The sequence below is a fragment of the Populus nigra genome, chromosome 14 (genome assembly GCF_951802175.1).
Source record: "Populus nigra chromosome 14, ddPopNigr1.1, whole genome shotgun sequence".
Lineage (NCBI taxonomy): Eukaryota > Viridiplantae > Streptophyta > Magnoliopsida > Malpighiales > Salicaceae > Populus > Populus nigra.
The window spans coordinates 3,350,675-3,493,958 of NC_084865.1; the positions used below are offsets into that span (position 1 = coordinate 3,350,675).

At 31.9% G+C, this 143,284-nt stretch overlaps 12 protein-coding genes and 4 long non-coding RNA genes across 22 annotated transcripts; 8 read left to right on the plus strand and 8 right to left on the minus strand.

Moving 5' to 3' along the window:
* Positions 1–487: 487 nt before the first annotated feature.
* Positions 488–4,693, plus strand: LOC133672396 (alternative NAD(P)H-ubiquinone oxidoreductase C1, chloroplastic/mitochondrial). Its single transcript, XM_062092800.1, has 11 exons — positions 488–645; positions 760–962; positions 1,667–1,762; positions 1,966–2,032; positions 2,116–2,299; positions 2,646–2,739; positions 2,826–3,038; positions 3,459–3,863; positions 3,981–4,057; positions 4,144–4,247; positions 4,335–4,693. Exons 1-11 carry the CDS (start codon positions 609–611, stop codon positions 4,472–4,474), a joined length of 1,620 nt encoding a protein of 539 aa, XP_061948784.1. The 5' UTR covers positions 488–608; the 3' UTR covers positions 4,475–4,693.
* A 3,318-nt stretch (positions 4,694–8,011) lies between these two features.
* Positions 8,012–18,380, plus strand: LOC133673010 (fatty acid amide hydrolase-like). Its single transcript, XM_062093602.1, has 20 exons — positions 8,012–8,558; positions 9,188–9,297; positions 11,120–11,180; positions 11,426–11,613; positions 11,823–11,952; positions 12,193–12,270; positions 12,445–12,592; positions 12,783–12,895; positions 14,976–15,051; positions 15,153–15,224; positions 15,330–15,384; positions 15,524–15,595; positions 15,737–15,817; positions 15,979–16,082; positions 16,174–16,266; positions 17,039–17,107; positions 17,309–17,373; positions 17,519–17,580; positions 17,661–17,756; positions 18,102–18,380. Exons 1-20 carry the CDS (start codon positions 8,459–8,461, stop codon positions 18,162–18,164), a joined length of 1,836 nt encoding a protein of 611 aa, XP_061949586.1. The 5' UTR covers positions 8,012–8,458; the 3' UTR covers positions 18,165–18,380.
* Positions 18,381–19,448: 1,068 nt separating this feature from the next.
* Positions 19,449–25,722, minus strand: LOC133673096 (filament-like plant protein). Of its 2 annotated transcripts, XM_062093737.1 has the most exons (5): positions 25,590–25,722; positions 24,722–24,894; positions 23,014–23,194; positions 21,227–22,584; positions 19,449–19,920 (listed from the first exon to the last, which is right to left on the minus strand). In XM_062093737.1, exons 2-5 carry the CDS (start codon positions 24,830–24,832, stop codon positions 19,549–19,551), a joined length of 2,022 nt encoding a protein of 673 aa, XP_061949721.1. In that variant the 5' UTR covers positions 24,833–24,894; positions 25,590–25,722; the 3' UTR covers positions 19,449–19,548. The 2 variants fall into 2 exon arrangements, with proteins under 2 accessions (XP_061949721.1, XP_061949722.1); XM_062093738.1 differs by lacking the exons at positions 24,722–24,894; positions 25,590–25,722 and adding an exon at positions 22,706–22,821 and having other exon boundaries at positions 23,014–23,150.
* An 11,418-nt stretch (positions 25,723–37,140) lies between these two features.
* On the plus strand, positions 37,141–44,568 carry LOC133673404 (CBS domain-containing protein CBSCBSPB3-like). The gene is made up of 14 exons (XM_062094184.1): positions 37,141–37,497; positions 37,623–37,791; positions 37,896–38,028; positions 38,771–38,941; positions 39,393–39,471; positions 39,580–39,693; positions 39,906–39,972; positions 40,938–41,043; positions 41,139–41,197; positions 42,021–42,127; positions 42,210–42,334; positions 42,640–42,722; positions 42,815–42,904; positions 43,988–44,568. Exons 1-14 carry the CDS (start codon positions 37,325–37,327, stop codon positions 44,165–44,167), a joined length of 1,656 nt encoding a protein of 551 aa, XP_061950168.1. The 5' UTR covers positions 37,141–37,324; the 3' UTR covers positions 44,168–44,568.
* A 1,495-nt stretch (positions 44,569–46,063) lies between these two features.
* Positions 46,064–51,386, plus strand: LOC133673051 (uncharacterized). Its single transcript, XM_062093667.1, has 3 exons — positions 46,064–47,968; positions 48,889–48,966; positions 49,298–51,386. Exons 1-3 carry the CDS (start codon positions 47,822–47,824, stop codon positions 51,362–51,364), a joined length of 2,292 nt encoding a protein of 763 aa, XP_061949651.1. The 5' UTR covers positions 46,064–47,821; the 3' UTR covers positions 51,365–51,386.
* A 1,512-nt stretch (positions 51,387–52,898) lies between these two features.
* LOC133673350 (uncharacterized) lies at positions 52,899–54,658 on the plus strand. Of its 2 annotated transcripts, none has more exons than XR_009834968.1 (2): positions 52,899–53,036; positions 53,724–54,658. It is a non-coding gene; the product is annotated as an uncharacterized LOC133673350 (long non-coding RNA). The 2 variants fall into 2 exon arrangements; XR_009834967.1 differs by having other exon boundaries at positions 53,816–54,658.
* A 195-nt stretch (positions 54,659–54,853) lies between these two features.
* On the minus strand, positions 54,854–63,139 carry LOC133673348 (uncharacterized). The gene is made up of 9 exons (XM_062094084.1): positions 62,670–63,139; positions 61,971–62,097; positions 60,871–60,956; positions 59,582–59,990; positions 59,383–59,483; positions 58,476–58,542; positions 57,435–57,662; positions 56,304–56,762; positions 54,854–55,127 (listed from the first exon to the last, which is right to left on the minus strand). The coding sequence occupies exons 1-8, from the start codon at positions 63,056–63,058 to the stop codon at positions 56,337–56,339; spliced, it is 1,833 nt and encodes a 610-aa protein (XP_061950068.1). The 5' UTR covers positions 63,059–63,139; the 3' UTR covers positions 54,854–55,127; positions 56,304–56,336.
* Positions 63,140–66,232: 3,093 nt separating this feature from the next.
* LOC133672323 (magnesium transporter MRS2-F-like) lies at positions 66,233–71,312 on the minus strand. Of its 2 annotated transcripts, XM_062092708.1 has the most exons (7): positions 70,813–71,312; positions 69,936–70,313; positions 69,207–69,419; positions 68,920–69,048; positions 67,341–67,486; positions 66,747–66,876; positions 66,233–66,655 (listed from the first exon to the last, which is right to left on the minus strand). In XM_062092708.1, exons 2-7 carry the CDS (start codon positions 70,275–70,277, stop codon positions 66,374–66,376), a joined length of 1,242 nt encoding a protein of 413 aa, XP_061948692.1. In that variant the 5' UTR covers positions 70,278–70,313; positions 70,813–71,312; the 3' UTR covers positions 66,233–66,373. The 2 variants fall into 2 exon arrangements, with proteins under 2 accessions (XP_061948692.1, XP_061948693.1); XM_062092709.1 differs by lacking the exon at positions 70,813–71,312 and having other exon boundaries at positions 69,936–70,441.
* Positions 71,313–73,888: 2,576 nt separating this feature from the next.
* Positions 73,889–77,638, minus strand: LOC133673306 (magnesium transporter MRS2-F-like). Its single transcript, XM_062094045.1, has 7 exons — positions 77,297–77,638; positions 77,199–77,200; positions 76,586–76,859; positions 75,812–75,940; positions 75,190–75,335; positions 74,506–74,620; positions 73,889–74,351 (listed from the first exon to the last, which is right to left on the minus strand). Exons 1-7 carry the CDS (start codon positions 77,636–77,638, stop codon positions 74,070–74,072), a joined length of 1,290 nt encoding a protein of 429 aa, XP_061950029.1. The 3' UTR covers positions 73,889–74,069.
* A 3,069-nt stretch (positions 77,639–80,707) lies between these two features.
* On the plus strand, positions 80,708–87,052 carry LOC133673512 (diacylglycerol kinase 2). Of its 2 annotated transcripts, XM_062094368.1 has the most exons (8): positions 80,711–80,884; positions 81,047–82,249; positions 82,591–82,966; positions 83,065–83,141; positions 83,856–83,975; positions 84,580–84,744; positions 86,151–86,288; positions 86,445–87,052. In XM_062094368.1, exons 2-8 carry the CDS (start codon positions 81,137–81,139, stop codon positions 86,595–86,597), a joined length of 2,142 nt encoding a protein of 713 aa, XP_061950352.1. In that variant the 5' UTR covers positions 80,711–80,884; positions 81,047–81,136; the 3' UTR covers positions 86,598–87,052. The 2 variants fall into 2 exon arrangements, 1 of the variants encoding a protein (XP_061950352.1); XR_009835000.1 differs by lacking the exon at positions 86,445–87,052 and having other exon boundaries at positions 80,708–80,884; positions 84,615–84,744.
* Positions 87,053–96,513: 9,461 nt separating this feature from the next.
* LOC133672293 (uncharacterized) lies at positions 96,514–98,755 on the minus strand. Of its 2 annotated transcripts, XR_009834827.1 has the most exons (3): positions 98,181–98,755; positions 97,961–98,028; positions 96,514–97,774 (listed from the first exon to the last, which is right to left on the minus strand). It is a non-coding gene; the product is annotated as an uncharacterized LOC133672293 (long non-coding RNA). The 2 variants fall into 2 exon arrangements; XR_009834826.1 differs by having other exon boundaries at positions 96,514–98,028.
* Positions 98,756–105,173: 6,418 nt separating this feature from the next.
* LOC133673529 (uncharacterized) lies at positions 105,174–106,682 on the minus strand. The gene is made up of 3 exons (XR_009835003.1): positions 106,258–106,682; positions 105,721–105,787; positions 105,174–105,523 (listed from the first exon to the last, which is right to left on the minus strand). It is a non-coding gene; the product is annotated as an uncharacterized LOC133673529 (long non-coding RNA).
* Positions 106,683–120,938: 14,256 nt separating this feature from the next.
* On the minus strand, positions 120,939–122,129 carry LOC133673586 (uncharacterized). Its single transcript, XR_009835006.1, has 2 exons — positions 121,809–122,129; positions 120,939–121,724 (listed from the first exon to the last, which is right to left on the minus strand). It is a non-coding gene; the product is annotated as an uncharacterized LOC133673586 (long non-coding RNA).
* Positions 122,130–130,935: 8,806 nt separating this feature from the next.
* On the plus strand, positions 130,936–133,233 carry LOC133672653 (transcription factor bHLH96-like). Its single transcript, XM_062093128.1, has 3 exons — positions 130,936–131,733; positions 132,218–132,646; positions 132,911–133,233. Exons 1-3 carry the CDS (start codon positions 131,332–131,334, stop codon positions 133,022–133,024), a joined length of 945 nt encoding a protein of 314 aa, XP_061949112.1. The 5' UTR covers positions 130,936–131,331; the 3' UTR covers positions 133,025–133,233.
* A 4,538-nt stretch (positions 133,234–137,771) lies between these two features.
* On the minus strand, positions 137,772–139,812 carry LOC133672353 (E3 ubiquitin-protein ligase RING1-like). Of its 2 annotated transcripts, none has more exons than XM_062092739.1 (2): positions 138,452–139,812; positions 137,772–138,030 (listed from the first exon to the last, which is right to left on the minus strand). In XM_062092739.1, exon 1 carries the CDS (start codon positions 139,677–139,679, stop codon positions 138,492–138,494), a length of 1,188 nt encoding a protein of 395 aa, XP_061948723.1. In that variant the 5' UTR covers positions 139,680–139,812; the 3' UTR covers positions 137,772–138,030; positions 138,452–138,491. The 2 variants fall into 2 exon arrangements, with proteins under 2 accessions (XP_061948723.1, XP_061948722.1); XM_062092738.1 differs by lacking the exon at positions 137,772–138,030 and adding an exon at positions 138,052–138,262.
* A 2,245-nt stretch (positions 139,813–142,057) lies between these two features.
* On the plus strand, positions 142,058–142,690 carry LOC133673307 (uncharacterized). The gene has a single exon (XM_062094046.1). It carries the CDS (start codon positions 142,058–142,060, stop codon positions 142,688–142,690), a length of 633 nt encoding a protein of 210 aa, XP_061950030.1.
* The last annotated feature ends 594 nt before the right edge of the window (positions 142,691–143,284 follow it).

The following is a 143,284-nucleotide window of genomic DNA, read 5'->3' on the forward strand; positions in this document are numbered from 1 at the left end:
ACAATGGGACAATATTAACCTCCCGACAGAGTGAGAAGGTTAACAAAATCATTTTAGGTTTTAGCAATCTCGACCATCTTTATAATAAATTGGTTTAAAAAATATGTATATAATTGCTTAATTTTTCTTTTATAGTTTTGGGAATTATACAATATAATTGGAATAATAATAGTAAAATTATTTTTTTAAAGAAAAACACTTTGTTGATAGTAATCACACAAATAAAACTCCAAAAAAATAATATTAGTTTATCAAGAAAATCTCATAATTTTCCTATTTACTCTTTGATGCTCATATAAGTTGTGAAATTGCCCAAAAAAAAAGAAAAGAAAAAGGAAAACAATGTCTAGGAATATCTTGTCCACCAACCGTTCAAGGAAAAACAATTGATGTATCTGAAAAAAAATTATTGTTTCTATAAATTTTTTTTATTTGTACAGCATTACTGGTGAAAAAAAAGAAGAAAAAATCAGTTGATAAAAAAATTAAAAAGATTCGAAATATGGATTTGCTTGTTCCACGCTACAAAGCCGTTTCCACAAAAAGATAAATCCTGTTTTGTTACTCCCATCTCTCTCTTCCGCAGTTCCTCACCCCTTCTCTCTGTGATGGCATTAGCTGCTTCAGCTCTTATGCCTCTCAATCGTAAGTTTTCTTTCTCTCATACTCAACCATTTCTTTTTTCCTCATTTCCCAGTTCAGTGCTTTCTCTGCAAATCCTTACACTCACTAAAGTTGTTAAATTTTATGCCTGCAAAGGGATTCCAAATGCAAATAGATGGAACAAGGTATCATTTCGAACTTCACATAGCATCAATTTCTCTTTATTATTTGAAAAGGGAGGAATTGGATTTCGAAATGGAATTGTTGCTGCCGCTGCCGCTGCTTCTCCTAGTCCAGTCAATGAAGATGTATCTCAAAAAGAAACTCCCCAGAGAATTTATACATGGCCTGATAATAAGGTCAAAGTCTCAATCCTTTTATCATTTTTTTTTCGATTTGCAAATTTAATTAGTATTTTTTCCCTATTTCTTAATGTTTGGTCATTGGGTATGCGAATCTGTGAAGTTTAAATCTCTTGACTTTTCCTTAGTGGTGAAAAGATCTTCTCCATTTTGTAAAGTTTGTTGCTTTTTTAACATACTGGCCGTGCCAATGGTGTTGTTTCTCATGGGTTTATTTGCATTTGATTGTTTGTGCAGTAGAATTGTGTAATCTTGTTGATTTGATTTTTGTTAAATTTAAGCGAGAGGGTCTTCAAAGTTTTTTATATTAGTTCTTTAGTTCTACTTGCGCTAAAGTGGAGTTCGTCTAAAGTCAAGGCTTGAATTCTGTTATCCTTACTGTAATTTCAGCATATTTTTCTTTTTGTGAACAAAAAATGCATTTTTCTCTCTTATATATGTTTTTTTGTTTCTCAATCGTAAAATCAATTCAATGTCTTAATATAAAGTCACGAGCTTTGATGGAATGGAACTCGCAAATTTAGTAGGTATGATAATATCTTTTTTATTCGAGTATGACAATGCTTCCACACGCACATATGCTTGGATGATGTGTAAACAGTATGTGGCCTATTGTCTTTTTGCAAATTGGAAACTATCTTACAAGTTTTAGTTTTGAGAGATGATACGTTTTAAATAACAGATTGTGGTTTTGGTTACAGAAGCCAAAGGTGTGTATACTAGGTGGTGGATTTGGAGGCTTATATACTGCTTTAAGACTAGAGTCACTTATTTGGGCTGACGACAAGAAGCCTCAGGTAAGATTTTATTAATATAGCTTTAATGTGCACACACAAGCATGCTTTTTTTTTTTATCATTTAAATAATTCTGATTTTTTCATTGCTGCAATGATATCTGACTATAATTTACAGTAGAGAAGGGAGAAGTTAAGAACATAAAGTATATTCATAACTCGGTGCTATTATTAACAGCTTTGATGTTTGTAAATTCTGGGCCTAGGTTCTTCTTGTCGACCAGTCTGAACGTTTTGTTTTCAAACCAATGTTGTATGAGCTTCTATCTGGAGGTATGTTGTTCATTGTGTATTGCTAGTGACAATTCCTTATAAATGTCATTATCAAAGTGAATGGGTGATTACATCTAATGCAGAGGTGGATGCATGGGAAATTGCTCCCCGATTCTCAGAATTGCTTGCAAACACTGGCATACAGTTTTTCCAAGATAGAGTAAAGATGTTACATCCTGCTGATCACTTGGGCATGAATGGGTCAACAGGATCTTGTTCTGGAGGAACCGTGGTGCTTGAAAGCGGCCTTCTTATTGAATATGACTGGTACTGCTTCATTCATCCTCTCTGCCATATTTTTGTGTATATTCAAGCTTCCTTTTTATTATTAAAAAAAAAACTCAAGAAAATGGGCTCTTTCTCTGCTCTGATATTGTGGAGAAACTTATTTGATCTAGAAATAATTGTAGAAGAAAAAAGGATCAGCAATAATGTGCTAATGTTCTTATACACACTAACAAATATGAAATGTAATGTCCATTGGCACCTTGGGAGCTTTGTTGACATTATATGGTGCTGTTGATCAGTTTCGAAGTAAATTGACTCTTGCTTACGTTTTAAGCAAATCTCAAATTCCTTGCTGATTTTACTTTCTTTTGTCCTGGGCAGCCAGGTTGGTTCTTTCTTTGGGGGCTGGAGCTAAACTTGATACTGTACCAGGTGCTGCAGAATTTGCATTTCCATTCTCCACTCTTGAGGATGCCTGTGTAAGAGTTTGGCTGTTTGACTTCATGCATTGGACAATAGGGAGGACATTTGTATTCACTGCCTTTACTTGTTGGTATCTTTGCAGAAGGTTGACAATAAGTTGAAAGAATTAGAGAGAAGGAAGTTTGGCAAGGACTCTCTGATTCGTGTGGCTGTTGTCGGCTGTGGTTACTCTGGAGTTGAGTTGGCTGCTACAGTATCAGAGAGACTACAAGATAGAGGTTTAGTACAAGCCATTAATGTGAACACTACTATCTTGCCAACTGCCCCTCCTGGCAATAGGGAAGCTGCACTTAAAGTAAGATATCTAGATTTTGGATCAGGAAAACATGTTTTTTTTTTAAAAAAAAAATCTTACTGGTGCAGTATTTAGTTACACTTTTACATGCTCAAAGGGACATGAATTAGTGATACCTCCTTGACTACTCTCTCTTAATTTCAGATATATTTATTTTGTTTTTAATTGATAGGTAGAGATCAATAACTTTAATTCCAAATAAAAAAAAGTGCTGAGAAAATTTTCATTTTCTTGAAATGCTGTTAAAGGCAGCTGAGTTCATTTTCATTATTCATGTCCTTGATTGTTCCAATCTATTTGCTTTAGGAATCTGGAGTTTTTATCATTCTCACTGGTGCTCTCATTTTTTCCTTGATTAAATTATAAGTTTACCTGCAATCAGCACTCTGAAATTTACGTAGCTTTTGCTATTGGAACTAGGTTCTTTCATCCAGGAAAGTCCAGCTTCTATTGGGTTATTTTGTACGCTGTATCAGGAAAGAGAGTGACTTGGAAGGTTCTGCAATGCCAACAGATGCTGGGGCATTTCCGAAATCACTAGCAGAACATGGTTCTGAGAAATATATTTTGGAACTTCAACCTGCTGAAAGGGGATTACAGAGTCAGATTCTCGAAGCAGATCTAGTGTTATGGACTGTTGGGTCTAAACCCCCACTTCCTCAATTGGAACCCTATGATAAGACCCACGAGCTTCCTCTAAATGGCCGGGGACAAGCAGAGACAGATGAAACACTCCGTGTCAAGGGCCATCCACGTATATTTGCACTTGGTGACTCTTCTGCTCTTAGGGACATGAATGGAAGGATTCTTCCAGCAACTGCTCAGGTATTGTATTATTTCAATTTCTTTGATGTGGGAAGAAAATGCTCTCTTTTCCATTTTTCAATATGAACATTTCCACACCACCGACCCCCATTCACTGACTCCTGCTGCACCTCTCAGGTTGCTTTCCAGCAGGCAGATTTTACTGGTTGGAATTTGTGGGCAGCGATTAATGACCGGCCTTTGTTGCCATTTAGGTTCTGTGATCATAGTCTGTCTTCAACTAGCTTGCTTACAGAAATATTATTTACATGAAGTTGCATCATTTGTATTTGATTGCCAGGTTTCAGAATCTAGGTGAAATGATGACTCTGGGAAGAAATGATGCTGCTCTTTCACCGAGTTTCATTGAAGGACTAACCTTAGAGGGTCCTGTTGGCCACGCTGGTAATAATCTATTTCAATGCTGTGGAACATCTCTGGTCTCCTTTGTTTCTATCCTAATTTATAGCCACAAATTTCCCATTGTTGCAGCGAGGAAAATAGCCTATTTGATTAGATTACCAACAGATGAGCACCGGCTTAAAGTGGGAATTAGCTGGCTTACAAAGTCAGCTGTAGATTCAGTTGCATCAATACAAAGCACCCTTAGTAAGGTTCTCTCAGGCTCGTAGACTCTTTCACATCATTTACGAAAGCAAGCTTGAAAAGCCTCATGGTTTTTTACTTATCCCATACATTACTCAATGCGAGGATATCCTTGCAACAATGAGCTTAATTTGCATCCTTGTTTTTTGTTTCAAATTATGAGGAGAATGAAGTGTTGACGATGATCAAATTAGACTTGAAAAGCGAAGGAAGCCATTAAAATGCCAGCACACTATTCCCTTTCAGTCCTTGGTATTGTTGTTATTGCATGATTTTGGTATATATTCACCCAGCCAAATGGAGTTCATACCTCATTCTTCTCTTCCCCTCCATTTTTGTTCATCCATCCTTTTCCCTTTTCATCCAAACATATCGTGTTGTTTGCATACCCTCTTCTTTCTCACCATCCCCTGTCCTTCCTAGTTCCTATATCTAGATTTGTTTTAATACATGAAAATCTGAATGGTGGGTTTCATTAACAAGATCTTTACTTCCATTTAATGATCCAAAACAAGTGGAAGTAAGGAATCATTGTTAAACTGATGCAATTTTAAGACTCTTCTTAATGGAGCAAATTACAAGTCACTCAATGCCAAAAATATCAGTCGAAAACGCATAAAGGTAACCACATGGAATCGTTCTTGTGCTTTAGACTTCCATTTTGTTGTGGCTTCTGCCGATGCTTGTTTGGGAACAATCGGATATTACAGATGTCTAGTTAAGTTGTGAGCGGCAATCATGGCCCGAACCTCATTTTGATTTCCAAAATGTTGCAAAAAGGCTTTGTATCAAAGGCCTGGCCTCCTAGGCTTAAAATCAAGCTCAAATTATATTGATGCTGTCACATAAATCAAGCAATAGTAGCAGTGGAATAATGAACATTTATGGAAATAAATTAAGCAATAAATTGTCATAAACATTTGCACGTAATGAGCTGTTTACACTCGAAATATTTTATTTCCTTATGTCATACTTTCATATAGTTATGGAATAATGAACATTTGTGGAAATAAAAACGACATAGAACACAGTGGGTCTGACGATTGAGACTGAAAGCTATATTTTGCCACCGTGCATTCATGCGATTGAAATAAAAAGTAGGTCCTACTCTTCAAAGGGACAAAAAGCCTCCTGATTGTTACATTGTTGCTTGTCTTCAGAATGGTTCTCTTCTTCACTTCAAAGGGACATGAGACTTCTTAAGCAGGGAGCATGTTAGTGCCCTTGAAGCCACAAATTCATTTACTAATCTATAGTCATGCTCCTTTCAACATTACCAGAAGAGCAAGTTGATGATGTCTCAAAATCTAAAATATATAAATAATAGGTTGTGTAGTGTTTCAAAATAGATATATATATCTTTTACGTATTATTAATTAATAAGATAGTAAATATGATAATTCTCCTAAGAGATCTCGTGTACATCTATAAATATAGAAAAATCATTACATCGGATATGAATAACTCACATAATTGTTCTAAATAGAGAGGTGTTATACTTACATTACTTTTAATTTAGGGGATCATCTAAGATCAGATATATAGTCTTAAAACCTGATAATAATTGAATTTAAATCCTCTGGGTTTAACATGATTATTAAATACATGTTATATTTAGTTTAGCTGACTGCCGAACCCAAGTTCTTGGAGTTGACATGTTTGTCAAACTCACACTACCTTAAACTTGATCAATTACCAAACCTAAGTCCTTCAGGTTTAACATGTTTATTTGATACATTTTATTTTTAAGAGTTTTTATTTATAAAAATCTATAACAAAAATGGTTGACTCATCAATACAAGAGTAAGATCACAGCCTATTCATTCGTCACTCATCAACATGATGGTTCTTTTCTCCTTCTTGAAAAGAAATCTTGTCATTTGTTGAACGTCTTTTAAATGCTGAATAGATAACCAACGCCATAAACGTGAAAGGTTTGGAAAAGCGGTTGTATCTAAGACAACTCTGTAGTGATGAGATCTGCTTTAATGGAGACTGCTCACCAACTGAAAGTAAAAGAGATGGTCTGAGAATACCACTTTCCCTCCAAACTAGTGATTTATAACTTCATGCAACTGACTACAGACAAGGAGTGTTGAGTGCAAAGATCAATTTCTTGCAGTCCATGGAACAAGAAAACTTTTTATCAGTGGCCATAATTGAAGCCCTAAACACCAAGTCAGGAAGATTTGCACTCGAAACTAACAAATTGAAGCCCTAAACACCAAGTCAGAAGCAGCTTCTTAATCACGGTTCTTGGTGTAGGTTGTAACCACCATGGAAACACGTCGAATCTTGAACTATTTCTATTTCCCTGGACTGAAGAATTTCTCTTCTGCATCGGAAACTTGTGACTGGGATTTTACCACATTTCTCATTTCTTATTGTATTAATTAACAATCTAATGCTGTCCCATTAAACAATATCATCTTCTTGAGTTAACAAGACTATTGACAGGGGTGAGCAAAAAAATCGAAAAACCGATTAAATCTTGAAAACTAGAAAAAAAAACTGAAAAACCGAACTGAAAAAACCCGATTAAACTGATTAAAATTTTGAAAAAACCGGTCGGTTCGGTTCAGTTTCGGTTTTATAAGCAAAAACCGAAAAAACCGAACCGAACCGAAACCGGAAAAAAACCGAGCCAAACCTGAAAAACCGAGCCAAACTTAAAAAACCGAGTCAAACCTAAAAAACCGAGCCAAAACTGGAAAAACCAAGCCAAACCAGTTTTGCCTTAAAAAACCGAATCGAAACCAATCGGTTTGAACTGCTTTTATTTGTTTTAAAAAAATTTTAATTTAATTATATTTTTAATAAAAACTAAACCAAATTAAAAATAATCACCCGTCGAGTGTTGACTTTATTTCTCTTAATTCATGGTTCAAGAAGAGAGTGTTCCAAAGAAACTTTCCGTGATGCAGAAGTTAAGTTAGGCATAAATAACCTATACGGATATAGGAGTGAAGGCCGGTGGCTCGAACTTTTATCGTAATTAAATAGATTGGGACCATAATGCACCCAAGTCCTGTTGACTGAATGGGGAAATTTTATATAATTTTCACCATTAATTGAAAAGCTCGTCCGCATGCCTCTCCTTCAGAACACTCCGTAGCAATTATATAATTTTCCGTAACAATAATAAATTTTAAGAATATCAGTCGAGCTATCTAAGAAGACAAATTTTGAATTCTGATACCTGAAATTAATAAATAGTTGGTTAAACTATAACTGAACTTGGTTGTAATTAGTGTGTGATGCAAAAGCATTTAATAGTTGAAAACCATAGATTTAGTTAATGAATTGTAGCTCAATAATTATCATTAATGAAGCTCAATTACAATTAATGTCTTTTTTTTAAATTAAATAACTCAAATCTAAATCTTTTACTTAAAAAATCAAGATTCAATTTAGAATGAACACTATTAAAAACTTGATCTATGTTTTATTATATCTTTTACTTAAAAAATTAAGTTTATTTGGTAGAGTACGAAGTTGAGAGTGAGATAACTATGTATGTTTTATTATGTTAAGAGTGAAGGGGCATATCAAGATTAGAATATTAGACAAGAAACACAGAAGAGCTTGAGATAGTCATATGATGGAGGAACAGAACACGACAGATGCAGTAAGCAAGAATAAAAAGGAAAGAAACCAAACGAGCCATCATCTGGCAGTTACAACCCGCCAAGAAAACAAAAGTTGCTAACGTCCATCAACTTCTTTGATTTTCTCAGCCCAATATTAATATCCTACCTTACCTGAAAACGACTCTCTCTCTCTCTCTCTTCTTTGTCTACAGCTTTCCTTCCATACCTATCTATGAAGGGAGCAGCTCAATATTAGCTTTCAATCAAGTTACAATTACAACATTTTCCTTGTCATCTCCGCCCTCTTGGTCTCAGCTCTTGTCTATATGTACCCTTTTGAGCTGGTGGTTTCTTTTCTTTCATGCTAACCTCTGCCGGTATTCAGTACTGCTTCATTCCCTAAAACCTACCAGCTTTCTCATGGGGTTGTTCAGAGCTAAGGGTGTGGTTTACAAGCCTGTTGAGAATGTTAATCTTGGCCCTGATAGTGATGAATCCTATATAAAAGCCAATGTTAAAGGTTTTCTTTTCCATCTCCAATCCTGTTCTTGCTTTTGATTGCTATGATTGATCTTTCTGTTTTCTGCTAACACGGGAATTTGTAGACGAGTTTTAATGTTTTATTGTCTCGGTATTGAGATTCGTATACTGTTATATCATTTTGTAGGCGGAGACTTTTGAGTCAACGGAACATAACAATCAAGTGAATCATGTTTGTATGTCATTTGCTGTTAAGATTCTGACTGTTAATTTGTTGTTCTGGTCTGGTACAGAAATTAATCGCTCTGTTTAGACAGAAATTCTGGCAAGACAGGTTGCTTGAATACAAGTTTCTGAAGTACTTTTGTTTGTTTGATTATACAATGTTCGCAATTTAAGTCTGGAATCAGTGATGGTGAAATCACATTCTCTTAATTAGAGTCTGGACTAGTTTCACTACGCTTCCTGTCCTTTCTTCATCATTTAATTAAAATCAGAATTACCAAAAGCAGAAACATGCTATTTTGAAGTCTTGATTAACACACGTATGTCCTTGTGCATATGCCTATGCTTGCTATATCAACGCATATACTTGTGTTTGAGTTTATTTTCATGTTGTTGATAAATGGTATGTGCACTACATGCTAAAGTTTGCGTTTGTTTCTTAAGCTCCTCGCATGGCTGGATTTCTTGCCAAGATTTTCGCCTGGTTTCTCGAGTCGCGAATTTTCGGAGCATTCCTTCTGCACATCTTGAAGAGAAACAATCTAATTCACAAGGTATGTCTTTTCGTTTCTTCGTAATCTTACATTGTAACTCTGTTCCTAGTATCTTTTTCATCATCCTATGAATGATCAAATATGCAACTATTGATATGTTACATTTCCCTTCTAGTTAATTGTCAACATCTCCTTTCCCTTTTGCGTCGAGCTTTTTTACTAATCAGTGATTATAATCAAAACCATTTCAAGAAACATCATTAGCATCTCTGCTTTGGTTCCTTCCAAGTATTAAGATGGTAATGCAGCTTTCTCAACTTTCTTCTTTCTGAATTGTCATCTTTAAGACTAAAACTATACAAGGGCCCATATTTTTGTAATTGTCCAAGGAAGTTGTTATTGGTAGGTTATGAGTATGCAGAATGCACGCATAGTTCATCGAAATTTATATGACACCATTTTTTGTTCTTTCTTCTTATATATATTTTTTAAAAATTGTTGTTTGACAAACTAACCAAGATTTAAACTAAATTCAGAATAACCAAAATTTGTGTACATTGCTACAATGCTGAATTAGATTTTCTTTTGGTAGTGAGATTAGACAGCGACACAGTATAAACTAGGTGTTCTCCCTTGATACATCACCTAAGCTGATTTTAGCCATTAATTTTGGTATGAAAGTAAGCTCCTTCAATGGCTATAGTCCCCATATGGCTGTACTGGTGTGGACAGGACCACTCTACAATCTTGCCAGAGGGTTTTTAATGGTGCTATTTATTGTTAAAGGCACCGTTGGAGCTTGGTAGCTGCAAGCCCACCTGGCCAAAGGATAAAGTGCATATTGTCATCTTCACTTCATTGTTTCACAAACCATGCTGACTCTTCCACAGCCAAATTCTTAAATACCTAGTCTTGCCTACTTGCAGAGCTGCAAGCCCTCGTTTTCTTCGCAAGAAACTGTTCAAGTGACAGCCATTAAAGATTGTTTTATTGTGATCCTTCGAAATATCCCAGCAGAATTCCTCATAAACACATAGTGGCATTATCAACTGAACGAAGTTGACTAAACTTACACTTCAAGAATATGTCTTAATTAACATTAGCAAATACAATTTCTTATCTCAAAGCCTCCATCAAATATTGATTCATCTAAAATCCCACCACTGATACTAAAATAACAATAGTAATAATCATCGTGGGGGCAGCTGCGGCATTGCTGGTGATAGTGATGATGATGAGAGCTCAGAAAAGATAAAAAGATTATAAAGTTGCGATCCATTTGCTCTGCATTGCATCCAGTTTCCGATGAAAAATCACGGAACATTGTTGAATATCCTGATTCACTGGACTACCAAAAGTTGTGGATTACTAGAGAATAACAAATGAAGCATAGGATGATTCAGCCATGAGCAGTTTTTATGTGCACAAATGCAAGCTTCCTAGTAGCTGAAACACAAATATATGAAATGGTACGAACTCATAAACCATAATTCGAAATCCATGCCACCTGAGGTTTCAAAAATAAAGTCAAAACCAAACTCCCAGTACCAGAAAGAAGCCTCAGCCATTCAATTTTTCATCAGTTGATGTTCATAAAATTCCAGGAAAGAATACTTGATTTTCTAATTTTTATGTGTTTCAAATATGCTTGAGCTAGAAAATAGCCAAACAAAGATAAGTTGTGGAACATTTAAAATTTCAGATTTTTCATCATGTCATTGGAGGGCTTGTTACTCGTTCACAAATCTTGCAAGCTGGTCATATGTATATGAGGTCACACTTTAAGGCCTCATCTTGACATCACAAAAAAAACAACCTTTATTACACCATTTCTTTCTGATATTCTATGTCAAAGACTCACGAATGCCTGCAACTCTTTCAGCTTGTTACAAATGCAGAGCTGGAGGAATCACCTGTCTATGTCCCTTTGCATCCATTTGAAGGTAGGTTCACTACTCATATTGGCCAAAGTAGAAGAGAAGCTTTAAGTTTCCACCTCTTCTACTATCTCTGGTACTATTCACAGTCTGTAAATTGGTTATAGTTACAAAAAAGTTAGCATCAAGCATGTCTAGAAGAGAAAACCCTGATCTTTCAGGATTTCAAACAATTATAACATGATCAGCCATTTATATTGCTTTCATTGGAGTTCCATGAGAAAGATTTTTATTTCAGTTCATCACTGCAGAGCTCAATGAAAAAGAAGTCAAACACGTAAATTCTGATCTATCACCATCTGAACAAGTTCAGCAGGCAGTTGGTTGTCTGCCTCTACCTTCAGAGAAGATTGTTAATGGATTGAAGCCATCTTCCCGTCGCTGGACAATAATGGATTATTCTAAAGCATATAGCTCTGGAGAAATAACTCCATACAAGGTACATAATTTCTTTCATGAGATGTTCTTTTCCGTTGTTGTTTGAAGTTAATGAAGCTGTAACTTGCACAAACACTTGAAACCTTAAAGTCTAATTACGTCATTCAAAGGCTTTCTTTCAGTCTCTTTTCTTGTTGCCGTCAAGCTTCTAGTGTAAAAAAATTCAAAGCAGTTTCCCATAAGTGCTTGACGTTATTCAACTTAGCACAGGTTGCAGAACGACTAGTAGCTGCAATCCATGAATCTTCCAGTCCTCCATTGGACATGGCATTCTTTATTAATTATGATGCTGAAGATATTTTAAGGCAGGCTAAAGAATCAACTCTTCGGTATCAAAGAGGTAGGCTTCATCGAAACTCATGAGTAAATCTTTGCGCATGAAAAAAATATATTGCAAGTTTGATAATCATCCTTCCAGAAAGAGTGCGCACTATATGTTTCATGAAAGATATTGGGTCTGAATTTATTGATGGTCTCATTCTTCTAGTCTCCTGAACCTTGTTATTTTCTTCTAGCCCACCATATTAAAGTAGTTGCTTTGAACATGCTACAAAACTCATACTTGTTCTGTTACACCCAGGGGAGCCAAGATCAGTTCTAGATGGAGTTCCAGTTGCAATCAAGGATGAAATAGACTGTAGCCCTTATCCAACAACAGGTAACTCATCGCTGACCATGTTGGTTTAACAAATTTCTCTGCTTAATTCTTCTATTAGTATACACTTCCCTTTTGTTGGTGTGTCTACAGATGCTGCCAACCGCAATTAGTTTGGGATTGAGGCCTGGTTGTTGTTGTTTTCACTGATGCTATATATCACATTGATTTTTCTAGGAGGCACTAAGTGGTTGCACAAATTTAGACCTTGCAAAGGTGATGCCTTCTGCATTTTGCGCCTCAGATCATGTGGTGTGGTAATTATTGGAAAAACCAATATGCACGAGCTTGGCGCTGGAACAAGTGGAATAAATCCTCACTATGGGTACAAACACTCAGCTTTTCTCCTCTTACAAATCTGATAATATCCTGCTAGAAATCTTGGAAGTCACAACAAAAATACAGTACAATCTCTTCTTTTTTTCTTGTAAATTCAAATATAGTTTATTCTTCTCTGTTTAACTTCAGAAAGGTCTAAGAAAATGATGGTATCTCCACAATTATGAATGTTGTAGGGCTACTAGAAATCCATACGATCCTAGCAGGATATCTGGAGGTTCTTCTAGTGGATCAGCTGCAGTGGTTGCTGCAGGACTTTGCCCTGTTGCCCTTGGTGTTGATGGGGGAGGTACTTAAAATTCATCCTTCACTAAACAGTAATCGTTTTGTGATTTTATATGTAGATTAACGGAATACAGAAGCTAAGCTGAGAAACACAAAAATAACATCTGCTATTGTTATTTCCCAGTTTATGAATTTCACTGACACGCCAAGAGGAAGTTATTAACTGTTGAATTTAAAGCAAAATAGACAAGTATTTCATTTATACAAAGACACTTGCACCCACAGCTAGCTTAGGCACTCACTAGCTATACTTGTTTTATCACTCACCACTGTTTTTCTCACAGTCGCGGCACAACACACCACTTAAATCTCACTCTCTTGCACTCACAAGTTCTTATTTTACAGCACGCACACCACTTTTTTCTACACCTATTCTTCTCACTTGCTGCACACCCTAACACAAATACTTCATATACATACTAAGTCGGTTGAAAGAATTGTATAGAGATCTTTTTCTTTTTTCTTTATTTTCTACATTAATGAAAAGTTGGAACTAGAATTCTCTAGAGATGTTATTCTTGCATTAGTGGAAACTAAGTCCTAGAAATTATCTTGCATGAGAATAACCGGGTTTTTATAGAATGAGAAAGGTAGGGGAGAAATATGGAATGATCTTCAACACCCCCCGCCATTCCAGATTTCCTCATTATCATTATTTATGTTGAAAACATCACCTATTTAATCTTTCATGCCAGCCTCTCATATAGAAGGGTGGTAAGGTAATTATTTTTATTATATATATTTTTAAGATATGAGAAAGTTCATAACAAAATAGGTTTGTCTTGGTGACCTGTTAGATATAAAATATATAGGGCTGATAAGATATCAAATCTAATATGTTTAGGATCAGTTACCGGCTAAGTCTAAAGTATTATAAATTTGGTGATATGTTAAACCCATCATACTTGGATTCAATCATCAGTTGAATTCAAGATAATATAAACCTAATAAGATACTAGATTTAATATATTTAGATTTAATAATAAGTTGAATTTAAAATAATATAATACTGACGAGATGTTAAACTTAGATAATAAAAAATAGGTTGATAATCTTTGTCATCGAACCAAATGTTTTATTAAAATTTATCTTTTTTGTGGTGTGAACTCTTCATTCAATAAAAAAACCTTGTATTTTTCTATCAACCTGTTTGGTGGTTTCTTAGGCATCGTTTGGGAACGCGGCTGCGGCTGCGTTCCCAAAAAATTTGAAAATTGTTTTTTTGCTAAAATTTAATATGGTTTGTACGTTTTGGATCGTTTTGATGTGCTGATGTCAAAAATGATTTTTAAAAAATAAAAAAACATCATTGGCATGTATTTTAACACGAAAAATTATTTAAAAACCACCCACAACCACACTGTCAAACACGCTCATAACCTTATATGCCCTTTTACAGATATTCTAAGATTTCCTCTGACTTCCTTGTCTCGCTTGACTTCAATGTGAGAATCTCTTTCTTCGTTACTTCTTCCCACTCGACATTTCTCGACACCTCTTCAGATATCATCGGCTCCATCGCTTACTTTTCTTCAACCAAGCCCTGTGAATACAATGAATCTTCTACAATGGGCAATATTTATTCCCCAGTTTTATATTTCTCACCAGTTTGCAACTGACTCTCTTCGTCCAACTCCTCACTAGATGGGCATGCACACTCCTCCATTATCTTTGAAATGAATGGATTAGTTTCCACCAAATTGTTGACTTCTAATGTAGATAATGAAGGAACTTACAAATAAACTTTAACCCTAAAATATGATAATTTTAGCCTTTTGTATATAGACTAAGTACATAAATATTTTTTTTTCTCACTTGAACCAATAATTTAAGAAAAACCCAATATTCTTGTTTTACTTTCCCTAGAAATCTTATCTTTAATGCTTGGAGTAGAACAAATAAATATTTGTTTTCTGTAGCTTGCCAAGATCATATAGACAGACTTTTTTAACAAATTAATAAATTTATTTGTGAAGGAAGGTTCTGCCATTTATCCAGAAAATTCTGCAAAATTGTGAAACATATCGCCATGTATCATGTCAATAATATCTAAGTATATACACCTTTCATCATAATGTAATTAGGATCCGTGAGAATGCCTGCAGCTCTTTGTGGTGTTGTTGGTTTCAAACCAACTTTCGGGCGTGTGCCTCACTCTGGGTGAGAGCTCATTTCTATCTTGATTTTATTTCAGAAATATTTGGTTTTCTCAACGCGGATGAAATTTCAATATTGTGAAGATAAATTTTCCATTTTTTCAGTGTTCTTCCTCTGAACTGGACAGTGGGGATGGTAGGAGTGTTAGCAGGCACAATAGAGGACGCATTTATCGTGTTAGTGTCATCTCTTTATTTGAACTTTTTTTCTGAGTTACAATTTTATGTTTCGATGCCTTTTTCATGAATTTGAATAGAGTTCAAAGTACATTATTTCTCCAGTTATGCAGCTATAAATGGCCCAGTTCCATCCCATGAAACCTCTGTTATACCACCGGTAAGAACCTGCTCCGCAACTTTCTTTTGAGTTTAAACTCCTACCCTCTGAGCACTCTTTGGAAGTGGCCTTGTTAACTATTTCAGAGTGACATCTGATAAAACACAAATCTTTACTTCTCTGTTTCTGAAACTATTAGCCAAAGATGTATTTCCCAATGCTACAATCAACAAATTCAGTGTCAGACATCACATTGGCAAGATACGGGGAGGTTAGTAAATTATCAACCTTAGATTCACATATATTCTTGTTTCAAGTGAATTATAATCATGCAGAAAAATCCATTTATCTGTAGCAGATCATTCTTCTGATTCTTTCCTTTGATTATTGAACCACGAAATGGATCCATTAGTGGTTTAATGATTGCAGTGATGATATTAGAACATGCTGTTCCCTAGCATTGCACAAGCTTTCTGAGAAGCATGGTTGGAAGGTATAGATAATATATCATCCTGTACAAAATTCGATGCAATGATGAAGTTTTCTGCATGTTTCTTTGAAGAAATTTAGGCCTTCTATTTTCAAGGAAGCTCTTGACCAGCTTGGCCATTGTACATTGTCTGCTAATGCTTTATATGGTCTTTTGCATGCAAGACTGTAGATGTTACCATACCAGACATAGAGGCGATGCGCCTCGCACATTATTTAACAATTGGATCTGAGTGCACCGCTGCACTTAGTTCTTATCTAGAAAAGTTGTGAGTTGTCTCTGGCTACCACATTTTCATCTTTCTTTCCAATAAAATATTGTTAAACATGGATGGTGATATAATGTGCTCTTGAAAAAAGGGATATTGCAGAGTCAGGATGGGATGTCAGGGTAGCACTTAGTGTTTATGGTGCTTTCAGTGGTGAAGATTATATAAAGGCTCAGAAACTTAGGTACATTGCTGGCTACATTTCATTGTTTTTTTATATATAATTACAAGGCATGGTGACAGTTGAAATTAAATTGGATCATAAATGGAATACCAGCTTCCAGCATCAGTAAATTCCGAAAATCTGACTTGAAGATACATAACAACATGATGAACCTTCATATGCTGCATTTCATTTGAGTTTTTCTGGTTTTCATCTTGTGATGACTTCTAGTTTCAAATATTTCATTGGTGAAGCTGTGTTAAGTACATCAGTGGCAAAATTTTTGTTTCACCCCAAATCTGCACAGTACTAACTAGCAACATTTAGTTATCTATGACAAAGTAACGCTACTATTTAGCTTGCCATTGTTTCATGTAATGGTAAAAGTCTCAAGCTCGTAAACACAAGTAGCGGATTCAGCTCTAACAGAAGCGCATTCACGCAAAAGTTCTTGAAGCTTAAGACCATTTCCCTTCAATCCCCTGCTAGTGTTCTGGATTGATTTCTAGCAGTATATCTGGTTCTCAAGATATTATACTTTCATATAAATTCTATCAATGAGTTCACAAGTCACTTTCATTGATTTTTCATTCCAGCTCATATTTAAACTTCAATTAGACATTCACTTATCATCAGCATTTCGAATCCCCTTGGGAAATAGATAGCCTGTAGGTGAAGTTTACTTGTTAGTTAACAGCAAATCACTTATCATTTTGACTCCTACATAATTCTTCATCTAGTTGTTTGCATTTCATGACTACATTTAATGATTCAAGATCCTATGCATTTGCAGGAACCGCCAGATACAATTTCACAGGAATATATTTACAAAAGCAGATGTCATTGTTACACCAACAGTAGGGTATTGATTTCTCCTTTTATTGGTCCTGTCCAAATGTTACTGATGCATGCTCTCCCGTATTTGTTTCAAAGGGCTCAAATTTCACTCTATAGTTGCTATCCTATACTGTAGACAGTATTGCATGTATGAAGCTACTATCTTTGACATCAAAATGCGCTTTCATCCCGCTTATGCCTGATATTCATCTATTTTATACGACAGCGTAACAGCATACCCTATTTTGAATGATGCTCTCCAGACTGGTGAGCTGGACTACATAAATGGAGGTAAGAAGTTCATGGCATGGCAAGATTTTAACAAAAAATGTACAACGAAAATGTTTGAACCCTCAAATGGCTTCACTATAAACTTTCAACTAGTCAAATAAAAATACAATTTCGTAATCATGGTGACCCACTTTTACTTTTGCAGCTGCGCTAGTTCGGTATCAGATAGCAGGAAATTTTCTGGGATTACCTGCAGTTACTGTTCCGGTAATGATCTTCAATGCTAGCTCCTGCTCATTATTTTATTTGGCTAGTTTTCTTCTATTAACCTGAAATATGTAACACAGGTTGGATATGACAAAAAAGGGTTGCCTATAGGCCTTCAATTTATTGGAAGGCCGTGGTCTGAACCAACATTAATCCACATAGCACATGCTATGCAGGTATATTATCAATTTATCATGTTTTGAGATTTAGATTTGTATAATGTTCCTCTCCTTTTCTTTCAATTTGACTCTTAAGATACATATTAAAAATGCTTGCAAACTTGATATTCCAAGTATTCATGTCTAGCCATATGCATGATGTGCTATTATTATCTTTTCCACCTCCAGTGATGTGTTTTCCATGTAGCATTTAAGATAACTATTTGACTAATTGTTTCAAGGAAGAATCGTCTTTGCAAAGCTCCCAGGCAATCGGATTGTCTTAAAATTTGAAAATCTTTTTACACGATTTTCATGTTATTTATGCATAGGGACTGATCCGTGAAGTATTTTTGGTTTCAGACTCTGTGTATCTCAGAGTACAGAAAACCACAGGCTTTCTATGATTTGCTCAAGAAGGATTAACTGAAACAGGAAGCTTCAAAAGATCGAAGACGGTCTTTCAATTGTCAAAGTATTTCTACTCCCAGTTGTTTACTCTTGCTCTTTATGAAAATGTGGAAACGTTTTGCATGGAGTGCCTGGTTATCCTTAGCTTTTAGCACTACTATGTAACAGAATTTCCACAATCAACGTGTATTTTATATTTGATAATAATAATAAAAAAAAAGGTTACTTACAGATTGGTTATATTTGTATGCACATCAAAGCAATCATCATACCCAGCATTTCCACTTGCACACCCGCAGGCCTTATTGTCCAATTTTAATACTTTGAACCCATCCCTCAACAGGATCTTTGTCAAACTTTATCAGCCATATATAAGGTTTCCGTTCTTGTCGGCTCAGACTCTAGCCCTTCTTGTTCAGGACCCCAACCTACTGCCACAGATTCATTCTCACGCATCTTGGCTTGTTCTTCTTCCCTCTGTTATTTATCAACTCGTGGTTTAAAGGCATATTTCGTCCCCGGATAATAAATAGCCTATCTGTCAATTTCAACCCAGTTGTTCCAAAATATTCTGACACGTGAGATCCAACTGTATTTTTTGGTGGAGTGATTATGGTGCTGCGGAGTAGTGATGGTGGGGGCAGAGGAGGAGAGGTGGTGGTGGTGATAGTGGTGATAGTGGGGTGGTGGCAGCAGTGGCAAAAGCGAAGGCAATGGTGTGGTGGGTTTCTTAAGACAGGACAACAAGGACCAAAAGGTGATGATAGTAATCGAATAGTTGCAATATAGTGCAGGTGAAATTTCACAGGAGTGCCATGAATTGGATAGGGTGAGAGAAAAAAAATATTAAGCAAAATTATATCCATTTAATTATTTTTGCCACTTTTGACAAATACCAAAATCATATCCTGTCATTTTGAAATTGAAAATTTCAATTCGATAAGCATCAGAGAATCTCATTTCTTTTTGTAAAATGTTTTATGAGCCAAAAAGATTTTTCAAAAGGCGAAGTTAGTAGTTTATTTAGGTAATATCAAAGAATTTTATTAGACAGTTTGATAGTCAATCAAAAGTTTTTAAATGTCCATTCTTATTTAAGCATGCTTCCTAGAACTCTAATTTATTTATGAAAGACTATTTCCGCCACTTCCCCACCGCAGAAAGCTGAAAGCTGTCAAAAAAGCAAATTGAAATTCTGAAAAACGCAGAGGAAAATATTGATTGTTATGTATTTTTTTTATGGATAATTTGTTTGTGAAGGAGGTGATATTTATAATTTTATATAAATACAACTGCAAATTCAAATGAAGGAATCTACATTCTTTACGACAAGAATGAATTCTTTACAATGGAAAAAATTTAATACCTAGTTGTTTCCTTAAATTTCACTCGTCATATACTAATTTTCATTGCGAACCCTACTAAGACCTCTGGGGGGAAACTTTCCAAATCCATTTCTGTTCTTTTCAGAAACAAAGCTCGAGTTTAATGATAATGATGACTCCCTATTACTTCCTTTCTTTGATCTTAAAGCACCTCTACTGACTTGGAAGGCTTCAGAATCTCTACCTGAAGATAGATTTCTAGGATCAGGTCTCTGTTGTTCATCATCAGCATGAGCCTTTAATCCTTCACTACTGGCATCTGAGGATTTCTCAGAATCAAACAAGAGGTCTTCGAATGTTGCAAGAGATTTCAACTGAAGACCAAGAGATGAGATCGTTTTCTGGCAATCAGCAAGTTTGCTTGCAGCAACAGCTAGCTCTTTCCCCTGTGATAAAAAAACAAGATGTGAATACCATTTACCAAAGCAATTGTGTTTAGCAAATTACTATTGTTCTTAAAACCCATCTGTTTTTTTAACAGATCATGTCATGATTAGCATGCATCCAGAAATACAAGAATTTTAGGTATCTCATATCATTCATAACTGTTATGCCAATTGGTTTTATGAGGTCAAAAATGATTCTGACAAAGGATATCATTGAAAGAATGATGCAAGAAATTTCGAAGGTAGCTTTGAAACCTTTATTTATTTATTTTTCTTGTAAAGATAAAACTGCTCTTTTTAATGGAAGTTAACCCAAGAAAATATTTTATTCCCTTTGAGATAAAGTTTCATATTTAATCGAGTAGCTAACTACAAAGAAAATCATTGAAAAGAACAATAACGCAACAAGGACCATTTGCTTTTGTAGAAGTTTCGCAATATGAAAGTTAATCAGAAATGGACAACAAGGATTACAAGATATTAGATATAAAGACTTGAATTTGTCAAAATTCAAGTTTAAATGGTTAGTACAGCGAACAGTGGTATAACTAGTCTATAAAACAGTCCCTCTCCTGAGACTTCGAAATTTGAAAGAAGTTACAGACTACCAGTTGAAAATCATCCCAGAATGCAAATCACTATGTTGCACAGAATAGAAAAGGGAATTCAGGACATTTTGATCCCAGAACAGTATAATGGCGGTAGATTTATTTATCAACTAAGGTGGTTTTTGATATTACGATAACGGTTACTTTTCAAAATATTTTTTTGCTTAAAAATACATCAAAATAATATTTTTTTTTATTTTTAAATTTATTTTCGATATCAGTACATCAAAACAATAAAAAAAAACTAATTTAAAGCAAAAAATAAAAAAATTCAAAAGCATGATTTGACCGCAAAAACAAACACTACCTAAATTGCATAATTAGGGTTTTGCATAAAACAATGCTGGCCGAAGGTGAATTTGAACCTTCATTATTATTGCCTTGTCATAAATTTGACATTCTATGAAGGCATTTTCTTTAAAAGGTCAAATAACAAACACACAAAAGAAATTTGTGAATCAGCAAGATCAATGTTCCAAAGAGATCTGTTACGTGTCTGCAATGTGGTTGGCTTGGCTTGTTATAAGTTGGGGTAACAGAGTATAGCAGCCAAGATGGAAAATGCAACTGGATCAATATGTATGGCAGATTTAAGGCACGAGAGACCATGTAAGTTGACTCAATTACAGTAAATGCAGCATTTATGAACTTGGAGTGGGAATAGTTATTGAGCTTCTAGTAAGTCTCAAGATACTGACCTGTGTAATCTTCAACTCTTCATTAAAGCTGGCAACACGCCTGCGCTCATTCTCGTGCTGGAGCTCAGTTTCACATTTCATTTTTGAGAGCTCAGCCTCCAACTGCTGGCTCTTTACAGCATTTTCAGTTGACAAGGCACGCTCTTTCTCAACCTCCGAATCTAACGAAACAACTTTAGAAAGCAAGGTTTTGATCTCAGCTTCAGCAATTCTGAGTTGTGATTTTGTCTCTTCACTCCTTGCTTCAATGTCCTTCATCTCTTCCTCTCTAGCTTGTCTTGATTCATTTGCAAGAGCTAACTTAGCTTGCAGCTCCCCTATCTTTGTATCTGCTTCATGCAGGTGACTCCTTAATGTCTCGAGCTGCCTCTGGCATTTAGTCAAAGCCATTTCTGACTTATTTTTTTCTTCTTCCATCTTATCCAACTTCTCCTCCAGTTCAGCAGTCCTGTTAATCATGGATTCGAGTTCTTCTTTCCATGGGTTTCCACTACCATTGCCTTTATCTGATACAGATTCTGCCTCAAGGTAAGAACTTCCACTTAATGTATATGGAAAAGCTGCGAGTCTTTCCATTTCCAAAAAATCATCCATGAGATTGATTTCAACAGAATGAACCGTGCGGTTTCTTCCAATAGGCTTCCAATTCTTATATTGATCAAATTCTGTAGCATGAGCACAGGCCCGTGAGTCAGAGCAGCTTGGGTCGCATTCATTCATTTCCAAGCCACTCATCTTCCATGAATGACTTTCAACTGCCAGTAGCCTCTCCCCAATATCAGATTGCCTGTCAGTGATAGACTCGTCACCAATTGATGAGGCAGTTAAAGATTTATAATCATTAGCAGCTGATGCTTTATGAGCCATGGCTTTCAACTTCCGACACTCGGCTTCAAGCTTAGCAAGCTTCTTTATGCTTTCCAGGTGTAGTTTGCTTGCTGTTTCAGCAGCTTGGGTGCTCAAGTCCCTCTCCAAAATCCTAATCTCTATCTCCTCAGCTCGAGAAAGGAGCTCGCGCTTAAGGGACATGTTCTCTTTCTCTACAGCATCAAACCTTTTCCATAAATCCGAATCAGCTGAAGTAGTAGCTTCATCTTTAGCAGTTTGAAGCTGAGCCTGGAGTTCCACAAGCTGGGCCTCGAGCTCAGACTTCGTTGATTCCCATTCACTAATTTTCTTGGTGACAGCTTCATTGATCCTTTCATCTTGCTCTTCTCTTGATTGTCTTAGCTGCCTCACACATTCCTTCAGTGCTGCATCCAGATGACCAACTCTGTCTTCAAGTGCATAGTTCTTCTTAGTGGCATCCTCAAGTTGTTGCTTTAAAGCTGACAGATCATTTTCAGCTTTCTCCCAACCTAGAGTTTGAGGCAGAAAAAACAAATAATAGTGATGAACCAGATATGGGAGGCAGGTTATAGATCACATCCCTAATTAGAATAAGAAATGGAATAATGTTAGAAAAAGACGTTTACGGACAATCTTTAAAAAATGCCATCAGATCCCTTTTTGTTCTTTTTTTTTTCCTTTTTTTATGGTTGGGTTGCACAACGGAGAAGCCCTCCTTCAGCCTTAATCCCTTTCTGCTCTCGTACCTATATCATGGGAAGGATTCAACAGGTATCTTAGAAAAAACTAAGTAACCTGACAAACTGGGCTAGCCCTGGTGTGTGTGGTTTTTTTTTTAATTTATTATTCAAGAAGTTTGTACTGTTTAATTTAGAAGAGACCAAACACTAGCTCAACTTTCAACAGAATTTGAGAGTAGAAAACAATGAGACAAATACCTGAGACTGCTTCTTCTGCAACTTTGGCATGCTGCTTTACCAACTCTTCTTTGGCACTAATGTTCAGGAGAGCAGCAGATAGTTTCTCTGTCAAAGTCCTCACATTGTCACTATGGTCTTCATCGGTGAGTACAGACTTAGATGTAACTTCTGGTGATTGAGGATTATGAATGGGATATACCTTTGCCAAGAAGAAGGGGAAAAAATCAGAATTTCCCCCACATCACTTAAAAGCACAAAGCCATCATTTGCATGTTGAAAGCAAAAACCAGGACACAATGACCCAATGGCAAATCATTAAGACAAACAGATTCTCAATTTTCAACCATTGACAGAAATCTGAGTTTCAAAAGCATACCAGAGCTTTTATGTAGACACAAATTGATTGTGGGAGTAGAAATCCTCTCAATAGGAATAGGAATTCCATCCTGCTAAACAGAACCTAAAATAAACTAAATTGATTGTGGGAGTTAAACTGCTGGTGCTAGCATAATAGCTTCGGATTCACGGAACACAAATCATCCTTCCCGATCCATGTGGAATCAGGATGGTGAAGAGACTAAGAGAGGTGATCCGATATGAAGATTCAGGCCAAGTTTTATTCTGTTGGTTATGATTCATCAAGTACGAATATCCTACAAAGACTGCTCAAGGGATCTTATACAATCTCCACCTTCAGAATGGAAAGGCCGAAAGGCACACTGTTAAAATATGGACATGTTAAAGTAAAGTTCCACTGTAAGGGTGACTCTTACTGTTCATTCTGACTGTGCATCTTCTTCTTCCACTGAAACTGATTGGATGATGCATGCCTTGCAGAGCAGGTACTATCCATGCTACAAACTACAAATCAGGTACAGGCATATTTCTGATGGTTGAAGCAGATATTTTAGGTAAGGTTGAAATTATTTTTAGCCATGTCCAAGAAGTTTCAAGTCAAGTAGAAGCTAGCCCCAGAAACATCCGAGGATCTTTAGAGCAAGTGGTAACTTTTGTTCAATCTGGGCTTCAGAATGATGAGGAAGAGAAACAGACTGCGATACTACTACAAGTAATGAGCCATAACTGGCGGAAATTGAAGAAGATGCTGATGAAGCCTCATGAAAGAGATGGAATTTGTTGGAACAGCAAAGAGTTTGAGGAATTGGCTTCATTATTCAATCCCTATCTAATGGTGCTATTGAGGAGAAAATGATCTCAAGCCTAGGCCATAGATTCATTTGAGTCGATTAAGAAAAGCTCATTTATATCTAAATCGCTCCAGCCAGCCTCAAAAATCAATGCCGTAGATAAAAATGCTCATAATTTTTGCAGTAATTTTCTGTCACAAGGAAAATTCAAACAAGCACTGCAAGCAAGCAACACCTTAAGTGCCTAATAAGACAATACAAAATAAGAAAGGATTATACTTGAATGTATGGGAAAAAACTTATCCTAAGATAAGACCAGCAGGATTCATTTGAGAAATTTCTTTGAGTGCGTTTCTGCAAACTCCAAAAGATGAGCAAAAGAATATAAATTGAGACCTCATCTGAAGAGTGGCAGGCCATGACAAATATCGCATAAACAGAGATTCCAAGTTTGACAAAATACATTCCAATATCCAAAGTTCATTCCACTTAATGTTTTTTAAAATCTTTTTTTGAAAAAAATAAGGTATAGAAGTATAGCAATATGCAAAAAACTCAAAACCCAAAATTGAACCAACCTGATCATCAGAGAATCTTTCAGAACGAGAAGATATGGACCCTGAACTGTCTGTTTCCCCGGGACTCTTCTCTGACGACTTCCTTCTCCATAACCAGCTCCTCCTGTCCATCTCCAGTCCCACCAAAGTATCACTATCCCCTCACACAAAATTCCATTCTTTTCATTGTAAAGCTACAAACACAACCACCCAACATCATTAAACAAAAACCCAACAACCTTAATCCTACAATGTGACCACCAAACCAAGTGTTTGCTTTGAAATCTCAGAAGTTCAAGGATACCAAACAATGTAAGCAAGCAAGCTAGCAAGCAAACAAAAAGGGTCAAATCCAACTGTTACAAACAAATAAAAATGAGTAGTCTTTTTGGTAAAGATATTAACATTGCTTAGAATTCACTCTCCATAACCAATCTAGAAACAATGTCCTAACTTTTTGAAGAAGAATCATGCTCATCAAAAGGATGGATATATTTGATAACCCTTTTAAAGTTTGGCTCTTTTATCTATCAACAATTACTTGAGACATAAGATTTTGAACAACTCATCAACTGGCACCTACCAAATCCCCCAAATTTCACGCCATGAAATGAGTGTCATAGAAATAAAGAAGAAAATCATAGATGGATAGAAAGAGACAGAGAGGACCACATGAGAAAAGGCCAATACTGCCTAATAGCCAATAATAACCCCATTTCTCTTCAACAAAATTATCTATCTATCTAACAAAAAGAAAAGGCAAAGACCCGCCTTCAAACATCACATGAAGAAGCAAGAAATAATTGCTAAGGCAATAATACTCATCCCAAATTATCTCAAGCTAAAATCTTTAAATTAAGTTTTTGTAAAAAAAAAAAAAAAGAGGTACCTTTAGCTTTGAGACAATGAAAAAAGAAAAATCAATCAAATATTGATTGACGAAAAAGAGTTACAGAAGCAAGCACAAACAAACTGTGCAGAGAAATCTGAGGAATGTCAGTACAAAATGCAGGTGTTTAAATAGGGATATTTTTTCTCTTTTTTTTATTTTTTGAGAATCTTTTCTTGGTATTTTTTATTTTATTTGTTCAATTAATGAGTTGTAAATCAAGATAGTGTACGGCGAATTGGACGTGAAGAGGACGAGACATTGGCATATATTAACTTTTTATAGTAAGAAGTAGGCGAATGGGCGAAAAAGGGTGATATTATTCTGTGTTTTGTTTTTTTATTGACTTTCTGGCTTGATTATTCAAATAAAAATGGCGTCATTCCCGCCCATTGATGATGGGATTTGAGCACCCACCATTTTTTTCAAATATTCTATGCCATTTGTCAACATTGATCGACTGTGTGCTGCTTCCATGTCTGTCTCTTGTTTTCTTCTTTCCAATTGGACGTGAAGAGTGCTGGATGATTTTTCTATGTCTAATGTAAAAAATAATTTTTAATAAATAAAATAATAATATTTTTATATATTAAAACAAACATTTTAAATCACAATTATTATTATACTCATAAACACTACTCTAGTATATGATTGCGTTTTGCATGTATATGATTGCGTTTTGCATGCATGGGAGCATACTAATGTGCATTGTCTCTAGCATTTATTATTATGGTTTTAAAAATACAAACACATTACTAAGCTAATAGTTTTCTTTAGGTTATTTGAAGGTTTATGATTTGGTTGGTAAACAAGTATTTTTATCATTATTATTATTTACAAGTAAAATTTATATCAAAAAATTGCAGACACACAAATAATTTCATATAAATATAATTCTTTTGATAAAAATGGTCTAATTAAATATCTGATCAGCAAATGATTTGTGTTATGGAGTGTTTAAAAATGTAGTACCAATTGTTTTTCAAAATATTTTTCATTTTAAAATACATCAAAATAATATTTTAAAAAAATATATATTTTTAACATCAACATATCAAAACGATCCGAAAACATAAAAACTATATCATTAGATTTTATATATATATATATATATATATATATATATATATATATATATATATAAAACCGATGGATTACTTGTGTGTATGGTTTTTAGTCTTGTGTGTCTGTCAATGTTTCCATTTTAAAACTGCATGGATGTCTGTTGTTCTATGTAATCTTGTAATAAAATAATTGCATACATTAATATTAAACATTTAAGGGTAAGTAGACCTAAATTGTCTAAGAGAAATAAAAAATTCTCAAGGATAGATTAATTAATTATATTCAAGAACAAAAGAAGTTAGGCATTCGAAGATTTTTAAATTTTTGAGAAGAATTCCATCTTGTTTTTGTTATCCTTTTGGAAACATTTGCACATTTTGTTTTGAAGTTTTATTTATTTATTTATGTTAGCAAAGACAACATTTGTAATGATTGCGCAGTCCTTTTGAATGAGTAAACCTTTTCTCCTTTTTTTTCTTTTTTTTTTTTTTGTCCATTAATTTTCCTTTGTGAGAGTATAATTATAATTATATTTTTAAAGTGTTTTTTACTTAAAAATATATTAAAATAATATTTTTTATTTTTTAAAAATTATTTTTAATATCAGCGCATTAAAATATCTAAAAACACCAAAAAAATATTAATTTAAAACAAAAAAATATATAAAAAATTTAAATTTTTTTAAAAACACTTTTAAAACGCAAAAATAAATAGAATGAATATAATAGTATTAAAAATAAAAAAAATATTAATCTTTCCTTATATGCTACAAAAGCATGATAACTTATTTGATTTATCTTTTGTTTTTGTATTTAACATTATATTTGAGTGGGTTTTAAAAATATATTTGACTTGAAATAATATTAAATTAATATTTTTTAAGTACTTTTTAATGATTTTGATTTCTAATATCTTAAAAAACAATTTTAATACATTTTTAAACAAAAATATATTTTAAAAAGTACTCTGCTTTTAACATAAATATGAAATTCTCATTTCTTTTTGTTCTTCTAATCCTGTGTGTGTGTAATGTTCATGGGATATTTAAAATAAATAAATAGTGGTTCTATGCACCCTTGTATAGCTGTAGCATTCCCCATTAAAAAAAGAAGAAGAAGGTTCACTTCCATGGAAAGCTTTATTGTAATAAAAATATTTACTACATTGATATTGCACAAGATTTTTTAAAAAAATATGTAACCTTCGTTTACTTTTTTCCATCATGACATCTAATAAAATATTTTGTGGAAACACAATAATCTTTATTACCTTTTCTATAATTAAAATGGATATAAAAATAGGTTAAACAAACACTCAAAAATTTTAGTCATAAAATAGGTTAAGCAAACACATTTAGAAAGAAAAAAATACCAAATCTATGTTGAAAAATAAGATAGTGTTTAATTACTGTTTTGAAACCAAAAAAAATAAAAATAAAGAAGATAAGACAGAAAAAAAGATGGAAATATAATTGTATATGATAATAATGTATAAAATAAAATGATTGTTTATATATTCTATTTGATTATGGTGGAAAAAATAGAACAAAATATTAAAAAAAATTATTTTACTTTTAATATATATTGTTGTCAAACTTATATTCTTTTCAAAAAAAAACTATATATATATATATATATATATATATATATATATATATATATATATATATATTACTTTAGTTTATATTAAGTGTTGAGATTAATAATATTATAATAACATTAGTTATAAAACCATGACCGACTTAACAGGTTGACCCGAGACCTGAACTGGTCTGAGTTTAAAAAAAAATAGAGAAAGAATTGACTCGATTTGACCCAATTAAAAACCAAGTTCAACCCGAGATAAAATATCAGTAAAAAAACCAATGAATTTTTTGAAAACTAAAATTAATCAAAACATAGTTGCTTTGATTATTATTTTTGAAAAAAAAATTGGGTTAGTCAGGTTGACCATCCCGATCCATAACCTGAACCTTGTCCCGGGTCAACTCTTAAGTCAGGTTTTAAAACTATGATAATAACCATTTTTATCCATATGTTGACTTAAGTCAACCCGTGGTAACCATCTCGGCCCATGACATAGACCTTACCCTAGTCGACCTTCAAATCAAGTTTTAGAATTATGATAATAATAATTTTTATCTTTACATTGACCCAACTCAACCTAGGTTGACCTTTTTGATACGTGACTAGAGTCTTAGTTAGACAATTTTGAAATTATAAGTTTTTTACAATGATATTCTAAAAATAATAAATAATAAATATTGTCTCTTAAGATATGTTCTTTCTATACCTTACATTTTGAAAGTACATAAATCCACTTTAAAATTATTTTAGATATAGATTTATTTTTATATTTTTACCTTTATCTTTTTAATCAAACACAATTCTATTTTTTTTTGTTTTTGTTCTTTCTGTTCTATGATATTAATCAAACGCTATCTAAGAGTATGCTTAATTATACAAAATTATTTTTTTTTATATTTTTAATATTTTTCAATAAAAAATATATATTTATTTTTTGAGAATGAAAAAGATTTTTTCACTAAAAAATAAAAAATATTATAACTATTTCTTTTCATAAAAAAACATAATCATAATTTATAACACTCTATTAATATTTTATATTTGTGATAATTTAATTATAAAATATTAATTTTATTTCACTCAAATTAAAAATCATCATGAGCAAGTTATATTTGTTAACACAAATAAAGGAAATTGTTGATATTAGATTTATAATACAAAAATATTAAGACACTAATTAAATACAAAAATGTAAAAAAAATAATGTTTTACATTCTTAAAAAGTATTTATATATAAAAAATATCTTATCATTCATCATTTTAGATTTTTTTTCATTAAAAAAATCGAGAATTTTATAAAATAAAACTTTGAAAAAACTTCAAAAATATGATTTTAAACTCAATATAAATTTATAAAATAAAAGAATATATTTTTTTAGTTTTTCGGACGGAAAAATTTTATATTTAAGTAGAAAGTTCCGGCTGTCTTGTCTTTTAACTCTATATTTTTTTTAAAAAAAAGTTAGAGTATTATTCTATTATTAAACAAAATCTAGGATATAAGGTTCATAATATATATACATATACACTGTCTCTTTAAAAATCTGTGACGAAATTCAAGCCTAAAATCTCATTTTGGATGAGTTTTTTACTTATCACTTTAATCAACTCTTCAGCAACAAAAATCTTGATTCACTGGTTTGGGATTGAGTTTTAAAAGCCATGCCCTTGAGAAGTAAGCAGCATATAATTGCTTTTGCTATTTGTTTTTTCGTTTTAAAAATGTTTTTGATTTGAATTAATATTTTTTTAATATTTTCAAATTATTTTGATGTTTTAATGTAAAAAATTATTTTTGAAAAATAAAATAAATATTATTTTAATATTTTTTCAATAAAAAATACTTTAAAAAACAACTACAACTACATTCCCATACATCTCCTTGAATACTTCTCAAAATCATGGTATAAAAGGGTTACCATGCACATGTGTAAACAATTTTTTTGAAGTCAATTTACATGTATTGATATCAAAAATAAATTTACATATATATATAATATTATTTTTATATATTTTCAAATAAAAAATAATTTTAAAATAACTACCACTGCACTGCAGTTTCAAATAACACGGAGAGGTGTGTCCTTGCCAATGCATTGTGAATCTGCATTGGCAACGTATGGTGCAAACTGTAATGTTTAAAAGAAATTTCAATGGGTAAATGAAGACCGAATCGAGGACTCTCTCTCTCTCTCTCTCTCTCTCTCTCACACACACACACACACCCACAACACGCGCGCGCGCGTATAAACGTAGATGCAATCAATCATAGATTGAAAGGCATTTCTGATTTATTCAACTTGAAAATCCTACGAAATCTGACGTGGACAAAGGTGAGTTTGAAGCATCAATGATATCAGATGAGAGGGTAGCTTGACACAAACCTTCCTCCTAATTAGGTGAGATACCTAAGGCCTATGAGTTCGGTGACAAGACACTCTTCGATTTTTATTTTATTTTATTTTATTTTGGTCTTGTCCATGAAACATTGCCCCTACCTAGTACCGCAGTGCATATTATTTTTTAATTAAAAATATTTTATTTTATTTTTAATATATCCATTTTAAAAGAAAGTTCAACTACAAAAACATCACTCTATTTTAATTTTATTAATTCAACACGTTATCAATTTCATTTGTCAAACTAACCCTCATGCTTTGTGATTCTCCATGGTGTTGTTAACCTTTAATCCATTTTTATCCTATTTGAATGTTAAGTTTAAGCAAATCTGTCCATCTAGCATTTAAGTTGGGTCATCTAACCACAGATCAAACTTTATATAAATTTAAAAGAAGAGAAATCAAATCAAAATTATATATATATATATATATATAATTTATGCATGCACAAACAGTTTCCTTTTCTGATTTGAATTCCTTCCTACCCAAACATTGCAGGCCAGATTTGAAGCAGGAAACGTGCGAATTCAAAGATCTCTATTTCTGGAGAAATTTTAGAAAATCGAATTTTCTTTCCAACGACACTGATCTTGTAATTTTTAGACCTCTGAGACTTGAGATAAGGGCCATAAACCGAGACAGTATTTGGAGTGCAGGAAGTTCTGGTCTGATTCAATCCTTATTTTTCGACTCGCTTTTTAGGCTTCGAAACAGCGAAACTGAGTTATATGCCCTTCATATGTTTTGTAGACCTTCATCTTAGATATTTGAAAATGGCGACGAACATCTAGAACTGAGTTGTATATCTTCTTTTGCAGCACACAATAAATCAATGTTTGGTTTTATTGCCGGATTTTGCTTACCCAATAATTTAGTATCTGAAAACACATTAATTTCCCATAAGGTCAATAGTTCAAAATGGGATCCAAAATTCTAATTATCTTGTGCAACACATCCAAAATATTTCAAAATCAAGCATGAATAGTGGAAAATTTACATGCTAAAAATTCAAAGATCTCTATTTCTGGAGAAATTTTAGAAAATCGAATTTTCTTTCCAACGACACTGATCTTGTAATTTTTAGACCTCTGAGACTTGAGATAAGGGCCATAAACCGAGACAGTATTTGGAGTGCAGGAAGTTCTGGTCTGATTCAATCCTTATTTTTCGACTCGCTTTTTAGGCTTCGAAACAGCGAAACTGAGTTATATGCCCTTCATATGTTTTGTAGACCTTCATCTTAGATATTTGAAAATGGCGACGAACATCTAGAACTGAGTTGTATATCTTCTTTTGCAGCACACAATAAATCAATGTTTGGTTTTATTGCCGGATTTTGCTTACCCAATAATTTAGTATCTGAAAACACATTAATTTCCCATAAGGTCAATAGTTCAAAATGGGATCCAAAATTCTAATTATCTTGTGCAACACATCCAAAATATTTCAAAATCAAGCATGAATAGTGGAAAATTTACATGCTAAAAATTCAAAGATCTCTATTTCTGGAGAAATTTTAGAAAATCGAATTTTCTTTCCAACGACACTGATCTTGTAATTTTTAGACCTCTGAGACTTGAGATAAGGGCCATAAACCGAGACAGTATTTGGAGTGTAGGAAGTTCTGGTCTGATTCAATCCTTATTTTTCGACTCGCTTTTTAGGCTTCGAAACAGCGAAACTGAGTTATATGCCCTTCATATGTTTTGTAGACCTTCATCTTAGATATTTGAAAATGGCGACGAACATCTAGAACTGAGTTGTATATCTTCTTTTGCAGCACACAATAAATCAATGTTTGGTTTTATTGCCGGATTTTGCTTACCCAATAATTTAGTATCTGAAAACACATTAATTTCCCATAAGGTCAATAGTTCAAAATGGGATCCAAAATTCTAATTATCTTGTGCAACACATCCAAAATATTTCAAAATCAAGCATGAATAGTGGAAAATTTACATGCTAAAAATTCTCTTATCAGATTTTCTTGGAAAGTTATCAGTGAAGACTCTAAGCCTACAAAATTTTTGACCGATTTGAAGGGAAATTCGTCTCATCATATTGGCCTTTCTTTGACCTAGTCTTTATATCCTTGATAGTAATGTATCCCACCATTTCATATTTTCTATAAGGATCAATGGAGATATAATGAGAAAATAAAATAAAAAAGGATATGTATGACATGACATCTTATTTATTCATGTCCTATTATAGAGAGACTCCTAATGGATAGAATCTAACTCATAACGATTCGAGCTTAACCTGTCTAATTCTAAAGATTTTTCAGGTCTTTAAATTTCTGAGTTATCAGTGGGTACCTCATCCTTTTAACCTTATACAATCTAGGTTAGAGAGAGACTTCACAATACAAAGTGTATAGGATGAGTTTCAATATGAATGAGAGCCCAAATAAGCATTAATAGAACACACACGCCACCTAAATCTTTCTATCTAATCATACGAAGGACAAACTCGGGTTCAAAGCTTTTATGAATTTATAATGAAATGTGTGAAAACTCTAAACAATAACACGCATGCATATATAATCCAATGTGTAAAAAAAATATAGTAAATTAAATTTCACAAATGAACATAAAAAAATATTAAAAAATGAATAAATTATAAAAAAAATAAAAGTACTTAGGCTCAACCCTAGTCCCTAATGAGTCACTATACTGTTATGATATGACAAATACGAGAATCTTCTAAATTAAAAGGTAAAATAAAAATAATAGAGTGGTCACCTAGTATTTAAAAGAAACTAGAAATCCTAAAATAGCTAGTCTAAGAGATCCAGGTATAGAGATAGTTATGCCTAAGAGAAGATTAATGTCACCTTTAGCACATTCTTTTAAATGAAAGGTTATTTTTGTTATATATTTTATCCTAAATTTATTCTGCATATGCTATTAATTGTTTAAATTTATTTCTAAGGTTTATTCATGATTTTTTTAATTAAAAAAATGACTTCTATCCTTGTGACTTATTAATAAATTTGACATTCATCTCTAAAATTAGACAATTTTATCAGTTTACAAATGTTTTTATATTAATAACTAAAAATATAAGATTTCATTGATTTGTAAAAATTTTGACGGTAATCCCTACAAATCAGTGATTTCATTGATTTAGAAAAAAAAAATTGACATTAATTCTTAGAATAAAAAATTTCATCAGTTTCGGATTTTAAAATGGGCATTAAACCATTAAGGAGGATGAAAATTAGGCTTTGGACGTGCTTTTTTAATATGCCTAAAATAAATCCTAAGAGACCACTCATAATTTTTGGGTCTACGTGGATCATGTTGACCCGCCTCGGATCCACTCACAATAATATAAATAATATATTGTAACGTGTAAAAAAACATAAGAAATTATATAGTTGGTAAGAAGAACATGATAGTGTTTTATTTTTAAAATCATATATTTTCATTTTGAGAATGTAAATAGCAAATCGATGAATGTGTTAAGCAAAAGAAAGCTCGAAGAGAAATCAACAAAACTTTGCCGGTACAAAGATGTGAGGTGTGATGATATTATATAAAGAAAAAACCATGTGTGTTGAACATAACTTCGAATTTTCGAGAAGAAAAGCCTAAATTTTATTTCCATTTTCCCATAAATTTGAGTTATAATAATAAAAATAAAAAAGATACGAGTTGAATCTAAATCAATATTGTATTTTGATAAGATGCTCGGAGTTAAACTTGAATTAAAATTAGTAGAGCTTGGCGGATTCAATGAACATTCGGTCATAATTTAATTAGTAATTAATTATTTGTTTTGTTTTAATTGCAGATTTTCAATTCAAACTTGTATATAGCCACCGAAAGCAACCGATATTCTTTATAAAATAATGCTTTCAAGGGATTAAATAAAACTTCATGATTTGGGAGCATATTCTCAGCATCGGGAAGAAAGACCTGAAATTAGATTAGATCGTGTAAAAGTTTCTTGTCTTCTCCCGGAAAAGACGAGAGTGATTTAGGGCTGTGGGGTTTTTTTTTTTTATTCCTTGGAGCCATTTTTAGGCGACGGTGCACCTTGCAAGGGCAGCAAACTAGCCACCGAGAAGGAGGACGCGAGGCAAATTATTTAATTTGTGTCTTTTTTGTCAATGGTGCTGACGTGCATGCATCGCCGAAGTTCGATCTACTATTCAAGTTTTTTGATTTGATTCTTGGACTTTTTGTATCCAATTGTATTTTTTTGGGAAATTCAAGAGTAATTGAATTAAATTTATTGATTAAGTATAAAATTATAAGAAAGAGGATCAAAGTAGAAAAGATATTATAAATAGATGATGGTTTTAAAATTCATTCAAAAAAATTAATTTAATCTTTATATTTTAAAAATTATACATATTTGGTATTTCAATATTTTTTTAATTTAATTTTAATATAAAAATTTATTTTTTTTATTTTTTAATTTTTGATTTGAGAAAAAAAAACTTGCTAGATTTTGATAATAATAATAAAAAATATCATTGATATGATTTCGACCAATGATGAAGAGTTGTTGCCCTAATATATTGTAATCCAAGGGTTGGTATCTAGGAGTGCATTTAGAGTGAATGTCCATTCTTTGTTGTTGATAAATGTCATGTAGCTGACATTTCTCATTTGTTGTATTCATTTAAGGCTATATTTAATTAGTTTTCCCAATTTTTTTTTTTAAGGACTAATCTCGACAATATTGCTTGATCCAATGCATAGCTGCAATGCCACATCTCATGCCCGAATTGGACTTTGAGCCATTAAATGGATATTTCCCTTGCCCACCTCTTGAACTAATGCATAGCTATTATATTATTAAATTAAACCCAATTTTTATAATTTTTTTTTCTCTTCTCGAGTATAATAATAATAATAGGAACTCATTTTTCATAGTTACCCTCTGTTAATTTCTTTTTTTTTCTCTTTATTTATTGTTAGTATTTTTTAATTATATTATTAAAGTAATTGAGTTTATTAAACCTAATCAAGTCAATGACTCTAGTTTTAGATTTTTTTTGCTTGTTTAAAAATGTTAGCATTACTTAAACATTATTTTTTATGTTTTAAAAAGTTTAACCTAGTTTATGACATAATACAGTCTAGTTACTTAATATATTCTAAATAAAATGACTTTATTGGGATTTCACATCCCTTAAGAAATTAATAGAAATATAGGCCAACCCGTCTTTCTAAAAAATTCAAATTATTTTTTGCTAAAAATTAATTTTTTTTATGTTTTAGATCGTTTTGATACGCTGATCTCAAAAATAATTTTTAAAAAATAAAAAAAATATCATTTTGATGCATTTCGGAATAAAAAATACTTTGAAAAGCAACCGCAACCATACTCCTAAACAGACTTTAAAACTTATTTAATGTAACACATAATTGAAAATGACATTTTGAGATAAAATTAATAGGGCCATCATACTGCAAGTTAACAGATAATCGAATAACATACTCGTAAATAAATATTGTTAAAAAGAAAAAACCTTAACTTCAACAGCAAAGAAAAATTCCTTTTTTCTTCTAAAATAATTGAAAAAAGAGACAAAATTAGTGGGCTTTGGAAAGCCCATAAACGTAGGCTGGATCTTTTAGTTATGAGTTTTAATTGGGCTTTCAGGTTTCTCATTTCCCTGTATTATGGACTTTAATCGAGAATAGGCTATACATCTCATAAGTTTTAAGGGGGTGTTTCAGAGCATGTGATGTGTTGTTTTTTAAGTGATTTTTTTTTTAAATATATAAAAATAATTTTTTTTTTATTTTTAAAAATTATTTTTAATATAACTATATTAAAACAACTTAAAAATATGAAAAAAATTAATTTTAAATTATTATTTTTTAAAATTTTATGAAACACCGTCTCACAACACAATTGCAAACTGCGCATATCAAGCACGCAAATCCTTATTCCTCGACGCCTTTTATTTATGAAAAAAGTTTTTTAAAAAATAGGAAAAATCTTGCATGCCAAAAACAAGTCGAGTGGGGTTATACGTGGCGTGTACATCACGCCCCATGTACGAGTAAAGGGCTACCATTCATTTCACATCACCACCCTCTCGAAATCTCAGATAACATTTTTTTTGCCCCCTGTATTTGTAGAAGGAACTCAACTTCTCCCATATCTTTTATTTCTTTCCAATTATATCCTTAATTGAGAAAATTTTGACCGAGTCATGTCAATTGATTGATGACTCCAGCTATTTTTCATCAATTTTATACATAAAAAGACGTAAATTTGACTTTTTTATGTTTACAAAACCTGAGAAAAAAATTGTTTGAGTAATTCACAAAATTAATAGATATTTATAATATTTTTTTTTATGGACGATAAATGATCAATAACGATACCAATTAATTTGATTGACTCACAATTTCACAGTCATGAGAAAAATTGACAAAAAACGAAACACAGGATTGGAATTGACGTTACTATAAAAATACAGGGGGTAAAGTGAAACTTATCTCCTAAAGAGTCACCTGAGGTGGGAAAAATATTTTTTCAACACTTCTTTTCCTCCTCTGTTCTGTCGTTGTGTCTTCAAGCTCACCCACATCAAATTCCAGACGAAGAGGGAGAGAGGGCCAAAACATTGAACTCTCCCCCTCTCCCTCTTGGATTTTGTTTTTGATTTTTCCTGTCACCAATTAATCAATTTAGTCAAAACCCTAATTGGAAGATGAGCAGTCAAATGGGTCCTCCTCCTCCAAAGAGGACCAGTCTCACCCATAAACGAGGCTCAACCACAGCCAGAAGGTCATCGTCCTCAATGGCGCCGACGCCGTCAGAGAACGGCGGCACCTCCTCCCATGGTGGAAACACCTCCAAGCCCTCCTCTCCCGACGCTCCATCGTATGTCTTATAATTAAATTAATGTGTTTTACTATTTTATTTTCGTTAATTTTTTTTCTTTGGTCATTTATGTGTGGAAATGGTAATTTAATTGTTAATTGGAATAATTATTTGTTTTTGTGGAGGCCTGTGGGAGGGGAAAGGACAGTGAAGAAATTGAGGTTATCGAAAGCACTAACGATTCCAGAGGGAACCACAGTGTCTGATGCTTGTAGAAGAATGGCAGCTCGTCGTGTCAATGCTGCTTTATTGACTGATGCTAATGCTTTGCTTTCTGGGATTGTTACTGACAAGGTTCGTTTTTGCTTATATTGTTGAGTTCTGTTGTTTTTTCTACGCTATTTGCGTGGGATAGTGTTTTGATTTGTTTGCTGTTTCAATTTTGTTGTTGTGGATAGGACATTTCGGCGAGAGTAATAGCGGAGGGGTTGAGGCCAGATCAAACAATAGTATCAAAGATTATGACAAGGAATCCTATTTTTGTTAACTCGGATTCTTTAGCCATTGAAGCGCTTCAGAAGATGGTGCAGGGTTAGCTTCTCTTTTTAGTTCTTGGTGTAGTTCCTTGTTTGAATGATTTGACTGTTGAACTTCATTAAAAGGCCATAACTTGCTGAGGTGGGGTTTTGGGAGGGTGAATATAGGGCTTTAAAATGGCTACTGAAATTTAAAACTTTGATGGTGGTAAAGAGTGTACTGTTATCATATGTCATTTGTTTTTGTTTCTATTAGGTTGTGCGTGAAACAATTTAGGAAAATGCATGTACCTGAAATCGATGTGTATGAATCTTATTACATTGGTGTTAGGGCTTGTTAAATGAGGAAGATAGTTTTTTCATCATTATAATTTTACCAGAGGGGGAAGCGGCTGAATTGCATAGGTGGAGAAGGATTGGAGAGAGGACCAAAGCTAAAATGTGAATTCTAAGAATTTAGTCCATGGGATTCCTTTTATGGGATAATTTACAAGGTTTTGTATTGCTATTGAGATTTCTCTATTTATCAGTTGAACTTGTCATTTAGAATCTTATGTTTCATTATAGATTTTTGCTGAACTGGAAGTGGTTTTGTAACTTGGGAGTTCAGGAGTGTAGGTTAATTGCTGGTCAAAATGAGCATGACATGTACTTGTTATGATAATCCACATAAAAATTGGCGTACTTGTTTGTGAACTTTCAGCACTGATGCAACAACCATTTGTCACACACGCCCAACACTTTGACCAATTAAATACATTTATTTAGCAGCATCTTAGTTGTGTTTTGGTCAACAGGCAAGTTCAGGCACCTCCCTGTAGTGGAGAATGGTGAAGTTATTGCGTTGCTGGATATTACAAAGTGCCTCTATGATGCTATATCTAGAATGGAGAAGGCTGCTGAGCAGGGGAGTGCCATCGCTGCTGCTGTTGAAGGCGTGGAACGTCAATGGGGAAACAATTTTACTGGTCAGTGGTTGCTACTTTTGCTGTTGTTCTTATCATTACCATTAGCAACAAGATTTGGAACTGCTTGTTTGCTTTTGATGCATGCTTGTATACAATTCTTATTGCTTTCACTGTTCTCCTGATGTGCTCAATGTAATGCACACCAAATTAAGCTTCATGGAAGCAAGAAAAAAAATCAATTTGACCTCCACTTACCACTGTGCATTTAAAATTGTTCTTTAATTAGTAAAAGTTTAAATTTTCTTCCCAAGGAAGCAAACACACATGTAAAAAATAATAGTAATGAATGAATGCACAAAAAATAGATATTTGTTATAGATAAACCATCTTTCTTCTGCTGGAAATGCCTGTACCATAATGTAGTTTCTTTCTTAAAGATTTAAAATTATTTATTTATTTTTTAAATTTATGTTTTCTTACTGTTTCCACTTTATGTGATCTTCCATTTCAGCTCCACATACATTCATAGAAACTCTGAGGGAGAGAATGTTCAAGCCCTCCTTGTCAACAATTATTGGTGAACAAACAAAGTAACTTTTTTATCTTAAAACTTTTCTTGTTCTGAGTACAGCTTTTGCTTAAAGATATTGTAGAGTTATGCTTGTGTTACCAATTCTTGTAGCTTTACATACTTCCAGGGTTGCAGTTGCTTCACCATCAGATCCTGTCTATGTTGCAGCGAAAAAAATGCGGGAGTTGCGGGTTAATTCAGCTATTGTTGTGACTGGGAACAAAATTCAGGGGATACTCACGTACTTCTCTTTCTTGCCTGACTTTTTCATATTACAACTCTTTCTTGGAATATTTTGTTGCACTTGATGTCTTTAAAATGAGATCCAGCATTTCTTTTTCCTTCTCTTTTCTTTTCTTTTCTTTTCTTTTTTTTTCTGTTCTGTTCTTTCTTTCTTTCTTTCTTTTTATGTCTATCATGTTTGTTCTCAGTTTCTATGCTTCTCTGCTGCAGTTCAAAGGATATTCTCATGCGAGTTGTGGCACAGAATCTTTCTCCTGAGTTGACTCTTGTGGAAAAGGTTTGTTGCAAGAGCCATATATATTTTTATTTCTTATCTGGCACTTTGCTGAATGGTTTTAACTCTTAAGTTGCGCTAGAAGGTTAAGTTTGCTACATCATTTAAGCTGTAATCCTGCTAGTTGCCACCATTGTCATGGATGAGTAAAAGAACAACGCGTGGGTGATGATTCATTTACTATTTCTCAACCTACTCAGCAGTGTAGAATGTTCAGACCCTTTTAACATTTTATAAAGATGGTAGCTAGTTAAGCTTTGCCTTATGTTTCATCTTGTCCCTGGTATGAAAGCAAGCATTGCAAGGTTTAGTGTTATTCATGAGGAATCCCTGATACTGATTTCTTATGCATGATTTATGATGCATGAAGCAAGGAGATCCCCTTGATACTGATCGGAGATCAAATTATTGGCTCACCTGTATAGTTTTGTCTATGAGAAGTAGCTGGTTGTTCATAATTGCTTTTTGTTGTCATCCTTTGTCATCATTTAGGTTTTAGTATGTCTGTGGACAGGTAATGGTTTTCTATTGCTTCTTTTGCTTTACTAAGGTTGCATTAATGACTGACTTCTTCTGCGCTGTTAACAATTGATATTATATTGCTATATTTGGAGATATCTATAATGTTGCTTACTTAGATTACTCATTGATATATTTTTTTTCTTCTGCATGTTTTCACTTTCTTTCTTAATCAGGTGACACAGATACTGTGGCCATTCTCTTTTCTTCAGTTTTTTAGCTAGATTCCTTCCCTTCTTCCCTTTCTTTGCGGGGGGGCTTTCGTTTTCATTTTTGGCTCAACATATTGAATGCCCAATCCTACATTTCATATTGAATGCACTATCCTATATTTCATATTTTCATAATAAATCATTTGGTGTTTCTTTGATGTGGTAATAAGAGCTTGCATTGATTTGAGAGTGGTGATGCCTTGCATTATCTCACTGCTATTTTTATTAATGCTTCAGGTAATGACACCAAACCCTGAATGTGTGACATTGGAAACAACAGTCCTCGATGCATTACATGTAATGCATGATGGGAAGTTCTTACATCTTCCTGTCTTGGATAAAGGTGAGTGTAACTCACTTCAATTCTCATAACTGTTTCTTTCTTTCTTTCTTTCTTTGTTTTTTTTACAAGTTATCTAATTAACATCTTTTGTGCAGATGGGTCTGCTGCTGCATGTGTAGATGTTCTGCAAATAACTCACGCAGCAATTTCCATGGTAACCTTCATTTCTTATACAGCTTGTAGTAATCGTATGTATTTTCAGTGGGGATGGAGCATTTTTGAGATTTTAAGACATGTTCAAAATCTATACCTGGTAGAAATATTTGTCAGCCATAGATAAAAAAAATTTTTGGTCAATGAAATGCTTTTTCTGTGCCTTTTCTTTGTTTCCAACTGAAGTACTAGTTCAGTAGAGAAACTTGAGTTGGTGAAAAAACATTTTACCAACTCTCGAGCACTAGGCTGTGGAATGTAGTTGACAACCATGTCTTAGTGACCATGCCACTGTTTTGTTGTATAGCTTGGCTCTTTGTCGAGCATCTTGATTGTTTGTTTATTAAGCTTATGGTTACAGCCTGACATTGTGAAGTGCGTTAACATTAATACAGCCACTTACCGATTCTTCTCCTTCGTATGCATTTTTAATCTTATGGACATTCTAGCAAGAACCTCTTGCGTTTCTACACTTGAACCTTCATCAGTCCCTATTCCTATTTTTGGTTCATTTCACTTGGCACTGGATGGTTGAACATCTGCAAGTGTCTTTGATGGTGTTGGGTACTGCACCACTGTAATCCCTAACATGACCTGGGTCGAACCAATGCCAACACATGCTGCTTGTATTGCTCAAAATGAAATTGTTTACTGGATAAAGCCATTCTCATGTTATAACTGCTAAATGAATTTTATAAATAGGATAAATTTGCTTATTTAGAGATGCTACTGAAGCACAGATTAGTCTTACTGCCATTTTTGTTATGTTATATTATATTTTCATTCTGTCAAACACTTAACTGGCCAATTTGAAACTTTACAAGGTTGAAAGTAGCTCTGGAGCTGTTAATGATGCAACCAGCACAATGATGCAAAAGTTCTGGGATTCTGCTCTTGCTTTGGAACCACCAGATGATTATGACACCCAAAGGTCTTCCTAATGCTGTCATACTTTGACTTTACCTTGGTACTTAGTTGGTTCTGTAACTAAACCTATAGGGTGTTGATTTCAGTGAAATGTCTGCACTAATGGCATCAGACGGGGCAGAACTTGGAAGGTACCCATCACTTGGTCTTGGAAATTCATTTGCCTTCAAATTTGAGGATCTAAAGGGCCACATACATCGACTCAATTGCTGTAAGTGGTGATTGATGACTGTTTTTGAGAATGCCTTGTTTCTGAACAAATTAAAATTTGTATTTTACCATTGTACACAAACTATAGGTACAGTGTGGAATGATTCTTTGATATATACTAAGAAATTGTGGACAGAAGCTTAAAGCAAAATAATAAAAAAAGGAAGCAACTTTCTACCTTTTTTTTTATTATTTTATTATAGAAGGGTTAAAACAACAGGTTCATTTTTTTGATGAATATATCTTGTAAAAGTTATCCAGTCAAACCCAAAAGTAAAGTTTTATATTGCCTTTACTTTTTTTCAGGCACTGAGAATTTAGATGAGCTTCTTTCCACTGTCTTGCAAAGGATTGGCACTGAAAACGAGCAAGATCGACCCCAACTTTTGGTAAGATGGGCTTATAATTATACACATGCAATTTGTGTTCTCTATTAATATCTTCTTGACTTATTTAGCATATTTCAATTTCTTTTTTACAGTATGAAGATGATGACGGTGATAAAGTTTTGCTTGCAACTGATGGTGACCTCAATGGTGCTGTCAGCCATGCTAGATCAGTGGGACTGAAGGTAATACTTTGATATTATTTTATGTGGATCTGTGTATAGATTTTAGTTGAATAATACATTTGAGAATTTTTATCGAAGTAGCACAGCTCTGTGTCCAGGTGTTTTTTCCACTGCCGCTGCAGTGCCAAACACCCATTATGTTGTAGATTACAACAACAAACAAACAAACAAACAAACAACAACAACAACAACAACAACAAAATCCTCAATCCCAAACTAGTTGGGTTGCCTATATGGATCCTTCTACGCCATTCTTCTTGATCATAAATCAAATTTACCTCAATATTGAGAGATTTTAAATCTGTTTGTACCATTTCCATCCACGATATCTTATGTCTTGCTCTTCCCTCTTTCCCTCTTCCACTGTTAACCTCCATAATTGTAGATTGAAAAGAAAAAAAATGTTGAGCTTTGTTAGTAAAAAAAAGTCGTGTGTTTAATGTGTACATATGACAGCTATGGATATCTTGTATGCATACATGTTCGACACTAGGAAAATAAATTTTTGTTTCAACTGTTTATTGCCAAGTACAAGAGCTCCTCTTCTATAAATATGAGCGATGTCATGGGAATCCTTATGTTTGATGACATTTCAATGCATTTTGTTTATAACATAGTAGTCCTTTTGTCATTTTGTCAACATATTGTGATGAGTGGTGTAATTGTAATAGACAACCCGTGTTTGGTATGCTGCCACGAAGTTACAATATGAAGATTTTGAAAGGTATAGGACCATGAATTAGGTTTTAAATGACATCTGGGAAAGGATTCATGTGTGCGCTAAGTCTGTATGGTTGGAGTTAGGACTTTGATGAGCCTATATGATTTAAGATGGTAGGATGTTCATTAACACTTATCATGATATGCTTTGATGATTTTGAAAATCCTATTTATTGGAAAAATATTGAAGATGTATCTTTGTTATCCGCTATTATGGTTTTTAAAATGATTCTGTTTTCTTTGGCCATTGTAGGTGATGGCACTAACGTTACCGTTATTTTTCTATTTGAAATTGTATGATATGCTTACATGATATATTCTTAATTTGTAATTTTGTGTGTACTAAATCTCTCTCAATCTCAGGTTTTAAGGTTGCATCTTGACTATTCTGATCCAAGCAATCAAACAACATCACTGTTGGATACAACTACAACTGCCACCCAGAGAATTGGATTGGTGTCTTTCCGCTCTGGTATCTTTGTAGCTGGTGTCGGCTTAGCAGGCATTGCTGTTGTTGCTTACTTGAAGCGCTCTAAAATGTGAAATTTTGTTGTGTCAAAATGTGAAGAACACACTTGAGATTTTGAAGTTGATTCACTGGGGGTTCTACCAACATTTGAAGATATTTGTTGGCCAGAGCTTGAAGGAAAATTGAAGGTTAAGCCTAATTGTTTCATCAGAAAGAGGTGTAGATGTTGTCTTGCCCATTAACTAAAAATTCTGGGTGCATCGAAGCACTAACCTGATGATTGGTAAGGTATATAAATATCGTTCTATCCTGATGAAAATGCGCAATTTTTGCACGGGAACCCTCTACTGCTAAAAGCTAGATCTTGTATTGAGTTGTAGGCACGATATCACTACTTATTTTTGTTACCTACAAACATTGTTTTATCAAGTTCCTGTTTCCTAACTAAAAAAAAGGAGAGGAAAGTTTCTCATTATTTGTTGCTGCTGCAACAGTTGCAAAGTTAACTTAAAAAGGATTAATAAAACTTCTTGTCTGGGTAATGCCAATATCAATATCATTAGTTTTTTCAATTTCAGGAACAAATAATCAAATCTACGGTGATATTAATAAATCCCATTATTAGTCTTTTAATTTTAGAAATGATTGATTAAGTTTTGATAAGTGTTGATATCAATAAATCATATGAATATTACTAGTCTTTTAATTATTACATTAATTAAATTTTAGGTAATGTTGTTATTAACAAATTTTATTGATATTATTAGTTTTCTAATTTTGAAAACAGCTAGTGTTGATACTAATGAATCATATTGATATTATTAGTTTTTTAATTTTAGGAATGACTAATTAAATATTGAGTAATATTGATATTAATAAATTTTATTAATATTATCAGTTTTTTAATTCTAGAAATGACTAATTAAATTTCGGGAAGTGTTGATATATTTGAGAATGACTAATCAAGTTTTAGATTTTTCTTGATTTTTTTTATTTATTTCTTTATAAAAAAAATCATGTACTCACAATATGATGCTTTATTCAATATTAAATTGCTATAATAATTATGTTTCAAGCATTAAAAAAGTCATAAACACAATCAATTTCTCTAATCTAACTTTTTTATAATACAAAAGATCTCCTAACACAATAAAATTATGCTAAAACTCAAATTAACCGGAGGAGTGGAAATCACTATTCCCCTCCTCACAATTGAAACAATATCTTTAGTTTTAGTTTTAGTTTAGTTTTTGTTTTTATAATTTTTCTTTTAACTTCATTATTTAATATTAGATTTATTAGGGATTGAATTTCATAATTTATTCTAGTTTGCTTTCTATGAAATTATCACTATTTTGTAACCCAATTCACGAATTTCGCTGGTTAATCTAATTGACTCGGGTTTTTTTAGGTCATTTTTTTTTGTAATTCAATCTGTAATTCAATTTCATTCCTCATCATTTGGGTTGATTGATAATTAAACTTTATATTTTATTTTGATTTGCTTTCTAAGAGGCTATCTCAGTCTTCTGCTCAAAGTCAAGGATTTGATGAGTTAAACAGAGTTAATTTGGATCTTTTTTCTATCATATTTGTAATTGTTTTTTTATATTTCATCATTTAATATTGGATTGATTGAGAACTGAGTTTTATTTTGTTTTGATTTGTTGTATATTGGATTATTTCGATCTCATAATCTAGGTTTAACAGGTTACTGTAGGTTAACTTGGATTTTTTTTCTCTTTTTTTTAATAGATTTTTTTTTAATTTCATTCTTCATTAATTGAGAATTTGGCTTTAATATATTTGTTGATTTGTTTACTACAAAGTTATTATGATCTCATGATTCAGTTCATGAATTTTATATGTTAACCTAGATTAATTCAATATATTGTCTCAATATTTAAACAAAGATGTCGATTTGAAATTCTTTTGTCTTGATTGTTTTTGGATTTGCTAAGTTAAACGAATCATATCTGATCAATCTCTACATGATTTATTATTATTTTTTAAAATATATATTAAATATCTGAATATTTTTTTTTTTAATTTTTAAAAAGAAATTGATCTAACCCATAGTAATATATATGAAATAAGTTACAAAAGAATATAAATAAATAAATATGAGATGCTACTTTTAAAATCAGAGAAACTAACGAATCATTTCACTAAAAACCCAAGGATTAAATAATAATTTGCTCTTGTTTTGCTGATAAAATGGCCTAAAGGAAAAGAAAAGGAAAAAAAAAAACGAAAAGACGTTAAGAGAATCAAACCGGACAAGTCCAAGTAACCGCCAACAACACTGAAAATTCCAAAACAAAAGGAAAGAAGCAGTAGAAAGAGCGAAACCATTTCAAAGCCAAAGTACTACTCCCCTCCCTGCTCTTAAATGTAAGCCCTCTTCTTCCTCCTCCCTCTTTTTACTTCCTTGTTTGCATGTCAGAGTTGTAATCACAGTAACAAATGCATATGCATTCCATAGGTTTTTTTTTGGTGCATACATTGATTACCAGAATCCAATAATGCTGGTGTCTATACATTCCCCTTTTCTTGAAATCTACTTATTATGATGTTATTTGGTTTCTTCGATGAATATATGAACATTGTGTCTGTTTTTTTCTTTGATTCTCTCATGGTTTCTTGTTTGGAATTGATGGCGGTGTTTGTTAATGTTATTATCACTGCCCTTGTTTTATTTTTTTGCGTTTAGATAATTAAAGGGAAATTACTTTGCATCATGTATGTGCATCTAATCTAATATAATCATTCAAGGAACCAACTGTTGGTATTTTCAATATGTGAAGATAATTAATGGTATTTTGCAAGGATTTGAACCCTTTATACTCGCTGGAGAATCAAGAATTTTAGGATCATTTGTAGGTATCAATCAGGCTAGGCACTACTTTATTCACTTCATTTTTTATAGATAATATCGAATTGCTTGTTGGTACAAATTACTCTCAAACAATTAGAGTATCCTGGAAGTTGGCAGTTCAAATGTGTTTAAAAATAAGTTGGTTCAAATGTATTCATCATTTTTTACCTTGTATGGATAGTCGATGTGACCCTGATGCCGATTGACAATTTTTCTGTGAGAATATTCTTATATTTAGGGAAGTTTTAAGACTAATTACCCTCTTAAGACAGGAGCATTTATGCTTCTTTACCTTAGACATAGAAGTTAGCTTTTGAATTCATTATGTTAGGGAAATCCTTTTCTTCTAGGGATAGTTTCAAATTTAAGAGAGGATTACAGTAAATGGTAGTCATCGTTTAGCTTGTGTTTGAGTATCAGTGTACATGTTTGTGCTTTTCTGTCATGCCATGTAGATAACCTGATGGATAAAGGAATGTCGTTGATCTTAATCCAGTTTTTGCCTATAAGGAACATAATCCTTTTCATCATGTTGGAGCTAGCATTTGACTAGCCTCGCCAGCACATTTGTTACTTCTGCGACACTGTTTGGGTTTCGCAAGTTTGTTTTGTTGAAACATTCAATTTCTAATTAATTCTGAGGAGAAAATCTTAAGTTTTGACAACTTCCTAGCCCATAAAATAAAATCTATGAACTGCCGATGTGACAGTTACACAAAGTAGCAGACTCTCTCACTCTAAAATCAAACTCTCTTCAATCGTCTTTCTGGGAGAAGAACTTGTGGGAAGTTTATAAGCATGTCAAAGTTTTTCTTTTCTTTTCCTTTCTTTTTTTCCTGGCAAGTACTAGATGTTGAATTTTGTTCTAATGGTGCTTTTGCAGACTGTTAATGTAAACAGGATGGAACTTGAAGATGTGCATTCTGATATCTGTTCCTTGAGAAAATTATATGGACTCCTCCAAGGTAGTCCAGATGGTGTGCAAATGGCAGGCTTTGTAAGTTTTCTCTAAACAACCTTACTGAGTTTTCATCTCTGCTACTGATGTTGTATATGCGAGAAATGCCTATTTCTGTGGGGTCATCGATTCCTTTTATTGCTCTCTTCCTTTAATTATTCTTATTGTCCTTATTGTTCGGGACCTCAAGTTCCAGTCTCTCGGTTTCGTAGAGCATTTGTTGATGCACACAGAACCACACTCTCTTGCACACAAGGGCACTGCGTGAAGATACATGAAAACAAATAAAACATAACATTGGATATGTGATAAAATGCTTTAAAAAATAATATTAGGTATGCTACCATTGACATTTAATTAATTAACTAGAGCAACTTCCATCATAGGAATCAACTGTACAAAGGGATTAGCAAGGGATTGATCGTGATATGCCCTGTTGTGAAAAACTGCAAGTTGATTGTGGATTCCATTGCCATTGTCTTAAAATATATGGTTGTCCTTTACCTAGATTCAAAGAGTTAAATGTACAAATTCTTTAGAGAATGCAAAGAAAGGAAGAAATCAAATTAGGGATGGGATGGTCCCCTTAAGTTTGTACTTGGCAACTATAAACTCTGCGATTAAGCTAATCACTGTGGTATTTAGAATGTATAGAAAAGAGTTTGCATTTGAAGTGACTAGATTCTCTGCAGCTCTGCGATTGATTAGTTGAATACTATGGTATTGTGAAATTCTATTTAAGCTATTCTTGGATGCCAATCAAGACTTATGGCACTGCTGCCTTTTCTCTTGTTCCTCATACTCCATGTAACTTGTTTTTCATGAGGTGCTTCACTTTTCTCTCTAGTCATTGCATTGTCAGTATTTAGTCTGTGATATTTCTTTCGAACGGTTGGCAAAGAGAATGAAGGAAATGATAAATATTAGTTTGTGTTTTACTAATGTCTGCTTTTGAACAGTTGGATGAGAGAGCACGAGTGCTTTTGAAGAATCTGCTAGATGCTGCTACAGAGAAGGCTTTATTGGCTTATTCAAAGGTAGATTTTGTCAATTTTGTGCTTTCTGTCAAATGAATTACAGCTTTGGTGATACAGAGAAAATTGGGCATCAATTATGCTTTTCAAGGCTACATGAAATGTTAAGAATTGATTATTAAGGTAAATAAAGGTAAAAAGGACTCCCTGCATGTATGGATTGAAGTTACTTGCAGCAAGTTTAGTTTTCTGACATGTAAACACAGCAGTTTCAAAATGAAACCTTAGCTAGTTGAGTTTGAGTGCTCCCTGTTGCAAATTTGGTATGGAAAAATAACATCCAGGTAATTCCAGTAGTTGCCCTCTGACTTTGTTTGATGTTTTGAAATCACAGATCATAGTGGCAGCACAATTAGGTGTGTCTAACACACCCTACTCCTCTCAATCAGTGCAGCCCAAGACCATGCCATATCTAGAACCTCCTGTTTCACCCGATGCAGAGAATGCTTCTCCAAGTACCATTCAGAGTTCAAATGCTAAGACAAATTTATGTGTAAACAGTGCATGGAAAAATGAGCAGTCACTTATTAAGCCAACACCTCAGGATTCAGGGTCAGAGCATTCCAAATTCAGTGTCTCATTAAACAAACCTGAAGGTAGAAAAAAATACTGTCGAGTTTGTAAGCAAAGCAGCATGAAGCAGCGGAACTCGGACAAGAATTTAAACAAAGATGGTAATGAAAGAGATCAGCACCGTGATGAGGCTTGTTGGATTAATGGGAATCCAAAAGGATCGCATGAGCTAAAATTGAAGGGTCTTAAATCAGCAGTGACTTTCAGTGAAGAGCCAAGACGGAAAATAAATTCTGAAATTCAATGTCAACCAAGTGTTACAAGTTCCACTTCTTGGGCCTCAAGTTCATTGGGTTCTATGTTTGTTAAACTAGGATCTGAATTTTTATCTGGTAAAATTGATGAACATCGAGAGGATTCAGAAAGTAATTTCTTTAAAGAAGTTGCAAGTGCAATGAAATTTAGTGAATCTGGAATGCCCTCCTCATCGTTGCAGCTTCATAGTGAAAATGCAGATTCACTTAAAGCTAACAATGCAGCTTTTGTCCACAATTTGTCCAGGGCGGATAACTCAATAAGAACTGAAATGCGGTCGATACAAAGGGATGGTGCAGTTGCAGTGGGTGACATGAGTTTTGCTAAGAGAGAAAATGGGGATGGTTCAGTTGCAATGGGAGAAACAAACCGTGCAGAGAGACAGAATGTGAGGGGAATTGTTGAGAGAATTGAGTCACTCAATCGAGCATCAAGTCAGAAGAACTATCAAACATGTCAGTATGTTAGTGGGTTACAGGTTCCCCCGAGTCAGGGTGATGTGGTCAGGAAGTCCTCGATGCATAGTATGAAGGTTCGGCAAGACACTCCATTGCGGAATCCAATGGCTCGGCCGGAGAAAAAATCCACGCCATCTGTACCATCAATACCTCCTTCTGCAGGGTCAATGGTGCCATCTCACAAAAGAAACTTGCCTCGTCAGACATTTATAAGGCCAACACTGCTAGATTATGATGATCATCACAATGGAATCACCCCAAAGAGATCTTATGTGGACTCACAAGAAGAGTTAGATGAGACAACCAGCTCAAGTTCAAACAGTCGCTTGCCGGAATTGTCAGATGAGAGAGCTAGCTCTAGCTCTGACCCTCACTCACCAGAATTGTCAGATGCCACAGCCAGCTCAATCTCTGATCCTCGCTCACCAATAGAGTCATACGAGACAGCCAGCTCCAGCTCCAGCTCTAGTCCTCACTCTTCCTACAGCTGGACAAGTCAGCAGCAGACAACAGGCAGCAGCAGAGGTAGCGATGAGGACCCTGAAGATTACTATGAGCGTGGGGATCCTCCACCTAGAGAAAAGGGACCAAGTAGGACGTCCAGATCACCAAGCCATAAGAAGAAAGCAACTGGACGACTTAGGGGGCTAAAAAACAAGTTGGGACTCATTTTCCACCACCAACACCACCACCACCACCACCACCACCATCATGATGACAATGATGGTGAGAAGGCCCCCACCAAATCCATGTGGAAGAACTTGCACAAGATGTTTCAAAACAAAGACTTGAAGCATAATGACAAGGCCTATCATAAAAAAGCAGTTGAGAAGTTCGGAAAATCTGTAGTGGTAAGAAACAAGAAGCAGAAGGCTGGACATTTTCGTGCATTGGTTAAAGGGTTGATGAAGCATTCTAAACATTCAAAGAAATCAAAGCCTGCCAAAGGCGGGATCGGACGCCATTTAGGACGTGCCCAAAATGGCCATGACAATAAGCATTGGTGGAAAATGTTTCAGCGCCATCGACGAGGAGTAAAGCTGCCCAACAGAGGGCGTGTTAAACTAGGAATTCCCAGAAAGAAGAAGAAACCCAGGCTAAAAACCCTGAAATAAGATTACATAGCAATTTGTACAAACAAACTCAACTCAATAGTATAAAATTTTCTTTAACATGAAGCATCTCTTGGATTCTCAATTTTGGAGGACATTACGTAAAATTAGTAAAAACATATAAGTAATAAATGATCATAAATTACAATGATTCTTCTGAGGTATCATAATTATAAAACATTAAACCTTTAAAAAGCTTCTCAAAATTACTATTAATAAAATTGCAAGGTGCTAACTAAGCAACGAATAGTTTTATTGCTAGCTTTTTTATTATTTTAAAAGATTGCAAAAAAAAAATAATTTTAATATATTATTTAGTTAGAATGAGATTAATATAGTTAAACTTGTAGAAATTATAGATTTTGAGCACGATGTGCCACAAACAGACTATATGAATAGCCTAGTATAAAGATTTTCCTTGAGCTAATTTTGTTATTTTTCCTAGATTTTCTAGATTTATTGTTTTATTTTGAATTTTATGTTATTTTCTTTTATGTTTTAGGATTTTGATATTATTATTTAATCTATGTTAATCTTTCTTACTTATAAAAGACTATAAAAGATATTGTAAACTTTTTTGGAAAATTATTATTTTAGAAATAAAATAAAATTTTAGAGTTCGTTGTATTTTAACTTTATTTTAATTTATTTTCTATTTTTTTTACGCTTCCATCCCCTTCGAAGTTGCAAATTCTAATACTTGAATTAATAAATATACTCAAATTCAATTATACTTTCAAGAAACTATTACTTTCAAACATATAAAGATTTGACCAATTTTTTTTATATATAAAAAAACCCACTTTAAACATTACTAACACAAATATCAAAACATTCTCTTACATACAAATTTTATTCTTTAGCTTAAATCGTTTTCGATTAGTGTTCTAAAATAGAATAAATAAATATAAAATGAAGAGAAACATATTTAATTGAAAAGGTAAAAATAAATTTAGAATAAATTTTTATTATTTCAAAACGTATTTAACTAAATATAAAATGAACAAAAACATGTTTCTTTATATTCAATGTCTTCATCTCAACAACAAATCACTATTTAAAACATTTAATCTAATAGACTCCAATCTAAATATATGAACTCAAATCTTTATAAAAATTACTCATTGAACTCATCATTTAGATTCTGAACCCAATTGTTTCATAATAGGTTTAAGGTCAGAGTTTCAGGTTTTGACCGGGTCACTAGATCTCCTGAATCAATTTTTTTTTAAATTAAAACGATATCATTTTAGTAAAAAAAAATCAACAAGTTGTAATCAGGTTTTTAACCGAGTCAACCTGCTAGGTCAGTCGGGTCATACATAATTTTTTTTTTCTTATTTTTTTTAACCCGTCTTGGTTTTAATATCAGATTGAATTTCAAAACTATCATATTTCGAGCAGACTTTAGATAGATCCAAGCGAGAGACGGTCCACGTTACAACACGCTCCTTGAGTTACCGTTGACATAAGAGAAGAGGTGACCGTTGCACCAATTATTTTAAAAACATAAGCCACGTTTGAAGCTCTTCTTGTGTCTTAATTGGACACACTCTCTTTCTTTAACGGCATTGAAGACGGGCATTGAACACTTGTCTAAGATTTGAGATTTTCAGTGCCCTTCTTCTCTTTCTTCTTCTTCATTGCCTCCCAGTCTCACTCACGTTAACTACAGGTCTCTTTATTTTTCTCTTTCTTGCTCTTCTTCTTCATCTTGTGGATTCCTATACTTTGTTTGACTGATGATAAAAAAAAAAATCGAGGAAATCCATTATTGATACTGGTGTCTAATTTGTTGAATCATCATGAAACTCAAAGTTATATCAAGATTGAAAATCTTATGATGTTTACATTGTGGGGTTGGGGATTTTGTTTTGTTTTTGTTTTTATATTTAAGTTTATATGTTTTTGTATTTGTGCAATTTATCCTGAACCAACCCAGTACCAATTCCCTTAACATAAAAGTTCTTTAAAATGTTGCTGCTACTGCTGCTGTTATTGAATTGGTTCAAGAATGTTTTCAAGATGGAATCTTGGATTGGGTTTAAATGTTTGCTTGAAGTACCAAGAAAGAAAGAAAAAGCCTACTTTCATGGAAAAGAATTTGATGCTTGCTGATGACTCTGAGACTAAACTTGCCAGAAAAAAGAATTCACCAATTAATTTGGCTTCTGCTTCTTGTTATTTTCTTTTTTCTTGCTCTCATTTTCTTAAGGTTTAAGTCTTAAGACATCATTGAGGGGAAAGTTGCTAAATCAGCATTTGTTACCGCTCAAGCTTGAACACATATTTTGTTTTGTTCTTTAAACAAATATCTGTATGATGGCTACTGCTTCTTTTTTTTCCTCTCCTTTATGTACAGTCTTTTTAGTATTAGACCAGCTGAGCAGGAACAGAACAAGTAGCAGAGGTGTAGATACTTAATTTCAGCAGTTTAACTTCGTTCTTTTGCAGCTGTGGTTCTTGTGGATATCAATTAAACTTGAACTCGTGCAACCGGAACACTCCAGTTATTGGAGCTAATTATAAGAAATCCATAAAGAAAAAAACTATTTCGTTCTTCAGCATTGATGAAACCAGGTTCACTCAAATTGAAGAAATTCGATGCGCACCTTACTTCACTTCCATGCATTCCTGGGGTTGTTCCAGCGAAGAACCAAGCTTCTTTGTTACAAATGCGGAAATCATATTGGAAATGCTTACAAAGAGAATCTCTTCCTCCCCTCTCAGATTGGGTAAATGTCCATCAGATTTAATCACGTGGGATGGGATATCTGATGCCAGAATTTATGTTATCAAGATACGTTCGTTACAACCTGCTTCGACCGAGGACTTCAGCATGAGCAGTATCTGATCCATGCTTCCATGTTGAAAAAGAGTAGTGGTGAAGTATAAGTTTCATCTTGCATTATTGAAGCAACAGAATATCCTGCATGATTTGTTTGAGGTTTTGATGTGTCAATTCGATGAACATCATAAAAAATGTGGAGTGGACAGGAGTGATGTAAAGCGAAGTCGCAGCAATAGTACAAGAACGGAAGTTTTGCAGCACTCGGTGAAGCTTTGATTGGGAACTCCTGTAATTCTTGCTCTTTCCATCGGACGTTGAATATTTCGTTAGTCTTAAGAACAGTTTGTGTATTCTAGAATTTGGGGTTTAGTAGCAATCATGTCGCTTATCAAGCATTTTTGTTGTTGCTTTAAAGTTCACGCAGACCAGTGTGATGTAAAACAAGTTTTGAACAGAGAAATACAAAGGTTTCAGCAGTCACAGAGTCTGATTGCCTTCTTCGTAAATATTGGTCTAGTTGTTCAGGAACCCTAGACATTGTCACTTCCAATTTTCCGTTGCAAGAGTATGCAATTGTTTCCAGGGATCAAGGAAAAGTAAACTGAGTTGTCCCCTCTTTACCCTAAGATCATTAAAGGAAAGAAACTGGCATAACTGGTTATCAAAGGAATTCTCTGACAAAGAGGCTTTAAAAGAGAGAATGAGAGATGAATAGAGGATTGCATAATTAATCAATACAATCAATGTCCAAATCTTTAAATTTCATGAGCCATTTTTGTGTATCCTGAGATACATAAGCTTTTGTTGGAATCTTGTCTTCACCTTCAACATTAGTACTAGATGCCACACTATCAATTTTCTTATCCTTGATAAAATTTGCCTGTCTATTGGGACGCCTCACCTTGAGCGCTAGAAGACGAGAAACTTGATGAAGTCCACCCCATTTCTCCAATGCTCGCGCAATGTCATATCGTCCTGCACAATTTTTGTTTGGTAAAAATATTATATGAAAAACAAAATTGAATAGAAAATAGAGGACAGAAAAACCATGCTACGCACTTCTAGAATTAGACTCCAGTCTTAATACGTTAGAAAAGATAGCATGCCCTATGTCCAGTCAGTCTACTGTGTTCATTAAAAGGGTTGACAGGTGCATATGGATAGCCTTTGCGATGTCAATGTACAAGTGTATAAACTATAGTACTTCAACACAACCAAATGCAAGCTTGACATCAAAGTTTGAGGCCTTTATAAGCTCATGTACTTTGAATTCGCAACTCTCTTTGATGTATATTGCAGTGGCTGTAGATGCAGTCATGCAGAGTTTGCTAACAATAAAAGGAAAGATCAGAGGCAGTTCCAAAATCACATGTACCATTTCCCTCATATCCGTTCCAGATACTGGCACAGTATGTTCCTATCGAGAAGCACCCTACAGCTTGATATGACAAGAAAGGTATCACGTTAAGAAATTAATATGTAATTTTACCTGCACGCTCAAAAGACTTTCTACTTGGCATAAATGAAGGGTCCATCCCCCAACTCCTCTGGAATCGACTAATCTGTAAGAACGATAGCATACGTTTTTTACATTAACTTCAGCAAACTATTACTTCTAGCTTTTCTTTGCAATAAATAAGTTAGATTGTTTGCTTTCAAATGTATTGAAAATCTCAACTCTGTAGATACATTTCCCACAAATTTTGACTCTAAGCAAAATAAAACCATGTCGAGAGAATTTAATTAACATTATGATGGAAAAAGCAACCACAATGGTATTTTGTATCAGTACATGAATGCATAATGCACATGGATGCAAGACACTACACAAACATGCAAATACCAAAGGTTTTTTTTTTTTTTAAAAAATGTTGAGTTCCTACAAAATGTTATTGTTGATGAAAAAAGTAATGTTGAAAAGTGTTAGTTTTTGCCCTCCAAAGATTTTTTCTGAACAAGGACGGAATGTGGAGAATAATTTTTTATGAAAAAATATTCTAGGACTTCTTTTTCGCCTTCTCCTCCTACTCATAGACAAGCAGATAGCTTCACTGTGCATATAGATACAATATTAGAGAATTGAAACACTGGCAAATCTGTAAAGTTGGCTAGTGAAAATGCACACCAGATTAAATTGAAGCTTTACCCTACCTCTTCCTGCAAATTTTCAAGGTTGTCCCAGTATCACTTTGGTTTACGGTGCTTGTAAGCAAGGGAGAGATTCATCAACGTTGCAATCCTTCTAAATCCACCCATTCGTGTTATGGCCTTCTCAATATCCACTCTACCACGCAAACGAAGCTGCTTTCTCATTGGCATAAATCCTTCCTGCCCATGTTCTGAAATGAATTTCAGGAGCTCAGACTTAAGAACTTCAATATCTCTTTGCAATCCTGGGACCCTGGGTCTTTTTTTAGGTGAATTTGGGTTACTGACTTCAGAAACCTGCTGAACTGCCATACTATGCTCATAATCACTGTCACCTTTGGATGAATCTAGTTCCTTCAAAGATTGCCCATGCTCATCTGTTTCCGAAGAGTTATTGGCTTCCCTTTTCTCAATATAGTCACGAATTGCACATAAATTTGATGGGAGATCTTCATATATAACCTATACGAAAATGTTCTCATCTATTAGTATTGCTTTTGCAAAGTTCATATTAACCACTTTCACAACAAGGTCTAAAGAAGTACCAAATTTCACTACAGGTGAATAGATTTCTACCACTACCCTTTTCTTTTCCTTAAATTTTCTCCTGATATCATAAACCCATAAACAATTTTCTGATGAAAAATCAATGCCTCCACTGAGATTTGAATTTTGAACAGTATTCACATATATGTATCCTCTAACCATTAATGGAACTACTATAGAACATAATGACGCCACCAGATTGATTTCATCAAATAATTCCTAACATTTTCATGAAGCTGCCAGCATTTCACGTTTCAAGTAAATTGTGCACCTGTGGCTGTTATTTCATAAATGAATCATTTAAAATGAAATATTTACACCTAAAGTTCTGAAAAGAAAATGAGGCAGCTCAATTCATGAGGAAGTCTAAACTTGCTCCAAATCTAACCCATAAGTCTACTTTAGTGGGCCAAAACGTACTTTGTTCCATAAGGAGAAGGCCTTTAAATCTATACGCACTCATTATCATGCCCAGATGGAACCCCAAAGATTTATATGTCGAAATTATATCCAAAATCTAAAAAAACCATGGGGAGAGCCAAAATACATTTTAAAATGTCTAAAGCCGGATCAAGTATATTTCAATACCTCTTCCATAATAGCTTCCGAAAGGAATGTATCTTTGTGCATTTTGGACTCCACATTATATTTCAGTAGCGTGTGGTGACTTCCTAATTGCTCTAGAATCCACTTTCCTTGAAATGAATCAAAGTCCCCTTCTACCTGCTCAAAACGAATTTCCTGTTCAAGATGTTCACATAAATCTAGAACAACACGGGCATGAAGTACCACATACAACAGACCCTTGCATCCTTCCTGCAAAAAGGGAAAAAAAGTTGAGCATTAAAATTTTGCTCTGTCAAATGATGGCTATTAATCTTACGCTCGTTAACAATCAAAAGCATTGATTGTTACTCTATTGAAGGTAGGAGATATTCAAAAGGGCTACCAATACAACAATGGAAGGTGTAAAGTTTACTAATTTGATAACCTATGGTTAATTGATTGTCCAGAATTTTTAACAAATTATGGTAGTTTTTAAACATTTCATTGCATGCATCCTTTCAACTCGATCCATGAAGGTACCAGGGATAAAGGAGCAGCATCAAGTGCAGAAACAATGCCATCAAGAGAAACCAACAAGCTCACAATAATAAAATTTAACTAACAAAGTTCCACTTAAATAATAACCTTTTATACTGTATGCAAAGGCTCAGAATATGTAAAAAAATGCATTGCAACTCTAAAAAAAGGTGTTGCATATATGTGAAATAACGAGTGTGTGAGAAGTATCAGAGTACTTCTGCAAATTAAAAAAAAAAGGATTTTTTAGAGATATCTAACATGTCAATGATTATTAAATGTTTCACTCCACTAGAAGTAACTAAGCTCACAGGATGCATTCATTTGTCATTTTCATATGTCTGTCTTAATTCTGACTCAAGGCTGCTCATCCTTTACTGATCTTTATACCTGTTATTAATCAAATTGGATTATATGGAGATTGACACTTCATAAGTTTAATACATCTCCATGTATGTGCCGAACCTAACTAGCCAGAGAGAAAAGAAAGACTTTAGTTTAATCCAGGAAAGGAGATATCCTGACAAGTAAAGATCCTGCTATTACCTGAAGAATGCGGACTTTATTGTTTTCTCGAGATAAAATCTTACTGATGGCCAAGTTTGGAACAAACCTGCAAATGAGTAAAAAAGGAAAGAAAATTTGAGAATATGGTTATTGAATTTTAAAAGCAAGAAAAAATTAGCATGATCTCCTTGTTAGAGAATAATATAAATCATATCCTGGGACCTCACCTAACAGCTTAAGCTTTTGGGTTGAGATGGTTCTTTGACATGGTATCAGAGCCTTGATGACCAAGTGGTCACGAGTTCGAATCTCACCATCCCCATTTATTTGATAAAAATTAAGCACAAGGTAAAGTGGGCCTGTGCAAGTTTCAAGCCCAAAGGGCTTTCACTTGAGGGGGTGTGTAAGAGAATAATATAAATCATATCCTGGGACCTCACCTAACAGCTTAAGCTTTTGGGTTGAGATGGTTCTTTGACACTCCTGATTGTTTTACACAGATTTGTAACAGAACGAAATTTACTGTAATGAATTTAATATCTGCGATGCTCATAGCAAGTCCAGTCCTTTTCTTCCTCTCATAAATAGATACCTTCACATCATTTCTTTACACCTTACTTAGCCAAGAACCTCTATCATATTTCCCATGGAGTTCAGTGAATGCATCAAACGTGTTTATCATAAGTTACATTGCTGTGACTTGAGATATTTTAGTCACTAAAGTTTGTGCTTGTTTATTCAGGAGTGATAAATTGCGAAAGATAACCCTAAGTCTTGCCTTGAATGACTTATGACTACCAATCCTAACCAAAAAGGAATAAGTCTTGCTTGGTAGTAATAGATAAAGCAAAAGAAGCTACTAGTCTAAAGGTTTGCAGTTTCAGATGCTTAATCTGTCTTTCAACAATTGCACAAGTACTTGATAAGGAAAGCACAAAATTCTTACTCAGGAAGACTCTCATAAGCAGTCAAAACATTCCAAACTTCACGAACAGGAGCTTTTACAGTTATGCTAGCAATAACACAGCGATGAACCCCTCCATTTTCCTTCATCCCAAAATCACTTTGTCAGCAACTGCTAAAACAAAAGTGGCTCTCTCTGGAAGAGGAAAGCCAGGTGACAGTAACCAGAGTAAATCAGTTACCAATTGGCCATCAAATCTTCGCAGATGAACTTCATCCACCATGCAGCGCCTTTCCAATCTGCAAGCTTTTCCGAGCATTCCCCAGCTATTATTCAAATCATTTGAAGGTGGTGGCATCGGACTGAAGGTTGAGCTGGGATAACTCTCTTTTAAATCTCCAGTTGTCAGTTTATCCTTCTCACGAAAAGCACCATCTAAAGATACAGAAGGGGAAGTGGGTACAGTCATGGATGTCTCACTTTCTGTAATTCCTGCCTTCTGGTCCCCCTCAAAATCTCTCTCTGCCCGACATGCCAAGGCTTGAAGATTTACAGGAAGATCTGATCCAATTATCCTCTCCAGGAAAATAGCTGGAAAGTTGTATCTTGGCATCACATTAACTTCATATGACAATGCGGTTGTTCCATGTCTGCAAATAAAGAGAAAGGGTGATCATGAGAGGAAAACAGAAAAGACAGCAGAAAAAAGCAAAATTTCTCATGCAATGGCTGACGAGGCTCAGTTACAGTCTAAGACAAGGTAAAACATTAAAAATAACAAAATACATACCCAGGACTAAAGAACATTCATCAAAGGGCAATTGTGTTTTCTGAAGTTGTATTTCAATTTAGCTCTGATCCTGGATGAATTTTAAAAAAGGCACTGGCTTCTTTTCTCTCCTCTTTTTGTGGCACCCTTATGATGCCTAAACTTATTTATTAGTTATTCTTGAACGCGGGATTCTTCTTTCATGAGCTCAACCTTTTACCATAAGAAAAAAACTATCTACCTTAACAAACCAAGAAAACAAAGAATGGTTTTTAGAGCTCTTGGTTTAGAGCATGCATCCAGAAAAGAGTCTCAATTCAGTTTCTCTATCCATGTTGTTTCCTCGTGATTTACCCACCGGTTACATAATGACACACTTTAACCACACTTATTTTCATATTATTAACCAGAAACTAACAACAACAAACAGAAACTACTACTACTTCTGAGAAAAATACACAGCTCAAGAGAATCTTATAGAATGTCATTTTACCAGTTTTTATTTAGCTTAATATGATCAGGAAATTATCACTAACTTGCAACCATTTGGTTTCAAATCTTTCTGATTCAAGAAATGTACTCCTTAACCAACAACCAAACCCCAACTAGAAAAAAGAAGGCGAAGAAGAAGAAGAAAATGATGGTTCGCATGACTAAATAAAGCATTTCTAAATATAGAACAGACACTATGTATGAGATAAAGAGAAATGCTGCAAAAATAAGTTCAATGCCAGGTTTCTACATTGTGTAAGAAGATCTACCTTGTCCCAGATTTCACAGACCATTTGCCTTCGAACTTCTTAAAATCCCCATCAACCATTGAAAAGTGTAGTTCACGATTATTGGCCTGAACCCAAATAGATGATTTATGACAACAAATCTCACATGAAACTTACACATGCAACGGATGAGAACAAAGTATTAATAGTAAACAATAAGATTAAACTTTAACAGATGTTCATGTCAAATAAGAGAAAAGGTAGACCCATGCAGTTTAACTCTTGAGACGACACACCTGGATATCACCATCACCACGGAAAAGCAGTGAGGTGAATATGTGCCTGAAATGTAGAAATTTATCTAAAACTTCGAAATGAAAAGCAACTACACATATATAAATTACCAAATGAGAAAATTATTTGCAATTACCAGATGAGAACAACTAAAAAAGCATAATTGATAAATAGATTTAACAATCATTGTTATGATGAAAAATCCAAGGAATGCAAGTAGAAGTTGCATCATGCAGTTTAACTATGCCATCGAAACAACCAACAAAATCCACGAGTTCCTTTCCGAACAAGCAAAAGAGAAGCATTAATACTATAATGTACCAAAAGAAAAGAGCATTACTATCCTAAGATCCAATGAAAAGCTAGTGGCATCTTTAGAAATTTCATGTAATCGAAGAAAGAAGGTAATGACATTGAGTGAAAAACTTAAAGAAAATTGAACTTTAATATCTGCACATATCGAACCATGCATGATTTGACACTCAGTAGCAATGGTAGATCTTCTACTATTTAGCAATTGCAAAGTTTTTCATATCTTGCAAGAAGTACATAATTGGACTAGCAAGTGGTTAAAATACCATATCAGTCACAACAAAGAGTAGATGAGAAACATGATGGGCAAAATTCACAATACAATCAATCAAATCATTGCACGCATAACTGATTCAAATCAAACCAACTCTTTAATTTAAACTTCAAAAAGATGAGGGAAAATACAAGAAAGAAGCTATAAGACTCCAAATTATGCCTTGGATAGCAAAAATAGCGGCACAATTAATTTTTTAGTAAGATTAGTTAAGTGACAGCTAATGGGGATTGTTCTACAATGGCAAAGAAAGGTGGCTTACTGAATCTGAATGAGGAAATTCTTGGAGATCCAAGACAACACGAGCTTCAATATGCCAATAGAGTGCCCTTTGAAATCCTCTCTGCTCTAGCCATATCCTCCCAGGATGTGGACAATGAATCCTCCCACTGCAAAAAATCAATATAAAACAAAAAATTTCTTATCATACCGATCCCTCTTTATAAAAAAAATATATGCATTCAATTCAGTAATATATCAAATAACCATCTCAACTTAATAATTTAAATTATTAAATAAAATCTTAAAATATAATTTATATTATTTTCTAACATATCTTTCCAATTAAAAGATCTTTAGACTTGAAATTTATAAAAATTCATATTATTTTCATATTTAATTTTTTATAAAATAAATTATCAAATAAATAAAAATAATAAAATTTTAATTCATAATTACTTGATAATTAAAATTTTAATATCATATTAAATAACTATATCAATATAAGGTGATGTAAAAGATATATTTTATATTCCTCTCTCAAATAATACTCTCCCTTCGTTGCAGAGTAGGCAGGACTCAATTTCAAATCCTACTATTTCAACCTTAATAACCAAAAACACAAAAAACCAATGTTGAATAACAATGCCGGAACAAAAGCAGGAATATTCAGGTCAATTTCATTCCTGCTCTCACAGAAAAGTAACTAAGTTTAACGGCAATATTATATGTTCAACATTACCTGCAAACAAGATTTGGAATAAAATCAGCAAGTCGCTCATAGTCAGTGAGGGCGTTCCAGACTGATTGAATGTCAGCATAGACTAATATTTGTGCCTTAATTCTTCTTTCCCGCCAAGAAATAACTTTCACTTCATAATGCATCTTTCTCTCTCCTTCTCCTTCCTCTTCTTCTTTTTGGAACTTCTTGGCTATTTGACTTGCCTTTGCTGTAGTGTGAGTTGCTCTGGTGTTCCATTTCTGCCCCTCAATTGAAGATGAAGAAGATGAAACTACTGTGTTTTTATGAGATGGGTGCTTAGCTTGTAAACTTGGTAGGTATCTTTTTAAAGTGATTTGGTGAGATGGGCTGGTTTCAAAATTGAAGCTTGAAGCTTTGCAACTGATCATGGAGAGTGGGAGACTGTGATTACAGAGAGAAAAAATGGGAAGAAGAGGACTTGAACTCTCTGAAGACAAGTTTAAAAGACAGTTAATCTGTGTCCACTAGATTTTCGAGGAGATTTGTCGTTTAATGAAACGACATTCGTGGTTCAAACTCAACTGTCCATTTTTTGGGTGAAAATTCTGGCTAGATATTTATGTTGAGGATACCATTGTGATCATGGCACGTGTTTACGTTAAGGATAACATATCATCGACTGGTTTGTTACGTGTAATTTGATTTTGTTGATTTAAATATATTTAATTTATTAATAAAAAATTATTTAATTTATTAATATTTATTAAATAATTTATTAATAAATATAATATTTAATTAATGAATATAGAATAAAAATAAAGCTTTCAGAAAAAAATATTTTGTAAAAAAAATTAAAAAATTGTTATAATTATAAAAAATTTATTGCATTAAAGAATTGTTTTTAAATATTCATGATCAATACTTAATTAAGAATAAATATTAATTAGAGTTGTTGAGACTCATACATATTATGTTTTTTTTTAATAAAAGAAAACAGTTGTTCTCATAAGCTGAGATGTAAAGAATACCTAGAATTAACATGCAAGTGCTTGTCAGATGACAAATATATTGAATTTAGCCGCATGAGAATTCTATATAAAGAGATCACATATGTCTATGGAAAGACTCACGTGATAGTTGTGTAAGTGATCTTTAGACTTAACATCACTAAGTTATCTTATATAGAAAATATTATATTTTGATTCTACTATAAGTTGTCCTAATCAAAAGTAACAAATGGGTATATATTAAGTATAACATGAAATATACGAAGGTACTTCAATAATCAAGAGATGATTCATCACTCTAAATGAATTGAAGAAAAAATATCACTTGTTCTCAAATAGTATTGATTGTAAATTCTTACGTAAGATGAAATGAGATTTGAAAATAGTTCTAAATTTTATTCAGAGAATCAATGACTATGATATTGAGAGCAAACATGATTTGACATAATAGACACACTCCATGCTATAATATCTAAATCGGAACATTGTTGATGAAATGATAATAATTACACTAAGAAGCTGATCAACGAAAGATTATGTCAAACCACTTATGGCTTTCTTAATATATTGGGGATCATGACATGTTACTAAACATTATACTTGATCTTCGAATATAAATCAATCAATTATTGAATTGATAATAAATTAATTTATTTAATCCTATTTTATTTAGGATTGTGATTTATGTTTGGGCTAACTTATTAGAGAACCTAATGAATCACTCATACAAGAACCATTGGTATAAATTAAAATAGGATATGTGACTTGATTGTAAATAAGTTTTAGAAATTAAAGACTATAACGTAATTTATACAATAGCTTACAATTCTAGACCTAGAAACAATCAAGGACTTAACTGGATAAATAGAATGTTATACATCTTATTTCCTGTGATGTAAAGGGTTAGTACAGTACAATAGACAAACACCTAAAATATAAAAGAAAAAAGTTAGCACTCCAAGGTATAACAATTTCTCTCTTCTAAAATCGTTTAAGAGATTTCTTATTGGTGGTTAGTATTGATTACCGTTAAAGACTGAATATTTGGATGGCTTGTGGTTTGCGACTACCTCGCCTTGAAGCAATTTTAAAGTCAAAAAGAACCTTTGATCTTCATGTAATCTTTATATAAACGCTAAACAACCTCAAATCTGTTTAATAAGATCCTTGAGACTCCCGAAATTTTTTAAAAATTTATAATTTTCACTGTATATATATGTTTTGGGAAACCCGACAAATTATAGTCAATATGCAAATATAGAGCATGTTTAGGAACATAGCTAGCTGCGCATTTTTAAAAATTTTGATTTTTTTTTTAAATTTTTTTTTAATTTTTTTGATCATTTTAATGTATTAATGTCAAAAATAAATTAAACAAATATTATTTAAATATATTTTAAAAAAATATTTTAAAAATAATCACTAATATAATATCATACACGTATATAGTCGGGGTATCCCATCTTACCCTTCATGAAATATCCACGACAATTGGCCAATGCGGCTTTAAGCTCAGTTCTCTGGCAATTTGATGTTTGCTCAATTTGATAATCCGAAGTTATTTTCAAGACTGTCCTTCAAAGGTACGAGCTTATTTGCAATTGCGAACTTGCAGTGGTGCAGGACCGTGCCTTTCAACATTACCATTCAATAATTAAAAATATAATTATGAATATTTTTTAAAATATTTTTATTTAAAAATATAATAAAATAATATTTTTTTATTTTTTAAAAATTATTTTTAATATTAACATATCAAAACGATTTAAAAACATCAAAAACATATTAATTTAAAATAAAAAAAATAAAAACAATTTAATTTTTTTAAAAAACAATTTTTTTTAAAAAAAACACTGCATTGTTGATCTCCACATGGTGTATAAACAATGTACAGTTCGTCCGGGTGCTAGCAATCCTATCCAAGATATGAGTATTTCATTTATTTATTTATTCTTCAACTACTTGAGCAGTAAATATTTGGAAAATGGATAGCAGATGAGAATTTTAATAAGAGAAGAAAATTCATAAAAAATCAATTAAAAAAAATTATAAAACATAATTTTCAATTAATCAAATATTAAAGGATGAAATTGAAAAAAAAAATCAATTAAAAAAAAAACAACAGAAGTCAACATGAGTTAACCTGTCAAACCTGCAACTCGGTTTGTGAGATTGGGATAATTTTTATAAAATTCAATTCTCAATCAACACATTGATGAAGGATGAAATGGGAAAAAAATCAATATAAAAAAAAAGACACAATAAAACAACCAGAGTCAATCCAGATTATCCCGAAAACCCATGACTTGAGTCATAAAACCCGTATAACCTCATATAAAGCAAACTAAAATAAATCATTAAGCTTAATTATTAATCAACTCAATATTAAATGATAAAATTAAAAAAAAATCAATTATAAAAAAGAAAAAAAAACAGGTCAACAAGGTTTATTCGTCAAATATACAACCTACGTCATGAGATTAAAAATGCTAAACCATATAATAATTATGAAACTCCATGGCCAATAAACTAAATGTACCATATAATAATTATGAAACTCGATAATCCATATGAAAGCATGTAAAACAAAACATAGATTAAAAAAATATATATATTATTGTGGTTTAAAAGCATCATTTCTTTTAGTTTTTGTTAATAATAATAATAATTAATAATGGCCTCTAGCCCGCATACACTAAAAAGCTATAAAGTAAATGGGGAGTTTTGTAAACAAGTCTAAAGAGCCAGTATATTTTTCTTCTTACCCCATCCTAAAGCAACTATAAATAGAGCAACACATCCTCCACATGCACCAATCACAGCCTCCAAGAATTGTATTGGTTTACCATCAAAGAGTTCTATATGAATGTTCATTCCAAACAGTCCTACGACCACAATGCCTGCATTGAGTATCATGTTTGCAGCACCAAGCATCACTCCCATCTGTAGCAGCTGATTCTGCTTGTCATCCAACATTATGTTGATGAAGTCCTCTGTGTCGTCCACGTAGTCACGCATCTAGAAAAGGAAGAAAATGATTTTGATGTAATTAATTTTTGTAAAAAATTTTTAATGTAATTAAACGTGACAGAAATGTTGAGCTTCATACATGGGATAGTTTCTGTAAGGTTCCGTCTATCTGTGCAAAATAGGCCTCTAAAAGCATCTCCAACTCCTCGACATTTGGCTTAGAGCTGGTGTAGATTTCAGAGTCATCTCCAGATTTGGAATCATCAACACTGTAGGGTAGGTGAAGTGTGAGTTAGAAAAAAGAAATTGCAAACCATTACACTCGTTGACTCGATGACAAAGATACAAATTACCACATAAATTTTATAATAACCAACACTAATAGAGTCTATTTTGCACAAAAAGAAGAAAACAACTGCAGAAATAAATGAAAGAGATATTTGATTAAAAGTATTAGAGTAGTAACTTGCCAAATATTTTGACAATACTAGTTAGTATGTCCACGACATGGCATTGAGATCTGATGGTTACTGAACCAATTTTGTACATAAAAATTTACTTCATTTTATCCCTAAAGGTTTTAAAAAATTGCATGCACTTCATAATTCAGATTTCTAGATGATAAAGAGATCAAAAAATAATAGAGGCCATATTCGTCTCGTTTACTAATTATGCATATGTTCTATGCATATTTTCATATTTAGATACGCATAAAAAATGATAGAATTAGAACCTGTCATCATCTACTTCTTGTTCACCATCATATACTTCCTCTATTGAAGATGTTTGATCTGCTGCATAAGCATAAATCTTTTCTGTCAAATACATTTCAGCCATATCATTGTCATCGTCCAGCAGATGTTCAAGTTCATCTCTCACCTGCAACAATAAGTTCGTAAAATTACATGAAATGACTGAGAAAGCATGTAATGTATATCCAAGTACTTTACAGGTTTATGCATGCATGTATATCATGTATGTATGGACATATTAATCTGATATGTCCTGTTACATTAGTCTTTCATGTTCTGTGCCCCAACGCATAAAGACATTGTTTCTACACATGGCATGCGTGTACTTGAAGACCTTCTAGAAGCCTCCTTGGAGGAACATTTTCCTTCCTAGACAGCATCATGGTAAAACAAACTGTAATGGGCATATGAAGTGCAGAACCAATACTTATGATAGTCTTTCTACATGCTGCAAAATCAGACCATGCATAAAAGTCAAGCTATTGCTTTGAAAACTCCTTTCCTTTCGCAAGAACTTCTATGGAGTTTAGGAGAACTATCATTTTCAAAACTCTGGTTGGTTATAGACACAGAAACAGCCTCATTAACCAATTGAAGCATCTTCATGTTTCAACCTCCAAGGGAAAGAAAAGATCCAATGTCATCATTCTCATGATTCAAAGCAAAGTTCTTAACTCCAAATGATGATATGCTGACACAAACTTAATGCCTACGTACAAATTAGAGAGATTGAATCATGAAAGCTTAATTAATATTGTATTTGAGATGCTGCGGCTGGGTATCAAAATGTCAACAGACTTGGTAAATAACAGATAAATCACACTCAAGCATTTTAAAATTGGCCGATAATACTACTAATACCACAGCATGGAAATCATAGAAACTGATAAAAAAAAACAGAAAACCAATTAAAGGAGTTTACCTGATCATATAGCCAATTAATATGCACAGACCATAGTTCATGTATTAACATGTTTAGTTCCGTAACATCAACAGCTCAATTAAAAACTAGTATTAAGAATTACTCTTTAAACTTTGAAACTTCAACAGCCAAGAAATTCACCGCCTTCCAGATTTGCTTTGCTTATGTCACCTTTTAATTTTAAATAAATCTTGAGTTTGTTACCCCAATAGTTAGCCAAGAAATCAAAAGGTAAAAAATATAAAATATAAAAGCTCACGTCACTCAGTCTCCTATTGCATTTAATTATCATTCCTTTTTCTTGAACAAGGCTATAGATTGCAGTTTCAAAATCCAAACAATAGAAGTCACCTAGACACAGAGTGATCCTCGCAGATGGATCATGCAGAGCAAATAAACAAATCATTTCCATTTTTAAGCCTTTAAAAGACAGCAATGTCAGAAATTGCAGACAAAAGCAAATATGCATGAGAGAAAGCAAACAGTCAAAGGGAATATCATATATGCATGATAGAAGGACAGCATCCAACAAAATGCATCCATTGGAATTCACAAATTTATTTTAGCACATGTCACATAATTGCAAGTAAAAAAAATTGTATTTGATGGCTACACCTATCCAACAACATGTTATCTACCTTCTGCACGCGTCCAGAAATTGCAACTAGACGACTTTTTATCTGTCTAACACGCTCAAGATTGAGTGTGCTGATATTAGAAGTCAGTTCATCCAAAGCAGGATATGCCTCTTCTTCCAATGTCTGAGTCTGGAAAGAGAGAAAAAAGACGATACTTCAATTGAGTGTGCAAATTCACCTTAGATTTATTTACATTAAAAATGCAGGCAACAACTGTTAACCTACTCCTGTCACAAGTTCAGATGGTGAAACTCTATTGTTGCAGTTCCTATAGATAAACCACATACCTCAGATTCAAGGCACCTGCAAGCAGATTCAAGACAAGCTTCAAGTGCTTTGAACTCAAACGGAAGCACCTTGGGACCAGCACCTACTAGATCATTCATCATTGAATTTGCACTCTCGCCCGCTATTTCCGTACTCTTCATATCTCCGGAATTATAAGTTGGAGATGTCGTGTCAGCTGCATCCCCCAAGCCAGTGCCATCATGATCCATTGCCTTAGGACAGAAAACAATGTTGTGTTTATAAGGTTGCTTTTCGTGTTCCCCAAAAAGAATCAGTCAGTTGTGGTTAAAAAGAATGTTGAGTTCATTTTCTTTAATCCCCCTGTGTTACATACTACTCAGATCAGAAACATAACCTCGGCAGTTTTATATTCATAGCTTGTATCAACTCCAGAGAATGTAACTCTGAATAATAATCATTTTTTAGAAGAATCCGAAGTGATTCTTTGCATGCTAACTATTAGCTCCGGACACAGGTAACATGGGACTTCCAAGACTGTATTGATGGACTCCGGGCATTACAACATGAAGGCCATTTCCATTCCAAGTTATGAAAATATTAATAAAAACTGGCCACTCTAAATTCTCAAATTCCCATCATTAAACCAAACTTATAAGACATGCATCAATAACAAATAAAATCATAGCTAATAAAAACCACTCCTGTGCACAATTTTTTTTTTTCCCAGATGAGCAAAATACAGACATTATTACAAAGTAAAAACACACCTGCTGTGGAGGCGTAGCATTGGCATTACCAAAAGCAATCCGATGTTGAAGATCCTCAACAAACTGAACAATCAAAGGATTATTAGAATTAATCATAAGCACTTCTGTTGCTGTAATAATAGCCCTAATATGCTCCAAGTTCACAACAATAGCCCTTTCTCTTCCCAAAATCGACGACGGATATGACAGCACCGGGTCCAATGCTCTCAAATCACGTGCAGGCAATCCAGTCCTCTTCATTATCGAATGCTTCCCTACTTCCTCTACAAACGATTGGCCCGATTCTGATATCACCAGCCATGCCTTCACCCCTATCATGCCTTTCTTTAATTTCGAAGCCATGGTGGCCGCTACTGGAGCTTAACCGACGTTTGGTTGCTGAGAAAGTTGAGAGAGAAGAAATAAGGAAAGAAAGATTGAGATTTGAGACAGAGATTCCGGCAAGCCAACTAGGAAATGTCATAGAAACATCCCAGATTGAGCACCATTTGACTTGTAAAACCAATAAAAAAGAGACACCTCATCAATATATTCTAACCAGCCCATTATTATATTCCATTACACATCTGTATCATACTTCATCAAATAAGTAAAACATTTTTTAAAACCATCGATGATGATGATTAATGGGGGGGTCGTAATCGATTTTCCTTTTTGTTCTTTTTAAAGAATAAAATAAAGTGTGCGGACATGAAACGCTACTTCATAAACCCTTGGTGGTTTTGTTAAATTTGGAATTCTAAAATCAGAAAAGACCAATCTTTAATTTCAAGGGAGTCACTAATAAGTCCTAATCAATTAGATCATCCATTCCGAATTGATTGAATACACATCAGCGTTGACTAATTTTATTTGGGAAAAGAAATACTAAACAAACCTGAAATATTCAATCAAGAGAATCGTATTTTGTTGTTTTATTCTGGCCATCAGTTATAAATGACGTGATCCACCATATCAACCAACCGGAATCATGTCTTTTATGCCTTATTTCCGGCAGCCAAGAAATAAATTCCACTGCCTATACTGTGCCCCTCTCCTTCTCCTCTTCCACTTTTTCTTTCTGTCTTCTCTTTCCTCTTTTTGGAGCTTCTCGGCTCCTTAATTTGTCTGTGCTAAGTGGGTTGTCAAGGTGTTCTTCCATTTGTGGCCTTCGATTGATGAAGAAGAAGAGCACGAGGCTCCTGTGCTTTGACGAGGATGGGTACACTTAGCTTGTAAACTCGGCAGGTCTCTCTCTTTTTAAAAGTGATTTGGTGACACGGGTTGGTTTCAAAATTGAAGCTTGAAGCTTTGCAAGTAATCAAGGAGAGTATGAGATTACAGAGAAAAGAGAGGCTAGAGTCTGAAAAGAGGTTTGCGTCCAATAGGACCGACCACTCCGTCTTAGGAGTTCTTGTCGTATACGAAAAGCCACTGTGTGGTTCGCACCATTTTAATTATGACAGGTGTTAAGTTATTAGACAAAATCAAACACTCAAGTATATCATTTGATAAATTTAAAAAACTATCTTCTTCTTCAATATATATATATATATATATATATATATCTCTTTCTAGGGATTTTTATTTTTTAAAAATAAAATAAAAATGATAAAAATAATATAGAAAATAAAATAAATTGAACTATATATTTTTAAAATTTATCAATTAAATTTAAATTTAATTATAATAAAAAATTGATTATAAACAATTAGTAAAAAAACAATTAATTTCGTGCTTGATTTTAGAGATTTAACATGGTTGTAGTTGTTGATAGAAAAATGCATTTGATTAAAAGTGGTTATTGAGGATGGAGTTAGCAATAAAAGTGGTTATTGAATTTTTACTTTTATGATAAAACGTTTCTTAATAAATTTATAATTAAAAAAGATTTTTTTTATGTAGAATAAGATATAGTTAATAAAATAATTATGATTGTAAAATATATATTTTTACATTATACATGTGATTATGCATACACAATATAATATGCATGAATTTTTATATGGTAAATTACTTTAAACATCTTATAATTTGATTATTTTTTCACTTTACTACCAAATTTTTTAATATTATACTTTGAAACTTTGGTAAGAACTAGATTTTAAAAATTAATAAGAAGACAATAATATCTTTGTATATATTAAAATATAAAAAATAATCATTACGACAATAATTTATTTCTGTTTCTTTTCTTTTACGCCCCGTTTTATTAAAAATAAATCTAAAAATAAATCAAATATAAATTCATGATTTAAAAATAATTATTATTACACAAATCATTTTCTTTGTTACAACTAACCTTTTCTTCTCTTTTACGATCATTTTATGCCTTATAAAAATACCAAAAAAACAAAAACAAAAATAAAAACAAGCCGAGGTACATGGGCCTATGTTTAAAAGCCCACCCATGCGTGCGGGCCTATGGCCCCACACGCATGGGTTGTTTTTTTACCCTTTTTTTAATATATATGTTAGGTATAAATTCAAGATAAAAAAAATTATTTTGCTTGGTTGAGTTCATAATCCAAATTACAAGTTTGACAAGTTAAGTTGTAATACCCAACCTATTATTTTTTTTCTGATTTTTTTTATTGATATCTTTTTTTCATGTCTTTTTGTAAAATAATTTTTACATTTATGTTTTGATTGATATCTCTCATCTGTGATTATTTTTATTTCCTTATTTATCCTTTTTTGGATAGAGATTTTTTTATAATTATTTTATGTGTATTTAATTTTTGAAAAGATTTTTCTAATTCATCTATAATTTATTTGTTTTTATCTTTTGTATGGATGAACTTAATTTTTAGAATAAAAATATTTTTTTTAGATAATATTTCTAATATGTATAACCTTCATAATTTTTTTATTTTATTTAATCAATTTAATGTGTGTGTCTATTTTTATTATAGTTTTATTAAATAAAAAAATATTTGAATAAAAAAATTTAGTGAACACAACATAGTAAATATCTCATCTTACGAGATTAAATATTTTAATCCATACATGTTTCTCGATTTTTTTAATTTTATTTTTAATTATCATTGATGATTTTTTTATTTATTTATCAATACCTATAGTTTTTAATTTGTTTAATTACATGTATGTATAAATTTTTAAATTTACATTTATAATTTTTTAACCATAAAAATACATAAAAAAATCTACATATATAATTTTTTTAAAATAATATCTTATTCATGACATAGCACAATTCAAATAGATAGTTTTTTCTGAAGTGGTTTGAGTTCTAGGATGTCACTACCAACTCATTGCTTCGACTTCAAAATCATGATACTTTTTTTTTCTTTTTCTTTTTTTCTATTTCAAGCCTTTTGAGATACTTTCTTTATTTGGGTCATTTATGCCCGTTGAAAATGAAGGGACAAAGAGGCAAGAGCAAATCAGGTGGGAAATGTAATAATAACTTTTTTTAAAATGTTTTTTTGTTTAAAAATAAAATAAAATAATATTTTTTATTTTTTTAAAATTATTTTTGAAATTAACGCATCAAAATAATTTAAAAATATCAAAAAATTATTAATTTCAAATAAAAAACATTATTTTTTTTCAAGAATACTTTTAAAATACAAAAATAAACAGGAGTAAGTGGTATGCTAGTAGCCACTTTGTAGATACATCATTTTGTAAAAGTGTCAAATGAAATGGAAATAAAAAATATTTATTGCTGCTGGATGGTTTCTAATTTTAAAATAATGTTCTAAATAAGTCTATAGAAGCAGTGGAGATGTTGGTTCACAGCGGGGAAAGATGGGAGAGAAGGGTCGTCTTTTTTTTTTTTTTTTTTTGGTTCTTTCTCTTTAACTACTTTTTTTTTCCAAGTTTTTCAATTGGATTTTTGTTATTTTTAGAATTTAGGATTTTTGTTATTATTTCAAACTCGAGGGACCACACGGGAGTGAAATCTATCCTTTGAGCAATATGGCATTGAACCAGAAGAAAACGACAACGAAGAAGAATGCAGCGGGACTGGAAATTATAAAACAAATGAAAAGGTTGGCATTGCATGAGATTTCCTGACTCCTTCAGTAAAATTCTCCGCAGCTGTTTTCTTTTTTCCTCCTTTTTCATGGCGTGTGACAAATAAGCCTAATTAAGACCACCTACACTAAAAGAGATAGGCGAACAAGTTTACAGAGCCAATATTTTCTCTCTCTTACCCCACCCTAAAAGAACTAGAAATAAAGCAATGCAACCTCCACATGTACCGATCACAGTCTCCCAAAATTGTATTGGTTTCCCATCAAACAGTGTAACATGAATGTTCATTCCAAAGAATCCTACAACCGCAATGCCTGAATTGAGTATCATGTTTGCAGCGCTGAGGATCACTCCCATCTGCAGCAGCTGATTTTGTTTGTCGTCTAACATTATGTTGATGAAGTCCTCTGTGTCATCCACATATTCACTCATCTGAAAAGCATGAAAAAATGAAATGACTTCGATGTAGCTAAGTTTTCTCAGGAGTTTCTCTGTTATCCAACAATGCAAACTTTCCATGTAGAAGTAGATAATTAAGAATGACCAGAAAACAAGAGAAATAAGTGCACCAGGTATAGGCACGTACACCGGATAGTTTCTGTAAGATGCCATCTATTTGTGCAAAATATGCTTCCAAAAGCATCTCTAACTCTTCGATGTCTGGCTTAACGCTGGTGCTGGTTTCAGAGCAGTCATCAACACTGCAGGTGAGTTTTGTAGAGTAAATTGCACAGCATAAGACAAGTTAAAACTACTATCACAGTGCAGTAATAAAGTCTATTGTTCCAAATCAAGCATCAAGATTTCGTGCAAAATAATTTTTACGCACAGCCATTGTTGATTCCATAATAACTCAACTCTCAATAGAGTTCAATCAACTGATGTTCACGTCTCTAATTAAAAGTGTTGCATAAAATTAAGTTTGAGGGGTTAACAGCAAAGATGCTGATTGCCAAGTAACTGAGAATGCAGGGGACAGACTACAGAAAGAGTTAGCACTATAGTTTACTTATGAACAACAATCACAACCTTTTTAATTAAGGAAAGAGCATTAGTTGGGAATAATAATTGACAAGGAAGAGCTAGCAATATAGTTTGTGATTGTTGAACGATAAAACTAATGTTCTTAAATTGAGATCTTAAAGCATGATATGCCATCCATGCTGACTAGTACAGTCCAAAGGTGGCTAATTTACACCAAGTACACAAAGGTTTCGTGCAAAATATAGAGATTTTGAACAAACATCACAGTTGTGGGATTAGGAAGAACCTCTCATCATCTACTTCACGTTCACCGTCATATACTTCCTCTATGGTAGAAATTTGATCCACTGCACGAGCAACAACTTTTTCTGTCAAATACATTTCTGCCATATCATTGTCATCATCCAGCAGATTTTCAAGTTCATCCCTCACCTGCAATAAAGAGCTCATAAATTTTCAACGTAGGGTAAGGAAGTCGAACCTATGAAAATGATTGCTGATTCAGGTACTTTAGGGGTATATGCACAGACATATGACCATGCATGCATAGAAATATTAATCTTTGAAGATTAAATTATGAATAAATACCTTTTCTTGAACAATACCATTTTACTCGGTTCCAAAATCCAAACAATAGAATTTCCTAGAGACAGAATGACACTCGCAGATGCATTATGAAGAACACAAAAAATGTTTCTTTTTTATAGCCTGTATAAAACAACGACGAGCAGAAACCAATTCGCGGCAGAGAAAGAACACGCTTGCAGGAAGATCTTATGCACAGGATAGAAAGATGACATCCAATAAAATGAATCCAGTTTCACAAGCTTATGGTAGCATACTTCACATAATGGCAAGAAGAATAGGATATTTTGATAGCTACAACCATCCAAGAGCATGTTATCTACCTTTTGAACGCGACCGGATAAAGCAACAAGACGACTTTTTATCTGTCTAACACGTTCAAGATTGAGTGTGCTAATTTTAGAAGTCAGCTCATCCAAAGCAGGATATGCCTCTTCCTCCAATGTCCGAGTCTTGAAAAAAAAGAAGAAGAAAGATGCACCTCAATTTAAAAGCATATAGAAAGGAGTTAATGAGTTGAGCAAGTTAAGAATGTGATCAACATAAGGCCAGAATGGAAAGAATAAGAAATGATCTTCTCCCTTAAGGAGACACCACAATTTATTTTTGGCAAATCTTATTGGCGAGGGCCTTGGCTTGGATAATTCAAATAAAAGCAAAATTTGCTAAGAAGAAATTCATGCAGCAAAGATTTATCTTGAAATTTAGTGCCTTTTCTCATACGTCCATTTAGTCAGAAATCCTTTATTTAATATTGTTCTTACACCTGTAGATGCAATTAACCAATGAGGAATCGCCTAAATTGAGATACAAAATATATAAATTAGCAACGCTTAACTGCAAGAATTAAGACTAGCTGGTATACATTTAACAGATGATGAAATCCCAATGCTGACTGATATGAATAGTTGGAGTTAAATTGCTCCATTTCCTCGTATAAAGCTTATCAGAATTCAAAAGAATCAATAAACAATCTAATTGAAACAATGTTGATTTATTTATATCTGAAACCCAAGCAATATATAATGGTTAAACTACTTGCTTAAAAAATCAGATGATGAAATACTAATGCTGACTAATAATAGATAACCATGTACCTCAGTTTCAAGGCACCTACAAGCAGATTCAAGGCAAGCTTCAAGTGCTTTGAACTCAAAAGGAAGCGCCTTGGAACCTGCAGCTACTGAAACATTTATTGTTGAATTTGCACCCTCACCCTCTATTTCCTGACTTTTCATATTTACAAAATTACAAGTTGGAGCTCTCCTCTTGCTTAAGCTTTTTGCTGAAGAATGAAGTGTATTTAATGTGGGTGAACCCCATGTAACCTCAGCTGCGTCCTCCATTTCTTTTACCAGTATGATCCATTGCCTTCAAACAGATAACAATGAGCTCTGTTAGTTTAGAAGATTGCTTTGTGTTACCTAAAACAGAAGAGGTGATTTGCGTAAAGAGCATGAGTTCTCCTGTTCGCAAATTACATGCTAGTACTTGAAAATATATAATCAGAGAATAACTCCAGCAATTTATATAGTTATTAGCGGGGGGAAACAGTATACAAAGTTCATGAATAGAAGAACTGGAAGTAATTTTTCATGCCTACTGTTAGCTATAACTTGCAATGTCCAAATATAATGCAAACCATAGCAGTCTAAATCAATGTCCATGGTGAAACTGAAAAGCACCATACTAGCAGACAATTTGACTAACCTCTCATTACAGTTAGAAAGAACAGAACATTTGAAACAGGATTCCCTTCAACCCCTATTATGATTTCAACAAATCATATGAGAAATGAATGCACAAACCTGGTGTGGAGAAGTGACATTATTGCTACCAAAAACAATACGATGCTGAAGATCCTGAACAAACTGAACCACCAGAGGATTGTTATAATTAATCAAAAGCACTTCCTTCGAGGTAATAATAGCCCTGATGTGCTCCAAACTCACAACAATAGCCCTCTCTCGTCCCAAAATCGACGACGGATACGATAGAACCGGATCCAATGCTCTCAGATCTCGTGCAGGCAATCCAGTCCTCTTCATCATCGAGTGTTTTCCTATTTCCTCGATAGAAGACTGACCTGATTCTGATATAACTAGCCATGCCTTTACCACTGGCATTCCTTTCTTTAATTTTGTAGCCATGGCTGATGATGATGATGAGTGATTCTTCTTGATAAGCAATTAGTGATTTAGGGTTTTTTATTTTTTTATTTATTTTACTTTCGGGAAAACTGGAACGGAACCTAGAAGTGTTTTATAAGGAAAATGAAATCTGGTTGTGGTACGTGTCTTTTTTTAAAAAAAAAACTTAAAAGCGCCTTGGCGCCAGATTAGGGAAGGGAAGATGACGTGGCTAACGGAATTTCGAAATGGGTCTGTTATATATTACGGGCTGGAGTTTGGACTGACATGTGTTTAAAGGTTTATATGTTGAATTGAGAGCCAGAGTTCGGTGGTAAAGGATTTGAGATCTACACAGCAAGTCTCGAGTTAGGATGTATATTTTTATAAGAGTCTGGAACAGTTAAGGTTTTACTCACTCATCTGAATCCATAAAATTCGCTTTTCAAAGAGTAAGATTTCCTCAAATAAAAAAAAATATTAAGATTTATTTTGATTAGCATGCTCTCGCATGTGGAAATTAATATTCTACATTAAATTAAACATCATTTTACAAAATTGAATTTTAAGTTATTTTTAAAACAAAAGTAAAAAATCAATGACTAAAATTAACATTGAAAACAAATCCTTTTCCATTCGCACTATTCATAAAAAAGCATGTAAAAACTTCAATTTAATCTTTTTTTTTCTTTTACATTTCAATCATAAAACTGTATTTGTTTACATTTTAATTTCTAGTTGTTGTTAAAATAAAGACAAAATTACCTAAAAAAAAGGAGAGGGAAAACTCTTTAGTGGCCAAGTTTTGACTACCAATAATTATGATTTTGATGTTTATAAATTGAATTTTAAAACAAAAACTCAATAAATGTGATTTATACCTTTAATGATGTCCTAGAAAGTAAATAGGAGCTAGATAATTTTTTTATTTGATTTTTAGTTTTTGACCTATTTTTTTTTTGTTATATATAAGTTTTTAGAGCTCCATATAATATATAATATATTTTTTATGTTCTTAGGTTAAGAGATGTTAAAATTTAGGGATTTATTATCTAAATACTTGTATCTTGGTTTTTCAGTCGCTTGAGCAACCTCTAGTTACTAGAAAATATTGCAGGAGAATAACAAATTTATCCAATTGACTCAATTTAAAAAAAGAGTAGAGATAGACTACAGGTGGTCTATCTTAAATAAAAAGCACGTGAGCTCGTCCTTCTAGTTGCATAGCTTATTTAAAAAAATGGCCCTTAATTTTTTATTTGACTTTTTATTTTATTTTATGATAAGATTATCTTAATATAAATTTATCAAAATGATATTTAAAGAATTATCTAATTATACCATAATTTTCAAATATTATTAGAACTTTTTATTATAATTTTAACCTGTGCTTTTGTAATTATTATATATGGTTTTTAAACTTTTGCCAATGAATATTCAATTCAAATAAAATATTTGTTTTATGGTATTTTCATATAATTTTTCATATATTTGTTACTCTATATTTTTTTAATATATTCGTGTTAAAATTATTGGCGAATTTATTGATTAAAACTACCTTCTAATATTATTATAATTTTTTATTCAAAAAATAATTCTTCTAATAAAAAAACATGTATTTTTACCAAAAAAACAACAACAAAGAAACAAGTTAATAAGAAAATGAAGTTTTGATTAAAAAGATATATATTTTTTTCTCTTTATTTTAAATCATTAGAATTTTTGTGATATCAATTTTTATTATCTTTAGTTTTTATTCAATAAATCACAATGCTAATAAAAAAGATATGTTTTTTTAAATAAAAACAATACATTAATATGAAAAGGAAATCTAGACTAAAAAAATAATTTTTTTATAAATTTAAATTATTTTTTTTCTTTTGAATATCTATTTTAATTACCCTATAGTTAAATAATGTTTTTTTTTTAAGTGTCTCTCACTGCAAATCAAATATTTATATGTCCATTTATTTTTTACTTTATACAAGGATTATCAACTTTTCTTTTTAATATTTAATTATTGTTAATAACATTTTTTTCAAAACTCCATCAATTTATTTTATTAAGAACAAACAACATCTTTTTAATTCTAAATTAAAAAAATTATAGCAGTGAAAAATAAATTTACAACACTGACTTTTTCTTTTTTTTGTTAAAATTAACATAGAATCTTACCAGCAGCATAGCACGGTAAAGAATTATCAATGAAATATATTAGTGGCTCATGATGGATGATTTCAAGGAAAAAAATTACATCTAGTAAGACAAAAGCTAACCCTTTTATTTATGCAAATCATTTTTTTATGATAAAAATATTATAAAATTAACCTACATTTCAATCAGAATTATTTTTTTTTCATAAAAATTTTAAAATGCAAACTTACATTCTGGTGAATTAAAAATAAATAAATAACTTTTTTTAGATATTGGATCAAAGATTTGAATTAAAGAATTAAAGAAAGAAAGAAAGCAAATAATCTATATTTTTAATTACTAATTTAGGTAAATTTACTCATCCAATAAGAATCCTATCCAGATTCTCTATCCTGTCACATCCCGTACTGCCAGTGAACTTGAGATACAGAATCTTTGCCAGCCAAGCCAAACACGCCACTTTTCAAACACAGCACAGTAAATGCAAATAACCAAAAGATCCAAACACCGAAAAGTTTGAAAACACCAAATTTAGCCCCTGTAGTTTTTTCATTTTGATAAACAGGCTCCCATAAAAAGTTTCATCGAATTTCCCCTTATATTCATAACATTTAATCAATTCAACCCAACTAAATGGGATTGAAAGCAATACATTCTCTCTCTGTGGGGTATAAATTCTTCTAAATCGGCTTAAAAGTTAGTCCGTTTGGGTTAAAAATTGATGATATATCGGGTAAATTCGATGACGTTTTTCATAAGGGCTTAATTGCTAAAACAAAAACATATAAGGCCTAAGCTGGGGTTTTTCCTGTAAAATTCAACAAAACCCACAAATAAGCACAATCACGTAATTTGTCAGTGTCCACAACGTTTCCACCCAGCGAGGCAACCCGCGTTTTTTGCGCATTAAAAATCCCGCCCGCCCATTCCCGGTCTCTCTCTCTCTAAAACTATTAAATAAAAAAAATAAACCCTACACCTTTACTTCAAAATCTCTTTTCTTCTCTCTCAAGAAACCCGATATTCTCTCTCTCAAATCAAAATCACGATCACGATCACGATCGATCTCCTTTTGTAGGGTTCATGACCTTCTTCTCCACATCTAATTACCAGGTCTCATTTTGTTTTTGTATATCTCCCTTTTAAATTCAAATTATTGGACCTGATTCACTAATTATGTTTTAATATTCTCAATTTATCTTAGTTTGCTCAGTTCTTGCATGTTTTGATGATTATTTGCTTATTGATTTTGTTTAATTGTTATGATTTTGAAAGGAAATTGGAAATCCGAAGAAGTGAAAATCCGTTTGGTGAGGATTGCTATTTGGATTTGATTGATGGTGATGTGAGATTAGGGTATTGGAAATGATTGGATTGGGAATTTCGCTTGTACGTGTGCTTACAAGCTCTAATGATGATTATAGTGGATCTTTTATTGCCTGGTTAATTACTGCTGCTTTAGGTTTTGTAACTATTGTTTATGGATTAATTAAATGGCATAAAAGAGCATCTCAGAAATGGGTTAAAGCTGCGGCTAAAGCGAAGAAGCAAGTTTGGAAAAAGTTAAATGTTCCACGGTCTAGTCATTTATGGATTGAAGATTTAGCTTATGGTCAAAAACAGCCGTCTACATGTTGTGTTTGTTTGACTTCATTGGTTTTACCTTATAATGGCGATAATGCCTTGTTGTGTAGTGATTTTGTGCACTGTTGTGTTGTTTGCGGTGCGGCAGCTCATTTTCATTGTTCAGAGTTTGCAGTAAAGGATTGTAAGTGTATTGCACAAGCAGGGTCTTGTCATGTGCGGCATCATTGGTCGGAGAGATGGTTTAATATGGATGAGATTCCTGAGATGAATGCCTTTTGTTCTTATTGTGATGAACCGTGTGGTGTTCCTTTTATTGATGCTTCTCCGACATGGCATTGTTTGTGGTGTCAGAGGCTCATTCATGTGAAATGTCATGCTAAATTGTCTAAGGAATCTGGTGATGTTTGTGATTTGGGTCCACTTAGGAGGTCTATTCTTTCACCGCTCTGTGTGAAGGAAGTTGATGGAGGAAACAGCTTAAGTTTGATCAAGGGGGAAATTATAGCCTCTAATGTTCGTAGGCAGATGAGAAGCAAGCAGCAAAGCAGAGGCAAACAAGGAAACATTCGCTCTGTTAATGGTAAGTTGCAGGATGCAACAACTGCCAATAGAAGCCTGGATTTTGTGTTGAATGGTCTTGCTGGATTGAGGAGATGCAGGAGTGAGACTAATATCCACTGCTTAAAGAAGAATGGCAGGATTAAGGGCACACTTAATGGGCTAATGCATAATAAAGGTGGAACTGCTATCTGTCAACAAGTTAAGAAATATGCTTTGGTTGATTTGGCTCAAGATGCAAGGCCCCTTTTGGTTTTTATTAATTCCAAGAGTGGAGGTCAACTTGGGCCTTATCTTCGAAGGACACTAAACATGCTGTTGAATCCTGTTCAGGTGAGGATTTAGCTTTTTAGTGGTTGTCACAAGAAAAGTGGATCCTTAACTCCTCAAAATCTATTTTCATAATCTTTTATTGTCATGTTCCAGCAATTTTTTTAATTGTAGGCATGGTTTTTTGTTTTTGGAATCTTCATAATGTGCTCTCTAAGTGCTATAGTTCGGACTTTATCTGATTGATTAACTGCTGATGAATGTTTTTTAAGAAATAAAAAGCGGCTTTTCTTTCCTCTGGCATTACTTCGATATTGTGGTTGTTAGGAATAATAACATCTTCTCATTTACATTGCATGTAGCTTGTAGGTTATATGGCTGAATTTCATAATCCTTCACTGCAGGTATTTGAACTAAGTGGTTCCCAGGGGCCTGATATTGGTTTGGAGTTATTTAGCAAGGTGCGGTATTTTAGAGTTTTGGTCTGTGGTGGAGATGGAACTGTTTCATGGGTCCTTGATGCTATTGAGAGGCACAACTTTGAGTCTCCACCACCCGTTGCTATTCTTCCCCTTGGTACAGGAAATGATTTGTCAAGGGTTTTGCAATGGGGAAGAGGCTTCTCAATGTTTGATGGACTAGGTGGCTTAAGCACACTTTTGCAAGATATTGACCATGCTGCAGTTACAATGCTAGATCGCTGGAAAGTAAATATCAGAGAAGAGAATTCAGAAGGGTATATGGAAAAAGAGCAATCCAAATTCATGATGAATTATTTAGGTAGATATCTGGAGTTGTTACTCATGGATTTTTTTCATCTATCTGTTTCATAAATTGCTTCATCAATCTATTAACCATTGTCAATTTTGCTTTTGCAGGTATTGGATGTGATGCTAAGCTTGCATATGAATTCCATGTAACACGTCAGGAAAATCCTGAGAAGTTTAGTAGCCAGGTAGCTATATTTTTGTACAGGGGTTGTCATTTATGTTGTTAATCAATCGTCCATTTGCCTGATACTTCGCTCAAAAGAGTTTAAGTTTTCCATAGCATGCACTGTGCTGGACAGTAATGTATCAGTACAATTTTTAAAATCCAAGGGATACTGGCTCTTCAGTACAGTTTTTAAAATCTCCCTGTTTCTGAGCGGAAAAGAAGGTTCAATGCTAGAATCTTTTTTATTGAATCCTTTGTTCTCATCCAGTTTTTTGTTTGCTTGTCCTTTATATTCACTCAAATGTGCTTAGTTGACCACTTTTTTTCTTGAAATGCTAGTGGATGCGTGCTTGCTATAGGATATCTCCTGATTTTTTTTTTTCTTCTTAAACCTGGTCTGTGAGGTTGGTTGAGTGTTTTGGCTGAAAATGCTGTTGTATGTTGTCCTGCAGCTGGACAACTTCAATCAATTTCATAATCAGGTTATTAGATCTTTAGCGTCAGATATTGTTGCTAGACAATGCTGACTGCATTGTGAGACTAAAGAATAAGTAAACTATTTTGCCTTTTCTATGACGAACCCCCTAGATGCACAAGTGCTTATGGTTGCTGCAGCTTTCATTTCCTTTCTAGAGTAATTTCAATTTTATATTTCAGATAAGTGCCTTAGATCTTGTGATCTATGTTTTTCACTCAGCTTTTGGAACTTGGCTAATTAAAATGTAATGTGCAGTTTGTCAATAAACTGCGATATGCCAGAGAAGGTGCCAGGGATATGATGGACAGAGCTTGTGCTGACTTACCATGGCAGGTTTGGCTTGAAGTTGATGGGAAAGACATACAGATTCCAAAGGTAATTGATTAGATACTATCTTAGTTAGTGTTGTCAAAGGTGAAAGGCGCTAAAAGGCGCCAAGCCTGTAAAATGCCCAAGGCACTAGGCGCTCACTTGAATGAATCAAGGCGATATGCTATAAATTAAAAAAAAAAAGTAATATTATATAAATCTAAAATATATATCTTCCCAATTAAGATTAGATCATTAGAAAATCAAAAGAAAATATAAAATACTATAACATAAGTAGCAAGTAGCCAAATAGATTAAAAATCAAAATTAAATATCAGTTAAAAAATGGACAAATAGGTCAAAACATAAATTAGTTAAAAAAGGAAAGAAAAATCCTATATAAAAAAAGAACTTCAAGCAGGTGCTAGCCTTAATGCCTTGCACCCACTCGCAAGGCACTTGCCTAGGCGGCACTTCATTGAATTCCAACATCTGAGGCTAATAAAGGCGTTGGGGCCTTGCCTCGCCTGGAGCGCCTAGGCGAGTGCCTCTTGTCAACACTGATCTTAGTATTTGGGTTGTTTTCTTTCTTGTTTTAATTGCATTTAAAACATGTTTCTTTCTTTCATATTTTCAATTCTGTGTTCTTTCATCCTTCTCTTCCCTCCAGGATTGTGAGGGTTTAATTGTGCTGAACATTGGCAGCTATATGGGGGGTGTAGATCTTTGGCAAAATGACTATGAGCATGATGATGATTTCAGTCTTCAATCCATGCAAGATAAAATGCTTGAAGTTGTAAGTGTCCGTGGAGCATGGCACCTCGGAAAACTTCAGGTTTGTCATTTTCTGAAAATAAGTTCCCTCATATCATTCACTCTTTGTATATGAGAGATAGTTGTAAGTGTTTGTGTAGTTTTTCATCCAAGGAAACTTCAGATTTCTGAGCTCCTGAAAATATATATCTCCTTATCATTTACTTTGTGCGTGCTAGTGCTATGAAACCAGGCCTATAGTTTATTTAGTTTATTATGGAGGTCCCTTGGTTGCAATCCGCTGTTGGATAATTTTTCTTAGGCCCCATGTTAGAGTGGGTTTTCAAGTGTCTGAATGGTTGGAAGGGAGCTTGTTTCTCATTGTGGGATTTTATTACCCTCATTCAAATGTATGTCAATCACTATGTAGAAGCCCTGTCATGGTATTCAAGTGGATAGAGCAAGATGATGGCAGATCTTTAAAGGGTGGGGCCAGGGATGACGGGAAAAAATCAATTGTTGAACTGGAAGGTTTGCTCTAGGCCAAAAAAAGGCAATGTTTAGTAAACTGGCTATCCATAGTTCTCTTTTCTGTACACATTTCCTCATTTGTACAGCAAATCCAATTTCTAGCTTTTAGAACATGGATGGTGGTGGTATCTATTGGGATCTTAATGATAGAGAAATACAGGACTTTGTAATTTCTGTCAGATTCTAAATTTGTCATTTTCTCTTTATCCAAGATGGTTGGATATGGACTCTAAGAATAATCTTAGGAATTTTCCATACAACCTTTTCACACATCTTCTCTGATCTATATTCTATCTTCTCCCTCTGGTCAGCTGTATCTAGAAAGTCGCATAAGGTTCTCAGTAAGATTATTACCGATTGACCTATTTTAGTTGAGAAGGGAAGGAGACCTCACAGGACATTTCCGCATTGAGGTTTGTTTCATGTGCATTAATTTGGGAAGATGCATGGCCATGCTTCTCTAATATTGTTTCAAGGCTTGGGATTTGTGTTATAGGCTTTTTGCATTTTACTGAGAACATGGGGTAGTTCTGAGTAACATGGCACGATTTGATCTTCATGAAATTTGTAGGATTTGAGAACCGAAAGAATTTAAAATCTTTGGGAAGTATTATATATTCTTGTGCCTTGTAGCATTTGGTTGGAGCGTGTTCTGTTATCTTTAAAAATCATGTTCACTTAAATAACTAGGAGTGAATAATCTTCTAAGCCTGTTTGTGGTGCCTGCTTTTTAGAACGTGGATGTTGCATGCAAAGGGTCCTCCTTTTTTTTATGTTGCTCTCCTGTAAAACTTCTGATTCTGTAGCATATATTTTTTGTTTGTTTCGTTTTTCTTTTGTTTTGAGAGGAATATTACAAATGTTTGTTGATATTTTGTTTTGTATTAAGTTACAAGAGATGTTCTTTATTATTATTATTATTATTATTATTTGCCTAACGCTCATTCTATTGTTCAGGTTGGACTTTCACAAGCTATGAGGCTAGCACAAGGGAAGGTAATCAGGATACATGCTTCAAGCTCTTTCCCAGTTCAGATAGATGGGGAACCATTCATCCATCAACCTGGTTGCTTAGAAATAAAACATGATGGACAGGTATTACACGAGGGTCCTTAGGATTTTACAAGTGATTCACTTCGAATGATTATAGCATTTATTGCCATTCTAGTCTTTTATTGATAATCTCTTTTTTTCATCTGGCCCTTTCTAAACTATAATTCACGGATGTCTCGTTCGTTCGGTATGTTTCAGGTGTTCATGTTGAGGAGAGCCTCGGAGGAGCCCAGAGGCCATGCAGCTGCAATAATGACAGAGGTCTTGGCAGATGCTGAGTGCAAAGGAATTATCAATGCATCTCAGAAGAAATTACTTCTCCAGCAATTGGCCCTCAATCTCTCCTCCTAGATTCCAATTTCTAAACCCCTCCCCCCTTTTTGCTTCTTAATTTCTCACATTTTGTCCCACTAACACATTGCCTGTCCTCCTCCTCCTCCTCCTCCTCCTCTTGAACCCACTCTCTTACCACGGAGGGATTCCACTTTCACATCCTTCTTTATTTCCTTCTTTCTTTTTTGATTTTTTGACCACAGCGGGATTTCCTCTTTACCACATATTTTTTTTTTTTTTTTTTTTGTAGAGGCTGTAGTGAAACCCAAAGGTGAGATTGACAGCCACACGAAATGCAAACCAGCTGACACCGGAGCATTGTAAATGGAAGCTATGAGAGATTAATGACCGTTTTGTTCCTATTATGATAATGCACTCCTTGCATGTTAAAAACAGAAATGAAACAAGAGAGAAACGTCTGTACCCTTTAAGTTTTTCCCATTTGATTTCCAAAATCTTTTTTGGCGGCTTCACTCGGCAAGATAGAAAATAGCTAAAGTATACGTTGTTTATTACATATAAACTAAAAAAAAACAATGATTGGATAATTTTGACATATTAAGAAAAATATGTTTAATAAACTCTAGAAAAATTAAAGTATACTTTGTTTATTACATAAAAACTAAAAAGTAATTAAAATAAATATTTCAAAAAGATCAACAATTTAAATTAAAATATGGATAAAAAATATCTCTTTAATCAAAATTCGTCCCTTATCAATGCGTTCCTTTTTATCATAAATTCTTTTGATCAAAAGTGTCTTTTAAAAAAAAAAAATCATAAACCTAAACACAAGTTTTAATTAAGAAAATAAAAAAATGATATTTTTTTTACGCCAATGTATTTAAAAAATATATAAGAATAACAATTTTAAGAAAATAAAAACAGATCAAATCAAATGAAAAAAATAGATATTTGATGTACATTTAATAATAAAGACCCATATATAATTATTGGGGGGGAAATTGTTAATATTACATTAATTTTATTTGAAAACAATTGACATTATTGAATAATTATTTAAACATCATTTTAATAAATTTATTTATTAAAAAAATCTAATAATAAAATGCCTAAGAAAAAAATAATAAAACAAAAAAGTAAAGGGCTATATACACATGGGTTGAAAGTTTGGGCCTGCATGCCTAGCCAACATTTAAAGCATAGGTCAACGAACCTAAGTATTTTTATTTTAAGGTAGACGGGTTAATTTGTCATCCCAGATGGATGATGTTCCACTAGCCTACATAGATTACATGTTGTTTGTCTCCAACATTTTCAATACCTGAACGAGGCTTATGTGATGAGAAACTTAGGATACAAGTTTTTGAACTCTAAAAACTAGGATTTCAGCTATTTTTTACTTAATATATATATATATATATATATATATATATATATATATATATATATATATATATATCTTATAAACCTTTAAAAGCTCATTTTTAATATTGAAACACATTCTAATCAATCTAAAAATTCAAATCAAATCAAATAATTTTTTTATTACCGAGCTCTTATTTATTTTTTCCTATATCATTGAAATTGAAAGTGAAAATCATATCCATTGAGTTTCTTTTAAAGAAGAATCTCTAGACATCAAATTAAAGTTATTAGCACTCAAAACATCCAAAAGCTTTCTTTGTTTTAAAATTTTCTAGGGTCTTTTTCTCTTTTTTCTCAAGATTAAGGGGCTAAAAGGTAAAAAAATAAAGCTCGGTATCCAAACAAAAAATTCAAAAATAAAAGGGAGAAAATATATATAAAAAAATTAGGAACTAAATGATAGTTTTACACACTTCTTGAAAAGTGCACTGGAAAAAGGGCTTTTAGTTTTTCTCAATGTGAATTTTGATTTTTTTTTATAAGAAAGAAAAATTACCCCATCATCCTATAGTTTGGTTAAAATTGCACTTGTTAATTGAGTTTTGAAAAATTACATTTTATATTATTAATTTTGATATGTGCATAAGAGTTTATATCTTGTACCGGACGCCTAAAAAAAATCAACAAAATTTATTTTATTATTTATAAGTTTTTTATTATTTTTCATTTAATAACTAAAGAGACCTGAATTTTAAAAATACCAAAAATTCCTTTTATTTGATTTTTTTTTGGAAATGAAAACCTTAAAAGCCAATAAACAATTATTGTTAAATTTCATCATCTTTTTAACTAAATTTTTCTTCTTTTCCCTTTCTAGATTGCAAACAAATAAAAAGATTGCTTCTCATTTCTTCATTTCACCCAACACCACCACTAGAATTCAAAAATGGCTCCAATAGTTGAGGACACTTGGTGGGCGTAAGGTTGGAGGGATCTTCTTTAGTTGTGCAACCACTTCATATGGGTAAATCGTTATGTCAAATATTTTTATTTTTTATTAAAAAAATTATATGTACATGTATTTTTAATGTATTTCTATAATTTAAAAAATTAAGTGCAAATCAAAAAGTTTTTATATATATATACTTGTAATTAAATAAAATAAAAACTATGTGTGTTAATAAATAAATAAAAAATATTAATAATATCTAAAAATAAAACTTAAAAAATTAAGAGATATGTGTATATCAAGATATTTAATCTCATAAGACAAGATATTTACTTGGCTATATTTGCTAAATTTTATTTATTACAATATTATTTTTATTCAATCAAACGATAATAGAAATAGACAAACATGTTAAATTGATTGAATAAAAAAAATAATATTATGCAAAGCTACAAATATTAGAAATATTATTTGAAAATAAATATTTTTTATTTTAAAAAATATAGTTCATCTATAAAAAAAATAAAAAAAAATTATAGATGAATTAGAAAAATCTATTTAAAATTTAAACGCATAATAAAAAAATAATCATTATTTAAAAGAGGTTTTCTAAACAAAATAAAAAGGATGAAGGGGTATTAATCTAACTATAAATAATTTTTTAAAAAATATATAAGAAGAAGAATTAATTGAAAAACAAAATTAGAAAAAAAAATAAAAAAAGATCAGGCGGGCTTAGCAAGCCCTGTGTGACTAGGCCCTCACTTATGGTGGATGAATGTTTTTTTCTTAAAAAATGTAGACGGCATGTCGTCTAATCATGCCTGGATTTCAACAATTGTGGTGGTTGGAAAATTAGGACATGGCTTAAAAAAACTAAAAAATCATCCCAAAAACTAAAATAAACCTAAAACTAAAAATTAACTCGAGCTCAGATCTGTTTTTCACGAACTTTAAAGTTAAAAAACACCTAATATGAACTGTTTTCATCAAAAGAAACCATTTAACACAAATATCATCCGTTTTGATGGTCTAAATCGATGTCAACGACATGTTTATCTCTCCACCACCAGAATCTGCGATCTCTAATCTCTTAACCATGAACTAAAAAATAATAAAAATAAATTTTTATACTAGAATTAAATTTAAAAAATATTGAGGTACTGAAATTATATAATTCACGTTATTTTTTAAGTTTGAGGATTAAAGTGTATTTTTTAAAAAATTACCATCCATGTTTAACTTTTTTTTTTAAGTCCCTCTTTTTTTAACCTTACTTTTTCATTAAAATATCAAAATTAATTAGATTTTAATTAAAACTAACCTATTAAAAACAGTTTGAGAATCAAATTAAAAAAATAAAAAGTTTCACACAGTACATCTACGGTAACGTGTGTGAGAATAAAAACCAGCAATGAAGAGCCTATACCTTTTAGTTTTATTCTTAATTATCTTGAAATGACAGCATCCACAATTGCAAGATGGCAGATTGTCCATGGAGAATAGAATATTGGTTTATCCCACAAGCACAATCAGAAAGCCCTTTACACATCTGAGCTAGAATCAAAGGTACAATTGTGGTTTTATCCTCTGAGCGCAGACAACCAAAGATTCTCGTCACAACCACGTCAATGGCTCTGATATAGACTTCCGCCGGCGAACGGAGTGGGTGGAAATCTTGGAGTCAAAACTGAAGCGTGGTCATGGGAGAACCTGTCACTTAAAAATCTTGGTCAATACGCTTCCAAGCCTAGGAGTTGAAGATTGTTGCAGCTTGCTAGACCCTGGGGCTACTTGTACTTGTACATTGTTTTTATGCTTGATTCTGGATCTGTCAAACCAAAAAATAAATAAATAATTCTGATCTATTGAATTGTATTAACAGATCTGATTCGTGAAAACCAAAGAGACTGGTGAAATCCATTTGTACCGAAATGTATAATATGGATCTTGAATTTCATATAAAATGATGCTTTGGATATGGATGAAATCCATGCGATATCCTCGAAAATAGTTCACCATGCTAAATCACGAAATCATATTAAAAATTAATTATTTTTTTTTTTTTTAAGAATTCGAATTAGCTTACACATATCTTGATTGATTTTAAGAGTCATAAAATTAATGACCATGTAAGCCTAGTTCTAAAAAAACTTGAACTCGTAACCATTAGGGAACAAACCTAAAATCTAACCAGTTGAGTTATCCTTAGAGTTAATCACTATTTTTTTTTTATTTGGGTTCAAGAGGAGAGATAAATTAAATCAATGAAAAAGAAGAAGTGATTTGCTGATTGGTTTGATTCCCAGTATAATATATTAAGGGTATTTTGATTATTTTATTGGGTTTGAGATTTTTTGTTGACTAATGATGCAACTCGTAATTTCTCAAAACTCGATAATCAAGTGCAAGTAATTTCAATTAAATTATAGGATGTTAATTAAGAGCATTTTTTTTTATAATAGTTTCAAAATAAATTATGTGGATTTGACTTGTCCTTACCTCCAGAATGATCTCCGACACTTTGGACATAGGACAACATGAAATTTAAAGAGAATTGAAAAAAAATCAAGAACAATGAAAATAGAACTTGTGAGGACCGAATTGAAAAAAAATTTTGTTGACCAAATTGAAACAGATAAAAACTTTGAGGGTTCTAATTAAGGAGTAAATTTGCTATGTGACACCACATACACATGATAACATGTAATTTGAAAAAATTCAAGAACAATAAAAATAGAAGATGTGAGGGCTAAATTGAAAGAAAATAAATTTTAATGACCACATTGAAACAAATTGAAAACTTGAGGGACTAGGGAGGAAATTTTCCAAGTGAATAATGGTATTAACTAGGAAGAGTATGCTTGGTATGACGGTAGTGATTGTTTTTTCACTTGAAAATATATCAAAATAATATGTTTTTTAAAAATTTATTTTGAAAGCTAACATATATATCAAAATAATTTAAAAATATTAAATTTAAAACAAATAAAAAATGTATTTTTTTAAAACGTAACAACAAACATACTCGAGGATGAAGTAAATCACCAATCTAGTTAATTTGCTAATATTTTTGGCTATACAATAAGGTAGCATTTTTCTTTAAAAAAATAAAATAAAATTGGCGTGACTGGGCCTGAGTCCTAACACCGGTGGAATCTAAACACCTGGCTCTAGGCTGATCTAGGCCAGGCCTCTCTGCCTCACCACAAACCACAAAAGCATTATCTTCAAAATTTATTAGACATTACTGTGTTAGCTGCAAGCTTACAATTTGTGAATATCTCTTATCCTGTTGGGAATTACAGTTCTGTTTAATTAAGATTTCCCAATTTGGGATCGTTCTCCATCTTTCTCCCCTCTTTATTCAACATGATGATTAGGGAATTTGAGTCCTCCTTGAAACGTGGTCGTTCGACTTCCTGTTTGATAATTTCTCTTTAAATTGACGTCGTGTCATTTTGGCGAGAAGAAATATTTTAGGACTTTTATCTTGTTTTGACATATTCTTTAGCTTCCACAATTATTTGTCTTCTCAGTCTCTTCTGTGGTCACTCGAGAAAAAAATAGGGTTTGCAAGAAGAAGAAACTAGGGTTTTTGTTTTTTTTTTCCTGCCCTCGGATCACCACAGTCTCGGCGATTGAGGGGGTTGCAGTCCTAAATCTAAACACCATAGATAATCAATTGTCCACTCGAACCCCAAACGAAAACATTGTACTTACGTTGTCCAGATATTCTCAAATTAATCTGAGTTTTAGCTAGAATAAACGAGTGAAAAGACATCGACGTTTAGAGCATTGGAGCACTTCCACAAGTTTTTCTTTTCTTGATGGAGCACATATCTTAAACGTTGGACAAAAGTTAAAGGCTCGCAGTAATTGAAAAGAAGACAGATTGGATTGATAAGATGTTGCAGACAAAAAGGGCTCATCTTCCTTAACAGATATGAACTAATAAGACAGATTGATACAATCCAACCGGTACAGCTCACCTGAACAAGGCAATCTTACCTTTCTTTCTTCATGGTCCTCTCTCTCTTTCCCACCCTAGCTGTATGCTAAAAGTAGAGGTGTTTATAAGGCCCTTCACACTTTACGGAACAAGTAATGCAAGTGTAGTATGCTAAAAAAAAAAAAAACAATTATACGAAAAAATCCATAATATTTGAATGGATAGAAGAATTTATAGATGTTAGCTCTAAATTCATTAGGTTATTTTCTTTTAAATAATGATAATGAAGTCTATCTTTTTAAGAGAGGTTTACATAGCCTTGAATAGGTAAAAAATCCTATATTAATTAGAAAATAAAAACAAAAATATTGAAATTATAAAGGAAAAAAACATAAAATTAATCTAAAACAAGTAAGAAATTCAAAAAATAAAATCACAAAAACTATCAAAACTAGGAGTATCGACGGGCTTTTTTATATTTAAAATCTAATGGTCTGCGTAGCGATACATTGACTGCTTTAGAGAAAACAACCCACAAAATTTTTTGTAAAAATTTAAACACGATCTAATAATTAGATAAAAATTATGGTTTTTTTAAGCTGTTATTTTAATCTGATATAACTAAACCTTCTAAATCTTAAACTGTTCCTTTAATTCAAAAATATATTTACTAGTTTATTTACGTAACATATCTAAAATATATTTTCATTTAATTATAACAAACTCATACTTTACTATTCAAAACCACAAATTATCGCAATTCCAAGTACATGAACAAGCCTCGCCTTTTAATATAACATTATGAAGTATTGAATATGAGACCTCGCAAGGACGACTCTTAAGTTTTACTGTTGAATCATGTTTGGAGAGATATTATGTTATTACCAAAACATTGTGAAAAAAAAAAAAACGAGTTTCTCATGAAATAAAATTTAGAGGAAAAGACATTTTTTCGTGAGTTTCTCTTGATAAGTAGAAATTAATTCTTTTAATAAATTAAAGGTGAATTATTCATTCTATCTTTATATAATAATTAAATAAATTTTTAATATGTTTTTACGTTTTTCAATTGTATTTATTATGTTCTTGTATAATATCTTAATATTTCATTTTGTCAAGTTTTTATACAATATCTTAAACGGGTGCCAGCTGCCCTTTTCAATGTCACCATAAAAACCTAGAAATTATGTTCCTCCTTGTGGTATTAAATTTTGCCTTTTTAAAAGATTAATGTTGTTTGGAAGTTTGTTAGGAAATTTTAGGTTATTTTAGTTTACGAGTTTGATGAGATATCTTATTTTTTTAATTAAATTTAATTTTTTTATAATCTATTTTTTATTATATAGTTAAAAAAAACTAATTTTAGAAAATAATCATATTACTCAACTTTATATAGTAACAAGAACTAAAGGGTATGAGAAAATCATTGTTCACTTACAACTATTGTAATGTGGATTACAGTGTTTTGATTTTTTTTTCTTTTTCTTGGTTATGATTTTTTTTCATTTTTTCTTTTAATATTAGAGTAGTTGGGAATTTGACTTCATAATTTTTTTTTATCTTGTCTTTCTATAGGGTTAGGGGTTAGAAGGAAACCCAGGTTCTCCCGGTTTACAGGTTTGGTGGATGTTTTTTTTTTAATTGAACTTGACTCTTTTTTTATCGTCTATTTTTTCTCATATAGTTATAAAAAAATAATTTAAGAGAAAGGTCATGTTATTAAATTTTATAAAGTCTATTGGCTTGTTCACAAGTTTAGTTAGTTAACCTGGTTCGTGGGTCTGATAGTTTAATTTTTTTGTATTTCATCCTTAGATATTGGATTAATTGAGAATTAATTAAGTTTCATAATTGGTTTTTTTATGAGGTTATCGCGGTCTAAAAAAAAGCCTCAATATTGGGTTGGTGTCCGATTCTGCAATTGTCTATTTTTGTTATCATATAGTTAAATAAAAAAATATTAAAAAAAATTATAATCTTAGTAGAGTCCATAACTTGGCTTACAGGTTTGGCATACTAACTTGAGTTACTCGATTCACAGGTTTGACGAGTTTAGCCATCAACTAATTATGCTTTTTTGTTTTTGGTCCATTAATTGTTTTTTATTTTATTTTATTTTATCCTTTAATGTTGGATTGGTTGAGAAATAGATTGCATGATTAACTTTTATTTGTTTTCTATATGGTTATCATTGTCTTAAATAAGTATCTATTTTTAGGTTGGTGTTCAATTTTATGAGTATATATTTTTATCATATAATTAACTAAATTTTTTTTATAAAAAAGTTATTAAACCTAATGGAGTCAATGACTTGGATCGCGAGAGGACTATGGTCAATTCAATATGTCACCGTCTCAATATTTTTTTAAAATTTTTTTTCATCTTGAAGTTTTTTTTTTTTTTAAGTTAGTCCATGTTTTTAGTGGTCATCAATATTATATTTGGACAAATGAAATCAATCAACTTAATTCGGGCTAGCTCTCACGTAGTTTAATTAAAAACTTGAGTTAGATAAAGAGTTAAATTGAGAGATTTCAAGATTAACTTGCTTAGTCAGATTTAATAACATTATCAAAAATTTCTCATTTCTCATTGTTCTTAACATTATTTTTGCATTTTAATTTTTTTTCAACCTGAAGCAACCGTGAGAAAATGGACTAGTTACCACTAATCATTTTGGCAAAAGAACGAATGATCTTGGAACTTTAAGTAGGTAGCTACTAGTTATAAGATTGGGCTTGATTCAATGGGTCAACCTGATAATCTGTCTTCTAAGAACTTAATCTTGATTAGATCAATAGAAAAATTATATATATAATCAAAACATTATTTTTATTTATTTTTTAATTCTTTAAACAACATTGTTTCAAGGTTTTTTTTTTCTTCTAAAAAGTTAAGAGTCTAGGTTAACTCATTAGTCGGCCTGTTCAACTAGTAACCCTAGCTTCATATCAAGTCAAGTCTTATAACCATGATAGCCAGAGGTAAATGTCATTTTAAAAATCTCTTTATGTCAATGCTTATTTTTGCATGAAATTTGCTGCGAGTATAATTAAGAACTCTCTTATGCATATTCATCTCTGTGTGACTGACGTTTTTTTTTTCCCCTCCCGCTTTGGGTACATGGAAAGGACGTGCTTTAGCATTCTGAACCCACAATTAGTCACTCCCTTGTTAATTGATCCACTTTTAATTTGATTCTAGCTTAGCTAGATTCTTTGACGAATATCCGAAATATAACTTTATCACATCAACTAATACCCACTTTTTCTATATATATATATATATATATCATTTGTTTTTAGGGTGTGTTTGGGTGGGAGGTGTGCAAGCTTTTTTTGTAAGGTACTACCTTTTTAAAGCACACATCACATTTTTTAAAAGCAAAAAATACATGTTTTTTAGTAAGTAGTGTGGTAGCTTTATGAAAAAAAACAACTACACCTCCCACCCAAACACCCTCTTAGTTGTGTACACGAAACTGTTAGTTCAGATATACAAAAATATTTTAATTTGTTTTTTGTAGTATTATGTACAATAAATAAACTATAAATCCAATAAATTTTAATTTTTTAAGCTTTTTTTTTAAATTATATTTTTAATATGTTAATATTAAAAATAAATTTTTAAAATAAAAATATTTTAAAAAACAAACTATTAAACACCCTATGTTACAAGTACTTAGGTCACCATTTACCATGCAATAGCTACAAAGCTTGGAAGATGGTAGTATATTCCTGTGCCACAAATAGCTTCACATTACTTTCACACAACACTGTAACACTACAGAACCCTAATAAGCTAGCCATCAGAGCTAGCTGGTATTGAAGTACTCAATAATAATAAATACATGATGATGAAGCTGTCAAACAGGAGAGATTGATGTTGGTGGAACAATACCATGTCTATCCATCTATTAATGCCTTCTCTATCTCGTTACATTTCCCAAGAAGCGTCAGATAGTCGTCATTTACTCTCCCTTCCTCTCTCTGCTCTTCTCTCTAATGGAAAATTGAAATTGACGTTGGCTTTTCAAAAGCCAAAATATCTGGACCTTCCTCCACGAGAGAAACAAGCAAGAGAAGACCCTGCCATGTTTGAAATCTGTGAGCTAGCTAGCTTTTCTAAGGATAGTATAATTATCTGATTTTTTCAACAACTCAAAAGCCCTTGTCATAAATGCACTACACCATTTTCTCTGTGCTTCTCTCTCTCTCTCTCTCTCTCTCTCTTTCTTTTCCAGTAAAGTTTTTCGTTGTCATATAATATGCAGGTTTTTCTGGGTCATAAATAGTTAATGGCAACAAAAAAGTTGATCATAAGGATCTATGATAACCGAGAAGCTAGCTGCCTTTCTTCTCTTGTTAACTGTTCACATCTACGAATGGAATCTTTTAATTCAGTATTTTTCATGACTCGGCCCTTAAATGCTAACTTCTTACAACAAAACAAAGCCCCAAAACAAATGCAACAGTTACGTTTCAATGCTAAGCTTAGTTCATAAGTCATAGCCCACATCATCTTTCTGAGCAAAAACACATAAAACAATAGTCTAATTTTAGTTGCTAAATTGGGAATGAAATATAACCATTTGAAAGCTATATAATCATGGGCTATTTAGGGTAACTGATCATATGTATCCAGCATCTACCTGGTTACTGAAGATTTGCTTCTAATTTGATATAATCGTTTGCATGGGAATGCACCCATTAATTTACTAGGAAAGAGAAACAGATGGATGTCTTTTCTTGCATGTTTCTAACATATCCCTTACCTTAGATTCTTAAAAGGGGGAGCAGTATTAAACTTGAGGCTATATAGAAGGCTGCCTTTTGGACTCTATGGAAGAAAGTGTAGGTTTTAGCTAGGTTCCTGCTAACAATTTCAAAATCCAATGGCTTTTCACTGCACCTGCTATCTTGTCCACGTCAAATGTAGGCATTCATGGCTAGCTAGATCCCACATCTGAGTTAGAGAAAATAATTCTCTTAAATCTCTGTTATATCATGTTAAGTAAGGAATAGTCAAGAAACTACTGTAGTCTGTATGGTTTTCTGTCTGTCTGTGTTGTTTATTTTTTTTTGGAGAGAGAGAGAGAGAGAGAGATGCTATTCTCATCCAAGGTGGGAAATAGTTGTTATATAAGCTTACCTTCGTTGTATTTAGGAGTATTGACCACATAGCTGAGATGGAACTAAAAGAAAAGCTAAGCTAGCAACCTGTAGAAATTACAACCAAAGACAATAAAGACATAGATATTCATCAGAAGACAAAAAATTACATAGATAGACCTTCAGATTCATATGTACACGCACAATTGCAACCATAGAGAAAAGAGAACAGTAAACAAGTTAAAGAGAGAGAACTTCACCAGAAGTTGATATTATGGAACTGTAGTTAAGAGAATCATGTTTGGCAAGCAAAGAAATTGTAGCAAATGTTTGTTGGAAGGAATGAAGCCTGGTCCGAGAATCATCGAGGTACAAGATACACACAGACTTTGAATTTTCTCGGCTGTCATCAGGTAATGCCATGTCTGTATAATCATGGCCTCAATGACCTCGAGCCAGACAACATCCCTCTCAACCTAACCCTCACGAAACTGAACTCATGCTATAACTTCTGATAAACAAAGAGAGAGAGAAAGATGTAACAGAATAACTGATGAATTTGCACATGAAATGCATAAAATAAGCTTGTATGTTTGAGGGGAATGAAGCCTGGTCCGAAGCCTTAACAGTTGTTTCATGTTAGGAAACTCTTTGCTTAAGCTTCGAGCCAGCCAACATTCCCCTCAACACACCCACACACCTTTTCTTCCCCTGCATAGAAAGCCTAACCCATATGGTGTTTTGACTTGTATATATAGTGGTGTAGTGTATATAAAAGCAGAGAGAGTAGAGAGAGAGGCATTGAAATACTAATATAAAAAAAAAATCTAAGAGAATGGACTGTGTGTTAATTCCTAATGCAAGATGGCCCTTTTCTTTTCTGGTCTAAGTGAGGAAAATATAGCAGTTTAATTAAGCAAAGACAACGTAGGTAGTCGTGCTTGCTACTACCTCTACAGTGCTGTCTTGTAATTACCAATGTACTTTAGCATAGTGATACGAGTCTCTCTCTGTTTTTCTTTCTTTGTCTTTATTATTATTATTATTATTATTATTAATTTCTGCATTAAGAGGCTAAAAAAAATAAATTGCTTAACTTTTAAATTGGGAAAAAAGGGATTTTAATCAGTGTTGGGATTCTTGTTTTCTTTCTTTATTTAAGAAAGAAAAGGTAAGACAAACCTATAGCTAAAACTGCTGCCTGTATCCACACCCTACAAACGCCAAAAAGCATGTAACTCCAATTAATTTCTTACATTTCCTAGGTCATCAGTCAGCATGTCTGAATTCTGATGCTAGTATTGTTACTACCGGTAAATCACCCGACCTGTTACATGCTACGACCTGTTTCCTCACAAATTATTCTCATAATCATTTTTAAAAATTAAAAAAGCATTAAAACACCATTAGTGCACTGTTTTTTTATGTGGTATCATCATCATCATCATTAATTAATTAATTAATTAATTATGGAGGATGTATAGAGAAGACAGAGAGATGAAGACAAAATGGGGAGTTAAAATAAACTAGCCTGGACAGAAGACAAGTCTGGCTTTAATGCGATTCTATCATCATTACCTTATTATTTTTTCTAAGCTTTACCTATCCCCACTTTCCTTCTTTCTTTCAACTCTTCCTGTACTGTCCAATACCCGCACGGCCACCCAGCCTGACTCATCATTCATCCTTTCATACATGATTAATTATGTATGGGACCAGTATTATTTTCTTCTTAATTTTCTCATTATAGCTCTGCATTTTCTTCTCTATACCCATTTTGATTTACAAATATTTCAAAGGGAATTTTTTTTTGTCACACAAATTGAAACTTTTCTTGAGTTCTGGAAAAATTTCCCTTTGTCATGTTCTTTCAAGCCGTCCCCTTTCAACTACACCACTACTCATTCCAAGACCTCACCGATTTCTCCATTCAAAACACTTTCTTCAACTACTACACATTTCAGCAATTAATTTGTAGGATATCATGAATATTGTACGTGAATTAAAATCATCTTGAGATATCTTGATGCATGCAATTTGTAAGACTTTTTTTAAATTTTCAGAAAAGATATTAGCTACTAAGTAAATCATGGTTCTGGAAATTCAATATATTTGAAACTTAAAATCTTTGCTTTCATGGCTTTGGTATAAATTAACTACAATTTTCAAAACTCAATTCCACGTAAAGCTGGAGAATTAAGATATTTTTTTCTTGATTAGGTTACTGCCCACGTAGAGGAATTGCTTGAGTCGTTGACTGACCTCTTCTCGGTCCAAATACATAATAATGAACCTGTCTAGACTGTAGTTATTAATTAGTACTATCTTTTTTTATTACCAAGAAAAAAATAATAAAAACATATTACAGAGTTGTTATTTAGGGCAAAGCAGAGACATGAAACAATTTCTTCCTAGAAACACGTCATGGCAAAGACGGCGTTTCAAGGAATATAAAATCCCAGCCGCTCAACCTCAAGATCTAACGGATAGAAATAGACTACCTTGAAACCCGACATGTCGGTGTCAGCGGGAGCCTAGGGTGGGGGCCGAGGAAAAATAAAAATAGCCCGAATAACGAGGAAGACAGAGAAATTACTGCTATAAAAAGAAAGAAAGAAAAATCAGTGGTCAAAATGTCCAAACAGTTCGGCGGGTCGGATTCTATGATCCAGGCACCGACCGCCACGTGACAGTATTTAATGCAGAGAGAGGAGTTCTGTGGCGTGGGTCCCACTAGACGGGGAGACAGGGGCAAGTGGATTCTGTGGGTTTTGTACCATAGGAGAGTGACGTGTAAGATTGGAATTAATTAGGGATCATGGGTGGGGACCGCTGAGCTGGGGTTTTATTTGTTTTTCCAATTTCTTGTTTAAAGGATATTAAAATATTAATTGATTTAAAACTAGGTATTTTTTTTGCAATTATGTGTTAATGATGGATGGTGATGATGTGCTTTATGATCTTATCTGGTAATTTCTTTTATAGCTCTCTCATCGTCTCATGATTACACTATATTTATTATTATAATATAAGGGTTATATTTTTTATTTAAAAATATATTAAAATAATGATTTTTTTATTTTTAAAAAATTATTTTTTATATTAGCGAATCAAAATAATCTAAAAATACAAAAAAATATTACTATGAAGCAAAGAAAAAATAAAATAAAAATAAAATTTTTTCAAATACACTTTGGAAACATAAAAACAAACCAGAATTATGTACATAGTAATTAACATAAAATACTTGTTTTAAAAATATCTTTAAAAAATTATTTTTAAATTTTTTTCACTTTATTTCAAATTAAATTGTTTTTAATATTTTTAGGTTGTTATGATAAGCTAATGTTAAAAATAAATTTTAATATACATATAAAAGAACACACTAAAACTAAAAAATGAAAAAAAATACAAAATTATAACCTGATATTTGAAAGAAATTTTGAACTTTAATGTTTATATGTATTAATGGGTTATATTCCATGTATACCAACAAGTTTAAGCCATTACAAATCAACAAAACAATAAATCACATATCTTAATCTATCGAAAATTCAACACTATTAATAATCAATAGTAATTTTCTTTATTCAGATTGAAACTAATTCCGAATCTTTAATTGCAAATTAGGGGGAAAACACCAACAAAGATGAGTGCATTAGATTTTGAATAAGTAGAAATATTTTTTTGCTTTATTTCATATTTAATGGTAAGACTATGTATGTACATTTCACAAGATATACTTTGAGAAGGTAAGGTACTCTCATGCTAAACGCAGATTTTCACAAAAAACAATTTCTGTCCTCTTTGCATATATACGTGCCTTTATGGTGTAATTAAATTCCCCATCCAACAAAACTAACGTGGTCCCATTGTGCGTTGTAGCCGTTGCCGACCTTCCAAGAAAAAAAAAGAAAAAAGAAAAAAAGAAAAAAGAAAAGGTCTCTGCCTTGTACCTGAAATACACGAGAAAGGATAGGATTCTTTCAAATTATAATGTAGTTTTGCATTACCTATTTTTAGTTGAGAGTAAGTTTAGTTATTTTTACTGACCGAGTGGATTTTATAATTTAGGATTTCGAGGCTGATGGATTGATTTAATATTAATCAAAGAGTTAAATTGAGGTTTTTTTCAGAATTTGTTTTTATATCTTTTGTTTTTCCTTGTTGCTAATTTGCTATTATTAGATTGATGATAAATTAATTTTTTAGTATTTTCTATGATATAATTAAATAAAAAATTACTTTAACTCAATGAAGTTTATAATTTGGGTTGCGGAATTAGTGGGCTAACTTTATTTTGAACTCGTAGCGAAAACGCAGATGAATAAATTAGTTTCTTATCGATAAGTTTTGACATAAGAGCATGTCTAATTCAACTATTAATTTTTAGAATAATTTTTAATATATTATGTTGAATTATTTATAAGTAAATAATCTTTGTATGTTATTAAATTAAAATGTTTGGTTTTAAAATTTGAATGGTTTCATATGGAATTTGATAATTTGTAACTAATTTAGTATGTTGATTGTAAAAACGAATAATTAAATTCTGATTGTATATAAATAAAAAAGGACATAAACTAGTAAGTAGTTAATATATAAATATATATGTTTTATGCATGTGTATAACAATTAGATTTCTTAAAAATTAATAATAATCACTAAAAAAACTTATACCAATTTATGTATTAATATAGTTAGAAACTGAAAATATATTTTTGGTATCATATATTTTTAGAACAAAATTCCATGTCTTTCTTGAAACAATAAAATAAATAAGAAAAAGAGTCTTATTGTTTATTATAATGTTCTATTTATACCTTATGGACATGTAAAGTGCATTATACAAACAACATATGAAATAGAATTATTTCTATTCTACAGAAATTATTGGCAGACTTATTTCAAGTCAAAGTTTTATTCATGGTCCTGTTTTATTTTTTGTATGATTAAAGGGCATGTTATTTTTAATTATATGTGATGTGAATAGAATTTATAAACAATATAGGAATGCATTTTATGAATCTTTATTTTAATAAATGTTTTTTTCAAATGAGTGAAAAATAATATTAGAAAATAAAAAAAGAAATTTATATAAAAAATAAGAATCTGATTTAATAATTTGCCACATCTTTTACAGCAGTGATTTAGGGACACGATGACAAACTTCTTTTTTTAGTCCAGCTTCTTCATACATTGGATCAGGCTAGGCTGTAAGATGATTCATTGATGAAGAAAGTAATAGATCGAGGCCCAGCCTACCTCGGCTCTAAATGGAGCCTGACAGAACGTGTCGAGGCTTGACCAGCTCAAGCTTCTGAATCGAAGTCCAGGGTCTTAAATGAGTACTCTGGTTTTGATATTTCCTTTCCTTTTTTTTCAAGATTTTTTTTTACAAGAGATAAACCTAAAAATTCAACCAGTCATTACATCTTCGAGCTACGTCGACTTGGATGCATCTCTAAGAAACGTCATTTGCTTGTTTAGATAATTAAAATAATCTTACCATATGATGGAGTTGTTGGTGCTTTCTTTGAAAAATAAAAATAAAAAAGGTAGCAGAGAGCCTAGAGATAGTTAAAAAGCAGGTTTGATGGCACTCTCCTGTTCTTTACCTCTTTGTTTCGCCCCAAAATGAGCTTGAATCAATCCAGGAGTTTCAAGGCAAATAAAGAACTTCATGCCTCTTGGAGCTGCAAAAAGGAATGTCAGCAGAAACTGAATGATTTATTTAAACATCAGTATGAAATTCTATCAACTGTTTACATTATGTTATGTGATTCATTTTTCTCCTAAGATATACATGCTAATGAAGTGAGGGAAAAACTTAGAAGAGGTAGAGACTTTTCATGGCTAGGGTTAGTGGAGTGATGAGCTTGAACCTTTGTCTATATATGATCTGGTTGTTCTTGAAAAACCAGTACTATCTTATTAGAAAAGAAAACATATGACCTGGTTCTTGAAAAATACAAGTCACCTTGACCTCATCATGTACAATGCACTGTTCTGGAGTTATTCTATTTAAGAGTCTCTGACTTGATGACTTATGGTATATGATTGATATTTGAATATGTTAAAAACAAATAATCAATGAAAAGAGCAGCAAAAATCCAAACCAGTGCTTCCATTCATTGAAGAACTGCAACTACAGCTTAAGCTTCAATGCTTTCAAGTATGGCAAGTATGAATGTAAGCTGTGCTTCAACACTACAAAATGATAACGTTCTAAAGGTTCAAAGAATCTATAAACATTCTATGTTTGGTTTGAGTAACATTTTGAAGCGATTTTCTGTCTTTTCACCGTAGCAGAAAACCATGCATGATGAAACTTTGATGCTACCTTGCAAAATCCAATAATGCATCCACAACAATCTCATTGAAATAAATTAAAAGGTAATGGTTCATATCAACTAAAAGTTTTTAAACATTTAATGGTGCAGGTTCAGAACTACATGTTAGTATCTAATATTATTTGTAGAGTGGTAAGATTAATCATTTCACAATAAGCAAAAAATTGAGAGCAAGAGAAAAGTAGAATAATCCAGACTTAATTTATCCAGAAATAAACTTGGTACTAATTGATGGCGCCATCGCCATCGGCGATCCATTGCAGCATTGCATAATGGTTTCAGGTATTCACAGTTGATCATCTTCTACATACCACGCATGGTCATTGGTGGCAGACAGAAAAACAAAATTAACAGTAGTGTAAATATCTGTTTTCATTTTTCTCAAAAAAGAAAAAAGAAAAAAAAAGGAATCTGTTTTTTAGCACATGATGGGGCATTGATATTCAAAATGATGTTTTCAAGCATTTCACAATAACTAATTGGAAGAAAGTAATTTCATAATTTACATCAGAAGACGATACAAACCAATTGTCCACCAGAAGAACGCCCATCTTCAGAAATGTTCCATGGCAACCTCCCAAAGCCCAGGCAAACACGTTGCCCTCTGAATGTTAATAGCTAAACTCAGGGTATTTGATAAAAGCATCTACACCATACAATGCGTAGTGCATGGCTTCAAAATGAAAATCATATACTGCAAGCAGAGAAGTATTCATTTGAACAAAATGGAAAAAATAGCCTCACCTTGATGGTTAGTCTTTACAACTTTTCTACCTCATGTCTCTTGTTTTTGACTTTAGAACTTAGAAGCAATTGAAGATGGATCAATCGATGCATCTAAAGCAATATGTGGGAGCAGCAAACATGGATATGGGTAGCATAGAATACAAACATGCAGCATGCTAAATTCTGGTTTCTCAAGAGAAAATTGCTTTCTAACTATTACATAGATGATATATCAAACAGGGAAATGTTTTTGAAGGCCAGCGTGGTATGCAGCTTATAGAAGACATTTTACACTGCTCCCATGTCTAACAACTTAACCACATCTTCTATGTCTTAATTTTTCAACATCTCTGAGACAATAGTAGCAAGTGTATATCCGTACAATTTGTCAGCAGAATGGAACATTATGATGAGAAAGTCAGAAATCTTTATCTGAAACAATAGATTTACATTTAAATTTCAAACTAAAACATATATTCCCTGAAATCGCTGCTGTATGCTTCCAAGTTCCAACCACAAGATTCCTGTAAGTACACAATTTTCATACAAAAAACAATTAAATATAAGAATCTAACCTTAGAATTTATATTAGAAATCCTATCCCTGCTTGGAAATGGAGCACAAGTCAAAGTAACACCCTTTAAATTAATTTCTGAGTCAGAATGTAACAAGATATTCCAATAGCATATTTATCCAAAAAACAACAATATATTGTACAAACCTTGTCAGCAGAAGATCTCCAAAAAGGGCCTTCAACTTGTTCCGGTAAATGCTAGACATTGGTAGAACTGTCAACAAAACATATTTTATCCAATGAAGATGTCAGAGTTCAACAGTCCAAACTTTCATCTGTAATGCTGTGAGCAACATTGACATTAGTCAATGAAGCAGGGAACATTGTACAAGCCAAAACTTTAAGACTGATAAATGGGAACATAGATACCCGATACAAAGACAACCGGTTTCATTTGAGCCGTAAGTGTAAAGTTCACCTCCATCTATGAAACTCATGATTGCTTGATAAAGACACTGTTTTTTTTTTAATTAATTCAATTCAATAACTTAACTGTCAGGTAAAACCGGTGTTAAGATTATAACTCATAATCATTTAATACTTTAATACCATATTAAAATATCTTAATAACTTAAACTATTAAATAAGTTAATTATCAATATAAGATATATAATTCTCTAACAAAGAAAACACATCAGATTACACTAATCATAAGTTGATGGCAGACTGGACGGAATGGCATACCTAAGAACATAGAAGTTCACCAAGCTGTCCAAAATCATTACAGCCAGTGGCATAAACACTCCCGCTTTCTGTCAAGGGACAATAAATAATCTGTAAGACCATACTAAAAAAGAAGAAGAAGCAAAACTTGGAGAGAAGTACCAGTTAAGAAGAGAGTGCGAGCACAGCGGCCACAAGAAATGGATTTAAGATTGTGATAACGAAAAGAAGAGTAATGATTAATAAGCTTAGGTCTCCACGGAGAATCCAAACTTCCGAATCCTGATTAATCTCCGTTATCACCATTCCCCTACACTGCCCCCATACACATCTCTTCCTTCGCTCTACGACGACGACAACAAATATTTACTCTACTTTTTGTGAGCTTTGTTTGTGAAATGAAAGAATGAATGGTTTAGAAAGAAGAATGCAACGGACGTAGTGTTTTTTTTTTTTTATTATTATTAAAAAAGAAGAAGCTGGCAGGTAGATGCCACTTTAAATTTCGAAGCCAAACAACATGTCATGGGCTTTTTGATAGACTAATAGGGCTCTATTTACCATAGTGATGGGCCATCTTGCAATGGCTTAATATTAATCTTTACAGTGAATTCTTAAAAAGGTTAAGGTAACTTTTAGTTTAAAGAAAATTTATGATAAAAATATATTAGATTAATTTTTTTTAATTAAAGGTATTTTTATCCTTATATATCTATCAACATTTATTTTCAACCTTAATAATTTAAAATTAATTATTTTTCCGAGTTGTGCTGCGAGTTAGATAATAATGTTTTGAATGGTATAAATTAAATGGTTAAGCGAAGAATGATTCAAATTATAGCATTATCATCAAAGATAATTCAAGAGCCATTTGTTTACCGATTAAAAAAAAAGGAACAAAACTTCTTATCTATGAGGATGCTTAGACATTTGTAGATGCTTCGAGCGTCACAAATCTCAGGGTTAGTGAAGGTTTACCTAATCGTTAACTTCAGGATCTCAAGAGATTAGTCGAAGTGCGCGTAAACTGATCCGGATACCCACGATTACCAAAAACAAAAATAAATAAATAAAGAAAAACAAAATTAATGAACTCATCAAGTGACAAAAAACATTCAAACTGAGATAACATATAGACCACATTTCATAAGCTTTCCGTATTATTTTTCACTCAAATAAATTCAACTAAATAAAAAAATAATAATTTTAATATATTTTAAACTATGCCAGACTTTTTTCTTAACCTTGCTTTATTATAAGAGAGGTGAGAGAATAGAATAGTTTTTTTGTGGTAAGGGGAAGGAAAAAAAACACATAATTATGGCTTCAACACATCGTAGAAAATATAATAAAAGATTTTTTAAGAAATTACAAGACTGCTACTGCATGGTATCTATAGTGATATCACTGTGCAAAATACCATCCTCCTTTAGCTTTTACTGATGATGATGGAGAGGAAATTTTCTTGACTTTAGTCTAATTGAAAAAACCAGGATAAAATTGATAAGACTAAGACAAATTAATCACACTTTACCAAGTGAAAAAAAGAAAGAAAGAGTGAAAAATGACACGGTAAAAAATAAGCCACGTGTAAAGTGAAAAAATTGCAAAATTTTTTCTTATAAAATCATTTTCTTTTGTATAATTTTATGTTTAATCCTTCTAATTTACAGAAAGTCCCATTACTATCTCTAATAATTGTTTTCTGTCAAATATTATAAAATGAGAGATTGCAGCCGAAAAACAATCATAACTCCAGCCCCTACCATTGCCTTCTCCTGATCACCAACCCAAGAGAGTTTCAAAGACTTCAAAATTAATTCCAGCGTTTGTCTTATCTTGAACATCATCAATATCTTTCTTCGAACAACCATGATTCAACGTAAAGCTTGAAGACGGTTTGGTTTTTTTAAAACAACGAAACAAAATTTGCTCTTTGTTTGCAAGGATTATATACTCCGACGTTATCATCGATGCTACAAACCTAAAACCACCACCAACTCCACCACCATCACTGTCTCTATATTACCACTACCACCATCCTATATAAGAATGTATCAAATAGATTTTAGCCATCTGATTAATAGCTAGGCATGGTTAGAATTTTAATATTTTTACAGTACCCTTTTCAGTGTAGTTATATGAAAATCTTTATGACTCGATATTTAATTTTATCTTCTAAGAGATTTCGTTTAATAATTACGTCAGTTTTAAGTGAATTCTATCTAATAAATTTATCGTGTTAATTGCAAGCTATAGTGTTATGTTAAAAAAAAAACATATATAAATGATCATAGAATTTGAGCAACATACCAAAACGTATCATTAGGGAAAATGACTTGTAAACAACCAAATCATTCCAAGAAATTCGTGCAAATTCTGTGTGAAATAATAAATAATAAGTTAGAAGTTCCATAAAGAATAAATGGTTGGTTCGAGTAACACTTCATCATCCTTCCCAAACTGGGCAATTACAAAACCATCAACAATGGCTTCAAACTAGGCAGTCACAAAACCACCAACAAACGGCTGAGAAATAGAGGCAGAAAAGGTCACGAAAAGACAAAAGGAGGTTTTATTTATGAATACGCATAGAAAAGGAAACCACTCCCATAGGGTTTGGTCGAGAGGGGCCAAGTGTTTCCTCCGCTTAGTGCCAATTGCCATGCAACAGGAAAGATTTTTAATATAAACTAATCCAGTTGATTAACACGATAACATGCTTGATTAGACATTTTATTATTATTATAGTACAGTTGGCATGATTCTATCACCAACACAGCGTTTAACCTAATTTCCATAGAAGGGCCAGGAAACAAGGTTTCCCCTAATTAGGTGGGCATTAAGGAGAGGAAGCCATCCCTTGAAGGTTCCCTTCATGCACCCGAGAAAATTAAGTTAGGGTCAGGTGGAAGACGATGAGAGAGTTTTTTGCTGTAAGCATTCTGGAGAGAAAGGTGGGAGTTGATTACGAGTTTACCTGAATATTTATCTAATCTCCATTGGGTAAAAAAAAATTGAAAATATTCGAGTAATGAGTGATTTGCATATTTAATTAAATCTTTTTCAGTAAATCTTGAGAACTTGAATTATGTTTTTAATTCTATATTTTAACTAGTTTAAGAAAAAAAAAGCTAGTTTAATGAGTAATGGATTGAATTTTATTTTTTTTGCATCGCCTGAATTACCATATCAACTTGGATGAAATCGAGTAATGGAGAGTTTAATTTTCGAGTCGAGTGAAGTAAGAAAAGCTCATAAATAATTATCCAATATGAAATGGCGATTTTCACCCAATTTACACAAACGCTCACCCCTAGTAATTAATCCTGTTATTTTTTTTTCTCTCTTTAAGTTTATTGTAGTATTTATGTTAAATCTTGATTTTTAAATTTAATAATTGTTATTTCTTAATAATATAATTGATATGTTCTTAAATAAAGCTTTAATCCCTACTCGTTTAAAATTAAGAGGCTCTCTATAAGACCAGTACTGATTAGGAGCTAAATGATTTTGTTTTTTAATAAAAAGTTTAAAAATGAACTTAATGGTCAAAATATATATTGATAGAACATGTGGGCCTCCTTTTAATTATTAAAAGTGAATTTATTTGTAATTTTCTGATAATAATATTTTTTTAAAAGATTTTTTTGGTCTCCAATTACATCTGATTTCTTTTTTTCATAACTCCACCACGAGCTACACACATAGCATTGAAAACATTACCTCCTTTCTTCCCGATTCTTCTTCTTTTGAACATGATAGTTATTTGAAATTGTTGACCATATCTACTACTATAATTTTCATTGCATGAAGGAAAATCACGGGACTAAGCATTATATAACCTAGTTGACTGCCAAATCCTGCATGTGAACTGTTCACCTGTGACGTTTCAGAACACCAAAAAATCAATTCTAGACAGCAAGGATTTTGGTCGAAGGGATGTTTGCTAGCTAGCTAGTGGTAGGTATATATTAGCATTAATAATAACATTAACAATTTTTTTTAATGTACTTCTCTTCTCCAAGTAACACTATGTTTTTTCTTTCCTTTTTTCTTTTATTTTTTTTTTTCCAACTACAATTTCAATTCTATTCTTGACTATTAGGTTTAGTAGAATTTGAACTTTATTTTTTTTAATGTATTTTTATAAAATTATCTTAAATTCTTGAAGCAGACTGCAAATTTAATGAGTTAATTTAGTTGACTCGATCAAGTTTTTTTAAAATTTTTAAAATTTATTTATTTAACATTAGATTGATTGAGAATTAAACTTCATTATTTATATTGAAGGTTATCTCCATATCATGACTCGAACCACGAGTTTAACGAGTTAACTTTAGTTGACTTGAGTTATTTTTTGTATTTTTGTAATCATTATTTTTCAATTTTCTCTTTCAAAATTGTGTTTTATAAATTTTTTATAATTTATTTTTTATTAAGTTATCCTGGTTTCATGATACAAGTCGCGGGTTTGGCATGTTAATCCAAGTTGATTAGGATCATTTTTTAAGTCATTTTTTTAATTGATTTTTTTAGTTTCATCATTCAACATTGAGTTTATTAGAATTTGATCTTATAATTTATTTTAATTTGCTTTTTATGAGGTTATTGTGATCTTATAACTTGGTATGTGGATTGACAAGTTAACCCGAGTTGATCCAAATTAATCCAATATGTTGTTATCTCAATGTTTATTAAAAAAATCTCACCTTAAATATTTATTTTGAGTCAAACTATATTTTTACTGGTTATATAGGATGTTTTTAGATCTGTTAAGACAACCGAGTTATATTAAATTAATTCCGATATAATTTATTTTTTTCCAACTAAAAAAATATTAACAATATCTAAATATTTTTTGACATTAAAAAAATTATCAAAACGTCGTAAGCCAGTAATCTATTTGAATTATATAACGTGTTAAAAGCACCTTAAAGTAGTGAAGCACTAGCTATGAATAAGCATTAAATTGTCTTCTGCCGACGACCTTTGGCGTCGTTTCAGTTCTTGTCTCAGCAATGAATTTTTGTTATTAGACCAAGTCATGACATGTCAAAGCAATCGTGTGTAGATGTGCTCGGCCGAGAAGGCTCCATTCAAATGCTCTATTATGATTAATTAATGGTTTGTTTTTAATATTTGACAATTAAAAATGAATTTTATTGATGCCTTTTGTCCAATATAAAAAATCTTGACAAATTTACAACAAATCTAGCCATCAATCAAAATAATTCGAAAACAAATTGAAGAGCAGGGTTTTTTTTATATCAGTGCCGATAATTCCTTCCGAATTCCAGTCCTAATAACTACAAATATTTTTTTTTATTCCGAGATTTAATTATCGTTACAGTTAACTGGTGTAAAACCATTTTTATTTTCACTGCAATTTAAGGTGCGTACATGACTCTGGATTTTCTTTGCAATAAGCTATATATATATATATATATATCGTACTGTATGATAAGCAAAGTGAGTGCTAATAATTAATCAGATTGTGCTTCGGCAAGGAAAAAGAAATCTGAGCAAAGATCAGTAATGCCTACAAAAGAAAAGACAAAAAATAAAATAAAATTAAAAGCTATCTCTATCAAAATATCACTAATTAACTTATAATATAAATCCCATTAGAGCTAGATATAACAGAAAATACATGATGCGAGAAATTTCATGTGATATAAGCCGCGGCGAGCCACATAGGAGATTAAGGGGCAATTATCCCCTTATTTTTTTTAATTGTTTTGAATTGTTTTAAATAATAGGTATTGATTTGATTATTTTAAATTAATTAAAGGTTATATTATTTTCAATTGAATTGATTACAGTATAGAATTAATTTTGTTCACTAGATAAACAAGCAAATATTTTAGTTGTTGTCAATAAGTAAAAATTGATATTTGTAAAATTAAAGGTTGGTTTTTTCTTTAAAAAAAAAAAGAAAAACACTATATTTTTATTTTTAAAAATGATTTATCATGATAAATTTAAACTATCAATCCTGATCCATATCCATGTATTATGTATAGCATGCTACATGGTAATGGGGTGTGAAATGGGTTTTGATAAATTAATGTGTATTTTATTATGAATTTCATATGAAAGATTTATAATTATTATATAATTGAACTGAATTTTGTTATTATGAAAACTTAAATAGAATAATTATAATATAGTTTTTTTTATTTTAAAAGTATTTTAAAATTAATTTTGCTTTATATGAGTTAGTATATTTATTTCAAATTAATTTTTAATGCATATCTATATATTATAGTATTTATTAATTAATTTGTTCTTTTATTTAAAATACTTTAACTCCGCCGTTGGATATAAGTACAGTTTAGATATTGGAAAGCTTGTTTCAAACTTGATGCGAAAAAAGATATCCAAACCTGAAAATTACTTTTTGTGAAATTAATTATTAAAGATTGTGTTCATAAGAGATTTGAACAATAATTTATCCACAGTTTTTGTTCACGCTGGTTGAAAACACAATACTACCGTAACCTTTTGGTATCATGCTCTCCTCCCTCCCCCTCTCCCTCTCCCTCTCCCTCTCTCTCTCTCTCTCTATATATATATATATACATACATACTCCCTCTCTCTCTCTCTCTCTCTCTCTCTCTCTCTCTCTATATATATATATATATATATATATATATATATATATTGATATTGGCATTACTTTTCTTTATGCAATGTCTCAATGTCTCCTTTTTTTTTTTTGTTTATTTTAGAAGAATTCGATATATTGAAGGTACGAATAAGAAAGTAATAAAAAACAAGATAAAAAAAAAACCACAAAAAACATAATAATATAAAAATAAAAAGCAGATAATAAAAAATATAAAACTAATATATATATCAGAATTGAAAGAGTGGATGCGCATTCTGACAGTGAAAAACATCATCCTTGCTTCTTGATTTCTTACCTTTTCCTAAATACAAAAGGAAAATAAATCTTTAACCTGAAGTTAATTGGGATAATTTCATTGATATATCTATATTTGTATAAGTAATTATAAGATGGCCATCTCATAGGCGTAGCTATCATTTAATTCGCGAGATCAGAACTTACTATATATGGGTACAATCCAATTAATTAATTAGTATATAATCAACATATATTGACGTGCTACTTCAACTCCAAGAAAAAGTAATTAACATATTAATTGCAAATTAGTCATCGCGATTAGTTGGGTTCACGTTGTTTGATGACGTAGCAAACATGTGCAACAGTGGTTTTGATTACAGAATCTTGCTTAATTATATAATTAGGACACTTTAAATACTAGCTAGAGAAAATATAGCAAGACGTTATGCATATGAGACACTGCCCAAGAAATTCCTTAGATAATTAAGAAAGGTATAATGTTGCCTATAGGAATCGACAACTACATTCCTAATTAATATTAAATGAAGCACACATACATATAATAATACAAGTGTTGTTAAATATTGAGACCTACCAGTTAGATAGATACCGTATTATTTAACCATGCTATGTTTTAAGTTGAATCAATTTTTAAAAAATATTAAAAAATATTCAGGAATTATTAATATATGCTCAACAAAGAAAAAAAAAACATGTAAGGATTGAACTTGTCAACTTGACAAGTTTAAAGACAATCTCGATAACTAGAAAAAAAATAGTTTGATTAAAAATTTTGTAAAACAATATATTTTTTTTAAAAACTATTAAAATGACAACATATTTAATTGACTCAAGTTAATTTTGATTAACATATAAAACCCGTGACCCGGGTCATGAGATTGATAACTTCGTAAAAAACACTCAATTCTCAATTAACCTAATGTTAAAAAATAAAATTGAAAAAAAAAAGAAAAAAATAACCCGAATCAACCCGATTTAACTTGTCAAACTTGGATCATGAGACCTAGATCACCTAATAAAAAGTAAATCAAAACAAAAGGCTTAATTTTCAATCAATCTATACCCAAGTTATGAGACTAAAATAACTTCATAGAAAGTAAGTAAAAATAAATTATGAAGCTCAATGTAACTGTCTCGATTTTCCTGGACAAAACACACATTTTTATATGGAAAATACTAGATTTTTTTTATTTCTTGCTGAAATTTCGATAGAGTTTTCCCTATAATAGTGATATCTCATGTTATTGACTTAACCTGTTACAATTATATATTATTTTCCATTCTGTGGATCCAATCATCCTATATCACAATCACATCAAACAAACGTTGTAAACACAACTTATTAAGCATATTTACATAACAGTTCTCAAACATACAATTATATATAAAACATGGAATTTAGAAATCTGACATTAATAATAATGTAATTCCTTAAATTTGACAATACTTGATTAGACTCTAGCTAATATTTATACAAAATGATACAAAGTAAAGATACGTACATATATGTTTACATTAATGTCCCAAAATATTCCATACAATACATTAATTATAATTACATTGGTTTTCTATTTAGAGAAAGTTCTACATAATCTATAATAAAATCAATACAATCTTAACTGTATAGCTAGTTTTGTCTCAAACAAGATGAGTTTATAAGCAAACATGGTCACAATGAAGTTTATAATATCAAAGTTACTTACTTAACCTCAATATCAATATAATAAATCATTTCATCTTAATAATTCAATGTAGTAAACCTTTTTCTTTCTATTACACCTTGTACATAAATTTAGTTTCAATATTAAACACCCCGATATTCTTTATCACCAATAACTTGGGTCAACCAAATTAATGATAATATCAATTTCAAATCAATATCATATCAATATTGACTACTTAAGGGTATGCTAATAATATTTTTCCTGTTATCATTAGCTTTCACTTTATGGATAACTAATTAAATTTCCACGTAATGTTGACACCAGTATAACCCTATAGACATATTAGCCTTTATAATCCTGGAACGGCTAATCAAGTTTATGTAATTGCCAATACCAATAGGACTTGTTGGTATCATTAGACTTCGCGACCTGGATGGCTAATAAAGTTTAGTTTGACATTCTCATTTCTATATTTTTAGTAGTATGCTCATGTCGGTATAATCCTATTGATATCTATATCCTGAAACGACTAATCAAGTTCTTATTTCAGTAAATGACGATATTAATGTATCACATTAATATCATTAGCTTCCGAATTATCTTAGATATTTAATCAAGTTCACAATTCTTTTTTTTCTTTCACCTTATTATTACTCCATTTATTATTCATGATTTGTGTTTCAAAAGAAATTGCAATTAATACAATTTAAGGGAAACAAATTAAATATATCAAAATGTAGGATGTCTACTTGATAAATGTGACATCCCAGTACCTACTCCACTTTGAAACAAGATCAATTCATTACTATCCATTTTTATAAACTTAGGAACATAACTAGTTCCATTATAATAATTTTCATCATGGTATATTCCACTTCATGAACTAAATATTCTTATTTTCCATAACCATAACTTTCATTATCTCTCATATAAGTCTATTAAATTACTTTCTCAAAACATATAATTATCTAAATGTTTTCATTATTCATAATTAGTTATAATGTCACAAAATTATACATCACAAATTATCTCATCAACATTATTTACATCCTTCATAAATCAAAACACAATCTTACACTTCTATCTTACAAAATCCTCACCCAAAATGTTTTGACAATCTATCCACAACTAGATATAATCATTAATTTTATCCTAGATAAGAAACTTATCAATTTAATTAATCATAAATTTAAGTCATTTCAATGTTATTCAACCATAACAACATCACCCATATCAATTTTACAAAACCCCCAATTCTCACATAAGAACATTAAATTCAATAATTAAGAATTCAATCAAAAATCAATTAAATTTCTTAATAACTGATTCAAATAAACTTAGATAACTTTACCAGACAATAATATATACTCCTAAAACTAACCAGTCAAAATTTCTCAAGCTTTCTTATTCTTTTTTCACCTCACTAACGTTCTCTCTCTAATTCCTTACTTTCCCCTCATCAAGTCTTTCTAATTTCAAGTGATTAAGTATTTATTATAGTAAAATCTCACACTTTTCTCCCTGAATCTTTAGTTTTCCCTAGGTTTTTACAAAGATTAAGCTCGAGAAAAGAAGAACTTTCATTATCTCTTTCTTTCCATCAAGGTTGACAGCTCAATAGCGCGTGTGTATATATATATATATATATATATATATATATATATGTTTTTTGAAAATATTTTCAGATTTTATCTCCTGTATATTTTAAATTTCATTGAATTATATCCCATTATCTTTTTTTCCCTCATGTATCACTTCCATTTAATTTTTATTTGTATTTCTATATTTCTATATTTTTTATTTATTTTTCAATTTTTTAATTACCCCCTATATATTCCTAGATTAAGTTTGATTTATTAATATTAAAAGTTCAGGCAGGAGGTTTACACTCAATTTCTAATAAATTTAATATAAAAAAAAATCTAAGTTTTTTTTCTAAAAAACAAAATAATAATTCAATGAATAGTACTTTATAAAAAGAGGAACAATATTTTCCCTAATAACTAAGAACTTAACTAAAAATTTAAATTTCAGATGAAAAATTAAATGATATATATATTTGTATCTTATAATTTGTAACCAAATGAGAAATGAATCATCGCATAGAAATCAGAATTTACAAGAGGGATTCCTATTCTTCATGCATGAACTGAAAAAGATATTAATTTGTAAAAAGGATTTGGCAAATAAAAAAAAGGGAGTTGGTATGTCGATTCTTGGAAAGGGAGTGGCTTCATTCTATATTACAGAGGATCGAGAACTATCCTTGATAATTTGTTCTGTTTGGTCACATGGATTCTCTGCCGGAGACACTACCTGACATCTTGCTGTTTCCAACTTTCCAAGCTAAACGTGTTCTCTACCTTTAATTAATTAGCAAAAGCTATCTGGGAAAGGATTTTCAGAGTTAAAACACCGTGCATTGAACAGTGTTTTCACAGTTTTGCTTCTCACACCAGAAAATAAAATAATAGTAGCTACTGAGACATTCAATTTTTTTTGTATAAATCCTATTATTCATTGTTAAATTAACATGGGATAAATAAATATTTTTTCATTTCAATTGCACAATAAAATAACCATAGTACTCTTAAACATAGTTATTAGACCAGGCCCGGGGGTTGACCCTTCGGGTTTCAGGGGTCAACCCGGGTCAACTCGGGTCAACTCGGATTAACCCGGAAAAATTAAAAAAAAATAAAGTTTTAATATTTCATATGAAAAAATCCATGTAAATATAGATTATACATATTATGAAGTTTAAAAGAATATTTTAAAAAGTTTTTTATCCCACATTAAAAAGATATTATGTTAAGCTTTTAAGTTTAAGTATTTAAACTAAAAAAGTTTTTTATCCCACATTGAAAAAACATAACTTTTTCCTTGGAAACATAGAGTATATATACTAATGGGTTTCAAATCCCACATTGAAAAAACATAACTTTTTTCATGGGAACATGAAGTATATATATAAAAGGGTTTCAAATCCCACATTGAAAAGATATTATGTTATCCTTTTAAGTTGAAGTATTTAAACCAAAAGGTTTTTTATCCCACATTGAAAAAACATGGTTTTTTTCATGGGAACATAATGTACATATATGAAAAGGGTTCAAATCCCACATTGAAAAAATACTATATTATCCTTTTAAGTTGAAGTATTTAAACCAAAAGGTTTTTTATCCCACATTGAAAAAACATGACTTTTTTCTTGGGAACATAGAGTATATATACTAATGTGTTTCAAATCCCACATTTGAAAAAAAAATAAAAAAAAAAATAAAAAAACGGGTCTCGTCCGGGTTCGCCTGAGTCGCCCGGGTTTGGCCGAGCTGTTGCCACAGCCGGTCTTTTGTTAAACCCGGACCGGTCCAGCCACCGGGTCGACCCGCCAGGCCGGGCCGGGTTTAATAATTGTGCTCTTAAAAGCAAACAAAACACTTTAAAACTAGCATTAAGAGATTTTTTTGTATTTTTACAAAGGTTTAATTTTAGTTATTATCAGGTTAGCTGAGAGATAATTTAATATTTGATCAAATATAAAAATTAAATTAAAAAAATACAGTAAAATAATCAAAATATCATTGAAGACTAAAAAAATAAAACTAGCCTCAAAAGGCTTTTTCATTTTTTTCACAGTGTTGTTTTTTTGTTATTATCATATTATATGAGGAGAAATTTGTTAATCGACCAAATATTAAAAAATATAAAGGTTGGGGTGGCATGCGCCCTCTTCAGCGCCTATACCTATCGGTTGACACGAATGTTGACTTCCGATGTTTAAAAATGCCTTTTTATCTTGTTTTTATAAGCGTCATCGCGTCTTTTTCCTGTTGGTGCGACATGTGTCAGCTATGATGGTCTGATTTGTCACCGGTGGGTCTTTCACTTCCTCTCTTCTTTCATCCTCCCAAAAAATTACAGTTCAACATATTTTGTTGTTGGTATTTTAGTTTTAGCTCTTATTTTTTTGATGTTTAATTTTTTTTCTTGATTTTTTTGTAGAAATTTTATTTATTTAAATTAGGCTTTTGAGAATATATGTATATAAGTTAAATTGTCGTTGTATTTATCTTTCATTCAGTTCCACTTACTTGATGGAGACTGTTTAATATATATATAATTCACTCGTTTACTATATATATAAAAAAAGTTAAATTACCTTATTTTGTAATTAGTGGAACTTTAATGCGTATGTTTTGTCTCTTGTTTAATCTTATTTTTTACATAAATTGCTAGTTGGTGAACATGCATGTAGTGATGAATCACCTTAAATTCTACTTATTCGTGAAAACTGTGTATATGTTGAAATTAATTAAAGATGGATTGATTGTGTGATGTGTGACGAGTGAAGAATTGGAATGAAAAATATTTCAGGATGATTGGATCACAAATGAATGAATTGGATATTTAATTTAAAATGACAAGTATAATGTAGATAATTTGATATATTAAAATACAGAGGTAATTCTGCAAAAAATATCCTAGAGTGTACTAAATTGAGAAATATGAGCTGCCAACTTAGGTTGCCAAGTAGCCAAATGTAAATTATTATTATTCTTATTGTTATTATTATATTAATTTTAAGTATTTTAGCTTAATAAATCAATGTAATGGGCAATGGGTTGAAAACAATTGGGTTACATGAATTATTGGATTAATTGGGACGGAAAACAATGATTAATGGGATTTTTTTACTGGCCAGGTAAACAATTAATTAACCCAAAATGGCCGTTTACCATCCAATTTACACGAACCATCACCCGTTTTTCTTACAACTAGAAATAAAAAAAGTCCCTCTATTCTGTGAGATATTAATGAGGCTGTTTGGAAGTATATTTAAAATTATTTTTTAAAGTATTTTTTATTCAAAAATATATTAAAATAATATTTTTTATTTTTTAAAAATTATTTTTGATATTAACGCATCAAAATTAATTATCTAAAAATACAAAAAAAATAAATTTAACGTAAAAAAATATATTTTTTTATTTTTTTAAAATATTTTTAAAATATAAAAACAAACAAAACTAGCGTGCAACTCAATCATTTTAATACATAACCCTTAATTTTTTTAAAAAAAAATATTTACCTTTTGTCTCCAACATCCAGTTTCTTTTATTCATTGCTCCACTACGGGCTTAAGTACACATATCATTAAAAATCCTACCACCTTTTTTTTTATATTTCTTTTTGTAAGGAAACCACTACCTACGTCCTTCTTCTTAACATGATAATTTGAACTTGTAGACCATTTCTTGTACTCTAATTTTCATTGCATGAAGGAACATCACGGGATTAACCATTAAATAGCCTAGTTGATTGCCAAGCTGCATGTGAAGAACTGTTCATCTGTGACGTTTCTGGACACAAAATAATCAATTCTACGCAACAAGGATTTTTGTTGAATCAGGGATGCTAACTAGGCAGGTTCAAAGCTCCTAAAAAATAGTTGAGCTAGCACCAGGCCCTGAATAGGCACCAAGTTGTCCGCTAGCCAATACTTTTTGTCATCGTTTCAGTTCCTGACCCAGCAAATAATTTTGGTCATTAGACCAAGTGATCATGACGTGCCAAAGCAATCGTGCACGGCTGAGAAGGCTCGATTTAAATTATCTTTTATTATTTCTTTAGTTAAAAAATGAATTTATGGATGCTTTTGTCCAGTATAACAAAACAAGACAAATTCACATCAATTCTAGCCATTAATCACAATACATGAAGAGGAGGAGGAGGAGGAGGAGGAGGAGGAGCAGTGTTTTTCATATGGTTGGGCGCCAATAATTCCTTTCAAATTTCAGTCCAAATAGTAATCAATTTTTAATTTAATTTCTGTTTACATTTAATTGGTGCGCCGTTTTCTTCTTCTCTTTTGAATTTTTCTTGCAATCTTTTTATCGTACAGGATGATAAGCAAAGTCTAAAGTAAGTGGTGATTATCAGATTCTGCTTCGGTAAGGAAAAAGAAACCTAAGCCAAGTTCAGTAATGCTAGCTACAAATTAAAGAAACGACAGGAAAACAAAAGTCATATATATATCTCTATCAAAATGTCAATTAATTCTTTTTTTTTTTTCTTTTCATAAGCCAAAATGAAGAAAAAAAAGAATACCAGAGAGGAAGAACCACTTGTACAGAAAAAAACAAAACACAATATCTTATTTGGTTTATATTGCAATTACTCTCTACAATTTGAAAAATTATTATTTACATTCTAAACATTATACACACGCTAACATGAATATCATTTCTAAAAAAAATAATTATTTAATATCACAACTTTATATATATAAAAAAAAACTAAAACTTAATATTTCATCAAACCTTTTGTCTGCAATACAAAATCAATCCCAATTTCATAATTTTTATTACCACATGCTGTAGAATTGAAGAATATTCGTATACCCACAAAAAAAACCAGTTCTCCAAGCACGCTTCGCACACAGAAGATTAAACTTGTGATCAATCCTAAAGAACACCTCAGCAACGCTGGTCGAGTTTGCAATCATGCAAACTATCCTCTGAAACTTAGCCAAGTCACCACCAGGAACAGTAGTAGGAGGCTGGTAGTTTAATCCCTCATTTAAACCTTGTAAATTCTAGGGAGAATCCACTGTTCTAACAAATGCTTTGATGAAAGCAAGCAATATAGATTTGGTTTTAAAGTAAGATTGGGATTGGGTATGAGAGAATGGATAGCATTAACAGGCGGGTAAAGTTCCGGATTCTTGTTGAAAGTTGATTCTTGTACCTTATCTTTAGCGCTATAGCTCTGAGCAGTTTGCTTTTGACTATTATTTTTGAAGAATATTTGCACCAGAGCTTCAGCGTCCTTAGAACCCTATTCTACAATTGGTTTGGAATTCAGTCACAGTCACATCCACATCCAGTGCTCCATCAAACCGAAGCGATGATCTCAACGAGGAGATAACCTGCACAAAATCGAACCTTTCAGTATCTAATTAAACAAGCAAAAACCAACATTTTTTGGTCAAGAACTTCGATTTTAATTGTACCTGAGACACAAGCCTGTTGAGATTCGTGTAAGAGGGTCGACAGGTATATATCAAAACGTCCTAATGAAAATATTAAGAGTCCATGCGTTGATGTGATGATATTCAGCGTTTGTGAGGATGACTGAATAAGTTGTGTGGGCTTCTTGATGGTGGTGGATCTGCGACTAGGTTTGGTGAGAGAGAGGGGGGGGATGGGAAAAATAGAGAATGAGATTTTTTGGAGGTTTTATTTAAATAATTGGTTTTTTTTAAGAGAAATAAAAAATTATATATGTTTTTATTGATAATTGAGAGATATTATAGAATGTACCTATAAATATTGTATATAGGAAATATTGTATAATTATTAATAAGAGAAAAGAGATTAGATGCTTGAGAGAAAGAGAAATAGTGTTTGAAAAGAGAGAAATTGAATTTAAAAATAATTTTTTTAATGTAATTAATCGATGAAGTGTTTCTATATATGTAAAAGTAATTTGATTATTTTATAATATTTGAAAATTCTTATTGATCCAGGATATAAATGATAATTTTTTATACTATAATAGATATTTATAATAATACAGACCAAACTACAACATGCTGAGAATATGTTTTACAAGTTGAAATATTGTCGGCTGGAATTTAAATTCCACCTCCAAAGGTATCATATTATATATAAAATATTAATCCTAAAACCTACGAACCATGAAAGGTAGAATAATCCATGCCATGTATTGGTTAAACATAAATCTAGGGTTTAGGCTCAAATCACGTAAGAGACTGATAAAAAATAATTTCTTATGATATGGTTGTTAACATTTGGATATAAAATCGTTTCCTTTTTTAAACACTTCTGTTAGATTTTGAGCCATACAATAAAGATAGATTCTTTTCCATTGATACCATTTCATAATAAAAAATAAATTAAAGCTATTGGGATTCAAATATGCTTTACTAAAAGAAGATAAACGATTGTTAGACTATATCTATTTATTTGATTTGTTTGAAACTTGACTAAAGATAAGTTAATTTTTTTTTTTACTCGGATATCCTCGTATTTTTTTAAAAAGTGAGACTAGTCAAGTTCAAGATTTGTAATTGTCTCTTTTAATAAATGTTTTTTTTTTAGAATCGAACTTGTATTTTCACTCGTTTAAAAATATAACAATATTTTAACTACTATACCAATATTTCATTAATAAAAATAAGTCTATTATGAATGTAGATAAGCATGATTGTAGCCAAGACGAATGATACCTAGAAAAAAATAAATTAAAAAGAGAACAAATTTAATATTGCTGAGCTTTCACGGTATATATATATAGCCTGATATGGATTAAAAAGATTCACATAGTCATATTCATCGATTATGAGAAGGGTGTAATGGGGGCACTACATACTCTATATATATATTCTGTACTAAATAATTAATGAGAAAAAAATACACGAACTTGGTCTATTATTTAAAATCATGGACCAAACTAATTAAATCTTTATATATCAACAAATTCTCTATAGAAAAAAATAGAAAATAATGAAAGAGATTATTTAAATCATGATTTTTATATAGTTTTAGACATATATATCACAGGACTAGAATAGCTGTAATTGAATGAATTAGGTGTATAATTTCTATGATCCAAGTTTGATTATGACCTGGATTCATTAACTCGTTTATTAAATGAATCAAATATGAACTTATCTTGACCCGACCGGCTGATAATCTATTTTAAAATTAAAAATAATATTATTTTTAATAAATATATTATTCTTAAAAAATATTTATTAAAAATATTTATTCATTTTTTCAAGCCTCAAATCAATTTTGTGAAAAATCATATAACATCGATGAAAAAATTAACGAGTTGGTTCTAGTATTATTGCTCTTCTGTTTCTAATTTATTACGTCTTGATTTAATCTGAATTTTTGTTCATTTCAAACTTGTTCTTTGTAAAATATTATATATTTTCAATTTCAATGATAAGAGAAAATTTCATCACAGTAATTAACACCGTTTTAATTACAATAATAAATAGGTGTGATCCAGAAGAAGGCAATCGAGCAACTTTGAAACCTCTTCTCTACATAAATAACGTGAGGTTAGCTATATTAGACTTGGAAAGCGTGATAGGCAGAGAGCAGAGTGGTTATTCACATTGAAAAAAAATTATTATAAACAGTGTTTATATTTCTAAAAAAATTCTTACAAGGTGCTATTGGAAACACAATATAAACAGTGTTTTATAAAAAAATATTTTTTTTTGTTTTTAAAATTATATATTTTTTTGTTTTAATATATTAGTGTCAAAAATAACTTTTTAAAAATAAAAAATATTATTTTAATATATTTTTGAATAAAAAATACTTTAAAAACAACACCTTTTATATACTTTTAAACTAATAATTCTGTTGTTATGATTTTTTTATTATCGAATTCAAAATCAAAAAAAATCTTGACCAAATAGATTTGAAATCATAAAGATTTGTTTATTATCTATTTTATTTATTAAACAAATCATATTTGAATCTATTATGATTTGATTTGAATTGAGATTGTCTTTACACATTAAATCATAATTGTTAGATTTGATGATCAAAGCATTCAATATATGATATGTGCATTCGTGTTTTTTTAATTTTGTTTTTGAGAAGTGATCATGTAACATTTCAAGCATTATTTTATTTTGTAATCACCGCCAAGAATATGCCCTAATTAAGCTTTTATTTTTCCTTAATTAATATATGTATGTATGTATATGTATAGTTAGGTATACCGGAATTAATCCAAGGCCTTGTAGACCATGGAATGCTGATCGACTAATTCTATATAATAGAATAATCTTCCTTGCTAGTGCGGATTCTTAGCAAGTTGCTAAATTATACCGAGATTTGAAGTAATTAAATAATTAATCCACAGTTTTATTTCATGAAAGAATTAATCCACAGTTTCTGTTAATACTGCCTTAGAACACAATATTATATTGCCATGTATGGTTAATCTTTACAGGGAAGCAGTACTTGAAAAAATTGGAAGATCGGAGAAGATTGGGTGCGTGTTGCTATATACCATGCTTGAAACTTGACGAGTCCTTTATTCCACACTTCTTCTTCTTCTTCTTCTTCTTTGTTGTTTTTTCTCTACTAATTTCACTCAGCAATGGCCTGTAATCACAACTCAGACTCATCTCGAGTAGTTCCGGTAGGTTCCCCACCCCCCTCCTAAATTCTTATAACATATACATATGTTCAATTTAATTATACCTTTTGATTTTGCAAGATATAAAATTTATTTCTGTGAGGGTATTTTCCTCACATTGATTAGTTCATAAGAACACGGGAATCTTATTTGTTTAATCTTTACCAAGGTATTTTTGATTGAATCTTTTTGGCCTCATCTGTCTTAATGGTGCAATTTATTTCTTTGATTGTCTGTTGTGTATGGTTTTTTAATGGGAGTTCTCTAGTTATTTCTAAAAGGATTTTGCTATTCAGCCAATTATGTGGTTTGTTTTTCATTGTTAGTTCTTGGATTTTCGTTTTATTTTTTAATTTAAATATGTTATTGCACTTTAATTCTTATTCAGAAAACGTTTCCTGCAAAAAACAGGAGAAAGATTTTAAAATATATTTTGGCCTTTCTTCTTCTTCTTCTTCTTCTTCTTCTTCTTCTTCATGCCCGGACAGCTGATGGTGAAGACACCGCCCCGTGCTTCTTAGTTTCTTGCTTGCTCATGGTTACGAACTGAAAATCTTCAACCTTTGAAGTAGGAATTTCATTGATATTTTATTACATCCCTATCCATATTTGTACGTAAAAGTAATTAGAAGATGATCATCTCATTTAATTAGTGAGATCGAAACCTACCATTGGATACAGACAGATTAGTCATCATCTGCAACAGTGGTTTTGATTACAGAATCTTGCTTAATTATATAATTAGGACAATTTAAATACTAGCTAGAGAAAATATAGCAAGACGTTATGCATATGAGACATTGCTCAAAAAATGACCTGGAGGATTGAAAAGGAGAAATTCTACTTATAAGAATCGACTAGCACATACCTAATTAATATTCAATGAATCTCACATATAATAACACAAGTGACATTAAATATTTAGACTGCCAGGTATATCGATATGATTGGAGGCAAAACTACAATATTAAATATATATTGGATGAAAGCTTAAATGGGATAGATGATGTAATAAAAATAATATATAATATGGTTTTGTACTATCATGGATGGCATGAATTCCTCCTGCCTGTCACGTAAGAATCTCTCTAGCCACCATGTATTGGCTAGCATTAATTCCTTTCTAATTTCTAAGTCAATAAAATTCCCATATCTTAAAGTAAATTTACTATACATGAATCATTAATTTTGATTTACAAATATTTATTTGTGTTACAATAAATATCATTCAACACATGGTGGCCTAAAAGATATATATAGAGTGCTTCGTGTGTTCAAGAGGAATTTCTGCTGCCATGGATGATAGAAAATTATAGTTTAAATAAAAATCAAAATAGAATGAAGGGAAAAGCAAAACTATGATGAGTACTTTAGAGGGCTGCTATTTTTTTCTTCCTGAAAATTAACCTCAAATTAATGAGTTTCATCCTAAATTTAAAATTTGAAAATCGTAGGGAGCTATATCCGAAAACCACTAAAAATTCAGGGTATGTTTCGGACTTGCCATGCAAAACATAACGTGGGTCCATCCCTCAATATGTCATTTATGTTTTTCCTCCCCCATCGAAATTGGATTAATAATCAAGAACCATATTAAAAGAAATTAAATGAGATAGAAAGTTTATGTTGATAACGATTTCAACACTAAAACAATTATTTTTTATGTTAAATAATTTTATATGATGAGCAGAATTTAAATTAGATGTTTTATTTACCTTAAAAATATCTAAAAAAAACATATTTGAGCTTAGAAGATTTTAAGTTTTGAATTGATTTTTTTTTTGTGTTTTTAAAGGTTCATAAATTGATTTAACAAGGCTTCTGGGTATTTTGGATAAAAAATAAGTTTATTTATAAAAAAATCTGAAACCTCAGTTTTCCGACCACAACAATAGTTGAATTCTGGGAATTTTCAAATGATGCGTCATCTACTTGTACAGGCAACACGTTTTTTTTTTAATTATTGAGGCACCATTAATTTTTAAAAAAACATTAAGTCACACTGGGGTCGTTGCTTGATGGGCTAGGCGCTAAGCTTAGAAGCTCTTGACTTAATTCTTTTCTTTAAAAAAATGATTTTTTTAATTAATGCCTTATTTAGTATGTATTTTTTTTAATTATTTTTTCATATGATTTAATTAATATCACTTTTCTTTGATTTTTTTTCTTTGATTTAGCCTTTTTTAGATTGAGATTATTTTTTTAATGATATTGGGTTTGTTTAATTTTTAAAGAGGTTGATATGATTTATCTGTGATTTTTTTAAAATTTTAAATTGATTAAATTTCTTTTTTTAATATTGATTTTTTTATAAAATCTTTAATATGTGCAACCTTACATAGTATTTATGTTTTATATTTTATTCAATAAATTTTATATGTGTGCCAGTTTGTATTAATAATTTATTTTGATAAATAAATTTATTAAATACTACCGTGTAAATTACATGCATATGTTGCAATATTAAATATTTTAATTTATATTTGCCTCTTAGTTTTATTAGTTTTTTTTATTTCTTTACACAATGGCTATTGATTTGTTTAGTTAGATGCATGCATAAGATTTTTAATTTACACCTAAGACTTTTTTATGTAAAAATTGACATTGAAAAATTTTGCATGTTCAAATTTTTTATTATGTTTTGATGTTTTAGATTTGATCTTTATTCTTATGATTTCTGATTTTTTTCCTTGATCTTTTTATAAGAGTTTCATTGTTTTTTATTTTATTTTGGTCTTCATTCTTTTGATTTATATCATTTTGTTAATGTTTTTATTCTTTTCAATTTAACTCTCAAATTAAAAATTAGTTATTACCCTTTAATTTATTTTATCTTTTTTTTAATGATTTTAACCCTCATTCTTTTATTGCTATTTTTTTATTTTAATTTTTTTTTACCTTATATTTTTATCATATTATATCAAATCAATCAAGATTTAACCCGGTTATTGAATTTCTCTTATTTCTTTAGAAACATAAGCATCTCCTAAACTTTTTTATTTCTAATTAAATTTTTTTTGGTATAGCCTCAGTGTCACGCCGGGCACCAATTTTGTATATATATAGGTCAATAACAATTGACACATCCCTTTTGATCAAATATATACATTGTTAATTTTAAAAATAAATGGATTTAAGTAAAAAAGAAACTTTTATAAAGCAATAGAAGCAAGTGACAAGCTAGCTAGTTCATGAGCTTGTTTAATCCACCGGAGAAAAGAATCCCAAAGATTTTATTTTTTTTTGTTTTTTTTATTAGCCATAATAAGTTCATTAAAGCACCATTGGACCAAAGAGCCAAATGGAGAAGACTCCGAAGAGTGCTCTCTGCCTCTCATGTCCTTCTTTCCTTCGCTTGGGGACTTGAAAGAGATACAAAGGTGAACTACACCAGCAAAGTGCAGCAAAAAGTTGAAAGAAAAGGAGAAGACGATTGGAAGTGGCCTACAATCGAAACCAATTATAGATTTAAATATTTTGAATGAAACCTAGATTTAATCTTCAAATATAACTAATATAATTTTACAATTTGTAACAAAATGAAAAATAAATCATCACAGTAATTAATCGGAATTTAATTACAAGTACTGAGCTTATATATAACATGGAATTTTGAAAAGATAATGATTAATTTTCCATGGGAGTAGCGCATATATATACATGTATAAACGGGAGTTTCTTCGTACATATACGGTAAGTTGATTCTTGGAAAGGGAGTGACCTTCATTCTATATATAATATAGAGGATCGAGAGCTATACTTTGTTTTGTTTGGTCACATGGATTCTCTGCCAGAGACAACTCCTGACATCTTGCTGTTTCCTTGCCAGCTTGCTTTAATTAATCTAACCTATTTTGCCCACTGATCTCTCTTTAGACTCTTGTTTATGTCAAATGGTTCTTTATGAAAACAAAAATAAAAATGAAAGCAGTATATATAGGCTCTGGAAATTAATTTAATTAACCATGCATTAATTACTGCTAGTGAAATGAACAAGTCACAGCTCACAAGCCCACGGCCATCGGTAATAATACTTTCGTTTCCATGTAGCTTCTTCATGGATTCACCTTTTCTTTTTTTATTGTGGAAGTCTTTAATTATGGATTCACTTGGTATATAGTTCAGTAGTTTTGTTTTTATTTCTTTTTCTAAATTTTCTAAATAAATAATCTATGAATACATAATTTTTTAAATAAAATATTAATTTGATATTTTTTTAAACCGAACGTGTTTTTAACAAGAGAAAAAAACTAAAAAACAAGTTTAGTTAATTTTTTTTTTAAAAAATAATAGACAAGATGACACGAGAGCATCTATTTCTAAGAAATATAAATATAGAAAAAGAATACACCGAACACAAATTTTTTAATGGAATAAGTATATTGGTCAAAATTTTTAAAAATGAAGAGACAAATCTTTCAATAATCAGAAAGATTTCAAAAGATTTGCACCTCATAAACAATTTTTCTCTCTTCGTGTAATATTAAATACTCGTGGGAAAAAAAATAAAAGAAAAAAAGAGAACCTGATCTATATATATATCTCTTCATCACAACATTCAACTCCTCCAAGGCAAGTTGCTGTAGGGAAATTATTAATAGTGCAAGTTGGTAAACTAGATATCAAGCTGTTCAACATTTACTTAGGGTTGATGGGTCTAAGATTCTTTAGGTAAGTCTCAAGTTCAATTTAGAAATAAATAGAATAATTAAAGAGCGATATATATAATTAATCAGTGTCCGTACTATTTGATCCCATTTTAATTTATATGCTTCGGCCCTCCTAAAATTCAAGTTAATATTCAATCCTTCTAGTCTTACAATGTTTTTTTTTTTTAATATATCCCTAAAAACTATAAATGGCTCCTTCGAAATTAATATCTGTATAAAAGACGAGTTTATTATAGTAAATAAGAAATTAATTATTATTCATAATAAATAGTTCGTCATGTGATCGAGCACATGTGTGTAGCTGTTTCTACGAGGAAGCTTTTGTTTTCATTTAAGCAATTATAATGTGTCCTAATTTGAAGGTTTCAAAATGCTTCACTAATTAGGCAAATGAAACTCTTGCTTCTACTACTCATTTAGAAAGTATGTATTTGGTTAGCATTTATTTCTAGTACTCATTATTGGCAATATTTTGTTATTTTTTTACCAATAATAAATACATTTTTTGGGTTAAAGAAAGAACACAAGAGAATTAATTAAATCTCTTTAGTGATTATTAAACGAAAAAAGAGAGAATAATAATAAAAATTTATCATAATTGAAATTAATACAACAATATTGGAGGAAGCAAATTAAGTCTCTTAATTTAGTGTGGATAAATTAATAAAGTATGATAAGAATTTAATAATGAATCTATGGAAAAAAAGTGGAGAAAACCACAAGTACCCACAAAATTAGCCTTTCTAATTTTTACTTTTAAATGCTGATTAATTAGAATCTTAATAATATTCCCATGAAAATAAGAAATAAATTAAATGATCTCCGTCATGATCAATTAAAACGGATTATTAATGTAATAATAATAATAATAATAATAATAATAATACGTATTCATGTATATTTTTATTAGCTTTCCAAATAATCTTAAATTCCTAAATAGTTGGTGTGCGTTAACTTGATACAGGGCACTCAATTCAGCTTAAAACGAAGATGAAAATAAAAAAAAAAAAAAAACAATTCAACGTTTTTGGATTAATGAAATGTAAAGGAATTATAAAGGGTAATATAAATATAGAACAAAAAGGGATAATAGAAATAATAGTTGTGTTCTATTATCACCTCAATTCAAGAAGGCAAATCTTTGCATATCTTAATTTCGCAATTTTTTAACTTAGAAAAAAAGGACAATTAAAATCCAAAAACAAAATCGAAAACACCAAATTTTTCCAGTAAACGAAGACTTCAAACATCATATATATTAGTGTGGGGAAGAGAATCATATCTGAAGCAAAACATACAAAATCTGTCATGCCACTTGGTGTTGAAAATGCATATTCGTAAACCATGCCCGACGAATTTTTTCCTTTTAAAAGAAAGTGTACTGTGCGACCCTCCATAAATGAAAGAGAGCCACAAACTCAATGTTCTTTGAAATTATTGGTCTGTTGAGATTGAACAAAATAAGCTAAAATGACTCTTGAGCCTTTCAAGGTTTTTGTTTTGTCCTTGTGTTCTCTTTTGTTCACTTGAGGCCTTGATTTCTCAGTTTGTTATCAAGTATTTTCATCTGAAGGAAACCTCTTGATTCAATATTATTGTCAGTCTCTAGATCTTTTGTTACTGTAGAGGGGTGTGTGTGTGTGTGTGTGTGAGAGAGAGAGAGAGAGAGAAGGGATGGCATTAGAAACTGTTGTATTCCAACAAGATCCCTATAGTACTTTAGGACTAGGTGCAACATGGATCCATGGTTTTGACCTTGAAGGAGAAAAGGCTAATTACCATGAAACCCTAGACACAACAATCAGCATTGAATCTGATTTCCATTCAAATAGTAACTGGAACATCAATAACTCTTCCTCCCAAGAGATCAACTGTGCCTGTAATGGCGGTCTCTTCACCGGAGGTAATGCTGCTGGGGGCCGGCGAAAGAGAAGGCGTCGTCGAAGCATCAAAGATGAGGCAGAAGTTGCACATCAAAGGATGACTCACATTAATGTTGAACGCAATCGGAGGAAGCAAATGAATGAATATCTTGCTGTTATTCGATCCATGTTGCCTCCATCTTATGTTCAAAGGGTAAGAATGCTTTTGCTTATTTCTTTCCTCTTTTTATTATTGAAAAGATTGAATTCCTGTTAAAAAAAATATATTTATTAAGAGAAATTCTGATCCACTTCACTTTGTCGGATAAACTCTTAAAGCATTAAACTGCTATACATGGCACCTTGTTTTAGGTTAAAGCTTGTACTTGCATTCACAAACATGACATTTTGGGGAATTGTTTACAGCCACTAAAACCTTCTGTGAGAAAACACTTTCTCAATCCATCTCATTATTGAGAAACAATTAGGCCTCGAGTGGCCTGCCCGTGAAGGCTTGGTAGCTTTTTTTCTTTCTTTCTTTACTGAAAGTTCTCTCTCTTGAAAAAAGCGATTGCACCTAATGCTTACAACCAACCGATGAAGAATATCGGTGCCATCATCAACCTTCTGGGGGTTATTATTATGTCTTCATTTTATTTCATGGAGCACTATGATTGATTTTTTTTTTATTGGTGCAGGCAGATCAAGCATCAATCGTAGGGGGAGCCATTAACTTTGTGAAGGAACTAGAGAAACTTCTCCAATCTCTTGAAGCCCATAAGCAAATCAAGAAAGTAATATCTGCTACGGGCTCCGATTTCTCTTCTCCCTTTTCGGATTTTTTCACCTTCCCTCAGTATTCAACTGCGAGCTCGAGGAATAAACATAGCAACAACAACTCATCATCAAGTACCGAATCAATATTTGCTGATCAGAAGCGATCAATAGCCATTGCGGATGTTGAAGTAACAATGATAGAAAGCCATGCAAACCTCAAAATACAATCTAGAAAACACCCAAAACAGCTCTTGAAGATGGTGACTGGATTGCATTCTCTTGGCCTTCATATTCTTCATCTAAATGTCACAACTGTTGATCAGATGGCGCTCTATTCTTTTAGTGTTAAGGTTAGTACTAATCTTTATTTTTTTTCCCTTCTTTGATACTTAAATTGATTTCTGAGTTTGTCTGATAAAAATATTTAAAGGAAGTTTTACACTTTAATCTCTACTTTTACGACTACTGTATTCGATCCAATTGAAGTTAAATGATGCCAAATGATCTTTTTAGCTGAATATTAATTTGCATAGAATATTTTTCTTCCTCTCTTGAATAAATTAAAATTTCGTGAACTAAATGAATATCAAAACTTGTGCTTGATTTTGGGGCAGGTTGAAGATGAGTGTAAATTGACTTCAGTTGATGAGATTGCAGCAGCTGTGCATGAGATGGTGGGTAGGATCCAAGAGGATGCTACTTCCAATTGTATGCCTAGTGTTGAATAGACTGAGTTTTTCCTTTCATGAATATGATCTTAAATCAACAATGAACTGTAATGTTGTTTTCCACCCTTGAGTAGCAAGTTGGTGGCACTTAGCTTGTAGGCATTACCCTTTTTAGGGAGGTTATGTTCTCTAGGAACTTTGTGTACTACGAAATGTTTAGATGTGGATCTCCTTGTTTTGATTTATCTTTGGGAAGCGAAATTATTTCACAGGGGCCGCTACAATGCCTATACTCTCTCTCTCTCTCTCTTTCTTAGCCGGCCGTTTTGCCTTGTCTTCAACTCCGGCGGTGGGCGGATTGGCAATGGCATTGCGGGTTTCACCAAAACTTAAGCATTCTAGACTCATCCTTAATTCGAATGCCATACAAGATTATAAGTTGAACAGAAGAAGCCTTTATTTTTTATGGATTGTACGGGGCTTGGGGTGGGCTGGTTGCTTAAAAAGAGAATACAAACAACAAGAAAAGGTTGAGATTCAAAGTGGAAAAAAAAAAAAAAAAAACCCAGGTCCAAGGACGCATCATTGTTGGTCCCAGACTCTGCTCAAAAGTTGTCATGATAGCGCACCTTGCTTTCTCTCATATTTTTGAGTGTTTCCGTCCAACTTTTATTGCGAAGCTGTGATAGTTTTGCTTTTCCTTTTGACAGATATCGACTGATCTCAGACTCCAGTTCCACCTGCCATATATCGGACAAATGCTGGAGATTCTTAGGAGAACAGTATAGATGTGTGAATGAAGTATGGACCAATTTCTATCTCTGTCAAGGAGACATTAGTTCAGTAATAAAGGACTGAGAATGGATATGATCTAAATTACATTGTCCGCATCTCTTCGTAGTTCAAACTTAAAATCATTACACAGCAGCTAGTCTTGTTTCTGATATTGGCATATTTGTCATCATTTTGCTGCAGTGATGTTGTTTCTTGGTCTTTTGCCAGGGATGGACCCTTCCCGACCTGCTCTGTACTCTCCCTCTATTTTTCCTCTTTTAACTATTGATACCCATTTTGTTTTTTCTTCTGAATCTAATTTCAAGGTATTAATATATAAATATTTTTTTATAGTTTTAATATATGATTATTAAAAATTAAAAATAAATATAAAAAACATCATTTTAATCGATTTTCAATTAAAAAACTTTTCTACCCGTACACTAGTACCAGAAACTTCTTATAAAAAAATATATTTCTGTTTCTCTATTAATGCATGCTTGGATCCTGTGGCCCCGTGTGTGTGTGTATGATCTAGTTGCTCGGTCCAAATATCCTTTTAGGGTTTGGAAATGCTAACAAAAAGCTGGTTCGCATCTTTCTACGGATTCAGACCAAAAATAAAACTTTGCACAGCGCTTGAATTTATTTATCTTTGCAGATATAGAAATTTTCAGGCCACGCTTAAACTTTTCTCGAGTATATAATTTTATGTGTACTGTATTTAATAATGCGATTAATTTGATATAGAATTTATAACACTACATACATGATTTAATTGAAGCATAATTACAATATATAGTGTATATATGTGAAAATATATAGTATAGACAACCTGAAAAGGCAATATTGAAAAGAGAGTCGAATTTTTACATGAAGAAAAAACAAGAAGAAAGGTAGGCCTTAAAGTTGCAAAGAAAAGCTATAAAGTCATCTATGTGCGGTGAAGTACCACGAGACAGAACTGCCATGTCCATACATGGACTCCACTCTCTGAATTTTAATTTTCATGGTACGTACATATATCTGCAAAAAAAAAAAAATTAACATGTGGTGTAGAATACTATAGATATCCATTTTATAGCTAGCTAATATAGATTAAAATTAAGTTGTTTTGTTAAGGAAAACAAAAGGATGGTTAGAATTTGTGAATTTGATAAGTTCGTAATTTATCGTCTGCTTAATTAGAATTGAAGGGTTAAATCCGGCTGCTTGAATTATTACTTCTATACTATTAAAAGACTTGGATATATATAATTATGCAGCTTTCCTTTATAAATGAACAGTTGTTTTTTTTTTAAAAAAAAGAAATTAGTCAGTTGAGTGTTTTTATTTTTATCAATTTTATTTTCTTTTCTCAGATTTTTCCTCATATTTTTTTTATTGATCGATCAAATTATTTTTAGAACTATTAAGTTAACTAGTTTAAATTAAGATAACTCTTATACGGTATGATTTTAAACCTAATATAGATAGTTTTTTTTCCTTCATTATTCATATGAATATTGAAACTCTTTTTTTTTTAATTCACCCCCTCCATTGTTTTCATTTCCTCTCCTTTATTTTCTCAATTTCATCCTTAATGTTTTTAACAGTCATTCGGGTTGTCTTTAAATCAACCAAGTCAATTGGATCACGTCAACCCAATTACCACATGGTATAAGTTTAAACTCGAGTTAAACAAAGAGTTGGGTTGAGATGTGTTTTTATGTCAATTTTATTTTTTTTTCTCATTTTTGTCCTCAAATATTTTATACTAGTCGGTCAAGTTGTTTTTAGAACAATCAAGTCAACTTAGTCATGTTAAGACAACTCTTACATGATTTAGTTTTAAACCCAAGTTAGGCAAAAAGTTTGGTCGGAAAGTCTTCTTTTATGTTAATTTCACCCTTTTTTCACACTTTCATCCTTAGATTTTTTTTACCAATTGGTCGAAATATATTTGGACAGATCAAGTCGATTGAGTCATGTTAAAGCAACTTTTACATAGTTTAACTTTAAACTCATGTTAGATAAGGAATTGGATCAAGAAATTTTAAAATTCATCTACTAAGTTAGATTTAATAAAAATATCAAATAATTCTCTACGATCTAGATATTTTTTTTTATTATAGTTTTAAAAAATTGATCATACTTATCTATAGTGTAATGCAAGTCTATAAACTAGTAGACTCCTAGAACTCTTTGTTGTAATATTTCAGCTTGGATTCAAAATTTTCAAGTCTGAATAAATTAAAAATGGTTTTGAGAATCAATGGCTGCTTTGTATAGTTTCTAAATTACATGATCGAACAAAAAAATTTCTTGTGACCAAAAAAGAAGAAAATTAATTAAGGATAAACTTCAAATGTACCACCTAACTATTGGAGTAATCTCAATTGTACCTTCAAATTATTATTTTTTTATCAATCATATCATCAAAGAATTTTTATTTCTTAATTAGATAATCTTCTTAAATACAATTAATAAAATTATTGATTATCGATCTGATATTCCTCTTATGATCCCCACCGGAAGATAAAATTTGGAAGAAATTTCTTCTTTTAGTATGATGTGAGAGAAAAATATTTCAGTGAATAGTAATTAATATGATGTGATGAGAGAAAGATATGAAGGGCAGGTGAATGAATGCTTAATGATTTCGTTAACTGTATTCTAACAAAATATATAGTCCAATTGAGAAATATAACTTTTTTAATGGTATAATTAATATAAAAGATACTTTGGGTATACAATTGAGACTATAAACCCTAAAAATTGGATATAAATTTGAGGTCTTAATTTGGAAGACCATTTATTTATTTATTTATTTCAATTAGGAAGACATAATTTAACTAAAAGGGAAGTTTAAGAAGGCTAGGAGGTATCTTGGTCACTAGGAAGACATAATTTTATTAAAAACATCAAAATCAAATATTAATTAAATTAAATTAAAAAATAAAAGGATTTGTTTTCTTAATGTTGATAGATTTTGTCGATATTAATAATAAAATGAATAACAAATATTTAATGAATCTTTTCATTCATAAAAACTAAAGGTTACCAAAATAATAACCAAGGATCTTCTACAATAATAATAAAAATTTAAATATGAATCCCATTTGAGAATTTAATAAATTTTAATGTAATTATATTATCTTTGGATTTTAATAATTTGTTGCTGTTATTTTCTTATTTTAAGATATTTTCAGAGTCTCCGATAGTCAAAATAAAAGTGAAAATTATAGTCTATTAGGTCAAGATAATTTTAAAAGCTTACTCTTATGTTAACTTTATGTGATTTTTAAATAGATGTATGCTTCCTATGTTCAAGCATGATAATATAAGCTGAACATTCCTTTGATGATTCAAACACCCCCTCCCATTAATCTCATTCAATTTAATAAAGAAAATGGCCTTGCTTTTTCCAGACGGGCGGACCTGCCTGAGGCCCATGCGCCTAGGCCACTCATGGTCACACCAATCGGCCACACAGGCCCGTGAACCTTCAGAGAATGATATTAAAAGAATTCATTGAGAATCATTGTAGTGTGAATACACGAAAAAAAAAAAAAAAAGTTTTTCATATACAATGAATTTCACAGTTATGGCGGATCGAGTTGCTTATTTTTAAGGTTTTGTTAGAGCAACTTTTACGTTATCATTATTAGAGATCATTTGAAGTTCATAGAGAGAGATGGAAGGTGTATATTTTTTGTTTGGATCTCATGTTTTTTTAATATAAATATTTATAACATCATATAATTTATTTAAAAGTTACAATTCGATCTATCTAAAATTTAAAATTATAATGATAACTAATCAAAGACAAGATATTATTAAGATTATTGAAAAAAATAAAATATAAATGTTTGATGGAAGTAACTGATAAACCTTCTATATTTGATTAATTAGAATTAAATTTTTTAATTTATTTCAATTTAGATTTTATAGTGATATCATGCACTCATGTTTTAGATTGCGAGTTTCACATGGTAAACATAATTCACTCGAACTGATTTAATCATCATTTTAATATTTTTTTAAAAATATATATAATCATCTAAATATTTTAAAAGTTCATCATTCGTTATATATCAAACTTTTTACTTGGTAGCATGATTAGATATTTTTTTTAAGGTTATAAAAAATATCTGCAGCGCAACCACGGGTAAAAAACTAGTACAGTCGAAGCCTTTTTGAGGAAGGTAAAGACGAGCTTTTGTATGCTACTGGCTCCCAAATTACAAATTCAATCACCAGCACCGGCAACCAAGAGTGAAGCTACTGGATACATGCTTCTGATAAATATTCTGGAACAGTTTAAGGAAATGTTTCAGGTCCACTCTAAAAGACTTCTTTTCTATTTCAATATAGAGAGAAACTTATTCTTTCAAAGGAGCCAAAAAGGAAAAGCACACAAAAGGCAGTTCATCAGGACTACAACACAAGTAACAAAAGCCCAGATAGAAGGTGGTGTGAGACACCAAAATGGAAGTAAACATGACCAGAAATTGAGCTTCCAAAAACTTGACCAGCAGGAATCTGAGTGCCAAAACCACCAGAGCAACAGCGAACATGAACATAGAACCAAAACTACATTTCAGATCAAGACTTCCCAGTGTCCTTATGTATTCAAACTTCACTTTATGATTTTATAAATATTTAACTCAGTGCAAAATTAAAACAAGATAAGTATATATTCTAGGCTTCTTGATTCTGCTGTTCACTAACCTGATATGGTGAGACAACACTGCAAGTCAGAACTTGCTCCTCAGAAAGAGTGGATTGTGTTCTGGCTTCTGCTACATCTTGATGACAAGGATTTCTCACTAGTTGACAAAGATCTTTTCATTGAAATTGGCCCCTTCTGCAATGAACGTCTTATAGAAGAATTTTTCATCAGCTTGTGAAAGCCACCACTTCCCCTCTTCGTAGCGTTCTTCGATTTCGGCTGCTTTGGTTGCACTAATAGACTATCCGAGTTAGCTTGACATTTACCAGGAGCAACATTAGCAAGCACACTATAAATTGCAGAAGCAGTAGAGAAATCCAATGACACAGACCTCCTCACAGGTTGCATTTCTTCTTCTACCACCACCAATTTGTCAACTAAATCACTTCGTATCCGAGGATTCCTCGATATAAAGTGGTTCGAATTCAAGCTAGAGTTTCCAGTATTTGATTCATCTACAACTGGCAATCCACAGATGGTTTCTTCTCCATTTCTCACTTCACTGCTTCCATCTTCTCCTGCATGGTTACTGCTCATTAGTCCGGTGGGAGTATTATTCTCTGAATTTTCCATCTGGGGTTCTTCCCTCGAACTCAAATAACTTGTAGTAGGCACCGTTAAAGCAACTTGAGCATCAAAATTGTCGGATACAATCGGGGCACGACAAAGAGGGCAATTCTTGTGTGATCTTAACCATGTATCAATACAAGATATGTGAAAAGCATGACTACACTTTGGTAAAAGTCTCAGACTCTCATCTTCTTGAAATTCACTCAAGCAAACAGAGCACTCTGTACCATCAATCAGCCCTTCGTCTTTCTTAAACTTGAAGACTGTTATTGAGTCGATCACAGATTGTTGGAGACCTAAGAAGTTGATGTACCATATGTGGTGGTTGATTTCTGTTCCTTGATCTTCATCAAGAAAATCCTCTTGGGTGCCAAAAAATACTGGTAGACTTCTTGACCTTCTTGAATTTCGATGCCTGTTGTAGCAAAGTCTTGAAACTAGGCATAGGATTCCCAAAAGAACTACACCACCAAACACGCAAGCCATGATGATCAAGCTGGTTCTGCTTCCATTATTTTGGTGTGGGCTAGCAGGAACTCGTGGAGATGGTAGTATTGGAGGATCTAAATCTTGTTTTACCCCTTTCACTAATTGAATCTTGTAGTTTGCATACAAGTTCATTCTTGATCTTGGTAGTTTTCTTAGATCAAACTCCATTTTTTTTTCTCACAAAAACAGAGGAAACAGGGGATAGAGATGCATCTTATGTGTGTGGAAAATAAGGACCAACGAAGACAAGATGAGCGTCGGTTTACTTACAACCATAATGTATGGTCTTGAATTAGTGATAATGGAGACTTTTGGTTCCATTTTTTCCACAAATTTGACACATTTCGCTTTCGATTTAACACAAGCATTTGCTAGGTTGTTTCCATTTGTTTTCATTGCCCACGTACAAGTCAATGGATCTTTTTGGTCATTTACGCGTTAACTTCGATTACGGGGTTCAATTCAATGGTCACAACGAGTGTGAAATAAATAATAATAATAAAAACTATAATTGCTTTGTGTCTGTACATGAGACAATGTATTATGAATTATAACAGTAAAGCGGTGATTTTACCTTTCATAACCAAAAAAAAAAAAAAAGTAATGAAATGGTCATCCGAGATAAATTAGTTTTTTTATATATAGGGATCATTTATCATTGTTATATTCATCAAGGATTGATTAGTTTTTTCATATTTTTTATGCACATTACAATAATTTAGATATTCTTAAAAACAAAACAAAAATTAAATAAAATTAGTATCCAGGAGCTTTTAAGTTCTTTACGCTTTGACTGCATAATATAATGTAATGGCAAAACTACCTTTCAAAAAAAAAAAAAACATCCATTGACATTTTTGTTTTTTTCTAATGATTTTTTTAGTTATAATCATATTAAACAAGGGACAATTCAATCTTTTATCAAATATATATATATAAATAATTGGCATATACGTACCAAAAATAAAAAACTTTTGTGCTATTTAACAATGCATATAACACTTTCTGGTAGTCAAATATTATCTTCAATGATAATATTGGAAGTATTGTATCATTTTATATATTTTAGCCAAATACAAGGGGCAATATCAATCGATAAAAAATAAGTCTAATTTTTTCTATGATCTTAAATGAACAAATATACCTTAATGTTAGTTTGCCCTATATTAAAGAAAATAAAGAGTCCATCAAAACCAAAACCAAAACCAAAGAAGCAAGATCTCAATAAATATTCTAGTATCTTAATCGCTTTTTCTGATTGACCATCTAATGCTTTTTTGTTTAAGTTCAATCTTGTGCCTATGGCACACTATATACTCAGCCACAACAAAGTAAATTTATTTTCTAATAAGATTGTAACAATTTTTTTGAATATTAGCTAGTGCTTTTTTGTTTTTACTGTCTTTCATTTTTTAAAAAAAAAAATTTGATTAGAATTAGCTATAATTAAATAGATAATATTGTATTTAAGATATCATTTCATTAGAAATCTTTTAATTGTCATATAATAAAGTCTTGGGTTAGTGTAGATAGGTTTTTTTATTATTTATTAGCAAATATAAATTTTGATTCATTTTATTAAATGTATCTATCGTTTTTTTATTAACAGTTAAAACCATTTTTTTAATATTAAAATACAGATTAACAACTTTTACATATTTATTTTTCTATGAGGAAGAAATATTTTGATTCAGCCTGCGCTGCTGGCACAAAGGTCATAGCTAGGCAACATCCATTTAGGGCAACGACAGAGATTTATTTTCTTTCTTTTCGTTAAATGTTTGGATTCGAGTCTTGGTGGCAGTCATAAGTGCTAAACCCATGTTTAATTCTCATGTCGCAGGGAATTTTTCGAGTTTCCTCCCCAAGACAATGGAAACTCTATAAATATATTGTGGGGGACTAGACGCTAGCTATGTTTCTTTTTTCTTTTTTTTTTTATAATCTAGGGTGTCCAGATCAATTTATGTACACCACAACTAATCGAGTCCATTGAATATTTTACAAGTCCAGTAAATATGTAAAGCATCGCGAGGATGACAAACATACATAAAAAAAAATCGAACCTAAATAAAGAAAAAGGAAATAAATCCCTTCCCTCATTATAGCACGACCTTGACCTCAAGTGCTAGAAGCTATGTTTCTTAATGAAACTATATATGGAGTAGATTATTTTCACCAATATTTAGGAAAACAACAAACATAATTCATAGATTGTTGTCATTTTTTGTTTTTTGCTTTTCAATGTAAGTTGGACATATTTATTCTAACATAGTTAATGTTTGTATTTAAGTGTTTTTTAAAAATTTATTTTTTATATATTTTTGTATAATTTTAATATATTAATATTAAAAATTAAAAAAAATATTATTTTAATATATTTTCAAAAAAAAAAAATATCACAAACACGTCCGCTGTGTTAACGTATCTACCCATAACCTGACTTCTTTCCCTTACTAACCCGTTGTTTCTTTCCTTCACGTCTCGTATTGCCATCTCCTTCAAAAATTATCATCATAAATCCTTTAAGCAAATTAGTCTAAAAAATGGCACGATGGCCAGCACCAAACAAACAGAAGATGAATTCTAGAGCTTTGAAAGAGAATGATTTGTTGTTGGGCCACTTGCTTTCTCCAAGTTCTGGTTTTGACTTGATGCAGAATTGTGACCTACCTCCTCCGTTGAAGGTCTTTTCTGGGTCAGATAAGACTGTCATATCATCTATGAATAGGGCTTTTAGCATGATTGGAAGGGAACAAGATCATGATGATTTCGATGTGTATAGAGGTTGTGGTGGTGAGAATTATGAGAAGTTGGAGGTTTTGAAGGCATTAAGGTTGTCACAAACAAGAGCAAGGGATGCAGAGAGGAAGGCTGCAAGTTTGATCAAGGAGAGGGATTGTGTTGCCAATGCTTTGTTCCACGATTCCTTTCAGTTATTTGCTTATCGCCAATGGGTGCGGTTGCTTGAGTTTCAAGTTTTGAAGGCACAAGAACAATGGCAACAGCAAGAAAAGAAATTGTGTTGTGGTTGTGGCAGATCAAAGGAGGTGAAAGACCAGTTGGAAGAAGAGGGTTCAGACGATGAGAGCAGGGAGTATTGGATAAATGTGGCTTTGAAATTTTTTCTGGGCTTTGTTGGCTTCGGACTCGCATTTGGTTGCTGTTATTTGTTATGATCTTCCTGCTCAGTACCCTCTTACACTTTTGTGATGACTGGACCAACGTTCTAATAAGGAACAGAGCATGAACAAGAAGGTCCACTACAGCGAAGGTTAACATAAGTAGCAGCAGCAGTAAGCACTATTGGACACAAAACAGGAGGAGAAAGCAAGAACTATAGGAATTAATTTTGAAGTCATGTCATGTCTTTTTAGTTCTTCTAGATGCATATGTATAAGTATTAATTAATGATATGATTATCTTATTAACTATCTAGAATTATCCATAAACTGTATTAAAAGAGTTGTAATCCAAGTCCAAGTTTACGGAACTTCCTCTCTTAGAAAAGTAATATTATACGAATTAAATATGTTTCCACCATGCTTCCCTTCCTACTTGCTCCTCTAATTCTTCCCAACAAGAGCTGCAAACTGACAAGTGACAAGCCTCACACAGTAGCTAAAAGCATGGGCTCAGGGACGCCAAGCAATTAAGACATTTTTTAAAAACAAGTGATGTGTACATAGATATTCAGGATGCAGCATGAGCTAATTTCTTTCCAAATCACACAGCATAGCGCGAACTGTTAATAAATTGCAGCAGTAGATCAC

Coding starts and splice junctions, on each gene's coding strand:
- LOC133672396 (XM_062092800.1), top strand. CDS start 609: ATGGCATTAGCTGCTTCAGCTCTTATGCCTCTCAATC. Junction 963..1,666: donor ATACATGGCCTGATAATAAG/GTCAAAGTCTCA, acceptor TTTTGGTTACAG/AAGCCAAAGGTGTGTATACT. Junction 2,740..2,825: donor CCACTCTTGAGGATGCCTGT/GTAAGAGTTTGG, acceptor GTATCTTTGCAG/AAGGTTGACAATAAGTTGAA.
- LOC133673010 (XM_062093602.1), top strand. CDS start 8,459: ATGGGGTTGTTCAGAGCTAAGGGTGTGGTTTACAAGCCTGTTGAGAAT. Junction 15,225..15,329: donor ATAGAGGACGCATTTATCGT/GTTAGTGTCATC, acceptor TTATTTCTCCAG/TTATGCAGCTATAAATGGCC. Junction 15,385..15,523: donor AAACCTCTGTTATACCACCG/GTAAGAACCTGC, acceptor TGAAACTATTAG/CCAAAGATGTATTTCCCAAT.
- LOC133673096 (XM_062093737.1), bottom strand. CDS start 24,832: ATGGACAGGAGGAGCTGGTTATGGAGAAGGAAGTCGTCAGAGAAGAGT. Junction 23,195..24,721: donor AAAGATTCTCTGATGATCAG/GTTGGTTCAATT, acceptor TTCTTGGCAAAG/GTATATCCCATTCATAATCC. Junction 19,921..21,226: donor AAGAGTTGAAGATTACACAG/GTCAGTATCTTG, acceptor TTTTTATCACAG/GGGAAAGAGCTAGCTGTTGC.
- LOC133673404 (XM_062094184.1), top strand. CDS start 37,325: ATGAGCAGTCAAATGGGTCCTCCTCCTCCAAAGAGGACCAGTCTCACC. Junction 38,029..38,770: donor GCTTCAGAAGATGGTGCAGG/GTTAGCTTCTCT, acceptor TTTGGTCAACAG/GCAAGTTCAGGCACCTCCCT. Junction 39,472..39,579: donor ATTATTGGTGAACAAACAAA/GTAACTTTTTTA, acceptor ACATACTTCCAG/GGTTGCAGTTGCTTCACCAT.
- LOC133673051 (XM_062093667.1), top strand. CDS start 47,822: ATGTTGAATTTTGTTCTAATGGTGCTTTTGCAGACTGTTAATGTAAAC. Junction 47,969..48,888: donor GTGTGCAAATGGCAGGCTTT/GTAAGTTTTCTC, acceptor GCTTTTGAACAG/TTGGATGAGAGAGCACGAGT. Junction 48,967..49,297: donor CTTTATTGGCTTATTCAAAG/GTAGATTTTGTC, acceptor TTGAAATCACAG/ATCATAGTGGCAGCACAATT.
- LOC133673348 (XM_062094084.1), bottom strand. CDS start 63,058: ATGATCAGTTGCAAAGCTTCAAGCTTCAATTTTGAAACCAGCCCATCT. Junction 62,098..62,669: donor ATTCCAAATCTTGTTTGCAG/GTAATGTTGAAC, acceptor GATTTTTTGCAG/TGGGAGGATTCATTGTCCAC. Junction 56,763..57,434: donor CGGAAGCTATTATGGAAGAG/GTATTGAAATAT, acceptor ATTTTCGTATAG/GTTATATATGAAGATCTCCC.
- LOC133672323 (XM_062092708.1), bottom strand. CDS start 70,277: ATGGCTTCGAAATTAAAGAAAGGCATGATAGGGGTGAAGGCATGGCTG. Junction 69,049..69,206: donor GCAGGTGCCTTGAATCTGAG/GTATGTGGTTTA, acceptor CTCTCTTTCCAG/ACTCAGACATTGGAAGAAGA. Junction 67,487..68,919: donor TTTCTGGACGCGTGCAGAAG/GTAGATAACATG, acceptor TTATTGTTGCAG/GTGAGAGATGAACTTGAACA.
- LOC133673306 (XM_062094045.1), bottom strand. CDS start 77,638: ATGGCTACAAAATTAAAGAAAGGAATGCCAGTGGTAAAGGCATGGCTA. Junction 75,941..76,585: donor GTAGGTGCCTTGAAACTGAG/GTACATGGTTAT, acceptor TTTTTTTTCAAG/ACTCGGACATTGGAGGAAGA. Junction 75,336..75,811: donor TATCCGGTCGCGTTCAAAAG/GTAGATAACATG, acceptor TCTTTATTGCAG/GTGAGGGATGAACTTGAAAA.
- LOC133673512 (XM_062094368.1), top strand. CDS start 81,137: ATGATTGGATTGGGAATTTCGCTTGTACGTGTGCTTACAAGCTCTAAT. Junction 82,967..83,064: donor ATTCATGATGAATTATTTAG/GTAGATATCTGG, acceptor TTGCTTTTGCAG/GTATTGGATGTGATGCTAAG. Junction 86,289..86,444: donor AAATAAAACATGATGGACAG/GTATTACACGAG, acceptor GGTATGTTTCAG/GTGTTCATGTTGAGGAGAGC.
- LOC133672653 (XM_062093128.1), top strand. CDS start 131,332: ATGGCATTAGAAACTGTTGTATTCCAACAAGATCCCTATAGTACTTTA. Junction 131,734..132,217: donor CTCCATCTTATGTTCAAAGG/GTAAGAATGCTT, acceptor TTATTGGTGCAG/GCAGATCAAGCATCAATCGT. Junction 132,647..132,910: donor TCTATTCTTTTAGTGTTAAG/GTTAGTACTAAT, acceptor ATTTTGGGGCAG/GTTGAAGATGAGTGTAAATT.
- LOC133672353 (XM_062092739.1), bottom strand. CDS start 139,679: ATGGAGTTTGATCTAAGAAAACTACCAAGATCAAGAATGAACTTGTAT.
- LOC133673307 (XM_062094046.1), top strand. CDS start 142,058: ATGGCACGATGGCCAGCACCAAACAAACAGAAGATGAATTCTAGAGCT.